The following is a 144,179-nucleotide window of genomic DNA, read 5'->3' as shown; positions in this document are numbered from 1 at the left end:
TGTTTTGACAGTGTATTTTGTTTCTCCGCTCTGCAGCAGGAACACAGCCACTGTTATTTCAGCTCTGCATGCCTCCACAGCAGTTTGCAGAGCAGGAGGGCACCTGCAGTGCTACAGTTCAGATTGCTGATAGGAGGTTCGGGTTGTCCCCAACCTTGATATGTCTGGGCAACAACCCTGTGAGCCAGCGCAGGACCCCTGTCCTCTTCCCTCGCCCACAAATTTTGAGCGAGGGATTATGGGTTCATTTGGCCGGCCATTTAGCCCCCGCACAGTGGCTGTCGGCCTTTGACTGGAGGGGCCTCCACAACATGAGCCCTGCTGCACGGGGTCTGCATGCTAACACTGAGCCCGGGATTCAGGAGGCAGCCCCCTTCTCCGTGACAGTCACTGCCCCAGCGCTTGACATGGTGTCAAGCCCAGGTGCTGCGGTGGCTCAGCTCTTCTCAGCACTCCAGACAGGCCAGATCCAGGCTCTGACAAGCTGGGTCTGTGGGGAGAGGCTGAGTCCAGACGTTGCTCTGACCCCGCTGCCCTCCTGTATGTTGTTTACCTTCAGGTGTTGGCACCTGCTCAAAAAGAGAAGGGAGGAAAAAAACAGGGGTGTCTGCTTCTACCTTACCCAGACAGGAATCAGAAATTGACAATGCTCAGGCTCAAAGCACCCCAGCCAGACCTTGTGGGCCCTGTGGGGCTGCCAAGAACTGACTGGAGCTTGACCATGGCTTAAGTAGCTTCTCCAGGCCAAATTGACCAGGATTCATCTTTTACCTTGACAAGAAATAGAACAGTTTAATCACAACTTTCTCTGTTGCTGCTCTAAAGGGGAAAAACACATATAAAGTAATGTTTGAATTAATTTTTCAAATATATGATGAATGACTTTGAGGTTATACAGCATTTGAACCAACTTTAACTCCAAGCAAACCTTCAATTACTGCAAGAATAAAAAGAAAAGAGAAGAAAAATCAGCCATGTTTGCGATCTCTACATGAGCTCATGTGGACTGCACCAAATTGGCACTTTGTTTCACCTCGTCTCAGAATGAACGGCATCTCTTTCATTAGCTTGATTTGCTATCATTTTCCGCATTCTGTCCAACAATATCACGTCCAAATGAGAATTTGAAAATACAATGCAGATTTAAATACATTTGGCCTCTCAAATTGGAGGTTAAAAAGACTGGACGGCAATTACAGCAAATATACTTTCTTGCTGATGGTTTACTGCACACTGCTCTGTTCTCGGTGAGCATTAGTGCATGAGTAATTATGGAGAATTATTCAACGGGAGCATAATTATGCAAAGTCTTTTAAATGATGGACAAATCTGTCGCATTATATTCATTGTTTTGCAAATGCGGTTGATGGTTCTGTTATCTGTCTCTTGCTCTGCAACACCTGTTTTGTATAATTAAAACAAACTTTGACATGGGATTGAGACTGTGGCAATTAACACCATCACATATGCTATTCAACCTTAGGAAAAAGCTGCTAATGGTGGTCCACAGGTGATTTTTCTTATATAGACAGTCTGTCTTTTAGCTGTGTGGGCAGCACAAACCAAATCAGAAGTGTAGATTTGAATCAATGCATCTTGGTTGAAGGCTACAGAATATAGTGTTGGAGTTTCACAATCCTCACAGAAGAGCATTTTACTTTGCTTGCATATTACATTTAGAATTACACACCTGTATTTTACATTGCACTCAGAAACTCACAATCCTGCCAATCGATCCTCATTTACAGATGCATTTCTTTAGTAAACAGAGCACTGAAGTGCCCTTTACATTCTGTGTATGGATACATTTTTATTCCAAATTATTTCACATCAGCTATCACACAAAGATAGAAAACCTTGAAGTCAAAATACCTTAAAGCTATATTGAGCGAGGTCTGTCAAAATCTTTTTCTTACACAGGACCAAATAACTTGTGGAGATAATAATGCTTGAAAATGTAAGATTCTTTATTCATGTAAAACATATTTATTGTTATTAATTTGATTACTGTAAACATTCTGCAACAACTACTGACATGAATACATGTTGCCAGGTGTTTGGTGAAGTGTAGAATACACATACACAGAATGACAAAGATGATGAAATTTAGCTCTGAGGGCCAAACTTCAAAACATTTTGGAGAACAGCTATGGGACTTTGCAAGGTTGGGTCAGGGCTGCCAACTTTTCATTTCAGTTTGGATTGAGATGTGGTATTGGTGAAGTTGTTTTTTCGTTTTTCTTTTTATAGGTAAAGTTGGTGCATATTATGATCAGGCATTCTGTGACATCACCAATCGCAGTCAGTCATAATAATAATGTCAAGTCAATAACGATGGTTGATGATGAATTCGTTTGGCTGACCTGCATACAAGGTGAGACTGTTTTGCAATGAGAAGAAACTTCTGTCGGAAACTTGCCTGAAATAAACTTGTAGCTTAAGCTGTACCAATGTTGTAGCATACACAAAGCGAGGGATGCCTATACCACCATGCTGTATAAGGTACAGTGATGGGTCCTAAAGCTAGAATTAGTCATATATCTCAGGGCTGAGTGATACAGGGGGTTGAGTTTGGATGAGGTGGACAGTGAGGCGAACCTGTAAATAGTATCACCAAAATCAATTTCAGAAAGAGGCCAGCAACTAAGCTTTTTCTCGAAGCCATGGGAAAACAGTACCACAGCCTGTACAGAAAGCTAAGAGTGAATTTTAATATCTTAGCAAGGCATGATATTTAAAATTTAAACTCTTGTCCAACCAAATTCCCAAGTATTTGTGGAAATCAACTGACTGAGCATGGTCGAATTTAAAAGCAATTTCAGACCTGACAGATCATGCTGCAAGGTGTTAAAGTCAGGCTGCAGATTTGAAAATGCCATCTCTGCAGTGGGGGCACAGGAGTACATGACTGCTTACAGATGGTATTTGCAGAATTTGAATTTCTTTATTGATATATATTATAAAAAGCAAGGGTCCCAAAATGAAGCCATGTGGAACACCCTTCATGATATTGACTGGATCGGACAAGACATTGCCATGCTTAACTATCTGTGAGTGGTTAGTCAGGTAGTTGTGGAACCATTTTGCAACTTTGCATCCAATGACAGCGCTGAACAGAATGGAAATGACTAATGGGTGGTCCGCAGTCTAAGAAGTCTTTGTAAGGTCTATAAGCAGAGACAAACAAGTGAGCTTGTTGCCCAAGGCTTCTTTGATATCTTAAAAGACTGTCAGAGTGGTGGTTACAGTGCTATGCCCTGATCTGAAGCCAGAGTGCATATCATGTAAAATATTGTGTGTTTTTTTGTGTAATTGTGATGCCAAACATGATTTTAGTTGGTTGGCAACCAAAGATTCCAAAATTTTTAAAATGAGAAAGTTGGAGAGTCACTGTAACCATATAAACCCACCGTCACCCTGGCCTCCCTGCACCATGGTCATGATCAATGTGTGAGAGTTTGCAGCCCTGTTTAAAATTGTAAACCTGATGATAATCCCCATTTTTACAAAATGTATTGGAATTATTTCTGTAACTTTAACGTAGTACAGTTACCTTTCTTTATATCCTTATGTAATACTGTTCCATGTATTCCCTTACTTCACAAGCCTGGAAATCAACATATATTGAATGGGTCGCTTTGAAATTTGGTTCATTCATGGTCCTCAAAGGATGATTTGTAATAACTTTGGTGATCCCAAAGTTATTACAAATCAGTATTTTAAATTACTCCAATATGTATATGGCTTAATATCTACAAAAGTAATGACATTCCCATGAGGCTCAGCTGTAATTTATGTTTCATGTGAATTTACACATTAGCATTGCAATTACTACTCACAACTTACTAAAAAAAGAACACACATCAACACACATGATCATTTACTCACCCAGATAACGGTGTCATTTGGCGTCGTTCGGACGAAATTAGACCTTCACTCGCATTATATGGATATACCGGCGCTACACTGGATCTAATTTCGTCCGAACGACGCCAAATGACACCAAAGTTATCTGGGTGAGTAAATGATCATATATTTTGCTAGAAATAAGGTCCAGGTTGTAAAAAACGGTAGTTATCCTTTAATAGCATCACTGTAGAAAAATACTATTTTACAACATGAGTAAAACACTAAAAGCATGTTTCTTTTTTCAAAGATATTTTTTTTTTCTTTGAGTTCTCTAAACATGACCCTTAAACACTGATAATACTTTAGTTGCCAGGAGTGGATTTCTGAGGGTAATGCAACAAAATTCCTTAATGTTTAGCTGATAAAATCAACATGAAACTATTGCAGCTTTGACTTGGTTAATTAAAAACATGTCCACTGTATGTTGATAAAAGAACAATATCTGGGTGGCATTTTTTTTTTTCTTCTAAATTTGCACATGGACATCATCTTAGAAGACAGGGTCCCAAAAGACATGTGCGTGTTTGTGCCTATGTGTGAACTGAAAGTGAGAGGCCGAGAATGAAAGACAGATTCACATAGTATATTGTACTCTCAACACTTTTTCTAACACTTAGCAAGTAGAGGCAGTAGTGGTGATAAAGTAGTAGTAGGCTGTATTTCTGTAATACCATTAAAGGCATGCTGCAGTCCTCTCAAACAAGTGGCTCATCTGCACTCCTGTCACAGTCCTAAACGAATGAGAGTAAAGGTGAGAAAATAGAGGTGTACATCCATTTGGATTGTTCTATTGCTTAAACTGTAGTGTAAGTAAAGTGTCATCCCATGTCTGCAAATATATTCCCCCTGGGGTCAAAGTCAATAACCCATTACATGGATTAAAGGAGCCTCTTCTGTCCTTCACCGTTCACTTCTGGACAGCAAATAGCTTCTGATTTTTATTCATTGGTTTCTATCACAAAGAAATAGTTGGTAAAGTATGTGTCAAAGCAATTTACTGCCTAACATATACTCCCACACAGAACAAGACTCATGCTGTTCGCCTAAGCATTGGGCTTCTGACTCACAAAGAGACAAAAAAGGAAAAAAAATCCCATCTTGAAGGAAATCTTAAGCAGATGCATAGAAGCAGGAAAATCCCCCTGGATAAGCTGTTATGGTGTGAAAGCCTCTCCCTGGTTATGAGCTGACAACACGCTGCCTTTATTAAACACAGGTTTCATCTGTGACAGATCTAGAAAGGTATTTCAGAGATTCACTGCAGGTTGCGTCTAACCCGAGCTCCGAATCCGCCGGTCTGGGCTATTCAAAGCATTTAAACCACTGCAGCCGAGGAGTGAGACAAGATTTCTCCCTCCAATCTTACCCTTGGAATTCCAGGTTCATGCTTGACAATGTATTTACCATTTGATACATGCTCAGTGCACACCTGAGTTCAGAAAACCTTACATTTCTCACCATTGTTACATCCTTTCAGAGCCCATTTTGAGTTAAGCTGAGGTATAATCACATCACTCTACAGTAATCCTTTGCACGTGCAATATTAAGGGTGTGAACATTGTTCTTTTCCTAAGACCCCACTTAAAGGATCATTCCAGTTTATTACTTGGGCCTTATTTGCATACTTTAGGAGATCGTTTCTATCAGTAACAGTGACACTATACAAGTCCATCAGTACTGCAACAAGCCAAAATTAAAGACTATGGCATCACAACTATATTGCAGATTCATTGCAAGGCAAGTCTAATGAAATCATGGTCATAATTTGTCTCAGATTGTACTGTGCATGTAAACAGAAAAACATGTAAGCAGACACATGTCATCGATCTGCATGCTCTTATGTTTTATATGTCAACAACTATTAGATAGATTCCCATAAAATTCTGTTTAGACATTCATGTTGCCAAAAAGATGAATCCTTCTGACTCTTGAGACTTTTATTGTACACCAGTAGACATTTTTGAGTTAGGGTAAATGTGTAAGCAAATATTGGATGGAAAGACTTAATAGTGCTGTGCACATTCATGTTCTCCTCAGGATGATCCTTGGCATTTCATCGGGCCCCATCATTAAAGGTGTTATTTGTAAGATATTGACATAAGTCGAAGAGGGGCAGCATGTCACCAGAGAAACAGACAACTGCTGCTCTCCTTAGCTGTAGCTAGCTACCTTTAGCTAACTGCCTCATGGCTTGGTTAGCCTTGAAGTGGCCCTACAGTTTACATAATCTAAGACCTCAGATCATGGGACAGTCATGGCGGGCAACCAGGTTCAGCCAAACCAGGTTTAGCAGCCTGAGAGTGAAGAGGGCTGGACACCGTCCCTGGACTGAATACAGCCTTTAGGACCGACAAAGCTCTTTTTGAAGACAGTACGGAGGTGATTTACAGTGACTCTGACCAGGATTATGACTCCAGGGACAAGAAGACATGGCAGGCTGGGACAGGAGAGCGGCAGAGGAGAGAGTAAGGCATCAGCAGTGGGCAAAAACAGCATGTAGAGCTGGAATATTTTCACATTTTATTCTTGGTAAAATGCGGATTAATTTTGACCAAACCAGAGGTGATTGTGGAAAGACAAACAAAGACTGTTTTGGTGACATTTATTTAATTTGTGTTTAGTTTGAATTAAGTGTTTGCTAACCTCCATTAAAAGTAAACGAAGTAAACTTTTTTTTCACATTAAATGGCAGTTCCCTGTGCAATGCTTCAGGTTCCTCTGAACAGAACAGTTTATAATTCATACATCATATGTTATACATTCTGTAGCATACATACAACAATCTATTTCATCCTGGGGAAGATCTCTGTTCATCCCAAACATATTTTCTTTCATTCCTGGGACAATGGGAGGCCATGGTCTCAGGCCCTGGGTGCTCATAATGTCACTCAATGTCACTCACTATATTCTGTGTCATTCATATTCTATTTGGTTGGTTTGTACATGTTATCCATAGCTGCACTCAAATTGTAAGGAGTTTTATGACTGCTGACCAAAGTTTTTACCATGTTTCCCAACTTTTGTCTGCTGATTATACAGCATAAAGAGGTCTTTAGACCCAATTTGTAATCACCCAGATTATTCTCTTAAACCCTATCACAGCACAGTGAATTCATTATCAACAAAGTGGCACTGTACTTCAGTGGAGTGAATTCTCCACTGGTCCAAGCACAACCTCAGCGTGCCCTGCTCTGGCTTTTTGCAAGCTAAATGGGGACTTGGGGACTCTGGATTCTTACCTTGTTGGAACTTAAAGACAGAACTACAGTATCCTAACTCAGCCAACCCTGTTTCTTCAATATGTCCACATGACCTCAGGATTCAATATCCTTATTTGCCTATTTAGTTCAAGACATGCACCCCACACCAAAGTTGTTACAGCCAAGCAGTGATTTATTTAGCCAATTAAACCTGGGGATAATTAGGTGGAGACAATGAGGGAGCCGGGCGGGGAATTTGTCCAGTATGCAGAGGTTAATGATAATCCTCTTTGAGATAAGTGCCATGTGACCAATGGGAGTTCAGACTGGAGTGCCTGATCCAGCAGACATCACTGAGGCCTCTGAAGTGCATAAATTAGGAAAAAGCAAGCCCCTGGCTGATTTACTGCAACTCCCAAGTGTCATGCTCATTATTGTAATGTCTTCTCCACACTAAAATACAGCCCTCCACTCATCTGACCATGTTTGTTTCAATCTTAAGCGCCAATAATTTTTCTTTTTACACAAAAGTATGAATAATGGATAATGAAAACAGTTATTATTTGCTCAGTTAACACGATGAGTGTGGAATAATTGAATGAGGAAAGATGAAGCCTCCAGTGTTGTAGTGGGCTAACAAACAGAACTGGTCTTTTTTGTTGCTGATTCCAGAATTATTGACAGCAGTTTTTGTAATGAAGTAATCATTGCCTAATCAGACAGATTAAGCGCTATTTTTCCTGTACTTATTCATTTAATGGGCATTTTAAGCTGTAACATTTAAATAGAGATCGATGTGCTAGCAGTTCCCTTAATTTTGGGGTAATCAAAATCTGTGAGATTAAAGTGACACAACTGGTAAAATGCTAAATGAGCATCACACATAGAGTTTAAAGTACTCTTACATGACAAAAATGAAAAGCCAATTGTAACATTTAAAAAATAGTGGGTAATTTAATTAACTGGTGATTGGGAAACATTCTTCTCAGCTGTATGTTACCATTGCAACAGTCATATGAGAACCTAGTGTCTCCAAAATGAAATCAAAGAAGCCCTTTGACAGGTGGATGACAGTCTGTTTATTGAGATGATCCACATATTTAGAAGATGGTTTCAACACTGAGGTGAATGTCAACTGTCAATGAAAATGATTTCTGATTGTGTTGCAGATAAGAAACTCTGTTTATCTGGCTGACATGGGATTATACTTGGACATAGTGTGTCTCAGAGTTATTTGACAGAATTATCACACTCAAAACACTTTGACCAACTCACAGTGTTTTTGTTTTGTGTATATACATTTAGGCTATACTATGCAAAGATACTGTATATGCACATACTAAATAAACCCACTATCCCTAAGGATTTTGGTAACCTGACCTTTCCCTAACGTGTGACCCTTCTGTAGGGTTAGGGTAAGGGTTTACATAGCTGTACCTAATATTGCCATGTTGGTGTTTTTCCTAGGAAAGAGTCACAAAAACAATTCCGCATCAAGGAGAGTGTGGATCATATCCCCTTTAGAGCATGCTATATTATTCTCTTAATATTTTGACATTCAGTTCACTTATAATTTTTGGTTTCTTTTTTTTTAGTTAGATTTAAAGCTATGGTCTACGATTTGAAAGATTTGTTATTTTTATTAACATCATTTAGATGGTGATTATGACCCAATAGTACCCACCTACACAATGTGAAGAGTAAAAGGAACCAAATAAATCCATTCTCTCTAGTGCCTGCAAAACTGAAAAGAAATTGACCAATAGGAACCATCCGGCCCGGATGGCTCCTATTGGATCGATTTTCCGATCCAATCCTCGCTCACTCTCCTGCTCACGTCTGGTCCCGACCCACTTCCGCATTTGAAACTACAAGCGGACAAGAGGTTTGTTTTGCTCTGAGCAGTTCAGCTGCCTCTGCTCGCCCCACTGACAAAGAGTCAAAGAAAGAAAGTCTGTCACTGAAAAGACACAAAGCGGAGATGTGAAACAAAGAGGTCTCAAACCCGAATAAACATCAGGTCATCATTTGAACAGTGGCGAAAGGTCCGTGAAGATATGGACCCGATGCTGATACAGCGGAGTTTCTGTTGAGCAGGTAACCTTTGTCTTTATTGTGGATGTTGTGACACAGATAACTTTCATGCTGATGCTGGTTTATGACTGTGAAAGCTGCCGTTAGTTTGTTTCTGTGTTATTAGACCGTGTCTGTCTCTGCAGTATTGTCAACACTTGTTTACTTGTTCGACGGAGACGTTAGCCTCTATGCTAGCATTGTGAGCTAACAACAAGCTAACATTGCTATCATGTTTACACCAAATTAGCCTATGTATTTGCTCGTGGCAGCTAAATGAAGCAACAAGTAAGATGAATGAATGGATGAATGAAACCCCAACGCGAAGCGGAGGGGTTTCGGATTTATTTCCGGATTTTTATTTTATTTGTCCGGATTTATTTCTCCATAACAACCTCTCGCCCGGTCACTACTCAACTGTTTTGCTAACCCTCTTCCCGGTCTTGTCCGTTTGTTTTCAATGAAGCCTTTGCTAAATCAATATGATGGATTATCATATAGGCGTTACAATGTGTGTATTTGTGTGTCTTATCTGTCATGAACCAGAGATTACGGTTTACGGGCACGTTTGTGTCGCGGTCTGGTGCTACTCAGACAACAGCTGGGACACACACAGCTGGTCCGAGGCTCATGTAGGTTTATTTTTCAGCCACAATGTGGAAGCGATCGTTGTGATGAAAGCTGACGGCAGCATCTGTTAGTCTCTTGGCCCTCAATAACTTTTAGAAGTGGCTAACTTAGCTGTTGATAAATAGTAACTTATTACGTAGCTGTAACGTAACGTAGCTGTAACATGCTAATGACGTTACGCTAGCTTGGCTGTGCAGCTTAGCTGTGGACATTGTAATGACTTACAAGATTTACGTGAGTTTCAACGTGCATTGTAATAACTTTACCTGTGAATCCGACATCGTTACTCCGCATTCAAAGCTGGGCTGTATTTGGTTTCTGCCGGCTTGTTGCTCTTGGTGCTTGTTGCGGGAGGGGGTGTGTCGCGGGAGGCTCCGAGGGGAGAGCGATACGAGCTCGGAGGGGAGGGGTGTGTGTCGGGGGGGGGGGGGGATGCTTTTTTAAAACCTTTCTCAGATCGTAGACCAGAGCTTTAAGAAATAAAAATATTTGGTTAGGTTTAGGAAAACATGGTTTGAGTTCAAATAGACCCTTTCGCAGCATTAAACATGTTTGAAAGGATAACTTCTCCTATATGTATTTTTCTTATATATACTGTACATATAATATATATACACAGCTTAATTAAGTTTTTTTAGCATTTCTGCATACATTTTTGTTGTTAAATCTTTTTTAAAAAATAAAGAAAAGAAAAAAGAGCATGATACAAGGTTTTCTTGTGAGACTGATGTCAGAATGATGAATTACAGTACTACGTGTTAGGACAGATTTGCTTTTATCAATCATAAAATGTGCCTCATCAAAGCTGCTCAGGATCTACTGTATTAGCATTACAACAACACAGTCAATGAGTCACAGCTGCAGAATAAAACACTCCTTTCCTGTTATATACTGTTCTAATAGACAGCCGCAGTAGTTACCAGCTACAGACACATTTGAGTCAGCGCAGACAGGTGAGTAAAGAAGAGATCATAGACACACCCACTGGGAAGTTAGAATGCTTGTCTAGACTGACGTAAAATGTCCACACCTTGGGGGAACTCACATCATGTGTTTTATGCATGTTCCTTAGATCAAGGAAACAGGGTGCAGCAGTCTGCTCATGATGACAGGATGCATGAGGCACTACTTAGTACAGATTTTCAAAAAACACACACACTCCACACAGGAAGTATACAGATAAGTTGAAGAGGGATTTGGGCCACAGGTGGACAGAGCTGCAAACTGGGCTGTTAGTGTATCCATTTCTACCTGCTGGGAGAACTGGGGAGGGGGTTCCTGTGAGGATTGAGCTCCATCCCGATTTGCTATGCAGCAAGCCCTTTAGCAAACGTTCAATAAACAGCTCTCACCCTTCAGGCAGCCAACTTCCACCTGCAGCAGCCCAAACAAACAAAGGAAGTGCTGAGGGAGGAGCAGTTGGATGCTTATTCTCAGAAACACTGTGCTTCCCTTACTGTAGCACATCCTGAACGCCTTGCAGCTCACTCGAACACAGAGTGAGAGCTTTAATAACTAGACACATTCCACCACACATTCGGAGTCCATCATTTTTATCATAGTGCAGAGTAATGAGACGTAATGCATTTATAAGTGAATGAAGAACAGGGAATTCCTGAGTGAATAATGAGATTTTGCATATTCTGGTGCAATGATTCATTTCAAACACATCAGCAAAATGATCCAAATGGAAGTGAAATTATTATTTGTTCCAGCCGTCAGTAATAGAAGAAATGTTATTGCCACTAATTCATAATTATCTTTGTACTGTCTTCTATCTACTGATAATTGTGGTAGTGGTTATGAATGGTTATAGTTGGCACTGATCATTTTCAAATATGCCATTTTAGCAGGGCCGTAGTAACCCATTAGTGGACCCTGGGGCAAAAATGACTTGAAGGCCATTCCTCCTTTTGATAGTTTAGCAGTTTTGATAGTTAGCAGTAAAATAACTATTAACTAAAGTTTAATTAACTATAAAGTTGCCATTTATAAATAATGGTTATTATAAAGTGTTAAAGATGAGCTTGTTCTGTCACCATGGCATCCACAGAAACAACACTGAGGGAAACGGTACAGGAGCTGATTTACTGATACCTGAGTTGCCTCATTTTACACCTTCTGGGAAGAGAAATAGCCTTGGATCAGCTTTAAGTTTAAGGGCCAGTAAACAACAGTTACGATACTAATTAGCAAAACAAAACTGGAAAAGGCACTGTTTTCTCTGGTCACTATCCCAAGGTAACAGTGACACAATAGGAATAACTGATAACTCTACACTGCAAAAGAAAAAGAACTCTGCTGATGGAGGGGGCAAAGAGGGTGAGTGATGCCTGCTTATCAATACAACTGTATGTTTGACTTTGTCTTTTCATAGCAGTGAGATCAGGGTTTCTTGGTCAAATTGGGATTCTTATGGTTGTCTTTTGCTTTGGACAGCAGCCAGGCTACTAGCGGTAGCCATGTTGCTAAGGCTGTCTTTATGTCTGTATTTGGCTACATGATGAGATTTCAGTAAACTCTGAGCAGCAGCCTGGGGACTATGATACAGGTCATCAGTAGGATCAGGGGTAACCACCTGGTATCCACCAGTGGGGGAGTTGCGCCCTGCTGCCACCCATTCCATAGAACATCAGCGTTACCTGGTCAGGTATGCAGTGGTGCATGGTTTGGCATACCACATGTCCATCTTTGACAGCGAACACCAAATTCTCACACCAACAGACTTTGTCCATGATCTTTTCTTAACAGTAACCAAGTTATTTCAGATGCCTAGGGTACGTCCTTCTGAGTTTATTCTCTCAGGAGCATGAATGTGCTTATTAAAGTTGATCTACCTGTTAGACTTTGAAATTTTAGCATGATAGTGATGCTCTGGAAAAGGTCAGGAGGGAGGTCACCAAAATGTTGGAGAATTGTCCCCTTGGGATCATTAAAGGCCTTCTTGCCTTTGTACAAAGACTTGAATGGACCTTCTGAACACCAGCAGACAAAAACATCCCTGATGACATCCTTGACATCAACAGCTAAAATGTGTCCCTTATTGTCCTCTGAGGGAGGCATGATATTTCTGGATACATCTGGAGTAGTACCCTTTCCAAGATCATTTTCATGACATTTGTGCTTCACTGGACGGTTCACAGTGCATAGAGATGTAAAGGAAAGTGGGAAATAGAACAACAAAGGTCGGGAGCTGAATTTGTACTTGAGACGTTACAATTACAGGCCAGAAAGTGAGCCACCACGACATTCCACAGTGCTCTATGGAGATTTTGGCCACTGCCATTCTTCAAGTCCATGGATTCATTTGTGTTTGCCAGGAAAACATGACCTGCAATGACATCCCAGGGGAGGTAGGAAAGCTACAGAATCTATAGCCATGCGTGTGCTCTAATTCTTGTGATGACAAACTGCAGGTAAAAATAAAGTTGACAGGAATCTGATTGGATGTCTGAACTGCTTAGTATTGTGAGACATCAAAAAGATGAATGATTGTATGTGACAGATGTCAGCGCAGGACGTGTGGTATTCTAAACAACTGATTATGAGTTGCAATGAAGACAAGTGGGGACAGATAGGATGAAAACTCATCTATATTTGTATATTCTGTGGGTGGGATGTGGGAAAGTTGGAGCATCCACACCCACACCCCTCGCACTTTCCATGCTTGAGTCTCGGTGACAGGTTGTGAAAGGAAAGAATGCTGAGACATTGATAAGGATCTGAATTACATCAAACAATAACAATCAGGATAGAGAGGAAAGAAGAAGAGGGGAACCACAGATGTGGTTTAAGGGAAATTCTGATGAAATCACTCATGGCACTAGGATTAAATGAGATAAACAAACACGTTAGGGTAAACCTAATTTACTTTTTTTTTAAGGAAACAGTTCATTTTAAATAGTTAATAATAGCAACCATCAGATATATCATAAGCCCATAACCCCAAAACATACCATCTTATCCCAATTCCAAAACTTTTGGGACTTGTTAAACATAAACAGAACGTGATAATTTGCTCATCCTTTTTGACATATACTCAATTGAAAACAGTACAAAGACAATATATTTTATGTTTGACCTATCAACTTCATTGATTTTTCCAAATATATGCTTATTGTAAATTTGATGGCAGCAACATGTTTCAAACAAGTTGGGACAGGAGTGACAAGAGACTGAGAAAGTTAAGAAATGCTCCAAAAACACCGGTTCGGAACATTCCACAGGTAAACGGGTTTGTTGGTAACAGGTGATAGTATCATGATTGGGTATTTGGGTATTTTTACTTTGTGAAACTCATGATTCTATAAAGGATATTACTACATGGGCTCAGGAACACTTCGTAAACTGTTGCAAATGATTGCATTGCATCTGTTTTTACACTGTCAACTTTTTTTGGAGTCAGGGTTGTACCAGCATTGGCAAACCGAATTTGGTTTTATTCTGGCATAAAACAATATATAAATAAGAACCTTGTAAAAATATACACAAAATAAAAAACAGATATCCATGAAAGGAAGATTCACCCTGAAGAAGGCTGTATGTGCAGATATGCGTGGGTTGATCCTCAGCTTGTTTTTAACAAGTCAGTTTTTTCAAAAGTTTGAATATAGGCTTTTTAATCTTGCCTTGGGTGCCTTGGATCATTCCTCTTTACTAAATACATTCACACCTTGAAGCTCTGCCATACAGCTTGAGTCTAACCTGTTTGTTGCTAAGCAGCTCCACTGGAGAGGGTGGAGGTTATGGGGTTTGCTCAAGGGGCTGCTTGGTGGTGGTCATGAGGGAAGGGATAGTTTTTTTTTCTTTCCCTGTAAAGATTTTTTCTGCAGGTCTGGGGATCGAACGCTGACCTTCCACTCTCAAGCCCACTTCTCAAACTGTACTTTTCAACCCTTTAACTGAAAGTGTTCCCTATTTCGCTACTTAGTCTATAAGTAAACAAAATAAACTCACAAAATGTAAAGAAAGGAAATATTTTACACCTATTCTCCTACCATAGAAAAATACAACTATACTATACACTTCTGAATTTAAGTTCCTCCCTTTTTACTGAACTAAGACGAGTTTAATTGCATCATTAACTCACAAAACACACTTATTTCAAACTCAACATAAACACAATAAAACTCACCAAAACAGCCTCGGTTTGTCTTTTGACAATCATCTGGTTTGGTCCAAATAAATGTGAAAATATTCAGCCCTTCAGACCATTTTCACCTGCTGCTGATGTCTGACTCTTTTTTCTTCTCCCCCTGCAAGCCTCTCCTCTTCCTGCCTGCTGTGTCTTCTCGTCCCAGCAGTCATAGTCCTGATCAGAGCCTCTGTTAATCACCACTGTACTGTATCCCCCGTCTTCAATTGGTCTCTGTCAGTCGCAGAGGCAGCATTCAGTCCCAGTCTGGTGTCCAGACGTGTTCACTGTGAGGCCGTTTGACTGTGCCAAGTTCCCCACAGTGACTTCCCCTATCATCCAAGGTTGTGCTGCTGGCAGACTCCCGTCTGCTAATAGGGCCACTTAGCTCCACGGCTATCTGAGCTACTCGCTTACGGCAGCTAGTCTTTAAAGCCAACGACAGCTATAGCTAAGAGTAGCAAGTCCAGTTTATGCAGCTACCATAACATTCTGGCCTTCCTACAAATGACACCTTTAAATACTTCATGTAAGTGTTAGTGTTTGTGTCAGGGAGTTATTTGGTAAAATCAAAATGAAGGCAGGATTTTGAGTGAGAGAAACCGTCCAAATATATTTATTTAATAGACAATTTAAAAAAAAAAGTCACTTCAGTGCTGTATTACAGAGTCAAATATTCCCTCCAGCTGTGGTCAGTGCTGACACTCTTGTTGCAGTACTAATGCTTCCACTACCACTTCAATTAGGTATACTGTATTTGTGGAGAAAACACATTTTCTCTGCCGGGAAACAGCCTCTTTACTGTATATATGAGGCACAACAGGCAGCTTTGTTTGACCAGTGAAAGCCATGTTGGAGGGATGTGACCTGCATACATATATTTTGAAAACATGTCTTCACCACAGAGGGAGGAGGAGGAGGAGCAGTAATCAGCATGCCTGTGCACGACTTGGATTCAAGCTCACTCCACTGTAGCCTTAAGTCATCAGATAGAGAAAAAAGCTGTAATTCTAGAAAGATCACCGAGCCCTGACAAGAAACCAAGGAGGCAATCAACACATTTAAAAACATTGTTTCCACTGTATCACATTGTGCATAAAAGTTTTGTTGGACTGTAAGACACTGCAGCGGAGAGACTAATGGGATTATCATGAATATCATGTGGTGATGTGGCAGCTACACTGATGACTAGCCCAAGGGTGTGGAAAAACAATTATTGTGCAAAACCACCGAGGGGAAAAGAGGGAGCATTTTAAAACAGCAATGCATTCCCCCACCACCACCACCATCTTCATAAACATGTGTGCAGAGAGATGCTGAAGAGCCCATGTGTTTTAATAGCTGTCACGGGATGTCACTCATGTTCCAGCAGTTGTGACAGGTCCAACATTATCACTGAAGCCACGAAAATGTCGAGCACACCAGCGGCTACTGTAAAGTTGATGAGCTGTTAAAGTGACTTATTATGATTTCAGATGCCTTATCTATTATGTCAAGGGAACAGGGTTTCAATTTAATGGCAAATATAACTTTACAACAGCTCCAACCCATAAAGAGCGTTTTTCACACTTCCTTTGTTATATGGCAGCTATTATTAAGCAAGGCTCTTGAAATGAGGAATAAGTGCTTCTCTTGTTCTTTATAATCCTCTGATGTTGTGATATGTCTGGAAATAAAGTATCTGTGTCTCTTCTCACCCTTTTGTGTGTCCAAGTGGCAGTTTCGATTACACATGTTGAATCCGACATGTAAGAAGATGTGAAGCCCAATTGTTTAGAGATTTAATTATCTGATAACATTGTTTGAAGTTTGGCTTTTCCAATTATTGTAAATTCATGTGTGGTTCCCTGTCTTGTCAATCCTGTCTCTGGTCAAGCTTTCTCAGCATTTTATAAGCCTCTCTTGAATCATAAAGTGATCAGTATCTTTATCTCATCCTATGTCTGTTGTCTACGTCCTCATATTTATCCCCTTAGTCACAAATCATACTGTCACTTTTTTATTGCTCATTCTCTTCATTCCACATTTTCTGCTCCCCTCAGGTGATTCTTTGAAATAAAACAAAGCTTTGTATGTCTGATCTCAGTCAAACAGACTAAGGCTATTGTCATATCCTGTAGACAGAGATAAACTCTGTGACCTATAGTGAACACTAACATATAAGGATTCTGAAAGCTACAGCCTTGCTGTTTTGTGTTTGCATTTATTTAAGCTTTTCAAAGGGATTGTTAAAGGTAAAACCAGGGGCACTTATTACCTGTAAATTCATGAAACCTCACCCCAAGAAAAGCAATTTACCAATCGTAGCTTTAATATTACTATAGAATATTTAGCTTCTTGAAAACTGTCAAAACTCTGCTTCATATGAATGAGGACCTTTAGTTTATGCACACAGAGCTCATGTGCACCAAATGTAACTGTAATGTAGAAGCACTCAGCAATGTTTCTGAAAGGTGGACAATTATGTATCCACTCCACACATATTATTTTCCAGAAATGATATTTCAGGTAGTGAAAATCGCCTGTTTTACTGTGAACAGAAGCTAATAAAAGAGTCAGAAGTTGAATTTTCATATTTCTCCATATTAGTGTGGAAATGTCTTAACCAGTCATTACAATTAAGTACATAGGGAAGAACAGGCAATATGTTCATTTTAAGTATTGCACAGAGGAATCTTGGTGCTATTGCCTGCTGAGCCCAATCGGCAGAATAAATGTTGGCAACTGAATGTTACTTTTGGTTCAAATTTCAATTTTATGTTGTTACAGTGCTACATATGGTCTGGTTAGGTTTAGACAAAAAAAACACTTGGTTAGGGTTAGGAAAAGATTATTTTTTGGCTTAAAACACCTAGGTTTGTTGCCGTAAACATGGCTGGAAATTGTTGCGAGGTCTCCTTAAAAATATCCAGCAGTGTAATACTCCACACATTGTGAACATATCAGTGGTTTGCAGAAACATAAACTGACAACATTTTATTCTAGTGCCTTGGCTGCCACACACCACCAATGGCACCTGTTAGCCAACATCAACAATTGAAAATTCATTAAACCCCTCCCTGAAAATAGCAATTGTCCAACGGCAACTACAGTAGGCACCGCAGATCTGCCTTTGGACTTCAAGACATATCAAAGGAATGTCCACGGAGCAGAGTGATACTCTCTATCCAAAGAGTTCAGAGGGTTTGCTTTTACGAAATTTGTAGGAAAAGCTCAGCAAGCCAATTCATCACAATGTCAACCCCAGCCCAGTCAGGCTGTGGAAATTGGCATGCAATGCAGCAAACTCTCTCCCTTGTTGGTTCCTTTAAAAAGACTTTACTCCAGTAAACCTAGCTGTTGTGTGCGTAGATAACCAAAAATAAGGGACTGTTCAATTGGCTGTTTTGTGGTTGATGTTAAAGGGATACTTTATGTTGTTATGTTTAAATTAGTATCTCATTGCCTGCTAGTTGGTGGTTACCCATGCTAAAATCAGCTATGGCTAGAGAGCCCTGTTAAGTTTGATAAATAAGCTGCATGCAAATTCTGAAGAGAGAATCTATAGTTTACATACTTTAGATTATTGCTAACTACTGTCAGTTGCTTTATTCTTTATGTTTATTTCTTTATTACTAATTTGAGCCTGTATTCTCATTTGACCATGTAAGTAATAAGTATTAATCTCCTGTTTCCACATAACCATGGATAAGAAGCATAACTGGCAACGACCTTACTAGCAACTCTCACAGATGGTATTTGTATCAGTGTGAAAACCACTTGATATTTTTAAGAAGACCTCAGGATAATATCTAGTGGTGTTTGTGGTGACAAAATATTTTTTGTTGTACCAGACCTCCAGACATTTCCTGTTGTGTTTGTGGTGACCAAAACAGGTATTCTGATGCCAAAACATGATATTTTACTAAACCTAACCAAGTGGTCTTTGGGCCTAAACCTAATCAGACCATAAGCTCAGTGTTGTCACAACATAAAATAGAAAATTAGGTTGTTTTTTGTAAAAATGACTTATGACTACTAATGACATTTATTCTGGTTGTTTTTTTTCTTCTCCGATAAATAAAACGTTTATGATGTGGTAAAATGGTAATTGACATTTAAATTAAGCAGTTGCATGTCCACGCTAGATTGAATGAAGTGATATGATGTTCAAGAAATGAATTCATAAAGCATCTCTCTCATTTTGAAATAGAAGTCTCAACAGAATATTTTTCCTTGTTGCACTGGTTCCTGAAATTGTCTTTTCCTTCCGACATCCCATAACAGCCTTTAATAAACCCATTACTGGCTCCGTTTTGAAAATGCTTATTGGCATAGTGGAGGGATTTATGCACGAAACATGGAAGGTTATGGGCTTCACACTATTTCACACTGGATATGTTTGGTGACAGCGAGCTGTAATGGATTGAAAGGTGTGAATCCATATGGATTTACTATAGAGAAGTAATAAAACATGTTGGCTGGCTCTTTCAGTGGGAGTGTGTGACCCAGTCGCAGACCCTGGATGATGAACAGGATTTCTTGGCTGATGGGGAAACGCAGATAGATTTCACATAATCACAAATGTGTGGTTTCAATCCCCACCTTCTATCAAACACATTAAAAGTAGGGTTGCAAAGGTTTTACCGCTCTACTTTACAACGTTACCATTAATCAAAAAGTTTTTCCTGTTTCCTTTTTCTTCTTTTATGAAGTTCATTTTAAGATTTCAGAATCAATGTTTAACTAATCCTATGTGTTAATTTGTTCATCTTTACTTCCATATTATTTCATTGACTGTATAAAAAGCCCAATCTCTTCCTCCTCTCTCATATATTGCTTTTCCAATTACCTGTATCTCTGTTTAATCTCTCTTTAATCCTTTGTGCTTGATTTCTTATTAAACTCTCCTCCCTTTTGGATCCTTTTCTTGGCTCCGTCTTCTTCCAAGTTGAAATGTGTTTTTCAAAAGACCATTGAGGTTTCTGTCTCCCACCCACACAGTATTCACTGCAATCTGTTGCTATCAGTTGTATGCAAATAAAGTAAACATGTAAAGCTGCTTATTCCAGTGAGCCTCAAGCATATGTGACTACAGTACATAGTCATAAAAAGAAATGGATGAAAGAAGTTGAAAAATTCTCTAGGTTCAGTTTAAAAGCCATTTCACATTAGAAGATTCACGTCTACAACAATGTAAAGAAAAAAGAAGCCATGACCTGCAGGTCTTCAAATAATAGCTATGATCATCTAAATGCTACAGTCTGTTGAGATGTTATTAAGTCAGCCAAGGACAATATGCTTTCCATCATCTTTATGTGAATGTGAATTTTTGTTTTCATTTTCTGACACACACACACACACACACACACACACACACACACACACACACACTCACATTATTACATTTGAAAACAGAAAATGGTTTTGAAACCATACAGACAAACTTAATCTCTTTACTGTATCTTTCAGACTGTGTGAACTGCAGCCCCTCCTTCCTCCCCCCTCTCTTATCTACATCACAGAACAACAAACAAAGTCTTGCTTCTGTGGTTCTGACAGCACCGCCAAACCCAAAGTCACACAAGTTAACAAGTGGCATATTTCCACATGCTAATTCAGTCGCTCTGGGAAGTGGGCATGCAACAGTGACCTCTCTCTGAGTCAAAGTATGCCACCGGCATATTAATGGCAATGTAAACATAGTCAAGGGCTAAATTTCAATGCTACAACTGCACCTTCTACATTTTAATAAAAATGATATACTGTTAGTGCTTGATATTTGTTTTCAGTGGAGCATGTGCTAAATCTTAAAGGTCAGTGGTCAATCCAAGCTATAATTGTGAGAAAAGCTTGAGGGTGCATCTCACACATCTGTCAAAAAACATGCTATGCAGAACGGTCACTGTACCAAAAGGTGATTAGTTCTCTGAAAAATAACACTCAGTAAATCAGGAAACAGAAGTGCAGTAGTTCTCCATTCTCAAGGGAGACCTGAACATAAGAACAGAAGCCATTGATTAACAATGAAATACATTGAACATAGACAAAAAAAACTCTCATCTTATTCACACACTGGTCATACAGTGTGTAAGTTTAGACTTAGATCTGCAAAATTAAATCTGAAATTAAGTCAAGTAAAAAAATAGGCTAAAGATCTGTGAAAATATTATGAGGAAGAAAAAGTGTACAGAAAGGTGTTACTCATAAATCGCAGCATGGAGTATGAATGGGGGGAAAAAATATGAACTGTTTTAAATGATACACAACAGAACAAGTAGCAGTTTTGACAGCAGTGGGATGAGTTTAAGTAGCATTAAATGGAAACAAAACAAACTGCATCTCACAAGGTTTGTACTTTCCTTCTCTATAAAACAGGTCGGTATTTGACGACCTGGGAATGAGACTCAACAATCGAATATCTTTCTCCAGAATTGCTCACCCCACCTTTAATAGGAAAAGCTAACATTAACATGCTAGATTTTATATGCAAGTCACCAGCTATATGTAGACTTTAATGTTAAAGAAGAAATATGACTTCACTTATTTGCTTTATTTCTGAGAGAGAAAAGAAGATGGCTATCACACTCATGTCTGTGTGTTAAGTAGGCCTACAGAGCTGGCGCCAGGACAAGGAGAACCGAGCTTCACATAAAAGACTGAAAACAGGAGAAAACAGCTAGCTTGCCTCTGTCCTATGTGAAGAAACACAATATATAACTAAGCTATGCTAAGCACATGCTGGCTCCAGCTCCATATTTAACACAGACATGAGAGTGATATCAGTCATCTCATCTCACTCTCAGACAGAAAGCACAAAAATATATTTCCCAAAATGAATTATTTCTTTTCAGTATGATTTGAACTACTACTAGTTGATTGTTAATTAGGCTAAACACACTCAACAAAAATGCAAAAGACAAACCATGTCAGCAGGAGAACTGGTAGCTCAACACGTAGAACAGGTAGTGACAGATCCCCTCTTGTCCATGTTCAGGCAGAATTGTGCCGTCTGTCCTGCTTCAAAGCCATGATTTGCTCAGCATTCTGTTCTACCTCCTCCGACCAATAATTATCCCAATCAGGAGATAAAAAGTAGCGGAGGGGCCAGGGCTAGATGTGGACCGATCCCTATAAATCTTACATAATCCCCTTTGTTTGCCTAAAGGGCAAAAAGAACTGAATCTGGAGTCAAAAGTGCACATGGGCTGTTTTAATGACAGAGACGAGCCTAAAAGTTTGGAGCTAGCCAGTGGCGTCTCATTAATATATACACACAGGCTGGAGCCAGTGTTAAAGGATGACTACCTGCTCCCATATTCCAGCTCAGTCAGTGCTGATGTACTGCAGCTGAAACAAGTGGTGATGAGGAAGGAGTTTAAGAGAGGCGAGTGGCGATTGATGTTATAATGATAGCGGGTTTCTCCCAAGGCTGCTGCCTCGCTGGTGAAGAGCTGAGGGCTTGACTGAAACCTGCTGAGGATTCTACACATTTCCTGACTCTTGGACAATGGAGACATTTTTTTTGTAAGGGCTAAACACTAGGAGTCAAATATATGGGAAAAGATTGCGGGCTGTAGTGCTTCGGTCTGGGCACAAGCACAAAACGTATGACAGACCTCGTGGCTATTTTGTCATCATGTGTTGGTGACTTAAGGGTAATAGAGAGGAAAAGAAACTATTTTACATTCAAATTTACAAGACTACAAGGACATTTTCATATTTTTATCATAAATCCCTCTTACGGAACCCTCCTAACTGCACAAACTTGTTGTAAATCACAATGCATCTTTACCACCTGTTTATGAGATTTAATATTTACACCACTAACTTGCCTAACTCTGTGTGAGCAGGTTTTATACCTTACCTGAGAGCTGTACAATCTCAATACACCCCTTGAGCCAACAACTTAGCCTTACCTTTTGTATTGCACGTTCATACCGGGGGGTAGAGGGGGAAGTTTTAAGGCTACAAAGCCCTCCGAACAAAGGTTTATCAGAGGCATACTTCAAACCATTTATAGACCATTTCTTTATAAACAAATGCCACTAGTTTGCTGATGTCTCAGTAAACTAGCTAGCTAGCTAACATTACATTGTTACTTATTTGTGCATGACAGTCCCTTATTTTAATGTATTTAAATCTTGCATCTCATCAGTCTTGAGCCTCATCAAGTCTCCTAAACTTTGTGTTTTGAGCCCTAAAAACCAGTCATTAAATTCAGTGTCATTACAAATTGAGTGAAAGAGTAAGGGTACATTTAAAGAAACAAAATATTATATTTTGATAACATTAATATTATATTATTATTAATATTATAATGTATATTATATTATTTTTTCCTTTATCTAACATCCACAAAAGCAAATTCATTAATAAAATGACTCATTTTGCAGATTTTTACAGAAGGCAGTGATGCGTTGCATAGCCATTACCTCGCCCTCGCTCGACAAAATGGAGTGAAAACATTCAATATTTGCTGAGCACACTCAAGCACTTAGACATCTGTTCTGTCATTCCCCTGTCTGTCAAAGGTGAAACAAAGACGCAATACAATATAAAAAGGAAACTTGAACCTAAAGAAATGTAAATTTGCAACATAAATACATGTGAAGTTTCACCATATCCATGGTTAGCAAAAATGTACATTGCCAACAATTATTCTGGCGGTTGGGTTGTAACTGTAATGGAGAGACCTAATCCGACCTCCCATAGCAAGATACATTACACATCCATCATCCAGTCAACCTATGCACCCTTACTTTCCACCAGGATACATACAGGGAACACTACTGTCAACACTGAACTGTGGCATTGGAGATTTATCCAATATAAACAATAATAAATGGTTAACACTTGTTTTCAAGCAACCAAAGTTAATCACTTGGGTCAAGTTTTGACACCCTTCGCTAGGCGAATAAGAATTCCATGTACAGTTAAAAGTTTCCAAAGCTAGCAAGCAGATCTTTGAACTGAGCGGTTGGTTATTTTGTTACATATACTGCAACCAAAAGTCACAAAGGAACCTCCACACATGTTTGAATATAATGGATTGTCCTGAGTGAACCCTCAGCAAATAATAACAGAATGGAAATATTGAATATTATAATCTTATTCCCAGTTTGTGGGAAGACTCAAATTTAGTTCTTATTTACAGAACTGTGTTAATCTTAGACTTAAGTTGATTTAGGCTGTCACCACACAGCCAAAGATGTTCATTAGAAAGAAATGTTGATTATGGCATTCTTGGCATCATGTTCTGGTCCTGCTCAGCAGAATGTCCAGATGATGTGCAGAGCAAACAACTGAGAATGAGTTCAAGGTTATATTCTGACTTTTGTTTGCCTCTCAGCAATGTGTTTAAATGTCGTGTTGTGGATGACTTTACTGCATGTTTTTGGTGTTTCCAGGGACATTAATACATTTGCATTCCATTAAGTATGCTAATTTTGTGTGCTCCACTAGAATGAAGTCATTTCAAAATTGCCTTTGCCTGTTGGATATTGTTACAAAATAGAGAAAAGCACTAAATTTAACTTTTTCTCCAGTGGCAAAATGTAGCAAAAATCAGACATTGGCTCGCGGAGCTGGACCCAGAATTTAATTTCCCCATACCTGCAACAGCTACAGCTGCATGCTAAATCGGTCAGCCCATTGTGCGGCCGACTGATTAAAGAGCAATTGTGAAAAAGAAAAGTGGATGTGTATTTCTCAGGGGTCTTGAGTGCCAGACAGTCAGCGTGGCTGAAGGCAGTGTCTGTGCAGGGGACAGCCGTTGGACAGACTGCTCAGGGGAGACACAGGCCAAACATCACCTAAACTGGATGCTGTCAGCGTTGCAGCACAGGCAGCTGAAGAAACACTGAAATAAAACACCTTTCTGCTGAGCATCCTTCAGATTCATGGGGGCCACCTTCTTCTCTTTCAAGTCATTGAAACTCAAACTGACTTGTTCACCCTGCACCCTGAACGCTGAACTCTCACCAAGGAGGTTCATTTATGGGAGACAGTTAGGTAACTGGACACTGTGGCTACATTTGGATCTGGGTGATATACAGTATACCTAACAGTCTGATGTGTTCAGTACCTGAGCAGGGCAATACGAGCCCCACGAGCCTTGTTAATCCTATTTCCCCTCATAAGGAGAGATTTATAGCTGGATGAGCAGCTGTACAATCCTATCACTAAACTGTGTTTCTAGTTGTGACTTGATATTTTCAGAGTGATGGAACCTCAAAATGGCCAATACTAAATCAATATTTGAGACATTATGAGTAACTATAGGAATAATTAGCAAAAACTATTGAAATTATTCAAGAGGCTTTTTAATTTCACAATTGTATTTTTCCAAAGTGAATTTTAGAGAATGTGACTCATGGTAAGACACAAGTGAAAATGCCCTGAGTGCCATAAATTGAGGCATAGATTTATTGGCCTGATCTGAAAATGTTTCAACTAACCTGAGGCTGCAGAATCAGAAATACTTTATTGATCCCAAGGGGGGAAATGTTTGTGTATTAAATGTCACAGGATAAAGAAGTTATACAAAAAATCAAAAACTGAGAATATATAATACGAAAATAAGTAAGTAAAAACTGTGCATTTAACTACAAAATGACAAATGTACTTACAATATATGTGTAGAAATAGAAAAACTACTTGTAATAGAAATATGTAATGATATGTGCCTCATACTTCACTATGACTAGAGTGTTGATAATATTGAGTAATATTGAAATAGGTAATCATTGCCAATAATTTACATATAATAAAATGCTAGCTACAGTATACTGGAGTAATCGCACAGTGGAAAATTTAATGAAAAAACTGCAAAATATTGCACATCATGTAGCATAGAAAATTGTTTTAAATAAATGATTGGATGAATTGAAATATTGTCATGAATAGATGAGTGTAAATACTATTGTGAAATAAAAATTCAGTTTGAGATAAAAATGTCTGTGTTAAAATGAAATTGCATAAATTTATAAAATGTTCTTAAAAATATTGACATATTATTATTTAGTCACATCATTATTTATTTTATCATCAATAATGTTTTTGTATTGCCGCTTTTTGTGGTCAATACCAGCATCAGCAAACTGTCAAGCTGTAATGTCATTTCATGCAACAAGTTATTAATATGCATGACAGCCTGATGTCAGTGCGTGCATACACTGTTTTTATGAATAATGACATAGAAGCCTTTATATAGCCCATGTACTGTCACTGACACATTTTCACTCAGACTTAAAACTACCTTCCTCCATTCCTCATGTTTCACTCCAATTTTGTTTTCAAACATGTCGACTGTGAGATGCTGGGCAAACTAAAGGGAAGCCATTCTAATCACTCCTAAATAAACAAACAGCCCAGCGACGGTGGAGGAGCCAGCCACATCCCAGCATATAGATGATGTTGAGTGAAAGTGACCACATGTTTCCCATAAGTGCAGACATCTGGCTATCTTCATTTGTCAACAATGATTTTAACAATCCACAACCGCACTAACAAGAGCAGTGATATAGGAAATGAGACTTCATCAGAGCAGCACACTGCAGCATTGTGACGTCTCACTAACTGAAAGTGATTTTTGTGTAGAGCCACGGTATTAGTTTAAAGTGAATGAAGAGCCATGATCCTGGAATAATTTGAAATTGGACTATAAAAGCAGTGCCTTATGTGAGCAGGCCGGTTAATTAGTGCTTTAATTAATTTTCTTTTGTGTGGAAATATCAAACGATTTAAAAGAATTGTCTTTACTTATGGTTGTCTTTAATGAAGGTACAGGAATTACTACACGTTAGTCCTGTTTGTGTCTCATGTCCCAGTCTGGCTGCTCTTTTTCCTGTAATTATAGCAAAAAATAGTTTATTTCTGTACTGCGGCAAAATTAGTTAGTTATAATGTCTTGTTCACTCTGAAGTTGCGATAACACACATCCTGTGACCCATTAACTAAGAGGCAACACACCAATCTGCTGCTTTACCTACATAACTAAAAACTGGAGCAACATCCCAGACAGAAATGTGCTTAATAAATACAACTGCATACTTCTCTTTTTGAATCTCCTAATTGGATCACAAAGAAATGTGGATTTCTCGTGTACTTCCTTGTCTCCTGATGAACCAATTTTCATAATTGCGACCCAAGGCACATGTGAGTTTAAACACAGGGGAAATTTTGTGTGGAATGATTACTCTTTCTCCGGTGCTTTGCATTTTAAAACTTCACTGCAGTCGCAGACAGACTCCAGCAGGAATGTGATTATATCAACAAAACGGTGTCAGGTGCAAATGGCTTTGAGCTGCCCCACAACAATACCAGTTGAGTTTTCAACACTTGAGATTTCCTCTGGGATGGCCATTCCATATTACCAATCTATAAAAAGAAGCAAATTGCCTGCTTGCACAACCAAACCGCCATTTGACAGGGCCTCTGGGCTGCTTCTCATGGTCGCTATTAAAGCTCTGGGTGGTGTTTCTCTCCAGGGCCTGACAGGCAGACGGCCCCCACCCTGCCTGCTGGATGCCAGGATCAGCCTGCACACAGCCCCACCGGCTGTGGACGACTTGCCAGCTACTTACTGACACAGCCTGAGAGGTGCATGGGAACAAGATACAAGTGTGTACATAAGTATTTCCAACTTCTTTACACATCCCCAGCAGTCTGTGGGACTGTCTAAGATGTGTAATTCAAGCCTGCAGGGACGAAACACATCGAGAGGAGTTAAGTGCTGCCTGCTGATGAGGACACTGGATGAATGTTCAACAGATTTCCCTGGAAAGGAATACAAATGCTTAATGTTTGTCTATGGGTGTGTTTACTTCATTTATAGTATAGACAAGTATACTTGTTCTCAACTTACTGTGTTGCAAATCTTTTGAGAATTAAAAGGCCTCTTAAACCCTAAAACCATGATAGGACACTTAAACGTTCTGCAATATATACTGCAATATATAATGCAGTATATATATATATATATATATATATATATATATATGGGGGATTACTTTAAACTCTCCACATTTGTAATAATGTAAATACTGTATATTTTTAAAAAAATATATATAATATAAAAAAATACCCACAATCTCAATTTAATTTAAGGAACATAGAGTACAAAGTTATACATGAAAGGGACATGCCAACATACACACATTGCATAAGAAGAGAACAGATAAGGACATATATATAACTAACTGCGTTTTATTTTGACCTGTTAATGCTCCAACTTAGCCTTCATTTTCTCAAGCCTAATGAGAAACAAAGTGTTGTGTGCCTCTGTACCTGCTGCTGCAAACCTATTTCTTTGGGCAACTATTGGATGAAACCAAAACCACAGGGAAAGGGGGTGGGTAGTTTTTTGAGGTATGAGATTAGAGGAATACCTTTCAGTAGTATAAATAATCATAGCTATATATTGTGAAATATTGGAAAATAAAACATAAAGTAGAAACATATATTTATATGACATATAAATAAATATTAGAATAATGTAATGGGCATGACACTATGAAGATTTTAGCAAAATAATGTTTACCAAAATTTTACCAAAAACATGAAAACACACACTCATCTGACTGCATTTTCTTTAGTTAGAAAAAAGAAAAATGGAATTAAGTTTAAGTCTGAGTTTGTTCCATCATTTACTGTGTAATCTGGATCCACTGACAATGACATGAGAAGAATGTCCTCTGGAAAAAGGCTGTAAATGGACCTTATAGTAAGAATGTTTTGGTCTAACTAGTAACTCATAAGCTAAATGATGTTCTAAGGCAACAATATCATTTTCACTGAAAATTATGAAATCTTTTGCATCATCATTTACTTTTCATTTAACTGTTAACTGTTTTGTTAGTGATGGGTTTGGGTTGTAAATCTATTGAATTCATCCTTAAAAAACACAGTATAAAATCAGCATCCCAGGACAGAAGACAAACTCAGGTCAAAACCACTGATGATGACATGACCTCATAGTCCTCAAAGGTAGCTACAGTCATGTTCAGGGTATTACTAAATATAATACGTGATAAAGCATGTACTGTAATGTATGCAACACGTTTTATTCAGCATCACTTGTTTTGGAAGCAGTTAGAATATACAGTCCTGGTCATTTGTTTATTTTATTTATAGAGTGTCAGTTATATTCATGGTAGTGAGAAGAGGGTTTTTCAAAGCATTTAAAAGAATCTATTTGATATAAAATATAATTTAACAAAAGTTGTATTAATAAATATTGAAGACTTCAATCATTTTCAAAAACTAGACTTTTTATTTGGAGTCTTGGAGTTTGTGTTTGGGGAATTTGAACTCATGATCTCATTATTTCTGAAATCCTGTCGGCCCTGTAGCCTTTGTTATGTCGCAAGGCATGAAATAATACTGCAGGTGTTTCAATGTGTTTTTCTCATTTCCACAGCAGCTGCTGGTTGTGATTCATTCAACCTGCTGAGACTTGATCACATTTGATGTGAACTAATCTCAACTTATGCTGGCACACTTGACTGACTAAGCCTTAGCCCTGTTTGATATGTGTTCTTTTTTCTGCTTGTGTCCTGTGTTGATTGTTTTCAGTGTACAGTGAAATTACTATTTTCTTATCATATTGATATAATTTTTTTCAGATTATATACATTTATTTATTACACAACTTTTTATTACAACTATGATATTTTTTTCTTCTCTCTTTTTTAGCAACTTGATAGGACTACATATTTTGTTGTTGGTAAATAAAATAAAGTTGTGTTTAATTGATACATCACCAAACTCGCTGCAGACAAGCTCCACATTGTGGTGGAACATAAACAAAAGTCATTTAGTGACAAACACTTTTCAACTTCAAAACACACCCAAAGACAACACCCACCCCAGCCATAGTCTGTGCACCCTGCTACCATCTGGCAAAAGATACAGAGGTATCCACTGCTGTGCCACCAGACTACAGAGCAGTTTCTGTTCTAAGACTGTTGGACTCCTGAACTCATCCTCAAAACTCCACCATAAAAATAGTATGTTTTCTTTTGTATTACAAGGGGACCACACCTTACATTTTGTTCTACAACCCCAGTGTTACAAGATGACTATCAAATGAATCTTTACCAATCAAAAAGTTAGATTGATATCTAAAACTATCTAAAAAAGTTAAGTTGTGTCCATTGTCAGTGATACTCCACAGCTGGGTCCAGTTGTGTGTCAATACACAGTTTGCAGGAACACTCAGCACTTCTCGCAACAGCTGCATCTTCTTTCAGCCACTTCCTCGTCATTGTTGCCTGTTCTGACAGAGCTCCTATTGAAGCAACATTAGCTGGAATAGGCTCCACTGGCAGAGAGCTAAGCTAAGTTTCACAGCTCTATGCACCTGCAGGTGACCGTTGGACATGTCACACACCTACACTTTTCCCTGTTGGCCAATCAATTTGGCAAGAAAATAGCAGCTTCATTACTGTCAGTGCTGAACATAATACTCGAAATGCTTCGTGTCACTTCAATATGAGGTTAACAGGAAGGCTTTAATTAGAGGATGCCATGGCAAGCATGTTTAGGTTAGGTACAATGAGATGAAACAGACAGCTTCCAATTTAGTGAGATAGCTCTCATTAGTCAAGCTGTTAGAGCTGCTGTTAAGATAGTCAGGGTGTTAAGAGAATGACACATTGACAAACTGGATAGACAAAGATGTCCATGGCTCTTCACCTTGCCCTCAACTTTAAAAAAAAAATGTTACAAAGGGTAAGTAGAGCCTGTGAAGAGACAAGAGCTAATTTAGCTTACAACATGTCTGATTGTCTTGTTTGATGACTCGTCACTTTTTGTGGTAGCAATGTTGTACTGAGTGCAATGAAGGGTTTTAAACATACTGAGGCCATAAGTCCAAATTCTGTCAGCGCTGAAAAACAGACACATAAATAGATACTTGCTTTAAAGGTCCAATTTGTAAGAATTCCCAACTTGTCATATTCTGACTAACGTCAAGGTTAAAGTGAATTAACAATTTGTGTAGGGTATATTATATATTATTATATCATATTGTTATTATATATATTACTGTAAGGCTTTATTTTCCATATACCCTTTTAAACCATTTAGTAGTTACACACATAAAATTAAAAACTGACATGCATACTCACAGATGTTCTTTGTGTGACAGGAAGATAGTTAGCTGAATTGCTGGTCACTTATGTCGCACGTCACAATGTTGCACATTACAACAAACCATGTCGCATGACTGCTCAAAAATGAATTTATTAAAATCAAACATAAAATAATTCAGATTTATGTCTTACATTCATCATTTATATTTTATAAGATCACTTTATTTATTGAAGAAATAATCTTGCTGGATCTATTTTAGACATTGAGTTTTTCAGCCACCAGGGGGGCTTCCTTCCTCTCCGCAGACGGCAAGACCACTAATGAATATTCAAATATTGTTGATGGAAAACCTAAAATCACTCGGGAATGTGTGTGTACACAGTTTAACCAAACCCTGTGAAACTCTATCTGACAGACTGGTGTAGTAAAGGTGTCATACAGACAGTTTATGATAAAGGTAACATTAATCCAGATTAATTCAACAATCATTAGTTATACACTTCGATGCAGGACTCGCCTGTGTATCAAGGGCAAAAAGGATTAGCTGCAATTTGCATAATAAACAGGCCAAACAAACAAACAAAAACAGAAAAAGCAGAGGTAAATAAACCTTGAAGTAAGTCCTTGTCTGCTTCTGTCCATTTTTATGTACACAGTTTATTAATCAATATTTGTTGGCCATAATTACAGCTGTTTTGCTTGTTGGGAGGTAATGGAGATTAATTAGTGACCTGCAACAAATGCTGTATGTATAAAAAGGATAATGAGCTCCACTTTATGCTTTAATTTTTAAGTGATATGCCAAGTCATCCAAGAAAGTGGGAAATTAACTTTAGACTTTTTAATCGTGTTTTTGTGTTTATCTTTGTTATTTCAGACCCCCGGTGGTTCCATCTGTACACTCAGAGTCTCTGAAGCAGCAGAGCCGTGATGAATTAGGTCCTGTCTGGTCAGTGGCCCATCTCAGTAGGACTGCCCCTTACCTAAAGTGACCTTCCACTCATTGAAAACACCATTTAATGTATTGCTATCGAATACTGGCTCGAGCATCAGAGACACTGTCAATTAGGATCCAGGAGGTGAACCAAAAGGCCTTTACCCTGCGTCTGGAACTGTTTAATTGGTTATTGATCATATCTTTGTGTATCATATTGTACTTCAACCTCCTCTATATGTGTCTACTCAGTACATATGACATCTATGATATGATTTTCCATCTGGAAAGTTAAGTGCAAACTATGCTGTGTTTTGCAGAAATCCTGTCAAGGCTCAGTGCTCTGTAGTAACTGAATATGTTTACTAAACTATAGGAATGGTTTCAAGAGCTACCTGTTGATTACACTATGCTCCTACTGCAACTCCAAGTAAAATGTCATACTACATTTGTTTGACAGCTGTCGATACTATGTTCCTGCAGTAGAGGAGGCTGCACTTTCTGGACCGCACTTTGAGGACCCCAGTTTGATACGTTTTGTTATAGTTTTGAAGGTGTATTCCACCCACATACTACTTTCTGATTAATTATTTATAGTTTTAATGGTTGATTCAACCTAAATAAAACTTTGACTCATTTCTTATAGTTTAAAGGTTGATTCCACCCAAATAATACATTGATTCATTATTTTTAGGTTTAAAGGTAATACCAAGGAACAATACAAAAGAAAACAATGTGAACAGAAGTTATAAGTCAGCTGAATCCAATCTCCAGTCCATCGGGCCTCAACGACTCTATGAGAGAGAGAGCCTTCAATATTCAAGTAGGTTACAGCACTACTTATCACTTGAATGTTCATCCCTCTGTCTTCAACTGTTCGTCTATCAAATAAAACTTTATTCACTTTCAGTGCTCACACTTATTTGTTGTCCATCTTATGCTCGTCTCTGTGCATACGTACATCTTACCCTCTATCTCCGGGGTTGTCCAATTCAGTGGGTGGTGCTGTGGCGAAAAACTAGGTCCTAGAAATGCAGTCCTGAAAGTGCAGTACTGAAAGTGCAGCCTCCTCTACTGCAGCTATGCCCTACTCACAGCTGTAGTCACTTTTCAGATTAAGATTTTACATAAAAGATGTAGAAGTTTATCAAATGATAGGGTAGCACTTTATTTGTGAGTACACTTATAAAACACACAGGGTTATTACCTGTTGTAAGGGTACTCATTGAGGACACTGAGGTCATGTCCTCTGTATTTTTAATGGGTAAATATAAGAAAAAAATGCAAATTTATAGTTAAATAAGTTTAGTTAATAGTTATTTCACTCTTAATAAAGCGATGAATACTTTAAAAACTATTGTTTACTGTAAAGTTGCAGTTGATGTTCATAATACTTGAATGTAAATGGTTAATAATTACTGTGTAGTTCATTTATGAACATCATTTGATGAGCTGAAACTGACCTTAACTAACTAACCTGTAGGACCGCTTAATAAATGTTTTATAAACCATTTCATTGCTTCTAAACAGTGAAACTACTGAACTCTATCTAATTAACTATAAATGTACATTTATTAGTGAAAGTTTTTATAAAGCGTTATACATGTTAATACATTTGTTTTAGCATAGATATAAGTTTGAAAAGGTTTAATTAATATAAGTCATAATTGGCTATATTTGTTCTTATCCTCTTCTTCTGTCAGTCCAGTTTTCATCAGTGTTCTGGCACTGATGTTATTTCATAGGTGGTTACTGGTCCTGTCAGAATGCAGAGATTTATACTATAGTGTTGAAACGGTTCTTGATAGATAGGTGGGGGTGGGAGGCATGACCTCGGTATTTCTAAAATCCTGCTACGGCCCTGCTTGTGACCTCTTACAAACAAGGCTTGTGTCTTCTAGGGGTTCTGTTTATGTTTCAGGTGCCTATAAGTTATCTGTTCCACCAATTATTGGTTAAAATGAAGACAAATTTGTGCATCAGAACTTTTTTCTTCTTCTTTCTGTCTCCTATCTATCAGCTCATGACCCCTCAGATTATCTGATGACCCTTTGGAGGTGATGGACACTCAGGCTTGGAACCTCTGAACTAAACTAGCTAAATGTAAGTCCACCTCGTGCAGATACAACAGTAAGATACTGCTTATACACTGATGCATCAGTATTAACAATTAACTAGTCCATGGAACATTTTACTGCAGAACAGGTACTTAAACATTTGACACTTAGAAAGTATATTTTGCTGATAAACTTATTCTTGAGAACATGTTTAAATACCATACCTTTTCATTGAAATGAAGTGTTTTGATATTCATGTATTGGTACTTTAAATAAAGTAAGGGAAATTAATTCTTCCTTAACCATAATCATGATGATGTCATATATTAAGTAAAAGCTATGTCAGATCTTCATCATAGTACTCATTGGCTGTTTAGCTATCTCACTGTATCAGATAAATAAGTGGCACCACAGGCATCCTAAAGTGACTGATTGACAAAGTTGTTGAGACTCAGTACAGCCTCCGCTATTTTAAAGTGCAGAGCTTCTGTTTGACCAGATTGTCTCAGGAGAGTGCGACGTTAGAGTCACAAGTTAAAGTTTATTGTAGGAGCAGGACTATGGTGTCAGAGGTAACTGATGATGACATGAAGTCCTATACTTCAGTACAGTTTTGAGGTACTTTACTACTTGTATTTTCCCCTTTCTGCTCCTTTATACTTCCACGCCATTACATTTATTTGATAGCTTTAGTTACAAGTTACGTTACTCTGCAGATTGCATGCTGCATCAGAGCCAAAGTAGTACAATTTAAAGTTACAGTGTTATTCATCAGATAAAACAACAAAAAAACATCTGATCTGATAATACATACATCTATGTTAGTATATGTATATTTTAAATACTTTATCAAAGTAACATTAAAATCTATCTATCTATCTATCTGTCTGTCTGTCTAGAAAACTAAGATTTAAAAGCTTTTGTCCATGTGGAGGCCCTCATCGACAGCTGCCCAATAGCACCCCACCTCCTCCTCCCTCTGGCCACCAACATAGCTGGCCCTCTCTACATACTTGATCTGCCAGCAGACAGTGAGTCTTAATCTGTACTTAATATAATGCAGAACTATGAAGCAGTGAGCACTGCAACATGAAGTTTGTCATATGTCAGTAAACAGAAGAAATATGAGCAAACAGAACGCTTCTGCTGGCTCGAGAGAGGTGACAAATGTGTGTTTGGATGAAAGTACGAGTGTTCGAACAGATAGGACTGTGAACAGATGAGCATTTAACTGAGTATCAGACTGTGAGGAACAGGACACTGAAACAAACTTTCAGACTGTAGCTCTCTTTCTCAGAGCTTCTATTTCAACCACGAAAAATCCTCCTGGCGTAGTGTGTGTGTGTGCGTGTGTGTGCGTGCGCGCGTGCGTGTGTGTGTGTGTGTCCAGAGCATCCCTCGGCCTTTTCCTGAAGAAAACCAAACATTTCTGAGCCGAGTTGTGACAACATTTCCTCCGTCGTGCATTCCCTCCAAACCGCTCCACCTCCACGCGCCTATTGGTTCCCCATCTCCGTTACGTTTCCTGCCCCGCGTTACGATTGGACGATGCCTCCGCCTCTCTACCTGACTGACATCCCCGGAGCCACAGTCTCCTCCCAGCGGCAGCAGACGCTATTTGAGTGGGGACCAGCGGATTGTTGTACATAGAGCCGGTTTAGTGTCGTCAATGGGAAGCACGCGAGACGGTGGCAAAGCGAGTTACGGTCTAGATTGAAATCCGCGGCTGCACCATGCTCTCCAGGTCCATCCCGTGTTTGTGGATTACATTTTGCCTTCATTTATGCTGTTATGTAGACAGCGGGGAAGCACAGAATGCGAAGGAAGGTAAGTTCTTAAAGTTTGGACTCTTCATCCCGCCGCATTTGGAAGACAGCCTCCAGAATTAGCAGAGATGTGTCCAAACAAGCAGACAGAGCTTGGCTTTTTTATTCTTGCGCTTTAGGGGTTTTTATTTGCCATCTTTATGAACTCTAAAGGTGGATGTTTTCTGTGGCCAGATGAGGCCGGTGTGCGCGGATGACAGCGCTGTGCTCCCGGGCTGTTTGCGAGCGACCTCTCGGTGTTTTTACGCACGGCAATTAAGCGCTGTAGAACACGGATTAGACGCAAGAGCTCTTGTTTTTATTTGTCGCCAGTGCGCTATCGGCATAACTAGCCTGCCTCGTTAAAGATTAACAATCTATCACGACAAACTGGCTAATATCAGCGGATCGATCGTCCCAGCAGGCTCGCCTGGCTGTGCGAGAGTGAGCGAGAGAGCGAGCCGTCTATCTGGACGCAGTTTCGGAAGGTTATTTCCTCCAAAGTGGCCTCGGCTCCAACAGTCCTGTCTGCTCTTGTTTCTTGAGAGGAAGGTACAGTAGATTGATGCGGAGCTGTAATCTGCCTCAGACGCTCAAATTGACCACAATCAAGGCTATAAAACACCAAAATAAGAGGCTGATAAAAATAACTCCAAATGGATGAAAATTGGCACTTTTAGTTGATCCAATTCTGTTTTAATTAATCTTATAGTTATATGCGTAAAACAGAAAATCACAGGGCAGGTAGTGATGTTCCCACCAGCGAAACTACAGTGAAAAAACCGAGCGCGGGCTGGATGGAACAGCAGATATGAGTCGTAAATCCTCCGTGTCTGTGTTTATGCGGGGGTTCACAGATATTATCAGGCAGAATCCTGTAAAATATAACATGGCATATTTTTTTTAATCACGGCGGTGCGTCCTGCCTGCTCCCCTCTCTCGTGGTGGAGCTCTCCTCTGATATTAAATATTATTAGAACAACTTCATTTTTATGAAAGCCGCCGTGGTGCCGCGCTGCGCTCGCGAACGCTTCCAGAGCATAAAACAGGCTGGTTCGACAAATCTCCCTCAGATAAAAACTGCAAACAAACTGCCTGTGAAATGGTTTCCTGTAGTTTTGGGGCCGTTTTGAGCAAAAAAAAAAAAAAAAATATTCCTGAGCTGAAGCGCATGTTACTGTGTGCGTCGGGATGGAAGCAGCAGCCGCCGCCGTGACCTTAACGCAACAACTCCACAATTGAGTTTTAATAAACTGATGCGTTAAATAAACCCAGATGTAAAAGATGAATGTTCTTAAATCTCACACGCACACACTCTGATGTGTGTTTTCCTTCTTTGTGCACACTGTCATTGTCTACATTTGTCTCCCAGAAAGTTCCCCCGCAGTCAGGAGGACCTGTCTGCGGCAGTGTATTATATCCACTGTTTTTTGCTTTAGCTGCTGCTGCTGCTAGAAATTAGGTCACGGTTATATTCGCTATAGATATCGATGTGTGGCCTATCAGTAAAACCCAGCCCGGTGAGATTTAACCACCTGCTTCTCCTGTCACTAGTGATTCTGCTGGACTCCAAGGCACAGCAGACAGAACTGGAGTGGATCTCCTATCCTCCCAATGGGGTAAGTCTGCAGAATCTCTGCATCGCTGGCACACACACTCACCCCATGTCTATATTTTTACCAGCTTTCTCTGATGTCCCACATCTGTGAGAGGAATAATAATGCCTGAACAAGATGTTAAGGATCTGAAACCTAAAATTCCCAGCTCACAAAAGTCCAGAATAAAAGAAAAATAATGCAAGAGGTTGTTTTTGTGACTAAACTCTCCCGGCTTTTGACATTCAGAGCACAAAGGCCTTAGGCAAACCACCAAAACTTGCTGGTCTGATTAAAAGCAGGCTGTGAGTAAGTTTTTAAATAAATAATGTGAGCAGAAACAGATAAACTGAGCGCGGTCGTCCTTTAAAATGTGGTTATGTGATAAACAAAATGCAACCGCTATCCCTTCATTCACTGCAGTGTACTGTGTCTGAAACGACCATTTTTCATCTACCTTTGTCATATTATATATATAATCACATCCAGTGTGATCATTAGATGTCTACTTCCATATCTTTATATTACACCTCAGGGATGTATTCGTTTACAAATGTATTCTTTCTTTCAGTGGGAAGAGATCAGCGGCTTGGATGAGAACTACACACCCATTCGCACTTACCAGGTTTGTCAAGTCATGGAGCCGAATCAGAACAACTGGCTTCGGACTAACTGGATAGAGAAGGGCAATGCCCAGAGAATTTTTGTTGAATTGAAGTTCACCTTGAGGGATTGTAACAGCCTACCCGGTGTGGTGGGAACTTGCAAGGAGACGTTCAACTTGTATTACCAGGAAACAGATTCGGAGGTGGGCAGGAGCCTACGGGAGAACCAGTACGTGAAAATTGACACGATTGCAGCAGATGAAAGCTTCACCCAGGGCGACCTGGGCGAGAGGAAGATGAAGCTGAATACAGAAGTGCGAATCATTGGCCCCCTGTCCAGACGTGGCTTCTACCTGGCCTTCCAGGATGTAGGGGCGTGTATCGCCCTGGTCTCTGTCAAAGTTTATTACAAGAAGTGTTGGTCTATCATTGAGAACCTGGCCACGTTCCCAGACACCGTGACGGGATCTGAGTTCTCCTCGCTGGTGGAGGTCGAGGGCATGTGCGTGAGCGACGCCGAGGAGGAGGCCGAAAACTCCCCCAAAATGCACTGCAGCGCTGAAGGGGAATGGCTGGTGCCCATTGGGAAATGTATATGCAAGGCTGGATTTCATCAGAAAGGAGACGCTTGTGAACGTGAGTGCCTGTTCCTTTACTGTCATGTTCTCTGTCGTCATTTCATTGACTCAAAGTTATTGTTCTACTGAATTTACTCTTAGAAACCAGTCAGGAGCGTCCTGATCCTGGATTTCACACAACAAGAGGTGTGCCAAAAAAAAAAAAAACAATGTGCAAAAAACTGGGTATTCTGTTTTGATTATGCAGAACAGGTAAATGACTGAAATGAATGAATGAAAAGTTGTGTTGGCAAATGGGATTAAAGCAGCTGATCTGACGGCAGTAGAGATGGATAAAGTACTGAGGCCAAACATCCCCAGTGTAATAATTGAAATCCACGTTAATTGATTACAAGCCCCTTAATTTATAGCCATGATTCTGTTGACACTGGGATTAAATAATAACTTGAGTTTAGCTCCTCAGCTCCAGCTCCTACTGGCAAGGAGCCAAGACAATCACCATCAGAATATACAGGTCTAGAGGAAGTCCAGCCAGTCTCTCAGTATCTTTCTGCCGTGGCCAAATGACCCTGACAGAGAGGGAAACAAATAGCTGTCGCACTGTGGCATTTAGGCCTCAGGATATTTATGAAGGAGCCTAACAGGAAGGCAAACAACAGCCTCGCCGTGGCTCATTTTTGCATTGTTGTGCTGCTGGATCGTGCCGCTACAATTAACAATAACATGCTTTCTGTTACTTCAACTGCTCAGAGGATTATTTTCAGTGGCCACCTGACTTGAAAGATAAAAATCACTATGGATTAGAAGGGGTGACTTAGGTCACAGAACTTAAGTGGCCTGCCTTGTCAGCCAAGGCTGCCTTTTTTTTTGGCAAAGCGGGCAACCTCAATCTAAGCAGCTTACGAGGAGCAGCAGCCAGTAATAATTGAATGGAATGCATCTAAGAACAAATTAGTGTCCCTGGCAGACGAGCTTTTATGCCACGCTGTCATCCATTAGGGACCCCACCGAGGGAGGTGTGTTAATGAAATATATTAGGCCATGTAATTTAGAGCAACACAGCCCGCCTCAAGTTGTGCTATGTCTCTAATGTTAGCAGGCTATCGCTGATTCAACCCCGCGGACCCCCTTCTTATTGTTCTTGTTATTTTAATATGCATAGACGAGAGATCCAGTTGTGCCCTTTGGTGGAAGAGAAGCCCGCATTTATTTCCTCCGAGAGAGAGAGAGCTATGCAGCAACAACCAATAGCTCTAACTTGACAAAGTAATTTTAGCTACCTTTTCTTGTTATTACGCTCTCAGAACAGAAGACTGTTGCCTCTCTCTATTAATTAATCTGTTCACATGTCAACTAAAACAATTGCCGAAATAGAGGCAGCAGCATGGTGAACCTGCCCTCGGGTTGTTCAAAGTGTGAGGAAGGCTCCGTAATGTGTACGTGGATCAAATTCCAGTCTTGACACTGCACCTTTATGAGCTTTATCTCCACTGAGGCATGAGAAGCCTTTGTATTAAGGGGTAGTTAATCTAAATAAAATGAGCATCATGGTGCACCATCAGCACTTCTTCCAGCAGCTCCACTGACATTAAATTGTCCATTCAGTAGTTTCCCCCAGCACAATCTAAAAGCTATTCAAAGTATTTCTATCAGCCGAACAGCAGAGCAATAAGTCCAAGTGGCTGTGACCGGTAAAAATGTGGAATCCTGGCATTTGGACCTTGGACTGGCTTGTCTCAGTGGTGTAAAAGTACTGTACATCTTTATAATGGTGCTTTGTGGCATTGTAGCACCTTAAGTATAAAGGGTTCAAACAAACTCATTTGTCTAAAGTGTGATCTGAACTCGCATAAAAGACAAAGTGTCTGTACCAGTTCTTCATGGACGGGCTGAAAGATGGGGTGGAAAGCGTGCCTTCATAGAGCGGAGGAATAGAGATGAAAGTGCATAGTGCTCATTTGCACACACAGAAAGCAACCCAATCACCAGAATAAATGTTGACGGTGTATGTTTCTGCAAACTAAGGATATGTCGAAACTTTACTTTTGTTTAGGTTTAATTATTGATTTTGACTTGTGACAACGCTGTGCTTATGGTCTGGTTAGGTTTAGGCATGAAAAACACTTGGTTAGGGACAAGATCATGTTTTGAATACCACAAACACAGCTGGAGATGTTCCGAGTTCTCATCCAAAATATGTATATTTTTTTGTTGTTGTAAGAAACACGGCTGGAAGTTGTCCCAAGGTCCCCTTAAAAAATATCCAGTGCTGTCACACACCTGTGACTCCACCGCAACCAACCAAAACAGCACATTTTCACAGTTCAGACATTTTCTGTAGATTTAATCTCCCTACATGCTCAAATGGAATGGAAGTATTTCACAGCTGGAAAAGATCTCTTGATGCAGCTATGCTCTCTGTGTCCGTGGACAAAAATGCAAAAGTACAATCTGTAGTAGATATAACAGCCCTAAAATCTGCTAAATAGCTAGTTTAGCTTCATTTACAGGCAAATGTTTACCATTGTTCATTTGCATATACTACCAACAATGAAGTGATACAATGGGGCTGACTGTCTTTTTTACGGGCTGATACCATTACCAATTATTAGAAATCAAGGAGACAGATAACAGATATCTGACACCGATATTCATTTGCGGTAAAAATGAATAATCTGAGGGTCAAAATTGAAAACAACCAGTGATAGAATGAACCCAAGTACAGTTTGCTCAACTACTGCTCTAAAGTACAAATTTCAGGTACTTTATTGAGGATTTCCTTTTTCTGCTACTTTATACTTCCTCTCCACTGCATTTATTTGATAAATTTATTTTTTGTTATTTATTGATTATAGGCTATTAATTGTGATGTGATCAGATAGTGTTGTGGGCGGGACATTGTGTGAGAGGATGTTGCATCAGAGACAAAGTAGTACATTTTTAAATTAGTTTATTTTATTAGCATCCTGACAGAAAAATCACTGACACGACAATCAGAAAAATACTTTATATCAGCCTGGTAATTGGCCAGGCCGATAATCTGTCTGTCCCTTATGCAAGACTGGTTGAAAGCGGGCAAAGTTTCCCTTTCAAGCGTTGGACTCACCCTAACCCTAATCCTCAGCCTACCAAATTGTGACGTGAGAAAGGTGTGTGGGCAGAGGGTTTCAGACGCTGAAGGCGTTGAACGATTTGACAGGCACTTCTTTTGAGGCATGCTGATGCCTTAAGACAGTCTCTGTCCTATTTTAGTATCTGCACCGTGCTATGATTATAACATGGCCGCTGAGTGAAATATTCAGCTGGAGGGTGGGTGCAGGTGGAGTAAGCGAGTTGAGCTGTCAGTCATGTCATTTGAGGAGCCCCCTCTGTGGATGCAAAGGCCTCCGCCGAACGTGTTGTGATCCACTCATTCATCACCGTCAGCAAAGAGGGACCCCTTGTCTGTCGGCCTACACCCCCCCTCCTTCTGTCGCTCTTTAACTCTTTGTGTGGCAATCTGCAGCAGTAAATGTCACTCTTCTTCTCCACCCGCTGCGTTCAGTGGTCTCAGTGTAATGGGTGTTGAAAAAGGCCAGTTGAAGTGTCCCCGCAGCCTGCGCAGCCTTCATTTTGCGAAGAAGTGCGTGTTGTGAAAATAGCGCCCATTCATCCGCTGGTCTTGTTTAGCGCTGGCCGCTGGATGCAATGGAGCCACAGAGTCGTTTAGACAGAGAGAGGGCCCTTGTGGGAGGACATTGGCGTCTTTGTTTCACTCAATCCCGGGAATGTATGTTGTCTGATTTTGACACATCCCGTCATTGTGGCACTAAGTAACCAGTGCCTGAGAAATGATTAACTGTTGACCCTCTACCAAATGAGGGAGATGCCTCTATGTGGTGGAAAACAGATAAAACAGGCTGTATCTCACTGCTAGTGGTGCATGCTAACAAGCGAATTAATGAGAGGATACAGCAACTTGTAGACACTGGCATCATCCATCTTAACTGTCAGGGTGTTGGACAGAAGTTAGTTGGAGACTGATTGATGATTGAACCCCTGAGGGAAAGGGCTGAGCGGTTGGGGTCTGACCACGATAACGTCCATGGAGGCCGCTAGGCTGCTCCAGCCCTGCAGAAAAAGCTGCACTTAGCATTTCAAATGAAGCCAGGAAGCTAGAAGTCAGGAGGTCCTCATACATCTTGATGCTCCCCTGATTGATAAGGTGTGAATTTAATACACCAAATGGCTGTCTTTTACAACTGCTCCAGAACTTAATTATGCAAATGACAGGTGTGCGCTGAATCCACAGGAGACCCAAATGGACCTAAATCACTCAAGATTGAAATAAATTGGTGATGGATGGGAGCTCGTCCTGTCACTGCCAGTGTCTGCTTCCTGTGAATAGTGGCATTCTTACACAGCCCAGGGCTTTTCCTGCTTGTTGTCTCAGCCTGGCAGGTAGCAGTCAGACACACAGATGTGGTATTCTCTGCTCAGAATCTTACTACCAATACAAGTGACAGTGTCCTAATATTGATCACTTAGGGGAGGAGACGTTAAATCTGGAGAAACTAAAATGTTCAATCAGTCATACGTCAAATCAATTGCCAAATACTTCTGGTTCCAGCTTTACAAATATTAGCATTTGCTAGTTTTCTCTGTGTTAAACTATTATAAATGCAATGTGTTTGGTTTTGGATTGATGTATGGATAAAACAAAACAATCTGAAGACATCATCTTAGGTTGTGGTGATGGTACTTGTACTATTCTCTGCTAAACTATTTTTTAATAATTATTAAATGTAATAAATGTATTTTTTTATTGTATTTAACTTTATATAATGTCAACACATTTTGTAAGATGCCTACCACATATTAATAACCCATGTCTACATCTAAGAATGTGTTGTTTTATTCGAACCAACAGTTCAAACCCAATTATATTTGGTGTGCTATCACTAAAACAGAACAGAATTAGATTAGGTTATATCTATACATATATTTATTTGCCATTTTGCCAAAGGGCGAAAAAATGGTGACGTTTTAGCAGCCATTTGGCACCAATGTTGTCCAATTTGTGCTTAGAAAATTACTTGAGCATTTAACTGCCTCTCAACATTGTTGAAGATACATTTTCTGTTGGGATATTCATTGATTATTTAAACAACTGTTTTCAGCTCTGTCAGTTGTAGGTGTTCTACTGAGAACAGATGTAGACTTGTCCTCGTGACCTGAGATATCAACAAATTCCAGTGCAGTTCTTGTCCTTTATCTAGTTCCTACTCATTAGTAGAGACTAAATCACAGTTACAATTAGAAAAGGCAGAATGTTTGAAACTGTGCTTTGGCAAGGTGCAATACAGAGTATTTACTTTTCTTCCACATCCAATACACTTTCAAATGGGAAGTAAAAGCAAGAAGAAGTTGTTTCCTGGGATACACTTGCAGAAGCATGCCAGGCCAGCAGCTCTTTCTGTGCGATCTGACTGCCCTGTCAGCACATCAAATTAAGTACAAATGCCTCTTTTTACATGCAGGAGGCTCATTCACAAACTTGTTTGGCTTGATTAATATTTGTCTTAAAGTTATATTCATATAAACTGCCCGAATGCTGAAACAAAGTCAAGAAAACAGGAATATTTGCTCTCACTGGTTTTGGATTTGTAGACATCACAATGAAGTAAAGATGGATCTAAAACACAATCTCAGCACAGAGAGGTGATCTTAAAGAAGTACCCAAGGCTGCAGGGTCTGGTCACTGGTAATGGGTTTGTCTCTCACCCCTGCTGATAAACTACAGCTACTGACTCATGCATACATGAATATCAAGCGGGCTGATGGAGAGGCTTAGTTCAGTGCTGTAGGCGTACAAACCTTCAGAAAACAGTATTAAAAGATTCTTTCCAAGTATATGAAACCCTATGGTTCTTTTAGCTCTTGCGCCCTGTTTTTCTCAGTATTCAGTAAAACATATGTTTTCTCTGGACACATTTTTTGTACTGTAAATGACACCAGTTGACATGTCAGGGGTACTAGACATGTTGTGATATACCGATATTGGAATTATTATTTTATTTTTATTTTTTTTACAAAAATTGAATATCAATTTCCAATAAGGACACTTGCCAGCCTTGAGACCTTGTCATGTTTCGTTAGGGCCCCTGCCCCGTAGCGAGTCAGTCATGCTGCTGCCCTATGTTTGTTAGCCTGTCAATGGTGATTGGCTTTGGTGCGGCCCTGTGATAGACTTGACACAGCAGGTTTTATGAAAAGCATGCCCCTTCCTTTAGAAATTTCTGAAGAAACAGGAATTCTCTTTTCCAGGATGTATGTCTTTGTCTTCTCCATTTCTCTGTGCGTGTCTCACTCACTCAGGATAGAGCGCAACATTAGCGTAGACTACAGGCTGTACGGAAACAGGTTGTGAGAACTCAAAGGTGAAAAAGATTTATTGTTGTTCTTTACCCTTGATGCAAATGAGCTAGCTTGGTGTGTGTGCATTCTACTTTGATTGATTGACGAAGAAAAATGCAATTTTAGATGAAATTTGTGTCAACCAGCATCTGAATACTCTTTCAAGTTGGAAAGAAGAAAAAAAAACCAGGGGAATAATGACTCCTCAGTATCCAGGTTTTGGAATTTGACCTGCCAGTCCACATTTGAGACCCTACGTTGCTTCACATGAATAGACAGAATCCAAGTAAATAGCCCTCATTCAAAAAAAGGCATATGGTCAGCCATACTGGTAGGTGACTTTGTTAACCCCTCAAAAGGGGGACCTCCACCACTTTGTGTCAGATAGCGTTATTTCCAAGGTGACACCAGGGTCTACATTTGGCCATGCATGAGGTCAGTGAATATTAACTTCATTTACACATGGCTGCAGACAGGCATAGCACCACAATGGAGGCCTGCCTGTTGTGTTCAGTAACATGACCGCCCTGGCTGACAGGACACTGTCAAGAAGGAAGATGGATGATCGCAGCAGTTGACCCCTGATCACCACAAGAGTCACCTCTCCGGCCCCCTCTCCCTGCATGACAAAAGAGCCCTCCCCGCAGTGCAGCGGCCCTCATCTCCACTTGCACTAACAGGTTCAGACATCTCCATCGATCCCTGCTTCCATACCTCTTGCAATTCTAAGCTTTTGCCCGTTTTAGCTATCCAAACTGTGGCGCAGATGTCTTTTTTGTAATTGCTTGCCTGCTGACTGCTTGAGAGGGATGCGATCAGACAGGCGAACTCTATGTCAGAAGACAATGTCTTTGGTGTTCTGTCTTGTGTCCCTGTGGCATGAGGGTGAAAGTGATATGTGACTCTGCTCCGGGTCTCGCCACCTTAAGAGGCAGCAGGGAGGGCCCTGTTGTCAGTGGAGCTGCTCCTCCGGGATGCTTTAGACCACTGGCTCACTACTTCAATCTTCCTTTAAAAGGAGAATCAATAACTTATTACATAACTTCACACTTTTTCCCACTTACATCCAGAGCAGAGGAAGCAGAAGTCAAAATGTGCTATGGATGGGTCAGTAGCAGGAAATTCTGCTGTTTCTTCCAGAGAGTTGTGTTAAAATGAAGACAGCTTGGCAAAACAGGAGGCGTCCAGTGTTTGCATAACCAGAGTGGGAGAACAAACAATTTAAGGGCTAATGTAATGATTCATCGTCTTCAGTTGTTTCCTAGACTATTTGATTCATCATTTGGTCTATAAAATGTCAAAAATCTAGAAAAATATTCATTGTAAGTTCCCATTGTATAATACATTGACCTGTCTGTGTGCCAATTTAGAATACCAGAATAGCTTGATATTATGGAAATTGTATTTATTTATTTATTCAGATTAACTAATCCTTTAAATGACAAATTCACCCAAAAATCAAACAAAGTTATTATCCACTCACCCCCATGCTGCAGGAGAAGGGGTGAAGGTACGTAGTCATCAAAACATTTCTGGAGCTTCAGAGCAAAAAGTGTTGCAGCATTCTGCTAAACAACTGAAGTAGATGGGGATTGTTTTCAAATATGAAAAAAAAAACACCAGTTAAAAACTCGTCCAGCATAATCCAAGTTCCTGAAAGCCACACAATTCAAAACTGATGTAGCTAACCTTTGAAGTAGGTGCATGAGTTTGATCGCACATAGAGGGTGTAAATAACACCAGTCTTTCAAATCAATTTGGGATTTCATTGGCTTCCACAGATATGGATTACGCCAGCCAAACTGCATGTAGTCCCCATCTACCTCAGCTGTTTAGGATAATACACTGTTCTGTAACACTGTTTTGCTGTGAAGCTCCGGAAATGTTTCGTGGACAATGAAACTTCACCTGATTTTCCAACAGCATGGGTGTGAGTAGATAATGACTGAATTTTCATTTTTGGGTGAACTACTTCTTTCAAGAGTAATCCAGATCTGCACAAGCCCTCGTAGGCATCTGAGGCCCAGCCGATGTCTTTGTGTCAGGGGAGGCCACAGCAGTGACGAGCAGCTAGTTTGACATTGTTTCATTCCTTTCTGTCACAGCTCTGGGATCAGAGCGGGGGCTGTTTGTGGTGGATTTGGATGGGCGGGGCCTGGGTCAGGAGGGTTGGCAGGCACTGGCACAATTCAGAGATAATGCTCAGTTGCTGACTGTGGACATTTTCAGTGCCGATTTCGCTTGGGCTGCAGGGGGCTTTGGATCGGTGAGACCTTTGGACCCTGTGCTTTCATCCCCACGATGCAGAGTCCTCCCCTCATCTGTGATGTCTTTTAGCACGGCTCCCTTTTTAGAGCTGACCACCTCATCCATTAAAGGTAGCCGCCTGGCTGGCCTTAAGGGCCCTTTCTCCCGTTTCCGTGTGAGTTAAATGAACTAAACAAAAGACGATTAGGTAGGGACATTTTCCATGTCACTGAGAATCCATTTCAAAAAGTTCACGCCACACAATAGCTTAAAGAAGGAGTGTGTGTAGACTTGAGCTACAGTTGCTGCTCAGGCTGATTGAGAGGCTGTAAATTTACTGATGTGGGTTAAATCTTCAAATGCCCTTACTTTCCACCTCCAAAGCCATGTAGTAAATCAGCAGGAGGGTTTAAAGAGAAAACAGGTGTTCATTAGTTTGCTGTTTAATTCCTAATTGTGCCACTTTCATGTCAAACTGCGTGGCCTGGCTATAGCACCATAGCAGGAACATTAGCTTCAATTTTAGTATAACTTAATCAGTGTCTGGCTTTGATCTTTGCTGTGAACAAGTGAGCAGGCACTTCCTTTGGGGTTTCTCTGCTCAGAGGGCAAAGCTGCATGCCCTCCAACACAGTGTAAGGGAATGCTAATCTTCTCTTTGTTTCTCATGGAAAGCTACTTATCTCCCGCTAAGCACAGGTACCTCGGATGAATGGCTCGGTTGTCTGTATGTGTGGAGTGCAGTGGCAGCCATTCCAAGTATGTGTGGGGTGGAGGGAGGATCCAACACCATATGACATCAGATTTTTTTTTTTTTCCGTTTTAACTTGTGTTTCAACGGCTCCTATTAATCTCACTTTTGGGGGGGCCTTATTGTAGCTATGTCCGATATTCCCTCCTTCTTCTGAAACACACGGGAGGTATTCGAAATGAGCTTGTTCAAAACTCTGTCCATCCTGTGAGGAGATTTTCAGGATGACCTCACTTCTTTTCATTTTCTTTGTGTGATCTGCCACTGATTCCTGGAGCTGGATAGGCGCCTTGTCCCTCATAGGTCGGAGATTAACATGTCTGCTAGAAAAAAAACGAGCTGCTGAGCATCTCTCTCTTTATTGAAAAAGAAAAAAAGATTTTAAGCAGTGCAACAGGCTCAGAGGAAAAAGGAAAAAAGACAAACACCTGCTGCTTCTTTTGTTGCATTTGTGGCAAGACTAAAAATCAAAACACACAGTATTTGAGGAGGGAAAAAGTCAATGCCAATGGCCAGAGTAATGTGTGGTCCTGCAAACCACGAAAACGTGGAAAATTTACATTAGGTCCACTTTTCAATTTAATGTTGTGACAACACTGCTTATGGCCTGGTTAGGTTAAGACATGAAACCACTTGGTTAGGGTTAGGAAAACATCATGATCTGGCTTAAAATACCTGTTTGGTCACCACAAACACAGCTGGGTGGGTCTTGCAAGAGATGCAGTGCTTTACTATTTTATGTTGCGACGATGCTGTGTGCTTATGGTTTGGTTAGGTTAAGGCACAAAACTCGCTTGGTTAGGGTTAGGAAAAGAAAATGTTTTGCTTAAAGAACCTGCTTTGGTCGACACAAACATGCCTGGAAATTGGCCCGAGATCTACTTTAAGATATTCAGAGGTTTCTCATTTACAAATGTTGAATTTTATCCTGGTGACAGAGCTGAAAAAAGTATATGTGCAAGTATTTACTACTAAAATTCTTTAACATAACAAAATACTTTTTTGAAATGCCATTTAGATTATGCCAAGCTAGAAAGAAAATGTTAGTCAGCACTGCAGCGAGCTTAATAAATAACTCATGTCTTCCTTCAAGGTGCACTTGATTTCTCTTAAACCTTTGCAGCTACAACGGTCCACACATCACCTGCAAGATGAGATCAATTGAGCTGTCCTGAGCTTTTCAAGTTGAAGAAATATACTCAGCTCAGATTTTCCCCAGGTCCGCCTGCCTGTGTGAAATTACTCACAAGACGTACTGCTTCTTACATTGCAGAGGAAAACACCACAGGCTTTAGTCCATAAAAGAGATGCAGCCATAGTTCAGTATGCAGAAAATGCCAGTAAACACAGCCTGATGAATGTCCACACTAAGGCCTACTATTTATTGAGGCAGAGAACATAAGTCACATCTAATCAGAGCAACACACATAGGCCCCGGGCTACATTAATGCATGAGAAATAAGCTCTGTGTGAGCTATTGACATCCTTCTCTACAGTCGGAACGCACGGTCATGGTCCTAATCGTATGCCCTGAAAGTAAAACCGAAAAACATAAAGCAGGAGTTAGGTTTTTAAATAGCATTTCATGGTTGTCTGAACATCCACCTAGACACAGGGTATTTTGAAATAGCTGACAGCGAATGTTTATGGCAGTATTAACTACGGATTGCAGTGTAATAGAAGCGATCAGATGAGTAAGAGGGAGAGAAGTCCTTTGTTTTTCACAGGTAGACCTGGGCATCAGGAATATTTATTCAGCACCAGCTGACTTGTAAGGAAAAGAGATGAATGGTTGCTAATGCAATGTAGATAGAAGTTGTGTTGTATTTCAAATAAACATGAAGGCAATGCAGGCACTCCAAATGTAAGAATATGTGTCATACGAGGAATGCATTTTAAAAAGCCCTGATTTTTTTCAAATCAGTAAAAGAAAAAAAACAACATGTATGGACCACAAGGTCTTCATCAGGCAAACAAAAAATGTGCTTTTTAATATTTCCTTCCTCATTGGACACATTTTCTCATACTTTGGGTACCTGGATTGCTCTCCTGGTTTGTTATCCTGCTGAAATGTGTCTACAGCACATTGTCAAGTTCCACAAGCTGGCATCAGATTTCTGCTCAGACTCAAATCAGTGTCAATCTTGTTTACTCATTCTTTAAACAAGCAGTTCCTCAGTAATTATTTCAATTTTACAAATTTCTTGTGTTTTATTTTGTTTTATATCAATATTCTGTCTACAATGAACGTGATTACATCCTCACATTCAGCAGCATGGATTTGTAGAAGACACCCATGTAGTTCCTGCCTCTGGGCCGATGGGCAGAGGTTGTAGCCACGCTACTTTTGTTTCTCATTTTTAATGGATGATATATTTCTCTTTTCATGTTTGCTTCGGTGTCCTCTGTTCTGATTTAGTTAACTATTACATTTTACACCAAGAACTTTTTTTTTGACACATATGCATGGTCAGTGACTTAAATATAGGATTACACCTGTTTGGCGATTTAGGATAATATTATAATAACTTGCTTGAACCTGCTTAGGAAAGGTCAGATGTAGACAAAAGTTCATATGTAAATCTAAAACCTCCAAGTACATCTTTATAATTAAAAAAAGTATAGTCTGAGGTCACTGGCGTTTATGGGGGTGTTAAATGAATCCATTCTGAGACAAAGCAAATGCCAAATTGGGACTTTAAATGAACCAGACTGAAACTGTAGGTTCTCTGAGATAAATGATGTATGGCACCAAAATTAACACAGGAGAGTCTTTGAGGGTTAAAACATTAATGCAGGAACATACAACATACTGTAGACCCACAGCTCTCATAAATTGAAGAGTCTAAAACAAAGTTTTGACATAGGAGCCTTTTCAAGTTAGGGCCCCTATCAATAACCTGCTTTAGTGGTGCATGTTGCATGTAGCTTTTGTGGCCCTTGAGCTCTGAGGGCCTGGGGCTGTTGCCCGCTCTGCAGGGTTGGTAAGCCTTTCATCTTGGCTTCTTTTGTTAAATTTAAAAAAAGAAAGAAGAACAGAAAGCAAAGATTTGTAGAAAAACATCTGTGATAAAATAATCTGAAGTCAGGATCACCAATCAGCTTTTTTTCTGCAGCTTTTGATCACGTCCCATGGGCCCTCATCAGCATATGGGAATTAACATGTTTGTATTCCAAACTAAGGTACTGCAAAAAAGTAACATTTTGTGATCACTTTAATCCCTCTGTAATGTACTGTAATACTGAGAAATTAGAGTTAGAGATCAAAGGATACCCAGGTCTGTTTTGCATAGAGGCAGGCTAAGCTTTGGATGTCTGAATCACGCAGACGAAGGAAACAACACTTGGTGGAAACATGCTAAACAATAGGCAACAGACTCCCCATCATACCAGGCCTGTGTTTAGAGATGATATTTATAAAGACACTTCCCTATCAGAACAGCAGCAGCCATGGCGAGTGTTTCACAGAAACAAATGGTGTTTTTTTGAAATAAGAAAATAAACTGTTTCCTTTATCGTGCTTGACCCATTCCACCTGGCATTCATCAGTGGCAGGGCCTGCATGTTGGTCCTGTCGGCTGCTCTCCTCCCTCTGCCTCTTTTATCACTCTAATGGGGTGCTATCTCCAGGCTGCTCTCTCCGGGTCTCCGCGGCCCCGCTCGGCTCCTTTCAGCGCGCATTCTTTCCACATCCATCCCGACACACAGGCGGATTTAACACATAATCAGGCCGGACGGGAGGGCAGCAGCAGAAGGGGGTAGGCCCGGCCCTGACAGGACTCATCATGCTAGGACTGTGGAGACAGAAAGGCCCACACTAGTCATTCTCACTCTGGCCTCTGCAAAAAACAAAGGGAATCTTCCACATTTGCACACTGGAGCTCACTCTGAGCCCCGTCTGCTGCAATATTGAGACAAATGGGGAGAAACTCAATATCCCAGCTGCCCTGCTTGGACGTCTAGACTCCTCCATGCTTAGTAGTAATAAGGATTGTGACCTTGATTGGATTTGTGGGTTGTAAGCATGTAAGGAAGCTCAACTACCAGTTTCTCCAAGACAGGGTATCATTAGAAGTATTTTTGATCCTGGCACCAGTTTAATATCTGAGACTCTGTACCAATGCCAAAACAATACAGAGTGATATTTTACCTTCTAAATCCTAAAGTTCACATTTTACTTTCCACATCTGTGGTCAGTCCAGGAGTGTGAATGTGCTGACTGCATGTTGGGGAACACAACTGACACCCAATGTAGTATAAACTGAATCCGAACTGTCGGAATCTGATGTAAAATCTTTCGGTCGGATTCAAACTGTCACATTGAGGCTTTCCGTCATAATAAGGACGGTAACCTTGATTGGATTTGTGGGTTAAATCCAGGAAGCATTGTTTTCCAGTTTCTGTGAACACTAGGGACTTGCATTATTTGAAACGTTTCAATACAGGTTCCGCTATGGTACTCGTCTGACTCACCGGGTGGAGACAGTTGGCATAAAGGAATTCATTGGGTGCTTTCTCCCTTGCATTGTCTCTGTGTTACTGTTTTTAAAATCCCAGTTGCTACATAAAAGAACAACTTCCAAGCTAGCAATTTACACGCTGAAAATGGCACGTCCCTGTAACCCTAACCTGGTTGCTAACCATATGAACTTGAACAAGCTAGCATCTGCTTCCTTTTATTTTCAGGGAATTTAGCCATTTTAATGCCAGGGCTCGCCTCCCCATGTGAAAAACAAGTTCCCCTGACACTATTTTGCTGACAGGGCACCATCGCTGCACCCTGGGTTTAGCTCTGCCCAGGACACATGTGATTGAGTTTTTCCCATTACCAGAATGAGTATTGGAGCCAGCTCTAGCCCTGACAGAACGCTGTGGAGATAGGCCTGGCCATGTGAGACTACTATGATACCTGAGTTTTAGTGCCAATACTAAAATAAAAAATGTGTTTTACTGCTTGGTATCCATAAACCTTTAAAGATACCTTTTGCATCTGCAAAGCCTGGAGGATCCACAATAGTGTGATCTCCTCTTCCACAGGGGTCTCACAGATTCTGAACAAGCATTCCTGGTCATATTCTATACTTGACAGATTCTTTATGCAATGGACATATTTCTGTTAACTAACCCTCCCCAGAAAATAGGACACTACACAGAAACCCAAAAGGGCAAATTTGGACTTGGATCTGTTTGCAAAGGCACAAGATTAACTGAGGAAAAAAAAAAACACCAAGTGCCATGGCGTCACCCCCAGACAAGGGAAATGATTATTTTCTATTTTGGCCAGTAAGGGATATGTCAGGCTGTCGCATAAGGAGTCATTGGCGCTCTCTCACCTCCCTCGCTGTCCCTCACCCGGAGTGTCATGACACTGCCAAAGCGTGAGCGAAATTGGATGTAATTCAAGAATGTTAAGAAGCTCAGCTCGGAGGAAAGAGAAATAAACCAAGATCTTACAAAAATAGAGCATTGGTTTCCCCCCTTTTTTGTGTATGCATGTCTGCATAAGATAAGGAGACTTTGTTTTATTCTTTGGGCCAGTGTGTGCTGAGATTGAGACTTTACAGTCACAGGAGCGTTTGATTATCTCTATCCTACTTCTCTGAGGACCTCTCCTTTCTCAGGCTCCCTTTTTCTCTGTGTAAAATTGCTGACTGCAGCTTGTCCCCACACACATCACTGAATGAAAGTGCTTGACCACTGTAGGGGAAATTACAGATGCCGGCTCTGTAGCCTGCCGAGGAGCTGGCTGGAATGTAAGACTTGTATTTTTTTCTCTCTGCTTAACCTCAGCCCACTTCTCTGAGGACTGACTAATTTCTTAGTGTCGTAAATAAGCCGGCTGTTGTGTCTGATGCTGAGCTTTTTTAACAGGCTCGTGTCTACAAGCACAAGGCATTGATTGGCCTTTATCTGTGCAGAAGCAGACCAGACTTACATAAATGGCCTTTTTCTTTCTCAAAGAGTCACTATTAGGCACTTTATCCTTACTAATGTAATTACATGTTGTGCACTACATCCTCTTGTGCAGGTACTAAAGAGTCTGGGTTTTAGTGTAATGTTTAAACATGTTTATGCGTCAGTGTTTGACAGTAAGGTGTTAGTCATGCTGTCAGTTAAGAAGGCTACTGGGCGATCTGAGTTGGTGTAATTGCTTTGTAGATATTTCCACTCAGAAGCAAAGTGTTGCTGCAGGGACAGTTGACAAAGACCCTCTCACTTGCTATCATCCCATCTCGGTGTCTCAGAAGAAGAGTTTCTCTTCAGCATCTGGTGCCAGGAATGAAAACTCGCCAGCAGCGAGTCAGTGTGTGCTGTAATACTGCTGCTGCTGCCGCTGGGACAGGAATGCTGGGTCGGGATGGCTGTGTTTGTACTTGTCACTCAATGCACTGCCAGTGGTGGGGAGTGCTGCAGAAACACTTACTTGCCTGTGTCATGCAGGCATTCGATTTTTGAGGCCTCATTTGCCGCCTTGTTGCTTCTGTAAACATTTCCGGGTGCCAAAGCCAGTCGGATGCACTGATAAACACATGGGCTTTGCTGACAACAGCATAGAAAAAATATGAAGTGTGTTTTGCTTGCATTAAAGGGCATGTTTAGTTTATTAAAACAAGGGTTTTATTTTTATAGTTTGTATCAGTTATGATAACACTGGACACACCTCAGTCAATGTCTGAGATTGGGAAACCTGGCAATTTTGCGACAGTGAGTTGAAATGGGGCAAGAAAGGTGATCAGACAGGTTGTTAACGAGTCGACAGTTTCATCAGCATGGGAACCAATACTGACCATTACCTACTGGTCATATTAAAGCAACATTATGTTGAAATTCACATTTTGTGCAATTTGGCGACACCACTGTGCAAAATATAAATCCCAGGTTTCTGTGACAATTCATCAGATGTTATGTAGCATTACATGCTAACTACAAACAAAACTGCACTTCACAACAATGTTATGTCTTGAAAACATATGTCTTGAAGTTAACATGCATGCTCTAAGCCAGCTAATATTACTTACTATTCAATAGCAAAGTCCAGCTCTACGTCTGCCTACTGCCTTTTATTTAGCAAAGTCGTTGCTACCAGCTTAAGCCAGTGTGAGACTTTTGTCTCTTGCCTCTCGATGGTCGCTGTCTTTTTTTCCTCTTTGGTCTCTTCAGCACTGCCATGATGTTCGTAGAGGCTGCTAATATTATGTTGCATGAAGATTTGATTTCTAGTTTCCAGCCTACATTATGTAACGCATAAAATAATCTAAATTATTTTTACACAACTTTAAGAGAAACGTTGTTAGATCAGTCGTATATGGTATCGGCTGGTACCCTGAGTTTGGTTATTCAAATTGTAAATAAGGTAGAAAATGCAAATGCTTTTAAAGCTTTGAAAATAAGAGTAACTTTGTAATAGATTAGATTTTCCCAGTATAGCTGTGTTTACTTTCCAAAGCACCCCCCCAGTGGATCTTCTGGTCTGCTGAGTGGTGGTCGCGATGGGAGATGGACCCGGTCCCTGCAGGGCTTTCCCACTCTGCACACTGGCCACCCAGCAGAGGAGCTCGCAGAAAACCCAAAGGCAAACAGACACGCTGGCTTATCAGAATGTTTAAACAGCTCGGCATGGTGGGAGAAATCACGGTCTTAGACGGGATCTAGCCAATCTTTAACCTGCTGGAGAAAGCCCTTCAGTGTCATTATCAACATCCACAGGGGAGTGTTTACACTGCGTATCAGATTCTGCACCTAGACATGGTTCCCTTTGCTGTTTGTAAGATGTTCATCTCAACTGTACATACAGGAAAAAAGCAGCTAAATATGATGAGTAAGCACTTGTATACTCTGTATGTTCCGCCTGGTCAGCATTCAAACCCACCGCTTGCAGCCTCCTGATGGCTCTGTTTTCAATTACTGGCTAGAAAAGGTAAAGAAAGATTAGAGATAAAATCATGTACTTTTCCCTCATGGAAAAAAAGGTCTTGTTCCAGGAGGCTGTGGCAGTGCAATAAATGCAGAATGACAGGGCTTTCATGTAGCTGGAATGGGGATACCCCGAGCCTCCTCTTCATGTCGCTCTGGAAGTGGTTGAACAACAAAACTCGGCTGGCTTTATCCTTCTTATTCCGGACCTGTCACAGGGGGTGGTGGCCAATATATCCCCCTGGAAAAAGGAAATAAAAAAGAGGCAGAAGCGGGATCTGTAATGGGGGGTGCCCGGTATGAAAATCATTGCTCATTTTCCCCAGTGGCTCATGAAAAATGCATTTTTGGTGTAATTTGATAGTTTGTATGCAGAGCTATTCACAGAACTATAGATTTCTTGCAGGTTGTTTAAGAAATCAGGTGGCCCTAGATTGCAGTTTTTCCACCAGGCTTAGCTCTGTTTTGCACACAACAGATTATTCGACTTCAAGGCTGAAACAGCCAGACCTGGAATATATAGTTTACTCCTTAGTGGTATTTAAACATTAACTTGACAAATGCATGCAATTCAGGGCGAGGTTGCTATGAATCACTGTATTTTGTTTGCTGTTTCATTACTTGCTTTTATGGCTCTTTTGGGAATCAAAAGATCAGCTGTGATGTGAGAAAAATTATTTTGGATTTAAGATTAATTCTTAAATTACTGTCTCAAAACGGAGGCAGTGATGAGTCTCTCTTGATAGTCGTATCAGTCTGAGGTTTGTTTACCGTCTTGGTCAAAGGTACAATGTTAAAATGATCCATGTGCTTGAGTTGGATGTGTACTCTTATCTCTCTGCTCTACTGAAGAATGTTTGCTCTCAGAGATAGGACTTGTTATAAACAAGTCAGACCTCTTTACTGACCTGAGGATTCATCAGAATAAAAATAGCCTTGTTATTTTCTTCTCAAAGTGAGAGGTTGCAGTTTATCCCTGGGCTAATGCTTCAACATGAGGCTTGCCATGCCGTTTCATGGCTCAGCTTGCTTGATGAGGCCCGGGGGGGCAGGATCATTCAAATACTGGCTGCTGTAAGATGTGAACACAACGGTTTGTTCTGTCATGCCCTCTTCATGATGGGAATTCAGGTGTGAAGCAAAGAAGCGTTCAGACTTTGTTTGCACAGGACTAATATCACCTCGAGACATTCAGTGATTTGTAATGACTGCTGAGATCAACAGTGAATATAACCCTGTGTGAACCAGGCTTAGCTCAGGTTTACTAAATAAAAAATGCTGTGAGAATTTCACAGATCTATTGAGTTTCTGGTGAAGGGTGGGTACAATTAGATTTTTTTTTATACCACCATGGCCGTATTAATCTATTAGGGAGCCCAGGGGTAAAGATGAGCTGTGGCCCCCACCAGTGTGAAAAGCACAAAAATGGTCAATTTTCAAACAGTAATTTCAAGAATGTAAGAATGTGTTTCCTTTATCATATGAGCTAACTGCCCGATGCATGAGCAGTTAATGTCGAAGCCAGGCAATAATCCTGTTCAAACAAAACACAGCCAAAAATACTTTAAATAAATAAACAATCACAAAAACTAATTAGATAATTAATGAATAACCCTGTGGTAACACTTTTCATAGTTGAGGAGGAGTTCAGGAGTCTCGCAGCTTGAGGAAAGAAGCTGCTCTGTAATCTGGTATCTGCAGACAGAAGCAGGGTTTGTATCACTCTATTATAACCATCCCGAATAAAATGTAAACTTGTAGTTTATTAAACAATAGTTCATATTTATTTCAATGTAACAACAATGCAATGCTTTTTAAACCATTTACTAAGCAAATGCATTGTAAATGTATAACTGATGTTCATAATACTTATGTAAATGTTTGATAAATACTGTGTAGGTCTTCTAACATTTGGATGGCCATTATGGAGTTGAAAATGACATTTATAAACCTTTGCAATTGCTCAATAAATGGTTTATAAGGCATTGTATTAAAACATCGATATAACTATAAATTCACCCTTTATTAATGTTGGTTACTGGCAAAAGATACAGAAGTATCCGCTGCTGTACCACAAGACTACAGAGCAGCTTCTTTCCTCATCCACAACACTACATCATGAATAGTTTATTTTTCTGACTTGATTATTATTCATCAACTAGTTTGTATAGTTTTTGTTTTGTGTGTGTGTGTGTATGTAGCTCAGGGAACAGGGACTTTATTATGAAATCTGGCCTAGATAGACTCTAACCAAGTTCTGCTCCACAAATTCAGATTTTGTGCAGGGACCTACCTCTAAACTACAAAAGGTTTTGGCACTGACACATTTTAATAATTCTTTACTGCCCTTTCTCAGTTTTTCACGAAAATTAATATGACAAATTGTGAGATTAAGCACCACACTCCACATGTTTTTTCTATGTAATCTCAATATGCAGAGTTTTGGGGCTGACTGATAAATCATATCAGATCCCTACATGTCTGTCCAGGGTTTATACATTTGTTTTTATTGGCTCTCTTTTCCTCAGCCTCATTCTCCTTTTTTCTTCCTTCTGCAGCATGCGGTCGTGGTTTCTACAAGTCTTCCTCCCAGGACCTTCAGTGCTCTCGTTGTCCTGCACACAGCTTCAACGACCGCGAGGGCTCCTGGCGCTGTGACTGTGAGGATGGCTACTACCGGGCCCTTTCTGACCCTCCATCTGTGGCCTGCACAAGTAAGTCTGCCATGCCGTGGCTAGGTAAACACAGTGCAGATCACTTGGTGGGATCTGAATTTAAACAGCCACACATGCAAGGGAAAGAAAACACACTCCTGAGCCCACGCCAGACCTGTTCAGTGTGTATGCAGTGATCTCATGAAAGCCCCAGATGTGTTCCAAAGCAGTTCCTCTGCCTCCCAGTATGTCATTATAATTATGTTTGCAGGCTTGCGTGTCTGTTTTCTGTCTTAGCTGGTTGCTAATGATGAGAGGAGCAATTTGCCATTTCCCGTCTGAAAGATTGCAATTACAGTCAGCAGCGGCAGCCCAGGCAGCACCCTGCATCTTCATTTGTCCTGGCCAGTGTAGCAGTTATGTGACAGCCATTGATGGCTTATTTACACAGGCCGGGGGATTCAGACTGAAGGGTGGAGCTGATTTGCTTCTAAATCCGTTCTAAAACACGGTCATTCCAGGTGCTGCTGGATGTTTTTTTTCCCTCCCACTGCGTACAGCTACTGTTCAGGGGTAGTGGCACACCCCAGCGGGGCAATGTTAGCACTTCTTTATCTCTGGAGGTGAACAGCAACCGTAAACATAATCTCTGCACCTTATCTGTGTGTCTTCGTTCTACCGATAATGTAAGTTACACAAGACTGGAAAGGCCCACAGGCTTGTTGTTGCTATTTACATACCTCTGTCATTCTTTTTCTGATATATAAATTAAGAAAGGGAGCGGATAAATTAACATTTCATTTTGTGGTTTGTACCGTTTTCTGTTGATTAAAAACAACAAAAACCGACATGCTTATGGGGGAAAATCAGCATGCCTCGCTCACATCCTGCTGCTTTTTCCCTGAACACCTAAAGTAGGCCAAGTCAGAATCCCTAATGTATGTATGCATGTGTATGTGTGTGTGTGTGTGTGGGGGCGCGTGTGTGTGTGTTTGTGTGTGTGTGTGTGTGTGTGTGTGTGACAGAGAGAGACTGCTGGTGAGATATTATGCAAGTAGTGGAATGTTGTAGTGCTGCATTGGCTTGTCTATGCATTAAATCAAAGAATCAAAGAGAAGATTATACAGACTGGAGTTAATGTTGTAAATATCACATGAAAAATGGTTCTTTGTCATTTATGGGTGTGTGTGAAGCAGCTCGTCGAGCAGCAGCTCTGTCGCGGCCTGCCCCAAACTCTTGTCGCACCTTTTTATTACATTCTTTAATTCCACTTTTGTGGAAAAATAATGTTTCTGCTTATCTTACATGAAAGTGAAAATATATTATCAGGAGGAAATATCTTGCCAACTGTTTTAATTAGAATAGAGGGTTGCAAGAAAACGTTTTAATATCATAACTTATGTAAGAAAGTTATTCCTCTCTCATTATTAATGAGCCACAATATCCCACAAACATTATCTATCATTGAGACATCAGCCTTCTATTTGCATTTTGGCTGGCTGTTTTTCTCTCAATGCTTGGAAAGTCTGAAAGAATTTGCATTTGCCTCTGCTCCCTCAGTATGGTAGCAAGTGGACTGTCCAGAGAGTCAGCCATTTCCTTATTTGCCCCAGTGCTAAAATAGTGGGCTGGATTTATGCTCTAGCCTGTGGATTTCTTTGTGATGGACTCGGGTCAGATTTTCCAAACAATGTTACTTTATGCACATTTTGAGTGCCTGGCCCAGTGCCTCTCTCTGCTCTGCTAATAGAGTAGCTAACATTGGTAAAGCTGCTCCAATGTGTCATTTCGTACAGCATGCCGGCATTGCAGAATCAAGAGAGGCCTGACGGTACACATCATGATGTTGACATCTGTGTGTTTTAACGTGTTTTCCCCCCAGTGTCCACCTGTTAATCTAAACATGTACCCGCTGACTGTTTATAATCATATGGATGCTGTTATAATGTGTTGTGATTGAGATCCCGACCCACCAAACATCCTGGAAAGTGACAAAGTACGTTTTTCGCTCTAAATTACATAATTACATAATCACCATCAGTAAACAGGACGCTGTCTGACACTCGCGGGGAGGGATGCTGTTCTCTGGGGGAAAGTTTTTTTCAAAACAAGTTGCCAGAGACAGTAACTACAACAACACAATAGTGGAAGGCGACAAAGACATGGTGAGTTAAAGTTTTTTGCTCTGAATCGCGTCACGCTGTTCCGGTACTACCTCCAGAGGCGGATCAGAGGCGGAACGAAACTGTCCCCGTCCCCCCTCTCTGCCTCTGTAGTTTCACACAGACGATGAGGCGGAATATTGGCGCATGATTCCCGCCTTGTAAGTGCAGTGTGAACAGGGCAATGAACTAACAACCAGCTTCCAGTTCCACAGAGTGGAACAAACATTTGTTTTATAGCCATGTCTACTGATTATTTTGCAACCGATCAAATTATGGTTGATCAGTCAGGTGCCATGCCCCTTCAGTCTTCCCCTTTCCAACTGGATCAGTGACCCAAAATAGTGGCTAGACATTGCTTATCCACATATCAATACATATTAAGTCAACCTGATACACAACAGCTTTATGGCATTTTTCTTGATTTCTTGGCACAAACAAATCTTTAGCAAATCTAGAAGAGTAGTTTTACACGTGAAAAAGGGGAAATGGCCTTGTTGCTTGATGATGTGGTTCTGCTCTGGTTTATTCCCATTAATGCCTGACACAAATAAGGACAAAAGTCAAGCTAAGTATTTGAGGCCGGCCAGTGGCCACAAACCACCAATCTCTGTGTATATCACGGAGGCAACCATACAGATCCTGTTCTAAAAGACAGGTCCATTACTCACTCCTCCAACCATCCTAATCGGATGTTAACGCTTCACTTTAACATCTCCCACTGATCAAGGGCAAGACTCACATGCAGTGGCAGAACAGGAGAAAGTTCCCACTTCTTTGCAGTGTCCTCTGGCTGTTCCCTTCTGGGTAATCACCTTGGCCAAGTAGTGCAGTAATTACTGAAGTTGCCTAATGCACACTTTCCATTATTCATTTTCATTAACTCGGGGTCTACACTTGATGACCCCATACCATTATATGTAAATATGTATTTTTAACTTGTATGAATAGCTTCACCCTTTTCCTCATTCACCCGACACAATTTTTGCACAGCTTTTTGTACGTGCATTTCCTCATTCATCACTGGATTAAGTCAGTGTGACCAATCGTCACTGTGATTTCAAGCCTTATCCAGACCAGGAGTGAATAGTAATTGAAAATGAATTTCCAGTGCCTGAACAAATAGCTTGATTGACAGATTTTTTTAAATAGGGGTTTGTAAAGCCACCATAACGTAGGCCTTAGCAAAACAGTGAGATGGATCTCTGGCACACAGAGATTAAGAATGTGTCTATGAGGATTTGAGAGGAAATGAGATGAAGATGTAATGTGGGGACATGAAAAGCCAAATCCACCCTGAATAAAGATGAGGGAAGAAGTTGCAAAAACATAGCTCCAATACATTGTTTCCCATGTGGTAAGTGTTGAGAGGGAGAGGGAGGAAAATGATTTTGTTTGGTGCATGTTTGTCCTATGCATTCATATGCAAAGTTGTGAGAAAATGAGATTATGTGGACGGCCATGGGAGGCATTTTCTCCAGAGGCAGAGCACAGACTGGAGTTGCTGACAGGTTGGGGAGTGGGCATCAATCACACAACAGCTGTGTGCAGTGCTGGTGCAAGCTAGGGGCTGAAAAGGGCAGTCGTGAGCGGCCGTCTTCTCCTCCCAGTCCCCGCCGCCCCCCTTAAAAATGTGCCACCTCAACAAGTTGATGTCCGTCAGAGGGTCCGTCCTGCCTCGAGTTGCTAGGGGACTGTGAAAGAGCTGCAGAATGTAGGGACAGACTGAAGCACAGACCAGGAATTCTAGTTTTGTTATATTTTGATTGAAGGCAACATAATTTTAGATTATGCATGATAAACTCATGTTAAGATCCTATATCTAGAGTTTGACCATCAAGCACATGTAGATAAAATGCGAAGAGTATAATATAGGTTATTTTAATAAGTATGATTTAGCTAAAAATGCAGAAGGTTTGCCCATATGCAGGACTGAAACTGCTAAAATTAAAAAATATAAATGAATTAATTAATTAATTATTAATGAAATTAATGCACTAAAAACTAATAATAAAACTAATGTTTAAAACAAACATAGGCAGTAATTGTCATCCTATTTAATTTTACATTTTATCTATTCATTTATTGATTTTTAAACTAAATTATTTCGATAATATCTATAGAAAGATAATGGAAAATTAAATTTGAAAGTACATAAATAGGGTAGCTAATTAATACAAAGGGAAATAATTACAGAGGCAAATTAAATGATATCAATTTATGCCACATTTATGCCTTTATCTTTATTTAAAATTATTTTTGGTTCATATAATTGCATATTAATTCATTTTTTAAGTCATTTATTTATTTATTTATTTTGGATTGTGGCAGTTTCAGTCCTCCATATGCCTTTACCATTTTAGTTTATTAGCATTAGTGAACCAAAGAAATTAGCAATTCATCAAATTATCACAAAGTACTTGTTGTTAAAGTAGGAGCCTTTTGGGTCTTAAAGGGGCATTATGTAGTTTTGGAGAAGAGATTCAAACTCAGAATTTGCAATATTAATGAGGTAATGATAATAATAAATGTTTTTTCCCTAATTGAACAAACAAGCTGTTCTCAGAAAAAAAAGATCCCTAGGAAGGTGGCGGGGTCCAGCAAATATAAACAAAATAAAACAGTTTGAAACTGTGTTGTCCTTTAAGTTCAGTTTGTTTATTCAGTTATGAAAATGAAGATAGTTTGTTTATTTAGTTTGTTTAGACAAAAAAAAAAAAATCAGTCATTGAGTCAAAATTTGTTCCTAAAAACTACATAGTGCACCTTTAACGGTCTTTGACCTCTGGGCAGTCACTTGCTTTGCCCAATTGGTGATTCATTCATCCCTGAATATCATTTGCTTTAGTGAGTCAAATGCTGACATTTCAGTGCAATTCTGAAATAAAACACCCAAGTTGTAATAATCCAAAACAATCCTTAGAGCACACAAAATGACCAGATGTGAATGCTGTGCTGTCCTTTTTGTGTAAGCAAAACTGGGAAATGATACTGTTCACAACACAAAGCCTCTGTCCCCGTCCTGGTCATGCACATGTAAATTCTATGTAAAACTGCTGCATGCTGTTTTCTTCACATTGTAATTAGAGGAGACCATGCAAATCTGTACTGCAGCTACTCACAACAAAAACCACAAAACACCATGTAAGGCCATCTAATAGTTTGTATAAAGACATCATACTCACGATTTATCCACTCACAATGGATTAGGCCATTGTTCTATGACTTATTGTCTCAAGACATGCCAAGTTATGACAGATATTAATTCAGTGTAGCACCAAGGCAGCACTGGGAAGCCCTTCAGCTGAAAAACCTCTTCTTCAAGCACTTCTCTTCTGCATGGCTTCCCTCATACAGGTCTGCTGCAGCCACATCATTAGAGGCTAGGTCACGGGGTCACAACACACATTTGTAGAGTGAGGATTACCTCATGGGTGATTTGAATACCACTCACCCCTGCCGCCCCTCTCCCCACAGCTCCCCAATTAGAGCACAGCCAGCTAATAGGCTATGGAGGGTTAAGGCAGCCCGGAGCGCCTCTCAAGGCCGATAAGCACCGGATTCTTCTCTCCTAAGCTTGGATTTGCTCAGGTCTCACAACTCTGCACAAAGTGGAGATGGGCTTTGAAACATGACCTAAAAATGATCAGTTACTATGTATTCTATATGGTAGATTATTAGGTGTAGTGGATACGTATATGTAGCTGAAGGCTGTTCTCATCACTGCTGCACATGGGAGTTAATTAATTATTCCACACATTCACAGGTTCTTCTTTAAAATCTGTTCCATGTTAGCATTGCAAATGATGTAGCAGGAAACATAAACGGTGCATGCACTTATTCCATATGTATGCTCAAAAACAAGAATACCCTCTCTGTCTCTCTCACACACACACATACACTCATGCTTGGTCACAGTGGCAGTGTTGGAGGGAAGCTAGCAAGTGATTGAGACATTTCAGGCTGTGGGGGCTCTGGCAGGCTAATCCGTGAAATGAAACTTGACTGGGAGGAGGGGTGAGAGGAGAGAACACGAAAAGATAAGACAGAGTGGGGGTGTGAGGGACAGAAAAAAAGGAGTAAAAAGAAGAGGGAGAACGACAAGCCCTTGAGCTATAAGGATGAGCAGACAGACAGCAGAGGGCTCAGGATGTGGCGTAAATCTGTGCTGTAGGTGAAGTGGGGGCAGAAGAGTTTCATATTCCTGAGCCCAGACAGAACATATTCAGCAAAACAAAGTGACGCCAGAGCAGAAGAAGAAGAAAGAGGAGACAGGTTCAGTGTGCTTCAAACAAACTGGGTCATATGATGTGTCACCACATCTTAAGGTAAAAATGTGTATACCTTTTAAGTGGCCACGCTGAGAAGGTTACACAGCCTTCACCTCTGCCTTCATCTCTCTCCAAGAACTCTCAAATAATGATTTGTCTTTTGCATGTCTTTGAAGTCTTCATGTGACAAATCAGTCTTTCCTCAAAAGCATGCATGGCAGTGTACATATGTAACAAGACAGAAAGGAAAGAAAGCTTGTGAGAAGCTCAAACTCTGCTGCTTTCGCAGGTATGCACACATTGGCTTGTCCGGTAGAAAAAGGTTTGCGAACTTGTCGAACCAAGGCCCAGTTCTGTTTCAGCAGCCCAGTCAGCAGAATAAAATGTTGGCAGTTAACATTTGTGCAAACATGCAAATGTGTACGTGTCAAACGTACCATATGAACTTTCTTACAGTATGTGTCATATCACATTCACATTACATGTACTGTGTATGAGCTTACTTTCATGTCCAGAGCTGGAGGGAATGGTGGTAGAGTTAAAGCTAGGCAAGAAGGCTGCCAAGCCATTGACCACAGTTTGAGACTGCGTTTCAACATCTGTAAGTGGGAAACTGCTGGATATTTTTAGTGAGAACATTGTGACATCCTTCAGCCGTTGTGGAAACCAAAACAGGTATTTTTGGCCAAAACATGATCTTTTTCTTACCGTAACCAAGTGTTCTTTGTGCCTAAACCTAACCAGAGCATAAGGACAGCATTGTCACAATAAAAAAAATCTAATTAAACTCAAGGAAACGTAATGTTTCAACATATCCGTGGTTTGCATACTTTCACTGTCAGTATGAGCCAATACGCACTTTGTCTAAAGCAGACTGAGGTCTCTTCTGGAAGAAAGACAAAGCTTGCAGGGTAATGACAAAACACAAAGGTCACACAGATCCAGGGCCAGTCTAATTGTTGAGAAATCACCGCTTTGATCTGTGGCACCTGAGGCCCAATGAGAGTGGCACAAGCAAAATGAGATGTTATCATCACCTACCGTCGCCAAGGAAATGCTAGAATAAAAGATCACAGAGGGTCAGGTGGGAGCTGGGGGTGATGTGTGCACATGTGCGTGGGTGTTGTTGTGCGTATGTGCCGAGGCACACCTTGCCTTTGTCTGCGATGAAGATTGAGAGTGTGGGTCGAGTGTCAGTGCCAAGGCTGGAGTCGAGTGGCGCTATCAGCAGTCACTCGTCTCCACTTCACCTGCCACAGGTGGCTCTTTCATCTTGCCAGTCCACAGTCTGTCTCTTATCTTCCCCGATAATCATGAATATGGATGTCTCCATTGAGCCCTCGGTTCTAATGGGTGGAACAGGGAAAAACAACTAAGTGCTGTATTAATGAGCCCGAATATTGTGATTGCAGTTTTGGCTCTATGCATATGCATGACCTATTTTGTTAGTTAATGTGACAAATTTAATGAGTTGAGAGGTCTCTCCCCAAGATTCCCTCAAAGAATATTTCCTGAGAAAAAAGGGACCGTTTAAATTTAGCAGCAAGCAAAATGAAGATGTTTTTAAAACACATCCATAAACAAAGAATACAAGTCATATAATCTTTACTGCATTAGGGGGAGTTTATTTATATCTACATCTGGGCCATAAAAGCCAACAGCCTGGAATTTGAAAGATGAAAGCAGTAATTTGTTATTCATTGTTTTACGAGATGAGCTAATCTCTTTGCCATTACGTGAACGTTTACTGGCAAACAGTCTGTGGTCCTGTGCACTGTTGATGACATGGAGCTAGTTGTTATTGTATGTCAAGTGAAATTGTATATGGCAGTTACAGGACGGTGATAATCCAGGTTTAAATCTTGTTCATAAATTCTGTTGGTGAGTCTTTTTTTTGGAGGGCATTAACTTTAAGTGTCCTGCTGTCTAAATGATATACCTTTCCAGGGAAACCCAGTAAAGCCGCTGTCTCCAGCTGGTTGTTGTATATCTTCTGAGAACAGGAAACCTTAGAGAGTGGCTGTCTGTGGTTTCTGATTCCCTGCTAAGCTAACTATGTAACCAGGTTTGAATCATTTCCATAGCAGCTGCAGATTTTATGCTGTTAACAATCGTTATGTAAACAAAGCCCTTAGTCCATCTGGATGAATCACCAGCCATGTTTTCATGCATGAGTACACTGTTAAAAGGCATCAGGTTGGTTTAAAATTCAAATAAAAAGAACCAGGCTGCCTTAATGCTGCACTGGTGTTTGTTTTTATGTTAACAAGGGATTACATGACCATGTTTAATTTCAAAAGGGTCTCTCACGGTAGGAAACCAAAAGTGAATTTGCATAATCTGTTTTTTAGCATCTATCAGCTAATTGTTTTGGTTTTTTTACGTCAATAAACGTTCCTGTTTTGGTTCACTCTCTCGCTCTCATCAGCCTCATTTTTCAACCGCAGCAGATGAATGGAAATAGTAACTAGCTGATGAACATAGATTAGCATTTAGCAGCTAAATAGCCAGATATTTATTTCAGGAGTGGGTGGAGGCCAAAGAAATCTTGCACGAACGGAAGTGTTGGACTTCCTTCATCAGGTGGTGCAAAACACAAGTCAGAATCAAATGTGGTGTCTGTGCTGTGTCAACTAAATCTGTCCACAGGCAAAAATGTGCTAGCAAATTTGTTATGGCCATCATTAACTATTTTTTTTTGGCCATAAGAAGAGTTGAAATAAGCTTTGTGAATAAGCTTGAATAACTTAAGAAATTGAGGTCAGCTACTGTCAACTTACATTTAAAATAGATTCCAATAAGCCTTCATTTTTAGTTATTTTTCAAAGTAAAGCAGTTTCAGATCTGATCATTAATTTGCCACCCTGCCACGTTATCTCACCTCTTACTGCTAGTAGCTAAATTAAGTCAGGATAAGTGTGAATGCATAATCATTAAATCTGCGCTTGAAGTGCTTTGATACATTAAATAAAGCAAGGAAAAAATAAGATTTTCAAAATAATTTTAAGCCAAATGCAGTGCATGCTGGGATGCTAATAAGCTTGCAATTGTTTTTAACCATCAGTTTAACATTGTTAACTCATCATTTTTAGAAGTTCTTTAATGTTTTTGAATGTGATAACTAGACAATTTAAGTGCACCTACCTGTAAACTGAAAAACCCCAACTCTGTAAAATCTCGTAATCAAATGTATTTCATAGTGTAAAGGATGGTGATGGAGCATTGAGGGTTAATAGGTGGGTTAGAAGAGTACGCTGTCCCGGTAATTCATAAAAACAGTGACATAAAAACAGTGTTGCATGAAATCATCCTCCCTTTGAAACTCTGGGCTACACTCCTTGATTTCACAGCCTTCTAAGACTGACCTTGGTTCCTGCCAGAGCTCACTTCCTTTCAGTGTACCTGTACTTTTTTTCTGGGATCTGAGTCTTATTATAATTGAGTGTGAGTGCTTGGCTCTAGGGCTGGAGCTGGCATGTCCTATAGTGTTTTTTTCTCTGAGAGAACAGTGAAAGCACAGATCCAGTCAATGCACACCCTTGGCTGTCACTTTCCTTGGCACCCAGTTATTTAATTCTGGCTTCCTACTTGTCCACCTCTGACAGGACCTCCCTCAGCGCCGCAGAACCTGGTCTACAACATCAACCAGACCACTGTTAGCCTGGAATGGAGCCCGCCAGCTGACACGGGTGGCCGCAACGATGTCACCTACAGGGTTATATGCAGGCGTTGCAGCTGGGAACCCGAAGAGTGTGTTCCATGTGGGCCCAATGTGGGATACTCTCCCGCACAGTCAGGATTAGTGGACACTTACGTGACGATCATGGACCTGCTGGCCCACGCCAACTACACTTTCGAGGTGGAGGCTGTCAATGGGGTGTCAGACCTGAGCCGCACACAGAGGCTGTTTGCTGCAGTTAGCATCGCTACTGGCCAAGCAGGTAAGGACTCCTCCATCAAACACTTATTATAGATGATCATTTTGATTTACACTTGGAAAGTTTCTCTACAATGTTTTTGTGTGAGGTAAAAGTGCTTTTTGGTTGACTTGCTATGGGAGGGGAAGTTACATCTTCTGAACTATTCTGGATGTTTGCAAATTTCTTAAAAAAAAATAGTGTGTCTAACATTTTGGGAAATACAGCCTATGATAGCATACAGATTGGGAGCAGGAGGAAACAACTTTCCTTGCTATTTTTTATGTTCAGAAATACAGCAGCACCTCTAACGCTCACTTGGTAACACTTTGTATCTTGTTTGTTTAGATCTAATAGTTACCACTGACAGGAACATGCTAACAGTGACAAGCAGTGCTCGAGCCAGATGCTAAACTGTGAGCAGCATTTAACAGAGCAAAATATTAGTTTTCTTCCATTTCTATTTAATAATTGAACATACAAGTTACAATATATTAATTAGCAATCCTTAGAAGTATTAGCATTTTCAAAGCTAGGCTAACCATATTATTAGTTTTGTACTTATGTAACACACTTAATGCCCACAGGTCATGGGGTTGAATCTTTGGCAGAAAGTGAACATGTTCTATTTCTATTTCCATAAATGAACCAGTTTTTTAAAGGCTGAGCTCACAGCAGTCTATGCACAGCCCCAGTCTATCCCCCTTTGCTCCAGTTGAGAGAGCATTAGACATTAGGAACATGGCGATTGGCAGTTTAATTTTGAAACCCTCTCATATGCAAACTACGGTAATGATTTTCCATTAGCATTAATGACCATAGTCGGATATGATCCATAATATATCCAGTATGCATATTACTTAGATTAATTTAATGTGTATATCAGCACCATAGTGGCAAACATTATTAGCTTAGCAATGATGCAGACTCCCAGTGGTACCTAAAGAGCTAGTACTGTATTTGCAGCTTAGTCTCAAGGGAATCACCCATAATTAAAATGCTGTATTTTGCAGTGACAAACTCTGAAGCCTTTTTTATTCATTATTTCTATGGATCCACCCAACAAGATTCCTCTTTCATGCTTGAGCATCCATGAAATACAGTTGGCCCAAAGAGTGTTCTGACTATAGTGATTCAAAGAAGGCTGCTGCATATAGCTGGGTGTATAACCTCTCTCTCTGGCAAACTACACCTGCCCTCTGCCTTGTGATGGCCAGTCATGTCCTGCTACTTTTACATCATCTTCATAGTGGTTTAGTCACTCACATAGAAACATACCTCTCTATTGGGTTAGGGTTAGAGAGAGAGAGAGAGAGAGAGGCATTGAATTGAATGGATGTGTGCAGGATGTAGTGTTGGGGGTGATGTATTTCGTGATGCTGGGTTTGTGACAGAGACACGCGCTGGAATGTGCCGAGGGGTTGTCAGGCCAAGGACACGAGGATGGTGGGAAGAGGACGACCTGCAGGAAAAACCCGGAAAAAACAATTAACACATGCTCTTTTAGAGTCGCTCATAATTATACGTGGCATGTTGACAACAGACAATTACTCAGTTAACCCGGTGGAATATTTTGCCATTAGCGATTGTGAAAGAGAGTGGCGTGCTTGGCCAAGATGGTGTCATGTTTATTATTTCGAGTAAGTGGCACCATTTAACATGTGATAACACTATAATCAGTAGAATTGGCCCAGATGGATCAGGTTGCAGATAATTTTTTGGATGAATTCCCTTTAGTGTGGATATCTTATAGTTTGTATCAATCATCAATATCTCTACATTTGTTAAATTTTATTTCAATAATTACAAAGATGCCTTGATTTCACGGTTGCAGGGTATCAGGATGGACTAGTCTTTGAAAGATTACAGACCATGATGTAATACTAAAATACCTCTTTGAAACCCAGACTAGTCAAATTCCTTCTGCGGCTCTTTAAGGCAGGTTGACCCACTCCATCTGTTTAATGGTAGGGCAGCTCTGGGACAGAATAATAACTTTATCTGAATGCTGAAATTACTGAAGCAATGAAACAAATACATGAATGTGCAGAGGAATAGTCACACATTTGTTATGGTTGTCATGACTAATTGCCTTTACCTATATGACTCTTTCCTCGTCAGTTTGGTTTCAATTAGGGACAAAAACTACTTTGTTACGTGTGACAAAAAAATCTTAAGCTTTTTGTGGAACTTTTAAGCTGTATCTAACAGAATTCACCGTGAAACTACAGTCAAAACTCAGCAGGGATGAGCCAGCACTTGACACAAATGAGTATCAGATAATGTACTTTTCACAAGTAAGATTATCCTCTTCCTTAAATATGTCATTTTCTGTACTCCTGATGAAGGAAAATCCTAGCTGACTGACGTTTATCAATTCAAATTTCTAAAAAAACTGGTTAAGCCCCTCCCACTCCGAGCACAGATACAGTTACAGATTATGGTGTACTCTCTAGGTTTCGGCTGGCGTGCCACTCAATAGTCAGAATAAGGTTTATATTGACGGTCAGTGATGGGTCTCTCTTGTTTCCCATTTGCTGCGGGGCTCAATGTCCTGCTCACTGGACCCTCACTGTGTCCAGCGCTCTCTGGGCAGTTAGGGAATGCTTGAGCGCCTTGTAATTGGAACATCGGAGCTTCCTAAAACAATCGGTCCTTCCTGAGCAAGCATGCAGCACCACTCATTAGAGAATGACTGCATTATTTAAGCTTTTATGGCTCATCATTCAGAATTGATTAACCTTTGTGTGGTGAGGTGCTGAAGCACTGTAGCACTGAAAGAACCTTAAAAAAGGGAAGCCCTCTCCTCCATCCCTTCCCATTTCGACCTCCTGCATGATAATCAGGATGAACATAGGCTCTGAGCTGGGGACTCGGGGAATGAACACGCAGTGTGTGAATGCAGATGGTGATCCATCTGATGAGGAATTCACACCTCCCCTAATTACACCAAAGGAAATGTCTGAAGCAAGGCTGGAACTACACAAGGTGCTGAGTGCTTATTGTTCCCAGAAACCTAATTACCTCTCAGCTCTGTCTTAAATGAGTTTAAGTAGAGGCTGCAAGTTCCTAAGCTTGATTTCTCCAGCTCCATCCTTGCAGCCGTTGAATAGAAATTTCGTCATGTTGAGGATTTTCGCTGCCTTCACCATAGCTGTATGCTGGAAGTTAAGAGTGTGTTTCAATCAGCACTCCATTGTAAGTCAACAGCGTCACAGAACCGCCCTTGGAGGCCCTAGGAGGCCCTCCGTGCCTTAGCTTTCCTCAAGCACACTTGTAAACAAGGCCTTTTGTTCTTCCAGCACACTTGTGAGTGGGCACTGCTCATAGAGTAACCATTAATATTTATTCAAGCGGATGTTCACATCTCTGAGCCAGAAAAATCACTGTGGAGAAGGGCACAGAAATAGGATTTGAAATTAGTAATGGGAAAGACTACAGGACCTGTGTGTGTGTGTGTGTGTGTGTGTGTGGGTGTACACATTCAGCTTGAGACCATCGAAATGGGGTTTTGGTGCGATCAGTAAGAGGTACAAACAATAAAATGAGTAAAAGGTGGAGCTAGTGGAAATTGATTTTAATGTTGACTGCTTGTGTTAGCCAGCAGCACAAAGCTGTTACTCTCAGATAGCAACTTTTATAATAGTTGAGCTGTGCTCAAGTATTCACAGGCTCCATGGGTGAGTCAGAGCAGAAAACAGGGGGTGTGACTTAGGCGGATGCATTATTTAGACTGTGGTGAGTTTGACTAGAAATGCCTCAGAATGCCACGGACGTCATTCCAAAACCTCTGAATAGATAAAGACGTTGTTTCAAATCTTACATCTGTGTTTGTGTAAAGCCCTTCTGACACATGGAATATGTAACATTGCTGACTATATCTCTCTGTTAAAATATTGACAAGGTTTCCAATAACAACATTTTCATCATTGCAGGACATTTATAGAAAGAACCACAATGCTCTCACAACATTTTGAACCTATTACACAAGAGGGAGCATAGAGGAGTCTTTTATCATATCTCACAGACAGCATCAATGTTGGATTATGAAATGGATTTGCCAGTGAAGCCTTAAAGAACAACTTAATACCCTGTTTTAGCTGCAACATGGCCCCTTCACAAATTCAAAAAATGCCTACACTATCGCTACAACCAACCACACCCTTCCCTTTGGCACTCTGCATATTTTAAAGGACCAGTGTGAAGGATTTAGTGGCATCTTATGGTGAGCGTGTTGATTGCAACCAATTCATCACCTCTCCCCTCACCCCTCCCTTTCGAAGCATGTAGGGGAACCTACGGTGGCCGCGAAAAAGGCATACTGCCCTCTCTAGAGCCAGTGTTTGGTTTGTCTGTTCAGGTCTACTATACAAACTAGAGCTTGACTGATAAATCAGTTGGCCGATATTATCGATTGATATTGGCCTATCACAGATATGTCGGTATGGCTGTATACAAAATGCGGCAATATGAAAACAATTTATTTTGATTTAGATTATAATGCAGAAAAGGAGATGCTTAGGATAATTTATAATTATTTCTTTCCCAGTGAAGTTTATGTTATAAAGCCATATTACGTTAATTGTTAGATGTTGACCTCTAGTGGCTGTAGTTATTATTACACTAGCAAAGGAGGATGTCAGGCAAAGTGGTATAAAAAGCAATGGGTTAGGGTCAGCATAGGGAGGAGTTCGGGTGGATGAATGGGTCCAGAAACACACAACTTTCACCCAAAAAACTGTCCTTTGTGTCCAGTGTGAAACCTTAAGTCATTTTACACAACACAGTGCAACGTAACATAACTTTGAGTTACATATTGTAGGTATTTTAACTGAAACCATGATGTTTTCGTAAACCTAACTAAGTAGTTTTGTGCCTAAACCTAACCAAACTGTGATGGTTTGACGACCGTCCCTTACGCTTGTCGTTGGTACACTGCAACAATTAAGCTGTTATGCTTAATCAGCCTATTCAGTCATTTATGTATGAGGATGTGTTGGACTATACACTGATGACCAATCATGATGAATGTTATATTGCATTTCTGCCAGTAGGTCCTTCTAAATTCTACACAATGGTCCCTTAAGGTTGCCGTCATGACTTGTCTGTTAAACAGTTACTTGGGTGCTTATTCAGACATGAAACCAACATGGAAAAACACCATCTTGTGTACACAATGAGTTGAATGTCTACATAGTTTAGACTCAGTTTGACTAGATTGTCTCTGAATGCCAAGAATTCCATGGCTGTCATTCCAAAACGTGCATGACTAAACACACATGATAAGATAGGAGTCATTATATTACATTTGAAGGCTTTGTGTAAGATACAGTTATCTCACATATTTTCAAAATCAGCCAACAAAGTTATCTTTGGTATTTATTTTTAGCCATTCTTCGCTTCATTTGTTGTGCAACACTGTGTGAATGTACGATGATGTTTCAGTCCCCCTCAAGTACAAACCTACTTAAACATTCAAAGATAACAACAGGCTATTCCCTTCAGTACAGTATCTCAATGCAGAAGGAAAAAAAGAGGCGAATAAGAATGTAAGCTAAGCATCTCACTTTGATCTGAAAAGCCTTGGTGCCCTTGCATTGTGTGAGAATCAAATATTCCCATTTTGTTTGGTTGCTTCACTGTCCTCCAGCAGTTTAGTGTCTGGAGTTCAGAAAGGAAGATAGCCTTGAGTTTGATCGTATTTTACCTCTACGAAAAAGATGATCATCAAAATATTAAATGTTCAGGGGTGCAAATTGATACCCCAGCTCCTCAGTGGTAATCAATATGGCCACTTTATTGACACTTTATAACCCCTAAATGGAAATTGTTCGGTGCATTTGTGAAAGTAACACTTGGGGAACAATAAGGGCATTGATTTATCCCTTTTTGTGTTCTAATCTGCCATGGTGGCCTTAAACAGAAGGATTGATTGATTCTGAGCAGTCCCCACTGACCAGTGCCAGCCAGTGTAATTTTCTAGTTAAGCGGATCCTCCTTTGTAGCATTTGTCCCCGGTTTTACGTTACCTGGGAGCCCATTCTTTTCATCGCCCCCCCGCTCCACATGCTCGCAGTAATTTGATGAGAGCTGGGCAAAGCAGTAAGATTCAACAGCTGCAATAAAACTGTGGTGGTCTCAGAGCAGCAGCTCGGAGCACTTAACCTGTAGCTTTTCTGTAAATGCCTCCTGATTTGTCTGTCACCCAATCCGTCAGCAATGAATAATTTTCATGGAAGGTGCACTTTAATTACTTTCCCATTTAAATGGCATTATCGTGGCCTATCTAGGTAATTAATCTCACCAAGTATCCTGTTTCAGCCTTTTATTGCTGGCAGACGAGCTCCCTAAATCCCCCCGAATCTGCCCTGCTTGAATGAGCCCTCCCTCATGGAAGCTGGCGTTGCCTCTTTCCCCTTCACTTGGTCCCTATCGCAGCCATTGGACAGTCCTTTCTCTTGGTGCAGGAAGCCTGTCAGAGGAACGGGCTGTTTCACTGCCTTGGAAAGGCAGACTGCATGCAGGGCTGTAGTTGAGAATAGGCCTTCTCTAGTAGGCTACAGGATTAAGCTGGGTTCAGACAGGACGCGGAAGCGCCGCGATTAGCTGCGAAGTGCCGAGGAGCGGAGCCATTTTCGTTTTCGCCGCCCATGTTAATCAATGGTGTTGTTCACATAGGAAGCGTTGCGGCGCTCTGCTCCACTGCTGGTGCGCCGTGCAGCGATCGTTTCGGCATCTGGTCTAATTTCTCCACGTGCCGTGGCCGAATGAGTCAAGCTTGGCAGGAAGTCAGACAAAGCAACAACGAGAGAATCTGGTCGATTTTCAAAATGAAACAAATTTCAAAATAAAACTATTTTCAACACCCCGATTGACAGAAAAATGCTTTTTATGCGGTTATTTACTTACCCATGATTAAAAACAGCTCCAAGTGTGACTACAGAACAGCCGAGGAGCAGAGACGCTTGCCAACCGGTGCGGAGAAATTTGCGTCTGGTGTGAACAGAAGGGCTGTGGCTTGTGCGAGAATTTCTGAGCGCAGCGCTTCCGCTTCCTGTCTGAACCTGGCGTTAGAGGGCTGATAGCTGCAAATGGCCGATATACTGTGTCGATATTCAGCATCTTTAATTATCGACAGGTTGTATGAAAAGACTGAAATCAACAATGAATGCATCCTAGCGCATGTTTGTGTGCATACATCTTCCTCTGTGCCATGGTTGTTTAAAAACGTATTTAGCTTTTTGTTAAAAAACTAAAAGACATCAACTGTACTGAGTGACATGTTCCTTCATCACCATGAATACACAGTTTATTTTAACTCGATCTCACAGACACATCCTGCTGTCATAAATACTCAGAAGAACACCAAATGTGTATCATTCTGCCACTAACAATAGTAAAGTCACCCACACGTTAAGGAAGTCAGAAAGTATTGAGAGACAGATTGAAAAATTATTGATTTGGGTTTTATAATGGGGAGCTGTTGACAATAAGGAACATGTAAAGTAATTCCATGACCATTTTTATGTCTTCGATGTTAAAATCCTACAGCTGTACTCCAAATACTTTCTTAGTTATGAATTTGGGCCTCAACGCCTGTTGTTGCGTTGAGTACAACTAAAATCTCATGAAATTAATTAAGTTAATCACATTATTTTTTCAAGAAAATCCATGACATGGATGGGGGGGAGGGGGCTGACACACACACACACATATACACACACAAAAACACGCACGTACATACACACAAAAATCTTGTTTGCAAAATTGATAGTTTGGCCTCTGGTTGGTGAATGTAATAAAAGCCCAGTATTGAGTGTGTGGGTCAAACATGGATATGTTTGAAATTTTGTTCCATCATATATTCAAAATGGTGGAGGGAAGAGGAGATGCCTCTGGAATAAATCCTTTTAGTCCCAAAAACCAGACAGCTAAAAAATATTTTCAACCATAAAGAAATACTTTAAAAAAAAAATATTTAACTATTATTTAAATAGCAAGATTATAGGGTCTTGATCAAAATATGACCATTTGATCTAAATATGCTACCAAGAGGCAGAATATACCCTTTACCTAACTCCTTCAAAATAACATATATTGAAAAAAAAGTTTTTACTTGTTGAAGAGTTAAAATAAACACAAAAATTACTTTGTGATTTAATAATTCAAGCATTAAAGAGATATAAAGCATATATAATAGGTATAGAGCGTTAATGTAGATCACAGGCATGCAGCTTCTGCCACAGCGCTGTACTAGAGCCTGCATCATGTAACTAAATATTCCAGAGAATCAGAAAAAGGGGAGTCAGCATCCAGTTGTGGACCAAATGAAAAGCAAGACATCAGCAAAAACTGTCTTAAGATTGAAGACGTGCAGTTAAAACACTCACATGCAAAGAAATAGCTGTAGGTCTTTGTTCCTTTGTTCCAACAGCTGGTGGTTGTACTGGTGTTCTACTGGTACTCACTCAGATCTCAGGTTTAAATGAGAGAAAGAGTTCAAACCGACATTAAAATTACATCAAAGAACTTGATGAATCCAGGTTATAAAGTTTCGTAGTCCAACTATACATTAACTCTACCTCAACGGATGTATTTACAGTAGTAGTAGTAGTACTTAGTACATACATAGTTTTACCGTTATTATTATGATTGCAACCCCAGCACCTCTTCATTAATTTTCTGTGACTCTTTGTATTTTATGTGGATCATTTTTGTTTGTTTCCACAGAAGCTCTGTCTCCCACCCTGTTTGTTTGTGTTTGGATGCAGTGTTATTAATTTGGAACATTTGCAGAGAGCGATATTATTTCATTCTGAAAACTGTCTGAAAAGTTGCAACATTTTGATGTTTGGGGCTCAGCTGGGAATATGTGGAAGTTGAAAAGGGAGCGCTGATTCACATTCAACTTTATCCTATAGGCTGTGTTCCCCTGGAGCAGACTCACACACGTCTTTAATTATTCAGACCTCTGCGAGGCAACAGAAAGAGATTGAGGCAGTGTTTTTTTTTGTTCTGTTTTTTTGTTTTTTCTGGCAGTCAGTCTGGTGTTTACCTTCCACATAGAAAGTCAGCTTCTCAGTCGGACCTTTACCTTCCTAAAATCACTTGTTTCCTTCATGGATGTCAGCCGCTCTCATTTATCAGCCGAGACATTTGACAACTCATTTTCTGCAGAAGTTGGCCACTAAACAAGTTTCCCTGAGCATTGTTGCACTTATCACAAAATACACACACACAAATATAATATCCCCCAAATGTTGATATCATAAACCCCTTGTGTAAATAAATAAGGATGTCTCTGCAGGAAGCTCAGGCACTGAAGTATTTGACTAGACTCCGCTGCATGTTTACATGTTGGCGACAGGCTGGCTGAATGGTCAGAGTGACAGTCTGATGAGGTGAAGGTTGCAAGTTCACCTCACAGATCTTTCTGTTGATTTGTCTGAAAGCAAGACATCCATTCTGTCTCTAGAAGTCACTCTGGGTGAAATGATAAACCAGAATTACATGTGCAAAGCTATCAGTGTCGGCAAGGCCAAACACAGTGGTGAAATAAACTCAATGAGAATGCTACTCAGAACTATGGAGGCCCATTTCTGCTAAAGAAAAAAAAAAACTTAAGTCAGCCTTGATTGAAATAATAAATAAATAAAAAGAACACCATGGTGAATCATAATTATGGGATATAAAGGCAAAAATTTGAGACTAAAAGTTGCAAATTCTGAGATAAATTTATGAGATAGAAATCTCTTTATATCTCAGTTTTTAACTCTTTATCTTGTAAGTATGACTTTTTATCCCATAATTATGAGTTGTATCTCATAATGTCAACTTTTTATCTCATAATTTTGACTTTCAATTCCATAATTATGATTTTTATCTCATTATGACTTAATATGGGGATAATTATTTCATCAAGCATAGTTTTCATCTTTTTTCCTTTAACTGGCAGCAATGAGCTGAACACAGAAGACAAAGCTGTGAAAGATTCAATTAGTCGTCTACCCTTGTAATACTGTATGTGGTATTACATTTTAGTGGAACGACAATTCCTCTTCAAATTACTGGTATCTATTGTAAAATAATAATGGCATTTAAATGTCAGAATCGAGCCTTTAGCTATGAAAGGTTTTGCAGTTTCCTGGAAATTCCAACCACAAAAGGGGGCAACTGTTGGTCAAGTTACCAGGGAGAGACAAGAGACACTGTTTCTGGAAAAATAAGATGTCATTTTTCACAGCTTAGATGACCACAAACAAAATTCCATTTGCCTGTATTGTATAGGGGTGAAAGTAGAAATGTATCTGCGATATCTTTAACAAACTTAACAAACTTAAACAAACAGCAATGTATGTTGTTTATTTCTAAGGCTCTATGACGGCACTACCAAGTTACCTCTGCTACTAGTAGAAATGAAATACAGTAATCACAATGTCACAGAGCATTTTAACTTCAGTTGTACCTCCTGTTCACACTGAACTTGGCAAAAGTGTATTCAGATGCTGTGCTGCATACAAATGGAACGAGCTCCAACAATATATCATGTTACTTTCTCTTATTTCACTGGAGCATTATAAAAGGTTGTACTTTGATTTTTGTAATCACATCTGTAATATATTTTGCAGTGACACTTATCATTTTTTTTCCTTTATTGTGAAAATGTATGTGTATCAGTGAATTATCCACGTGTATTTCTAAGCTTTAAAAGTATATTTTCATCTTCGTACATAAGACATACCAATCTCAATAAGAAGACCTCTTTGAAGTATGAAATTGAAGTAAGTGAATAAATGAAGTAAATAAATAGAACTTTAAAATAAAACAAAATATTTGAATAAACTGCTTTTTTATGTAATTTGGATGAACCAACCAGTGGTTTTTAAATGAGCTTGCTTTTGTAAAGAAGCATCAATTGACCTTGATAAAAGAGCAACGGACTGATACATTTTCCACTCTTTTATTTTTTTTTCATGTATATGTAATAGTCCATGAACAGATTAAGGTATGAGCACATGAGCCCTCTATGCCTCCCTGCCACCACCACAGGCTGACACATCACGAGCAGAGAGCAGTCGCTCAGTGAAATTACAGACCTGAGGGGTAGTTGATGAGAAATGTCACTGTCGACAAAAATGGAACTCTAATATATTCCATCTCAGGTTTGTTGGACACTTATTAATGTCTCTCAGTGAGTGCCACTAATTAAGGTAGTCAGTCTGCTGCGGCAGATGAAGCGTGGGACAAATAACAGTGTGACCTGAGAACAAAAGAGATGCGATGAGAATATACATATTTAACAGTGCTGTGAAGCACCCAGCACACACAGACACACACACACACACACACACACACACACACACACACACACACATTGTTCTCGAGTTGAGCAACAAAGTCCTCATTGTGGCGGAGCAACACACCCGATCATTCATCATCTGTCTTTAAATGCAGATGATTTTTTAAACTGCTTGTGACAAAGTTTCATTTCTGGAAAATATCATTTCTACAAACAAAATAATAACAATAAAGGAGGTTGGAAGCCAGAAGCTTTTTTGCTGCCAGGCATAATAAATCAGAAAAATGCATCAGGTGCAAAAACAAACAAAAATAACAACCAGGGATGGGCTATAATAATCGCTTATCGAAGCAACACTGTGTAAGAGGAGGAATGTGTTCTTTTCTTTCAACAGTTACAAAAGAAAACTTAAATTCATAGGCAATATACTCTGGGTTGTTTCTGCTACAGCCTTAAAGGAAAAGTTATCTTCATTATCTTCTCACCCCCATGCCAATGGAAGACCCTTCAAATGTGTTGATCACCAAGTAATCAACAGGTTATTTTTTTGTATTGATAATATTGGTTGCAGTGTTACAGCCAATGAAAAATAATCAGTCAACAGCCTTGTTTTCCTCCCTGAAAAGTTCTAGCTGAAAAGTGAACTTCAGCTTCCATATTTAAAGTTGCCCTGTGTGTTTTCAAGCGTTGACCGGTCAGTGAAGGCAGCTGGCTTTGGCTCTGGAATGCAGCAGCTCTCTGTTTACTGCCCACGGGTGACTGTAAGGCCTCAGTAAACACCAAAATACTTTCTTTCCTTCGCTCTCTTTATCTACTCACTCACTTCCACTCCCTCTCCACTCTCATATACATTCAATCAAATACACACAAACACACACAGACACACACACACTGACACATGCACACATACCATACACACCCTGTCAGCATGCACCTGTGACTCCCAGAGCCTCTCTTTATATGGAACACATGCTCGGGAATGTCACGGCCCTGGCTGCAAATGGCTCGGGCACTTTGCAATAGAGCCATTCGAGTGTTTCATTTCCTGCCGAAGGAGTTAAAAGGACTTCCAAGGGTAATAAAAGCCAAGCGGGGTTGCATGCCGTAGGTGCCCAATAGCAGTGAATTCCCCCTACTGGACAAAATACACACACACACCCACACACACACACGCACACACAAAACACACACAGAACAGCAGCAATCCCCAGTCAATAGCTAAACTTTGATCGTTGTATCCTGTAGGCGATGGTATTTTGTCTGGTGGTGCAGAGGGATTGTTTGGAGACCACAGAGTGTTAGCATGTTAGCCAGAGTAAAAACATTTCATCTATCTCACACTGGAAACAGCCACATCTGCCTGAGCCTGCATTTATCAAAGTAAAATTTTAGAATAAAGTGAAAGATGGAATAAAAATCCTTCATCCTGTTAATCATTTATTGTTGTGCTATAGAACAGTATTACATCGACACAAACTCTGCTGTTGTCACTCTTGCTTTCTGTGCTACTCCCAGGAGTTGGTGGAGGCCATTGATAACCTTGCTTCTGAGACACATTTTGGAAGGATTGGACAATGAAGCATTGGCCTGGATAACAAATATGTTATCTGAATGTGTGGTTTGCTACTGGATGTATTAAAGAGTTCAGGCAAATAGGATTAATCCTAATACTTCAAAGGATAAGTTCACCCAAAACATTCTGTATATATCTGCCTCACAGCGAAACAGTTTTGCAGCATTCTCAGAGTAAGTCAGAGTAATTAAAACATAAAGATGGAACATGATGTCAGGTGTATTAAGTAAGTGTTGAACATTTATATTGATTTCTAGCACTTTGACAGAGCATGACCTGGAATGTGTTTGCTAGAACCCGTTCTCTTCCTTCCCGAGGTCTATGAAATGGTTAATGGTTGAGGAATTGGCACAGGTTTGCGTTGCATAACATGGTTGTGCACTGTGGTTGCAGGTTGTGTGAGGATTTTTTGGGGGTCTGCGAGCATTACTCACTGGTGCTTTGTGAGATGAAAGAATCGGGCTAGATTGACAGCTCGGCTTTTTTCTGTCTTCCATTGTCTCATCAGCACACTGTCTCCTGCAGTGAGGAAAACTAATTATGTCTTCAACCCCCTGCTTCAACCCCCTCCCCTTTTATTCAGATCATCACACTTGGAAATCATAATGAGTTTGTGGCAGACCACTTTGGCTTTGGAAAAAGGAAAGGGAAAAAAAAAATCCAGAGTCCATTTGCCTCCACTCAAACAGGCCGCTGGCAATTATGGACAACCTTTTGACCCACCAAAGCTGTCGCCTTGAATTCTTTCAGGGCCCGACCATGACTTAGTTTAGTCCTGCACACCTGCTAGCTTCCTCAGCTGTACTTCTAATGCTTTAAACCAGTGCAAAACCTTTGTGTTATCAAAGGAGAGGGAGTGTGTGACAACCATCTGGTAGGCTGCTTTTAATTATTTGATATAAAACAACAGTAAAAAGATTATGGCAGCCGAGCATCCAAAAGGACACTGGTATTGGGTGTGGAGCAGATGGGCTTCACATCTGGACTAGAGGAAGTTAGTGAGGGCGTAAGGGATGCTGTGACAAGGTAACACGGCCAAGAGCTTTTACATAGTCTCTCAGTCCCTTTGTATCAGATGATCTCCTTCACCCGTCCGTCCTCTCTGCTCACTCTGCTGCATCCTTGGACAGCTGTGACAAAGAGTTAGTGGGTCTGACTGAAGCACAGTCTTGCTGTGAAAAAAATGATTGCCCATTTAACCTTGTGATTTCAGAGATTGTTGGCAAAAAGTACAACGCATTCAAGCTGGAAATAGATCAGTTACCTTCAGAGAAACAGCTTGCAGGCAAGTGGGTGTGGAGAAAGGCATGTTTTTAGGAAACAGATTATTTGCTTCTATCAGTTAGAAGAAAAAGTGTGCACTTCTTTCTTTGTGAAAAAGAAGTGTAGTTTGCAAAGTTATTTTGGTATGTTTTGAGTTGTTTTATCTTGTTTTACCTCAGTCAAAGACTTCCTATATTTCCCAGATTGCTTCGTTACCACCTCAGTACCAAAAAAAAAGCAACAAGCCCTGGCCCAAACATGTGAATTTTGTCTGCCTTCACACCTCTAATTCATCCACATTTTTGCTGTGTTTCCATGGTGGGTGGCTGTTATCACTGTTTTTCTTGCCATTGCACTCTCTGGAACTAAGCAGCCAGTGTCTGTCATCAAGTAATGGGACTGAGAAGAGCTATTCTTCTGTGAGAACCGTGTATTCTCTGAAGAAAGATTACATCTAAATGAAAGTTGGAAGAGCTTGTTTCCTTAGAGACCAAGCTAATTAAATTTGTAAATTCCCCCCAAATCATCTCCCTATCACGCTGGTGACTCGCTGTCGAGTGCTGCCAAAAACTATGTCACAATGTGTTAAGACCAGTGTACATTGGCAGTAGATGTCTAGATGAGAGATGAAATGAGAGGCCTGCAGAGACCCCTGTGTTTTCAACAGGTTTGGCTTTTTTGTATAAACACTTCTCAGGAAGAGAGATAATCACTTATTAATGTCATGACGTGATTTGATTTTGTCTACTATGCAGAATTAAATTACATCTAGCTTGCAAGATTCAGTGACTTAATGCATCGACTGGATGTATTTCAGCATTATGGGCTTGTTAATCTGACATATTGCTGATAACAACCTCGGCTTTCTGGCTGAAATTAAATTGCAGTTGATAACAGGAGATGAATTCAGTCTGGAAGTCCAAGTGAAGCATCTGACAGCCGCTGGAGATGAGTGCATAAAGTCAGTGCCACCCCACACACTGAGGGTGTATGCACGGTGTGCTGCTGTGACTGTCAACACACTTTTTGTTATTTTGTCACCTGAAGGTAGCTTGCTTTAAATTGCGTGAACATGTCTTCCATTTGCATTAGAATAACTCACCGCTCTCCAATTAACTGGTGACAAAGTGGATTGGAGATACGCTGAGTAAACATACCGGACGTCTGACACAAAGAGGCAAAAGCTGCTGTTTGTCATTGTTCCCGGGGTAATTGGGATGAGGTTTGGGAGAAGCTCAGCACCCTGAAAAGCAAACTCTGGCTCGGGCTCTCCCACTAAGTTTTAAGCCTCGTCGCCCTCGCTGCCTATCAGACAGAAATCACCAATTACAGTAATGGCAAATCCTGCGGCCAATACACAAAGGCTGACAATGATTTGACACCTTGCATGCCTTAATCAGGATGTCGGGCTTCATCTCTCAATTTATGAGCCCTCTGTCACTCGCTTTGGTACACGACTTTAAGCTGCTTTGGCCCAATATACATGGCGCTGTTATCCTATTTGGACTTTGTTAGGAGAGAAACCGTCTGTAAGACACTTTGTGTTAACTCAGATTTGTAAGAATTATATCAAACTTTTCATAAATTTCAACTTTTGTCAGTCAGTAAAATAACTTCCATGCAGGCCTAACGTTAGCTGAAATTATCTTGGGAAAAGTTAAGCTATGTTTGGTTCGCCTGGCTGGTGGTGGTTTCATTTTAATTAAAAACTATAATCACCCTGGTTTATCCAACGTTCTGTATGAGCATACTGTATACACAAGTCTGTGTGAGTGTGTGTTTGATGACTGGACAAACATGGGCTTTGATAGATTCCTACGAATACACAACATTTTTGGTTAAAGCTGCTGATGGCCCATATTTTTGGCTTATAATCAATATTTTACAGTATTTCGTCTTATCCAGGTCAAGACCAAGTAGCATTTTTTTAAATTTCTGTTTTTAATTCTCTAAGCTACATACACACAGAAAATACAAAAACTAAACAGCCTAATTAATAAATAATAAACCAGTCGGATAAATAAACTATTCATGCTGGAGTGTTGAGGAGGAGTTCAGGAGTCTCACAGCCTGAGGAAAGAAGGAAATCTGTGCAAAATGTTTGTGTCAAGTTGAACTTTTGAAGGAAGGAAAGCCATCTTAATTTACAGTTACAAAGCCAAGTGTCAACGATCATACGACAACAACAACAACAACAACGATAACAACAATTTTGTTACTGATTAGTGCTAGCATTCTAGCTAGTTACAAGTTAGCAATTAGCTCGCAATTAATCCTGCAAATATTCACTATGTCACAAGGCCCATAGCACGACCTATTTCATGAGGATGCATGGATGAACTCTGCTGTGCCACTCTCTGGTGTGAACCAGTCCTTCACACTTGGCCAGTTATTCTGATATTTTTGCCAGTTTTCATACCGATGTACCAATGTGCTGTAAAAAGCATATAAAAGTCATCAAGAAAAGTTAAGATATAAAGTTAAAATATTACTTTGGTAAAAGTGAAAGTCAGTCGTAGGAACAGTACTTGAGTAAAAGTCACAATCTCATGTCAAATATTTACTGAAGTATCAGTTCAAGTTAAAGTACATTATACATTTATTTCATGTATATATTAGCCTGGCTGATTTTTGTGATCATCAGAATCTGTGTTTTATTTAATTTGATTGTTGATAGATAGATACATTTACAAAGGTGCTGCTTTGGTTCTGATGCAACAATCTTCAAAGTAACTAGTTACTGAAGTTTCAAATAAATGTATTGAGGTAAAAAGTACAATACTTGCCTCCACTATGTAGTCGAGTGGAAGTATAAAATTGCTGGAATAAAGTAGAAAGTACCTCAAAATTGTACTTATGTACAGTACTTGAATGTACTTAGTTACACTCCATCACTGCTCTGGGGAACACAGTTATTTACAAGTTCTCTCTTTTACCTGATTAAAGAATGAGATTATAAATCTGATCAGACATTTGTTGCAAAGTTTCAGTGCTTAACAGCAATGCTTGGTGCTACGGACATATTTAGGTCTGTTCTGAAAAAATCATTGAGTTTTGATACACAGCCCCAATTAACACCAAAATAATAACAGTCTTTCATTAGCTTGTTCCTGCCGGCTGAGGCAGAGTGACACCTCAGCAGACGGCTGAGTAAAACCCTAAACCTCCTTCCATCACATCCACAGGGGACAACACTGACTTGTATTACAAGGCTCGGCTCAGCCTGATAAACTGACAAACCGACATACTGTATGAGTGTGTATGTGTGTGTTTGTGCTCCACTCTGCTGGTGGTCCTCTTCTTGTAGGGAATCTGCATCACAAACAGCCCCCCCCACCCCCTGCTGCTGCTTTCTGGGGCCGAATCCTCACAGCTCTGCTCGACTGCAGCACAGTGGAGTCGCCTATATAGATATGAATGGTTCTACCAACTATTCTTGAGTTTAATAGTGAAGGATTAAGGCAATTCAGACAGATTTACAAAGGACAGGCGGGGGCAGCTTTTTTTAATTGTCTCTGTGTGACTAATGGCAGTTACGTTAGGCTGAGCATTTTGGGAGACAACACAATGTGTTCAAGGCATTGACTGCTGATTATTTCCATGTGGAGGCTGAGAATTTATTTGACCAGAGCATGGTATTTGCAGCGGGGAATGATTAAGAAATCGCTTTATATTCCTTTTTTTATTTCTTCTCCGTAAAGAACCACTTTGACAGCTTCTCTTTGGGCTGTACCTGCTTCCATTCCTTCTTAAAGAAAATAGAAATATGATTCCCAGCAAAAGAAAAACATAGTTAAGTACAGATTGAGTTTCTTTTTTCTTACATCTGGCCAATTTCCAAACCTTAATCAGTCTGCTGACTTCAAGGAGGTACAGTACTTTCCACAGGCTTCTTTCTTACCCAGCAGGGAGAGCGATTCATCTGCTCAGCTTGCAGTTTTATGGGACCATTCCCTGCTTCTGTCGTTTTAAGCGGTCCTCCATAAGCTTACCACAAAGCCATGAAACAGCCAAAATGAGAAAACATTATACAGCTAATAGAGCTGTTACAAAAACTACCTTTCGGAATTGCTTAATGCCACGAGGTGCCACCTTGAGTGTGCCGGGCGTATTATGCCGCTCAGTTCGTAGTCTTGTTTTGAAGTCCTTCTCAATATCACCGTTATTTCCTCCCCAGCTCCACTGATGATCTCTGACATCTCATTAGAGTGTCTGTTATTTGTATTACGCGCACTAAGGCAAAGTGATCACGGTGGGTATTGTGAAGTAAATTTCTGTAAGCAGCCAAAGAAGAAAAGAGTCATTATCAAGTCCAATATATAGTTGGCAGCAAAACAGAGGTGCTTTACTCGACGGAGGAAGTACAAGCTATGAGATTGTTTCCCAAGATACATTTTCAAGGCTAATTATCTCACAATAATGACATCATTATAATGATAGTGAGCCAGGGCTCAGGCTGCTGAGAAATGATGTTTTTTTCACACACACACACACACACACACACACACACTGCCATGAACACACAGCTTTTTCACAGAAAATAACTCAGACATATTAAGAAGCTGCAGGTGTTTAAGCATTTCAGCTAAAATCTATGAATGCATACATGACATTCAAAGGAAAATGCTCAACACTGAATACAGCATGTTCTATGATGAAATATTGTAATTCATTTTTTGGATATTCACAGTTTTTCATCAGCCTGCCATGAGTAAGTGATTTCTTACATTTCCCAGACTTTTGGCAGCCCATTGAGAGGTGGAGTGAACATGTTGCTGTCAGCTGTGGGGTTTATGCACAGGTGGAGAGAGCAACAGTGGGAGAAGTAGTGAAAGTCACGACCCTGACTGTAATAGTCTTGTGTGCTTAGAGGTTTTCTAGTCTGCTTCTCCTCTATGATTCAGTATCTCCTTGTGTGACTGTGGAACTCTGGTGTTTTAAATCCCTGAAACATTTTTGACTGTTATTGTATACGTGCATGTGACCAGTTTTCTGATAGCACAAGAAAAAGTCAAACAGATGTCTTTGGAGATCACGATCATTAAGCGCTGGGAGATAAGTCCTTAAAATAATATCAAAATAGTTTTAGGCTTTTCAGCCTAAATAGATACATCACAATCTTTTGAAATCTCGTCAATAGTACTTCATAAAAGCTTGGACTGGCCTACAGAATAAAATATCACCATATTTCTGACCAAATACCTCAATATTGATATCGAGAAACTATTGTAGGGATGACTATCGGTACTTAGTCATAATAACAAAATATTAACACAATGAAAATATTGATAATCATCAGTAATGTGGATAAAATGAAAACAATCCACCAAGTTAAAGTCAAGCTGTTATTGTGAAATACCCTACTCTGACAGTTGCCAGGCATAGAACCACTGATCTGTTGTCTAACAATAGGTATAGGCGTCAGTGCTGAAAAAATTGCTTAAATTAAAAATCAAATCAAATGATCTTAAAATTTAAAAAAAATGAATCAGGGATTTGGAGAATCCTTACACCCCTAATAATGATATGATATCTATATATTGCCCAAACTTATGATCATTGTAAATTGATTATATTTGGACCCTTCATTGGAGTACATAGCTTGAAGACATCTGCTCTGGCTCATGGACAATGGGGCGACATTTTTGACATTCTGTACAATAAAGAATTCATTCACTCTGGAAAAAATAATCCATAGATTGCATTAAAAATAAAGGAGGTTACAGGCCTAATATATATGTGAAGTTATACATACTGTGAGATAAGATTTTATCTTCATTAGCCACCCCTTTGTGAGCACAGTAAACTAAAGGTCTTCTCTGTTTAAGAAAAAAAAACCCCACCACATTAGCTTATAATGCAGGACTTGCCTTAGTTCATACTGTTTGTGTAAGTTGGTGGTAAAAATTAATCACAATCACTATATAAATAATGAAGCAACTGACCTTGGGCTTTTGGGGCCCATGGGGACAGCTGCCCAGTTAGTAATGACGTGCAGCAACAAAAGCAAGGCACTTCTCTGAAAGCTGCCAACACTGCAGATGCTTCGGGGCAGATTGCACCTTTAACTCGAACAGCAGCATCTCCCAACTCTCTGTATCTTCGGTCAAAGGTTATAATTGGTCATCCCTGGAATCATTATGATCTCCTCCATAAATTGGAGAGAGGGTTCGGACGTTGCTTTGTGTGCGAAACACCTCTTGTTTATCCAGCAGGTGTTACAGCATTACCGGGCCTCTCTCCATGCAGTGAACCTGACTCTGTGCCTGCCGATTATGGCCAGTCACTCACCCTGGAAGCCGGTGTTGACTGGAGGTGAAGGGAGGCATAGGTGGGACAAAGGACAGTGGATGTGCCTTTGTAGGGCAGAGGGAGCTGGGGGCCGATCTGTGCTGAGTTCAGCCGGGCAACCTGAGTGCTGGCTTTGTCTCTACAAGCAGCCGATCACTCAGCGCAGTTTCAGTTGAAAACTGTTGGGAGGATTAGAGGGCAGACTGTGTCGTCCTGAGTCTGGGAATAGTCAGCTCTTGTTAGACTCTTTTTAGCTCTGCGAACAGCTTTTACATGATGCTTGATAATAAATCATAGTTATGATGTGATCCAAACAGATTGTTGCAAGCACTGAGTTGTGGCAAACCAACTTTGAAATCATTTCAAAAGATATTTTCTTAATCCCATGATATCCATAAACCATACAGAGATGGAGCCACTGCTTGTTTCTGTCTGTGCGTAACAATCATGAATCATAATCATTTAGCTGCTTCCATAAGTGAAGAGAACATAAAGAAGGAAAGATGTGGCTCAGGAGGTCAGTCATTACACTTTCTCTGCAGTGATACACGTCACTGTAAGGTATTCCTCCGGGACAAATGTGCTTTGCATGTGTTTGTGTAAAGCGACACGCCCATTCGTAAGCGCTGCCGTCTGCTTCCCTTCACGTCCTGTCATTTGCTTTTTGTCTGCACATAAAGAAGACATCAAGTCAGCTCATGGCAGACAGATGAGTGATAGAGGAGCTCACCGCTGATGACAGACAGAAAAAAAAGCAAATCCTCAAACTACAGTCAGCCACTAAGTAGGCTTTTGTGCAGACTTTTTTTTTTTTCTCCCTCATGCCGTCTGGCTGGAGGCCTGTCTGGAGTGTCTGGCCCGGGGGTTACTCATCACGAGCACAGCTGCTGGCATCAGGTCGTCCCCTTGATTACAGGGCTGCTGCTGAGTCGGCTGGGCGTTCCAGTCTTATCCCTTATCACCAGGTGCATTTACTTCGGCAGTGAGCCGCTCCATTTCCTGCAGATGCACTCGGTTGACTCAAGCTGAGTGTGCCGTCAAATGAGATCTATACTTCCAGTGTTAGGTCATTATCACCATCCAGTTTGAGTTTTCTCAGGCTGAATGAGGTGTCACTAGGCAGAGCTTTGAAGCAGGCATTAACTGGATCTGTGTGAGATTTATACAAAATAAAGGTCAGAGCATATACCTGCCCGTGAATGTGACCTAAGCATTAATACCTTTCAGCATGAGGTATTTTTGAAACAGACGTTAGAATCAAGGGCATCAGAAATAACTGTTTCAAGATTGTTTTCCTGATAACTAAGCATGCTGTGATAACTAAAATTTCAGAAAATAGCAAGAAAGCATCCATGACAGCAACAATGGCTTGTTCTATCTGACCAGCTATCCAAAACCCACCAAATATGTTTCATTTATCATCACACAATATTAACAAAATCAACAGGCACAGAACATTTTGTGTGTGGAAGACTGAAATTGCCAAAATCAAAAGTTAATAAACTCATTAAATCAGTTGATTTAATATGCTATTAAATGCACCAAAAACAATATTAAAAATAAAGGAAGGCACTAATTCATTTATTAAACATAAATGTCTGTTTTGATTTGCTTTTATGAATTATTTATTTGAATGCATTATGCCACATTATACAAAGTGTTTACATTTATGTTTTATATAGTTTTATTGGCATATTAATTCATGTATTGAGTCATTCATTTTTTTTAGTTTGGCAGATTCAGTCCTCCATATTTGTGGCCAACAAGCATCAGTTTTTACTGAATGATTCTGTTGACCAGGTATTCAATTAAATGAAGTATCCTGAAATACAACTTGACCCCATTGCTGCTGTGTTCCTATTCTCACCTAAATAACAAGGTCTTAAAAGATGATTTTCACACAACTACTGTCATTTTGGCCTCTCTACAAAAAAGTGACCCCAGATAATGTATGAGCTACATCCTAAAAAATTGCAATTTATCACGAGCACAAGCCAGCTGACACACAGGGGACATGAGCTTTTTGGAGGAGAACCATTCCATCTGATGGAAATATTCTTGATGTCTGGTTCATCATTTTGACATATCAAGTCGCTCATATCGTTGGAAAATTCTCCACCAGTATTTTAAAGTAATGGTTTGTAGGTTTCACCTACTTAACCACACAGTTTGTACCAAAGGGTCAGTGGGGTTGAAGAGGTTTAAACAGGGGTTTTTTTTTGGTGGGGGGGGGGGGGGGGTTCAGTTGTTTTTGTCTCTGACTGCTTTATTTTCACTTTGGAGATGAAGGTGATTCCCCTAGAACAAGGTGTGTTTGCACTCTCTCCAATTTGTCCCACTTGCTGTGCGGCAGATTGTTTTCTGTCTTCTTGCAAAATGAAATATCAAAACACCAGGCCGGTGCTGAGGTAACCAAACTTGGAATGTGTGACTGTCACTTCATCTGGAAGAGCAGTGAACTTGTTGACAGATTCAAGGTGCGCAGCAACCCGACTACAGCGCCAGGGGACCTTGTACACCTTGCACAACTGTCCACAGCAGTATGAGCAGGGTCATTTTCAGTGCTTGTCTGCCTGGTGTCGGCCTCTGATCTGATTTAACTGCATGGTGTCTGGGAGAGCTGCAGGCCTGGCCTGGATCTGTTGGCAATCAGCAGTGTGTTGGACTAGATTGCACTGTACAAAATTAGAGAGAGGCGGCTGGAGGGGCCGTGGATATGATTTCCCTGAGATGGAGCCTGTCCAAGACTGTGATTAAAGAGCATATGAGCTCTGATTAATATGATCATCTTCCTGATGACAGAGGTATTTTTATAATAAATGGATGTTTATGATGCCAGTCCTCAGCCATCATATGTCCCCACATTCAGCAAACACCGGTGTTGGGCTTAATTTGAAATTTTAATATTTCTCATGCCAGATGCCAAACATTAGATTACTCATTGATAAGGGACTGAGAGCAGCTGCCTCTGTGTGAAACCACAGATAAGTGTGACTATAGGGGTTGGAACCTCAAAATAATAGCAGTGCCTCAGGATTGTGACCAGTGTGCGCCATCGGTCCACAGCACACTTCATTTTGTGAATTATCTCACTTATCAATCCCCGTAGAGCTCAGACGTCCAATCAGGGTTTCAGATTGGAGCGTGGGGCCCTCAGGCTGTGCTTTGACATTTAAAGGAAGCAAAGAGGTGGAAGACCGTTTGGCTGCTTAGCAGCTCCTGTAAATATCCAGAGTCACCACGCCGGGCTCTCGCCCTAATCGCCTCTGTGCCTTTTCACTCCACGGTCTTTGTTTTATTAAGATAAATGATAAAGCCACTGTGTATGCAAACGCATATCTCTGCTTACCCTGGTCATGTATTTGAAAAGACATGCCTTGCAGCTGCTAGTAGCAAAAAGGTCAGCAAGGCAGTGGATAAGCAAAGCCAAGCATGTACATTATAACAAGTACCAGTGCTTTCATTTGTCCTCTTGCCTGTGCCTGTTTGTTTCACAGTGTATTCTTTGTGACAGTCCGTGTGCTGAGCCGGGGTTGGATAGCATCATTATAACACACCATCAAAAGGGAAATGGACAAGCCTGGTGTATTTTTATGACTTCATCAGGCTGTCTGGGCAATGAATTCTGCAGATCCCTGGAAATTCAGCAATTAAGTATGAGGATATCAGGCTGTGCATCATGCAGCCGGGCAGTTCTCTGGGATTTACTCTGATTAAGTGGGTTCAGATGGAAAACGGTCCGTGAACAAAACTGAGGTTTATTTACAAACGCTCAAAGCTTTTCCTCTGTTTTTGACCCTGTCATTTATTCCCAGCGACCTCCCTGAAACCAGCCTGCATCTCACCACATCACATTACATCCTGCACACACATGCTGGCCTGCTGTGTATTGTCACCATAATTATGATTGCCAGAATAAGTCAACAAATGTTCTTATTTGGTGTTTGGGACATTTATAACAAACAACTGGGCCCCTGGTTTCTTATGTGAACGGTTAAGTAATTTAAATCAAGAGGCTCAGTTTTATGTCTGTGGTAAATACACAGTTTTGGCACAGTTAAGCAGCAGTACACATTTAGTTTATGTTCCATGTCATTGTCCTTTGAGTCATATTGCTGTTCCCCATCTGTCCAGTCATTCATTATGACCTTCTAAAACATGACGCTTTCTACAAGACAGAGGAGGAAATGACAGTTCACACCTGGCATAATTGAAATATGTTTCAGCTGATTGCTTGTAATTAGATTTGCTCTACTGCTCATATTTTATGATCTCTGTGAAAAGATGAAACATACATTTGCAACCGGCAACAAGCTTGGTTTGACTACATGTGGTCACATGTGTGCCTGTGTACTACAGAATATAGTTTTAGCCTCTAGAGCCTGACCAATATTTGATTGTTTGTTTGATACCAGTATTCCCAATAAAGACACATCGGCTGATATACACACATTTCATGCAATGATCCATCAAATATGGTTATCAGGCAGGATAGTTTACAGTTCAACAATAACATTTATAGTCTAACATGACATCAGTGCACTGAAAGAGTAACTGGGAATTTAATAATTATTAATTACCACTTAAGATCTTTTTTAGCATTATAATCTAAACAAGTTTTCATATTGGCACATATTGCAAAGAATATACTTGATACAGGTATATCTGTGATAGGACAATATCAACCAATAATATTGGTCCATCGATATATCTGTCAGACTTTAGACTCTTTAAACAGGCTGTACACGTTGTCCTTTTGATTTTTCACTTTCTATCTATGGAAGTCTTTGAACTGTCCTCACCACTGGACAACCCCATTTACAGTATTGCAAACAACAGAAAATATTGGCCTCTTGGGCAATTTTAAGACCAATTGGACCAATTGATAATAGAAATCTGTCAAGAGAATATGCTGTACTGCCCTGTATCTCCAGTTATATTCATGACTGGAAATATTTCATTTAATTCAGGACTGTTTTACGGCCATACAGAATGGCTGTTTTGGAAAACCTCGATTATCCAAAACATTCCAACATTTTTTTTATCTGACAGTTTATCAGTTGAATCGCCAGAAAATGTTGCGATATTGCACTATAAATTGATATCATGCAGGGCTGCACAATTGATCAAGTTTTTGATCAAGGTAAAATGTGAGACAAACAGCATTATAATGACGTACTGTAGTGCTCTGGGGATGATCTGGCCTAACATGTTTGTTTGGTACAGACCCCAACAAAATAATATATATATATATAACTTTAATATATATATTTTTTTTTATTGTCAATCATGTTGCAATCATAATGTCTGTTAAAACAATTATAATGCTATTTTTTACCATATCCTGTAGCCCTAATATCATGAGAGCACAGTCTCTGAATTCTCTGGATCTCTGGATATATCGGCAAATACTAGTTTGCAGAGCTTTCTGTGAAACTCTGGAAACTGCCAGCCTTGAATCCTGTCAGTGTGGTTTTGGTGCTGTCATGTAAATCTGTCCATTTGTGAAAAGAACTCCCCAAGGTGCATTTTAGTGCCCATTGTTTCACCATTCCTGGTATATGATTATGTAAATTTTGGTTATGCTACGGTGGAGTGGAGATGACTCTATTCTTGCTCTACATGGGGCAAAATAAATATGGCGATTCTAGCTGACTTGAAGAAATCAGGGAGTGTGCTAAGAGGCACTGATGATAGGCTGCCAGCCCTGCTCCCTAATTTGGACACTGACATAAAGCTGAGTGCTTCTTCAATCAGCGGGGTCCCTGCTGGCTCAACAATTATGTAACAAAGCTGACCAATGATTTCTGCATCTGTTACACTACTGAATGGCATTTTGATATTATACTAGAGCATGTGGCGCTGAACACCACTGCGGGTTAAAATGAACTCCCTGTCAGAAGGCATCGGAGGGGCAATCATGCACAGTGCGCCTTGTGTGTGCATGTCAGTGTAGCATGAAAGCAATTTCCCCCACTGACCTTCCACTGTGATTCTGATTCCTGGCTTCACAGCAGTGCACAGAGCTATACTTAAGCTGTTAGGTGTGGGTGATGCACTCAGCGAATCACACACCAAAAAAACATTTACTTGCTTGAGCGCAGGGAGAATTCGAGGAGGGTTTCTATTAGCTGGAGAAATTCTCATTGACATCTAATGCGCTTCCTTTATGGCCAAACACATCCCAGCATCATTTGATAAGCACGTCTCTACCAGACCTCACTATTGACTGTTACACTTAAGAGAAAAAGCTCTGAGGCTAAGAGAATTGGATTTGATACCTCACTGTTGTTGCCGAGGATTGATATGAATATATGATAGCGGGGTCCTTGAACTGGGAAATAATGAGGGGAAATTTGATGGCTGTGTTGAGCTGTCAGTGGTGAAAGCATCAGATACGTATTAATAATCATCCCACCACCTCTGGAGCTGTCAGCCCTATAGAACATGAAAGACCGAGCCTAGGTCTCCTTCAAATCAGGCCTAACTAATTGCTTTCAAACGGAGCCGCCTTTGACCTCCCCGCATGGTCACTAAAGGTGTCCCTGCCTCGACCGGCATTGTTATGCAGTGAACGCTGTGTCCTCTGCCAATCTCTTTAAAACTCTATTTTCAAACACACTTGGTTCAAGGGTAACCCTGACCCAGCTGAAGTGTTGGCGGTGAATAGGAATCATCAGGCTATCAAAATCTTCACCGAAATGATACCCTTTGATGGGAGGACACGCTGTAGCTGTAGCTGTAGCTGTAGCTGTAGTTATGTCTGGACAAAATCTAAATGATACTTCCATTGGAGAGCTTATAAAGGAATTAAATTGATCAGATTAGATAATATAGATAAGAGTAGAGTCCAGAGTAGAGTTTTGGTAAGGGGACACAAACAAGTTCAGGTTCTATCTGACCTTCTCTCTAAAAGCAGCTGCCTGCTGCTAACATTAAAAGCTTGATGATAGCAAAGTATGTGTTCAGGAAAACCAAGTTAGTGAGATAAAAGAGGCTAATCATCCATAATAATTCCGCACTATGATGAATGCCTTAGGCATTGCACATAGTCATTTACTCATCATTTTCGAGTGCCCCCTAGCCCCTCAGAACAGGGCTACAAGGGGTAGTGGGTAAACTCTCCCCCTGTGAAATGGGACAACCTTCAAGACCCTCATACGTCATCAGTAGTAGTCGATGGCCACCAGACATTTCCAGTATGGCAGTAGTAGGGGCAATTGGGTCCATGGCTTTGGACGAGACCTTGAAATTCTGGGGGTCTTGTCCATATGAAAGTTAGAGCCCTGTTCCCAAACACAATGAAAAGTGCTACCAACTGCATCAGTGCTCTCTTTTCCTCCCTGTTTGGGTCTAAACAGAGGTGATGTGGCACCGCGTGGCAGCGGCTGTGGAAACGCAATGCTGTGCTGTCTAAATGCCACCAGCGTGACACTGGCTCTGTAACCCAAGAGCAAGAAACTTGTCTCACCGATTTTGACAGTTCCCCTCGCATTCATCAGAGTCTGGGTCTGTTATTGTCCTCCATCCTCTACTCTGTGACTCACTGTGCGTGCTCAGAGTGCACTCAGTCACTAAAGGGAATTTTGCCTTTAATTCAAGAATGCTCAAGGTACACTGCCCACTGAGTGGATGAACGGCCTTTAGAGCTATGCTGCAAGCTAGTTTCAGTCTGGCCAGCTCCACAGACAGGTGGAGAGTAGCTGGGGGCAGATAAACATCCACCCACACATGCACGCACACACACACACACACACACACACACACACACACACACACACACAGACAGAGTGTTTACTGAGTTCACACAGGCAAGTAAAAACCCACACACAGGCACAAACATACAGGCATTCCTGCTGTAAAAACCAGCCAGGTTTGCATGAAATTTGTCGAAATGATCGCGCTGTCTTAAAATGCAAATTGCATTCTCCATGCAGGGAGAGACAGAGCTCCATGAGCAGACAGCAGTTTGACACTGAAGCAAAGTGGTGGAGAGTGAGGGTGTGGAGGTCAGAGGGGGGCTGACTGCTCCGATACATCTGCCTTGGAATCCAGCGACCCACGTCCAATTCTCAACTCATGCAAGCAATTTTCCTGAGCCTGAGTGAAGTCTTTATTTACGGCTAAAGTGGTTTTTCATTTAACCATGAGCAAAAGTTAACCAAACTGCCCAGCCTTGATCTTAAAGGGGAATTCCGCCACTTGTACACAAAAAAATTCAATCAGTTCCAATCATTATTCCTGACAGACTGCCTGCCTGTTTTTACAACATGTAACTATGCTGAAGCAAATAGCACTTCACTGGGAACGTTACCAGCAGTCACTTTCTGCTCTGTTATGGGAGTCCCAACACCGAGTAGAAGTAATCTTGATTATGTCATACCTCATCACTTGACCAAACTGTCGGCAGGCGTTTGAGTCACAGGCTGCTGGAGATGATGTGTGAAAAAGGCTTCTCTCTAACAACTCACACTCCCCTGAACTGTAAACACTGTGATGAAAGGAGAAGCTGATTAGACCTGTACAGTATGTTAAATGCATCAATCGCTGTCATTGTCTGAAGTACTTGATATGATGGAGAGCAGAGCCAGCCGGACGAAGCAGGATTTTAACTATGTTAACAGATTTTAAAGCCTGAAGATGTTAAAGGGACTTTTGTTAATGTGTCAAATGTGTTTTCATCCTGCACAAAGTGTCGGTAGTTGCTCAGAAGAACCCAGTTCCAAATGAAAAAAAGTCTCCTGTGCCTTAATGTCTGCACAGTTTCCTTTCTTTTCCACTGTAAAAAAAAGATGTACTTTATGTTTGTTTATATGACCGTATGAGGCACAGTGGATTTTATTTAAAAATATTACTTTCTCAGGGAGACATCGTAATCTCCTGTTCAAATTAAAACCCTCTAAGATCTCACACACTTCAACAGAGATGATGCCATAGGCGCTAAGATACACGTCTTAAAAACAGCAGTAATTAATATATGCGTTTATGGCATTGCTTCGGTCCATGAGGCAAGCATGGAGGCAGAGAAAGACGCTTATGTAATGAACTACCTCCGCTCTGCTCTTCGCCTCTGAGTTGAAATCTGCCGGCTGAGTGAAAGAAGAGGATATTAAAAAGCACTGTCTAATGTATTCATAACAGATTCAGATGCAGAGCACGGTGGCGACTGGCTTCTGGATCAGTTAGCTTTACAGGAGGAGGTTTTCGGGGTCACTAACACATTTTCTAATATTGCAAAATGAATGCACAAATGCCTTACCAAACAGTCTCTTTAACACTGGCATAACAATTATACAATTTTCCACCATGCGAAGCCCCACAGGTATGTTAAAAGTCTGAGAGTGGCTGACTGCTTCTGGTCTTCATGATATCAAGTCAGTCATTAATGGCTGCCACACAGTGCTGCCTGTGTGATCTGCAGGGGAGACAGAGGAGCAGGCTTTTTATAGAATTAATGCTCAACTCTGGTCTTCCTTCCAGCACTGAGAAAATGAGAATGGCTGCTTTTCACCTTCCATGAATGATCAGCTTTTAGCCAGTGGAACACAGCGTCTGCTAATGCTGATAACTGATCTCATGATCTCTGTGGAAACACAGGACCCCAGCTCTCTGTCACCTGTAAGGGAGTTTAGGATGTGGCGGAGCCAGGGCTGAGTCATTGCTACTTTAGCCACCGGCCAAAGGGGGGTAAATGAGGCAGATCTGGTGCCTGGGCCCACGTCGCACTCTGGAGGGAGAAGAAGCTGTGTGGGAAAGTAGCTCATCATGCTGCACGCTGGCTCAGACAATATCTCTGATACTACTTGAAAACCATGTATCTTTGACAAGTGTGTGATTTTGACAAATGAATCCTTCCTCGTTTTTTAAACGAGTACAGCTCATATGCGCAGGCGTGGCATTTAAGACTTTTACTGGAAGAAGTAAAAGGCCGAAGTATGAGGCAGAAAAGACTAAGTGTCCTACTTGGCAATAGAACCAGTCTACATCATGTTGTCTCTATGATAAGAAAAAATACAGATTAAAGCAAAGAGTTGAAATCAGATTATATCACAAGCAGCTTTGGGGCAAATCGATGTGTTTGTTTTTGTGCTTCTTTCATAAGAAAAAAAAAAAAGAGCAGCAGAAAACAAGAAAAATTCCAGTGTGCAACACCACTGTTGTAAATACAAATCCCAGAACAATTTCTCAGTGCTACCTACAAACAAAGCACATTACATCATAGCAATATTATGTCTTGGAACCTTGTATCTCGAAGTAAACATGTATGTAACACTGGGATCTTATCCTCTCACTGAAGTTACATAGTGCAGAAACAAATTATGGGGGTCGGAGTGACTGTGACACCATTCACACTATTACAAGACACTCTACCATTAACTTGATTTCGAAGCTGTTATTTTAGGGTAAAAAAGTTACATAATGTTGCTTTAAGCTCTGCAATCATAGATAATTTCCTTAGGGTTTTTTTGTATTTAGCTGGAGAGAACTTGCGTGACAACCAGTCAACAGACTCATCCATGATGCTTTGTTTCATCATCAGTGATCAAACCAACTATCACTGTGTCATCAGCAAATCTAACATTGAAAGTACAGTATCTGTATGTAATGTGTTACTATATTTACTCAAAAAGTCATAATTATTCAAGATAAAACACTCTCCCAGTTCAGGTCATAAGCTTTGAAACAGACCACTGGGCCAATGTGAAACCAAACATATCCTCGTGCCAAAGTCCAAAAGTTCCTAACATTGTAAATATCGTGTATATCCTAAAGTAGTTCCTCTCTGCACATGCAGGGTAGAAAAAGGCATCTGCAGGGGATGAAAGCAAATGTCAGATTAAAGCAGTAAACACAGACAAGAAGCATCATTTAGTGCCCATAAAGCCGAAGCAGATTCAGGATCGGAAGAGAAAGGTCTATATTTCAAGAGCGCCGTCTGCATGGGGGCAGAGAAAGCAGCCAAATTGGATGAAGTTAAGCTGTACTAACTGCTTGTTGTGACTCGGGAGACAAAACTCAATCGTCCTTTTGACTGGCCGACTGCACTGAGAAAAGATACATTGTTCCTGTGTTTTGGGTGGATTATGAGGGGACATGTCACAACAGCAGGTTTTTGACAAGGTCTTGGGTGTCTGCTGTCGTGAGCATTACTGTCAGGAATGCCGATGAGGCCTAATGAGGTTTTAATCCAGCCGGAGTCATTAGTGGCAGGTCATCTTAAAACAATCTCGGGTCAGGCTGCATTAAGGCTACAGAGGCCCACTACCACTGGGTCACTGAGCATGGCACCCACACTTCAGCACTCCAGCAGCTCCTGTGAGTACAGGAAAGGGGTTTTAGTATCTAGTCAGGATTAAAAGAAATATAGCATATCTCTGTCGCTTGACTCATGGTTAAGACTGTACAATACGCAGATCTTTGAACCTCTTACACTGCCAAATGGTATAATGTTGTGTTCAGCGTTTGTAAGTTCCTCAAACAAAATTCATATTGTCACACTGTCATTTAGGATTTCACATTTTCTTTAATGTAAATTCTCTGATCTGTGAATGACCCAGAAAACAGAAATCAAGGTACAGCTTCTGACAAGTGTCTTTTACCTTGGAGTTCAAGTTGTTCCCAGGACAGCTTCTCAAACTTGCTAAGACATGTTAATTAATATGTTTTGCCCCAAGAGCAGCATGAGTCATCATGATTTCACAGTGTGTTTGCAGAAAGGATTTCTGGGCTGTGTAGAGTGCAGATTTGCATTGAGCATATTTTTGTAAAGCATCATCTCCTAGGGGCGAGGTTTAGTAGGCCAGAAAGCTCTTTTTTCTCACAAGGGTCTTTAAGAAAAGTGCTGTAAACATGAATGTGATAATAATCAGGATGATGAAGTAATAGAAGTGTACCTGAACTTTAAGTCATAGCTGCAGAACTAGTAGCAAAAAAATCTCCAACTTGACAACTGTCATTCTGTGAATAACTAAGTCCTAAAAATAAAGTCTAAAAGCATGCCAGCACAACAATAATGTTATCAGACAAGAACATATAAGGCACTCACCACACAAAAATAAATAAAATAGGAGGAAATGGGAGGAAAAAATTTATTACATTAGAAACCTGTTTAACTACTTTAAACACTGGGAGATATTTCACTTGTTTCATGAAACTATGACATCAAACCTGCACTAAATGACTTTTCAACACATTCTCATACCAAAACAACATGACCATGGTAGCTTGCTTGTCACTCTTCTACTTACTATGTCACTTCACTTTCTCCTTTGCTGCTGCAATTATTACTTCAACCACTAGAGGTTGCTGCCTAACAACAAACATCAATACAAAATTAGTAGACTATTATCATAGTCCGTCAGTTCTACATAGCATTTTAGCATCTTTAAGCTGATTATTTTGGGTGAAGGGCCTCAACTTTCCCACTTTGGTTCAGTCTCATGAACTGCATCTCAAAAGCAGGCAGCTGAATTCAGCAAACTCGCTGTGTGCTACATGCCCAGCTATAAACGTTTGAAAAAGTTAGCAACTTCCTGGTAAACACTGTGGAGCTTTAAGCATCTAAGGACCCAGAAATGTTTTTGTCTTTTTTCTTTCTCTCTCAGGAGTTGGTTTGAGACAAAACAAAAAGATGAACATTGCTCTTTTATTTACCAGGTGGGCAGACACAAGAATCTGAAAGAATGCTGATGTTGCTCTGTGTCAGGAAGCTGTTTGAATAGGCAGCTGCTTGTTAACACATTCTGCATATCAAAGTGATAAGGTTTAAGATTTAAAAGTCAGGGGTATCTAACTGACAGCTCGGAGCCACTTCTCCTCCCAAGCTAATTTGAGTTTGACCCCTGATTTAAGGTTTCTGCAAATCAGTCTACTTTGCTTTGCTTGCAGCTGTAAAATTAAATGTTGCAGTAGTAGTTACAGGAGTGGCTGCAGCACAGGCAGTAGCATGAGTAGCCATTGCATTATTAGAAGCTTAATCAGTGCAGTGCAATGCAGAAACAGTAGCTGTAGTTGGTGCTACATTAGTCATAGCAGTAGTACGGTAGTTATAGAAGGCAGAATAAACAAAATAAGAGATAGACCATATACTAAGACAGTGCATGGCACCAATGCAGGCTTAAGCTGGATCTATAAAGGTTTGTTAAGTTCAGTACAGACAGTAAAATAAAGGAACTAATTTAGCAAGAGGTTCTTCAAAGAAATATAGTTCTTTGAAGAACCCCCAAAGGTGTTTCAAAAAACACATTACATATACATACATTTTTTATATTAGGCACCATAAATTGATAATAATAAATAATAATAATAAATTATTCTTTTACCATTTTAAATCAAAATGTTGTGCATATGTTGAAAAACTAGTACATGCACACCAGCTTTTCCAATACATAAACTATACTTGGGCAGCTCGCCCAGGTTAATTAAGGTCCGCCCAGGTAGATAAATCTGAATTAGAACTTTGTTTTTTTCAATCAAGACGCAAAACCATCATTGCAAAATGCACACAGAGCAGGGACCTTCATAGTCAAAGTTGTCAAACTTAAGGTGGGCTGATTAATTGCTATCAACTTGTGCATTGACCAACATGCAAGAAAATAGTCCACCTTAAAAGTTATTGTCGGTAGCTGCTGATGTTATGACCCCTGTTTAGGCTCTACTTGGGCTCATTGTAGTATGCATTGAACCATGTGTGGATTCATACGACCCGTTCAAGTCCACAGCTGTCCACAGACGTGGGAATTTATTTCGGAGTGTTTTGTGAAATGCTTGGCATACTCTGTAGTGAGAGGACCTGCTGCTGAACGCTAAAGATGTAACTCAGATGAAACAGTTAAAGCATGATATAAACGTTGACAAATCAGACAGTAACAGCCTGTACTGCTGTAAGCTCGTATATGAGTGTGTGAGTGAGAGACCCTGCTCACAGAAACCTGCTGCGTGGCACAGTGGAACTCTGGAGAAGAAGAAGTGAGTCACAGTAAATATAAATAAATATATCATAAATATATGACACGCTGCGGCCCACACCACCACAACAAGTAAATTCACAATGTGTGGGAAACACTGCACACAGTTGTTGGCTGTTTGACAATCCTTTTTATTTCTTCCTACCCCTTCATATCGCCTACTGGCCGAACACACAGTCAGTCCAATGGACTTATTTTCCCAACACAAACACGAAATCATTCATATCAGGGGGAACAGACAGCTGTAAAACCTAACTTGATGATGGTGGTATACCATGATTTGCCTATGGGTAATGACAACTAAAAATATAACGCTGTGTGAGTGTTTTTGTGTGTCTATATGTGTGTATGTGCAAATCTAAATGTGGTAGCACTTAACCCATGCAGCCAGACACTTCAAATGAGTCATGCAAAGAGCCAGAGATAATTTGTGTGCATAAGACTGGTGTCAGGAGGTTACAGGTACAGCCCTCTGCCTCTAAGAGGCTTTCTGAATAGTTGTGTCATCAGGGAGAGTAAGTGCCTGCTTGTTGCGCTGGAAATGTTTGAATTAATTGAACTGAATTGTCATTCATAATCTACATGTTGCAGTTATCCACCGGCTGGGGTAACGCTATCTAGCACTGTTTGCGCTGTAATTGAAATTTTGATCATGAGGTGTAAACATTTCGAAGCGTCCGTGTGAATATTCGTCAGCTCCCGATGGCTGCTGAGCGTAGGCAGAGGAATGGGTGTAGCTGATTAGTGGCTGGCTGTATGCATGTGCGTGCAGAGAGGGTTTGCCCTCCCTCTATTGACATGTTCTTGTCTAAACAGCCCCATCCCAGGTCAGTGAGGTCATCAAGGAGAAGGTGCAGCAGCGCAGCATCCAGCTCTCCTGGCAGGAGCCGCACCAGCCCAACGGTGTCATCACGGAATATGAGATCAAGTACTACGAAAAAGTGAGTTTTTACTAGATTTGTTTGTGTCCTTGTCTCTTTCTGAATCCCTTTCCCTCCATCATCATCACATTCACTTCTGCCGACTCTTCATTTCGTATTCTATCTGCATGCTGCTGTGAGTGGAATTCACAAGATTCTGCAAGTACCTTCTTTGTCTCATAATTGCAATAATGAATGAGATGCTCATAAGATTTTAATCAGGCTGTAGTCCTTCACAGCCACCCCCATGCACATGTTAGCACACACACAATCCGTGGTGCCACACTGCCAGAATTAGCAATCTGTTACTGTTATCTCCTTTCCTCTTGCACATAGATTATGCTGCTGCTTCCCTGTGTTTCAAGTCTGAACACATCAGCTTTTTACAGCAAGATTTAATGGAGCAAATTTAACCCAGCAAATCAAAGGCTGGTAGCAGAGCTCTGATGCCAGTCCTGGCGGCCACAGCCGCTGCGAATCAGTCTCCTATGTCACGTACTGTGGCTGTGGTCCGCCCAGCTGTAAAAGTGGAAAATTGGAAACAACAACTACACCCCTAACAGACCCTGGCATTCCATTTGGGCTTTTGCCGAGCAAAACATTTACAGATCAACAACTAAGTACACAATGCGTGCAGCCTGTGCATCCAAATGGATTCCTTGATGGAGACGATTTCATATGTGTTTATGTTTTCTATGATTAAGGCTGCCTAATGATAACATAATCACTTCAATTAAAATTAGAGATGCTCTGTCATGTACAATCACTATTAAGCATAACTGATTAAATGAATTTAATTCTTTAATACCCTAAATTCTTGAATAAAAGCTAGTATTTTAAATACAAGCTGAGTAAAAAGAAAATGATGAGGGTGGAAATTGTTGTGCTATATATGTTAATTTCTTCATAATGCATATGTTCACAGCACTTATTCCACAGTTTAACAGCAGCGTTTAACAAAAATACTGATTTCACTAACATGTCAGTTCCACTTGCATTAAAGGTTTTAAAGTTCACCCAAAAGCAAAACAATAAGGCATTATCTACTCACCCTCAGACTGATGAAAAGAGCTTCACAGCAAAACAGTGTTTCATTCTCCTACAAAACTGTAGCTGGGGACAAAAACAACTGAAAAACTAAAACTGGCTCCGTACAGTTTGTCCAGTGTAATCTCCTGAAGCCCTGAGATTCCAAATTGATTTGATAAGAGGTTATTTACACCCTTTTTTAAGCCGAAATCTTCACTATAGCAAAAAAAAAAAGTTTTTTTTTTTTTTTTTTAAGAGTAGTGTCTATTAAAATCAACTTGGAATCTCTGGATAACTTGGATTATGCTGGGCAAGCTGTATGGAATCAACTATTTCAGTTTTTCTGAAGAATACTGCAACACTGTCTTGCTGTGAAGATCCAGAAATGTTTTGTGGACTATGACACTTCACTCTCCATCAGCATCAGCAGAAGATAATGACTGAATGAAAACAGTATCAGAGCAGTAGACTTTGTTATACTGATGGAATTAGTGCTGTGAAAATGCACATTATACAGAATTTATCAAGAAGTGTTCAGGTTGCAAACTTAAATAGGAGAAAATAGGAAGACATCTCACTACAGTATGGAACATTATAAATAAAGGCCTGTTTTAAAAAGATATACACTCTTTTAGAACTCATGATATAAGGTGTATCTGAATATTAAAATGACGGCCAAATTTAAATGGTTTCATCTTAAATTGCCACACTTTGTATCTAGTTGGATGAAACATTATTAAATTAATTCTTTCATTCATTCAATTTACAAAGTGAAGGTAATTACATCTTCTGAAGTATACCTGCAGTATTTTTGAAGCAAAGACATTAGATTAGAACACTTCAATGGGACTCTGTTATAACTTTCACACAGTAGTTGAATGTTTTTTTTGTGAAAAAGGTAAAAAAGTAATTCTTTTGATTAAGATATGATTTGCCCCTTGTACAGGATCAGAAGGACCGGATCTACTCCACAGTGAGGTCCAAGTCCACATCAGCCACAGTGAACAACCTGAAGCCCAGTACGGCTTATGTGTTCCAGATCAGGGCCTTCACAGAGGCAGGATATGGCACCTACGGCCCCAGATTAGAGATAACCACCAAAGAAGAGGCAACAGGTAGGATGTATATACAGAATGCAAGGGTACACTATATTTTAGTTCATTATTGCTAGTTGTGCATTTGTATGGTTCAGGACAAATACATTATTAAGGTATAAAAAAAAAAATTGGTTCTTTGCTGATACAAACATCTGAATATGTGCAGTAATATCTGCATCTAATATTGAAGCCTGGAATTTTAAAGACTTGACAGTAAACACGCAAATGATGAGTGGATGTTAGGGACCATCTTAAAAACACGAGAGCTGGTCATGAGAGCTTTTCAGATTTTTCTCTCTCTCTCTCTCTCTCTCTCTCTCTCTCTCTCTATATATATATATATATATATATATATATATACATATATACACACATAAATAAAAATAAAAAATAAATTATATATATACACTCATATATATGTATATATGTATATATATATGTATATATACATGTGTATATATATATATATATATATATATATATACACACACGTATACATATATATAATTATTTTTTATTTTCTTTCATAAAAAAACTTTTTTACTTTATACTTTGTTTTCACATAGAGTCATCTCCCATTTCATACACAACAGATTAATTTAGGCACATTTTTTAAAACACTTTGTTACATAAGTCATTTTTAAAATATTTTGTGGGCAGCTTAACTCATACATACATTATGAGGCAGAACATGAAGTACAAATGGCAGTAGAAAATACTGCTCACAGATTTCCTGTTTTAGTTTTTGCATCATGGCTCTAATGTATTAATATTGTGTAATGACTGTATTTTACACATATGATTCTAATCTGTGAAAAAAAGAAGTAGGCTAATCTTTAAGTGAAATCTGTATGAAGGTGATCGTGCAACTGGCCACAGCAAAAATGTTAAAGCATTTATGAATTGGATACATTACTGAATATTTAAATGATGGAGGAAATTAAGTTGAAGGACTTATCTGTTAGCCACTGCAGCACTAAGGAATGGTGTATCACTGCGAGACTGTCTCTTCTTATGCTTTGCATTTGATAGTGTTTCACCTCTTTTAATGATAAACCAACACAGAGCATATATGTATTAGTATGTCTCCAAATGCACCAATGGCAAGCCGCTAACAGAGGGAGAGTTTGACCACAGCCATATATTAGCACATCATTTTGGAACACAGACTTTCAATTCCAAATGTATGCACAGCCCGTTAATGTTTCCAGCTTGTGTAGTAATAACCCAGGGAAATTATTTGCTTTCAAGCAAAGCAAACAGAGATTGCTTTGATTTTATGCTAAAAAACCCATCATTGGAAAAATCACTAGTAACTGTAGCGTCATGAGGATAAAGACATTTACATCTAATCAGTTACATTAGCTTTGCCCTGTGTGTCACACTGTGTTACTTTAAGTTCTGCTGAGGGATGCTGCTGTGAGGTGCTTGTGTTATGGATCATGATGTCTAGCATTATAAGCACAGGCAATTTGAGAGGGAATGAGGGGGGATGCCTTTCCCTTTGTTAGCAAAATGACCAATGCATCCTCTTGTTAACCTGCCATCCTTCCTCTCCGTTCCATTGTAGCAGTGTGTGGAGGGACGTGGGGATGTTAAGTAGAATGTGTTTTATGTGTGTGCCTATGTGGAAGTGGTTAGCCTAACTTAGCATAATGACTTGAGGCAGGTGGACAAAGACAGTGAAAGATCAATTTGACCATATGGCATCTAAACAAATAAAACCCTATATAACCCTTTTATCCTTACAGATCAAGACTCCATAGTCAATGGCATAAACATGTTAAAATCCAAATTAAATGAAATTGTGACCTTCAAATCAGATGAATTAATAATTAATATGTTTTTACTTTGTTTCTTTAGTCTGCACATAAACAACCATGTAAAGGGGGACTTATTCTGCCTAACTATTTTTTGAGAAACAGCAATTCACATCTCAAGGTCCACCTGATTTTGTTGGTTAGCACAGGTCTTTGTACTTGTCTCTGCACAGGCACAATGCTACCAAATGTGTCAATGTTATTGTGACACAAAGGCTGTGTCTGAGAGAACTCCACATTTCCTATAGTGTACTATATTTACTGCCTGACATTTTATTTGACTCTTAGAATATTAATATTAATTTAATGCATTTGTAGTGCCATCAAAAACACTACTTTTTTCTAACTCTTTACATGTCTGGGATGGGTCAAAATTATTAGGATTTGTGTGTGTCCAAAATCTCTCAATTTACTGATCGCTAAAGAGTAAAGTATTTAGTGTTTATTATATAGGAGGCAGTGAATAAGCGAGCGAGGGAGTGATTTTGGCTGCAGCCCACAGCCACTGCACCAGATTGTTCACCAAAAAATAGCTTCAGCTTGTAACACCCCATAAAACCATAAATTGTGTTATTTAAGTTTCAGTTGAGCACAAACAAATTACACACAGTGTGTTAATTAGTGTGTATGAAAGTTATTTATTTTATTTTGTATGTTTTATTCTCTGTGCATTTTTAAGTTTAAAAGCCCCTTTTAATTTGTGAAGAACCCCGACATCTAACCTCCCCACCCACTTTACATCCAACATTTGTGCATAAAAGGACACATTAATTACTCATACCACATGCAGAGTGCGTCCTGTAACAAGGTTACAAGTTTGCAGTGCTGTCAAAGTGTCCTTGACCGGCACAGTGAACCACTAGCCTCCACTGTGACAGCCTCGAGAGGGAAAAGTGTGGAATATGACAGTTGAATTCTCTTAATTCCTCCTAAAATAGAAAAGTGGTGAGATAATGAAGCTTGATTGAGTAACAGCTGATCAAATGTTGCAACATTTTCCACCCCCCCCTCCTCCTGAGACAGGCCACAAGAAAATCATTCTCTTTCATTTATACAGCACAGATCCACTTGATTTAAAATGCATGAATTTTCCCCCTCATACACCACTCACATTGACTTTATACGATGCTATGGCGAGCCGCTCTTTGGAGCAAATGGCAGTTTGTCAACGCAAACAGTTTGAGAACCGTGAGAGCTCTGAATGGGAAACAATCCAACCTGAATGTGTCTTTGTTTGAGATGAAGGGCATCGCCGTCGCCGTCTGGGACTATTAAGCCCACTTTCTGAAACAGTAGAGCCGTGTGTATAAGGATGGCTCAAAAATAGAAGCGTCCCTCCTCCACTCTCTCAGAGGGAAAGGGGGGGAGGGGGTTATCAATCTCCACGCCTCTCATTGGGCTCAATTATGTCCTGCAGATTGTAGTCTTTGATGTGCTGAAGTTCACACTGAGCATTTCTGTCTTTCTGAATGTCTGTCTGTGTGTGTGTTTGTGTCTGTGTCCATCTCATCAGCTGCGATCGTCTCCAGCGAGCAGAACCCCGTCATCATCATCGCGGTGGTAGCCGTGGCGGGGACCATCATCCTGGTGTTCATGGTGTTCGGCTTCATCATCGGGAGAAGGTACGCTCTCGCGGGCCCCATTGACTCTCCGCTCCTGTGAGTCTGCGCTTGTCAATTAGCCTTTCTGTCACTCACAGGCCTCCACATCTGTGGAGTCGTCACACGCACACACACGTGCACCCATCATCTCGTGGCATGCTGTGCTAATGGGTTGTGATGCATCTTTTTTTATTTTTTTTCTCCCAGCCTCGGCAAAATTTTTAAGCTATTTCTGCAGAGCCATTATGAGACAAGTACCCCATAGCGAGAGAGCTTTGGCTCTGCATCCTGTGTGTGAGTGTGTGAGATCCTGAGGGCAGGATGAAGTATGGCACACATTTTTCCTCCACCATCACAAAGCACCCTGCCCATTGTCATTATCACCATTCCCTCACATATTTCATCTGTGTTTTCATCTGCACGATGGCATTTAATCAGAGCTTGCTTTAAATGGTGCGTTCATCAGAAGGAGTCTTCAGTGGCTCAGTGTTAATACTTGGTACGTTTTCTCTGAGTCATAACTAGTGTTGTCACGATACTGAAATGTCTAAGTTCAAGACAGTACCTTGAAAAAGATCAATATTCAAAACCATGATCAATACTACAAGGAAATGATCACAACATTTCAAGCATAACATTTTAGATTTACATTAAAAGGTAAATATATCAAAGCTTGTGTAGTGTCTACTAAGCACAACAGCATGTAACTTAATTTACTTCTGCAGGAGGCACTGCAGCGGTGTGTGTGTCAACACGCTGTCATAGAGGAGTGCAAAAAATGTAGCTAGTTCTGGTATGTCGGTACTGTGGAAAATAACAGTTTCAGATATTACATATGATCAATATTATTTGATCAATCAATTTTTTTGACAACACTAATCATAACTTCAGAATGCGTACAGACCTTACACACATCCCACAGGTATTGGTGTGACTATCACTTTCCAGTCATAGCAGTATCTCCGATCAATCCATCGAAGATACAGATCCATACATGTGTGTACAAATCATGTAGAAATGATGGGCTCTATAACTTCAGAACTTGCCTTGCAATCAAGTTTAGATTTATTCGTTAGAAGTTAATGCAGACCATGCAAAACACAATGCCACTAATTGCCTCTTAATTTAGAGTTTTTCATGAAGCAGTTTCATCAAAATGTAATATAGCCCGTTGCTAACTCACTGGTATACTTTTTCCCCTCTCAGTGTCTTTTAAACTCTCTGCAACACCTTGTAAATCTAATATTGCTGATTCTATGTTTGGAGTTAATGCACATCCAAGTGCTCCAACTGTCAGTCACTTAACATTGTCAATGCAGAAGATGAGTGGGACTATTATTTTGGAAACCTTTGGACGACTCCCACTCTGCTCCTCAATAAGAAAAAAAGAAAACCATATGATTACAAAATCTCCCTTTTGTTTAATATTATATGTCCCGTTTATAAGGAAACCATAATTATGAATGTCATCTGGTCTAAAGGAAAAGTTCACCCAAACATGACAATTAATTCATTGTCTACTCTTTTCCGTGCTGATGGAAAGTTTTGTGGTCCACAAAACATTTCTGGAGTTTCACAGCAAAACAGTGTTGCATTCTCAACAACTGGAGTAAATGGGGGGTTTGTTGTAAAATGTAAAAAATTCATGAATTAAATATTTCCATACATCTCACCCGGTTTCATCCAAGTCTCTGGGAGCCCCGAGAACGCAAATTGATTTGAAAAGAAGTTATTTAACCCCTTGACGTGCAATCAAGCTCTTGCACCCATTTCAGATGGGGTGTGCGCTACACTCTTAGCTTAGCAGCTACAGTGAAGATTTCGGCTTATAAAAGTGTGTAAGGTAATATGACTGAATTTTCCTCTTTGGGTGAACTGTTCCTTTGAAGCCAGTGGACATACATGCAAAAATTAATATCATTTTCATACCGTGATAAACTTTTATTAGAAATGCAAACCGAAAAAGTCGAACATGGAGAGTATACTAGAAAGGGTTTCTTTTTCCTTAGCCCAAAATAGCTAACTGGCTGAAATATAGCATGCCTTGCACTTGAACCCTAAAGGACGAAGGAAGCTATGTATAGTCTGCACCTTTTCACTATAGCCATTCAAGTCTATGTAAATCCCTTAATTACTGCTCTATAAAGTAGTTTTCATTGTTAGCAGTGGGGTCATCCATTCTGGCATTGGAGTGTTGTTAACTGCAGCATGTAGCCCAGTGTTACTGTTTAGAATCTTATCTCATTGACATAAGTGTCAATGTTTACAGTTCACTCTCTTATCAGATCTGTATCAAGCTACAGCAAAGCCAACATTTCCTTCTGCTGCTGATTCACATTAAAACCATTTGACAGGTGAAACATTGGTAATTACAGGAAATACAGTGTTTTTGTCACTTGGTTAGCACTGACAGAGATCATCGACATGTTCATAGAAAACTGGTGGAAAAAAACGAAACAGAAATGTTCTGCATTTCATTTTGTTTTCATTTCATCAGCAGATCAAATATTAAATATTTTATAATATGTGCCATATCACACTACATGATCTCAAATATTTAAGTAAAATATGAATGTTCTACATGAAATTAAAATAATAGATGTTTTTGAATCATTCATACAAGTATATCAATCATTTAGCATAATGTATTTTGTTTTTGGTATCCTTGGGATGTGGACGTTATTTCAAAATACATGTCTGTGAGTTTGAGATATGCTGTTTGTGCTGGAGAGATATTAAATAAAGGCATTTTAAGTAAGAAGTATGAACAGTGAAGACATGCTGCACATGTTTCATCTCCAGTAAGCTCATGTCCATCACTTGTGGCTTATATCACCTTCCCATGCCATCCCCTTTTTTCAGTTAATGCTCAAAGACCAACTTTGTGCAGCAAATCACCTGCTCGAGGCAACCTTCAACACGTTAATATTACAAATTAATATTACAAGACGTGTTGAACAGCCCTTTACAGTGCATGTATTATTTGATATGTTACATGACTAGATGCTCAAGCTCCTTCCCTAGTCCACAGGCTGTTGGGTTCACAGCTCCTGCTGCTCAGCTGGGTTTCATAAGAGATTTGTCATGCGCGGCATTAGCCGCCGCATTAAAATTCTTGTAATTTAGGGAGTTTATTTCCTCCGCACAATCAGTTTATTCTGCCACTCTCTTCCTCTCCCCCCGTGCAGGCACTGCGGGTACAGCAAAGCCGATCAGGAGGGAGACGAGGAGCTCTACTTCCAGTGTGAGTGCCTGCATTCATCAGCCCAAATGCAAACACATATAGCATATATACACACGCAGATAGAGACATCTCAATCACTGCATACTGAACAGGAAGGGTGCCTTAAAACCCATTAGCACCCACCGGCAGGGCTATTTGATCGCAGTTCATTTGCTTTGAGTCAAAGCCGGTAACAATCAGGCTAACATCTGCTGCTGATTGGCTAGTCTCAGTATGTGGAGATGAAGAAGTTAGCAGGCTACAAATGCATGAATGTGACAGCTGTTAAGGAGGGAGAGGAGGATGACCCGTGAGGAAGGCGTGTTCTTAAAAAAAAGCCATAACTCCAATGGTTTTAGAGAGCGACAGAGTTTCTGGTTTACAATCAGTTAGCTTCGTCGTAGGGGCTGCTTCTAGGTGCCTTCTATCAGTAAGAGGTTTTTTTTAACACTGATACACCACCCCTAATGATGCCCCTGGAGATACAGCTGCAGACAGCCTCCCCAAGTGGAGCCGTAATGATCCGCGCTGTAGGCAAACTGCTGATTTGGAAACAAAGGGTCACAGGTGTCACAAAGTATAAGACTAAAGCTGAGGCAGAGCTGCTGAGCCCAGGTTGGCCACTGCTAAGTAACTGACGGATCCAACTCAGCAGCACAGGTCCCACCAGCTGGAGGAAAAAGAGGAAACTGGAAGAAAACACAAACAAGGCTAGTGTCAGGCTTAATGGAAGGATCCACCATGTTAGATCAAATGACGAAAGGCTGCCAGAGTGACAGAAGCGAGATACTGCGCAAATTCAACATGTAGACCCAATTTGTCTGCCATGTAGTGGCGAGGAAGTCGTGATAAGACATCGCCTATCAGATCCACTGACATCTCAGATGGACGAAGCAATTATAGGAGCAAGTGGAGGGAAATCTCAGCTGCCGGCGTCCCCTCGCCAGAGCACAATGCGTTTGTTGTATTTATACTGTTGGATTGGCCACCATGCCTGTCCTCCATGCAGAGAATAAGTGTCTCTCCAGCTGGATGAGCTCACTGTTCTATTCTGTTGTTTTGGTCCAGCGTTTACCCAGTGTATTATGCCTGTACTATCTCATTAAATTTTAAAGTTGACAGTTTATATTGTTATCAGTGGAATTTAAAATGCATAGTGTAATTGCCCCCATGAGTGGACAGCTCACTTAACAGTCCATAATATTGTAATTTGCTGTTAATTTGGAGCACTTTGCAAAATGGTAACCCTGTACCCTGTCGCTGGCCTTTCTCTAACCTTTTTTTGTTTTTCTTATTTTCTACAAACCGCCTCCTCTCTTACTTCATGGATATTCATGAACTCTTCCCACAGCAGTGTTATTTCAAATTGAATGGATTGTTTCTTGTTTTGTTTTTTTTCATAAAATCCTAAATGTCTTTCAGGAGTCATCAGTCTAACAACAGAGTTAGTATCCCACTTTTCCTCTCACACACTTATTTAATTTCCCTTCTTTTTATTGTAGAAATGTCAATATGAATAAGACCACCAGGCCAGATAAGTTTGTGATACAACATGAGACATGTCTTTTAGTGAGGCAGTCTCAGCTGCAGGGAGGTGCAAAAGCAGCACGCTCAGGTTACTCAAATCTTTGCTTCCCATTTTCCTTTGTGAAAAGCCTTTTGACACTGGCTGCTGACTGTTCAGCAATTCCCTCTGAATCACTGGTCTTAGTAATCGTTTGCCTGTCAAGCATCCACTGGTGCGCAGTGTGCATATTTAATCATAACAGTAATCCTCTTACCTTTCTACAGTCAAATTTCCAGGCACCAAAACCTACATTGACCCTGAAACCTACGAGGACCCAAACAGGGCTGTCCATCAATTTGCCAAGGAGCTGGACGCCTCTTGCATTAAAATTGAGCGGGTTATTGGAGCAGGTGAGCCCATCCTCTGTCTCTTAGCTCTTGCTGTTTAGTTACACAGTGCTCTCATATATCACGCTGACAGCCAAATATTTACACCTTGAATGGAGACACAGTTTTATGCATTGTATATTGATAGTGCAATTGCAAAGAGGGGAAAAAGTTCATTGCAATTAATGTGTGGGCTGCGTCTGGTAGAGGCAGCCACAGAGGTTTCCGCAGCTGAAAAATTGCTGCCACATGGGTTTTTACAGAGGCGGTCAATGACAGTATGCATCTCTAGCATGTCTTATTATAGGTCTCCGTTACACTCCCCTGAGTATAACAAGATGTCGCACTCCAATTTGTATTCCACCACTGCACAGCTGCTTTGTCTCAAAATACACTAATAAATTGGTCATTGTGAAGTGCTTGATTTTTTTTCTCTACCCACCCGCCCCTCACTCATGAATGGCTTCATCCCACACAGGAGAGTTCGGAGAGGTGTGCAGCGGCCGGCTCAAGCTGCCCGGAAAACGGGACGTGTCGGTCGCCATCAAGACTTTAAAAGTGGGCTACACGGAGAAGCAGAGGCGGGACTTCCTGTGCGAGGCTAGCATTATGGGCCAGTTCGACCATCCTAATGTCGTTCACCTGGAGGGGGTCGTGACGAGAGGTAATCACACTTGAATGTGACATCAAGGCTCAAGGTTAATGTGTATTTGTAATTCTACAACACAAGGTTGTGCATCATTGAGGATGAGTTCGCGAGCCTCACAGCCTGTGGAAAGAAGCTGCTCCATAGCAGCAGATACTTCTGTATCTTTTGTCAGATGGCAGCAGGGTGAACAGACTGTGGCTGGGGTGGGTGTTGGCTTTTAGTCTCCTTTGGGCTCTGTGCAGACACCTCACTGATATCAGTGTTGCTCTGTGGTTGGGTACCAGTGATGTTCAATATTTCGTTTTCCATCTAATTATGTAGTATGTGCATGATGACATCATTACGTCACGTGATGTGGTGAGATGCCAGTGAGTGCTGGGAGTGGAGCAAAGAAGCAAGCCAATGTCAGAGAGAGACTGAAAGAAACAGTAGTTCTGAGCATAGTGTATTTTGTAGTTTTGATTATCGTATATTTTGTAGTTGTGAGCATATTGAGCATTTGAAGATAACCCAAGAAATAACATCAAGCATAAATACCAATGTAGGCACGGGGAAAGTATTTCCATTGCAGATGAAACTATCAAAACAAAAATAAGTCATGGAGTGTTGCTCATGTTTCTACATTTACAAATATTTTGGATTTATATGTTCTGAGCTTTAATGTAGCGAAATTTGATGAAAATGTCAGATTTTTATATTTTTTTAAATTTATGACAAAATGTCAACACTTAAATATTTTATTGTTGTTCATTGACTTACATCACTTTGTATCGTAGGTTATACAAATTGCAGGGATATGAAGCATTTGAAGAAATGACATCACAATAAGCAAAAAATACCAATATAGGCACTGGTGGAAGATATCTATTGAGGAGTTATAAGGGTTTTAGTCACCTGCTGCAGAGCCGTCCTGTCCTGGGCCATGCATGAACCGTGCAAGTTTGTGATGTTTCCAGTCAGGATGCTTTCTATTGCTCCTCTGTAAAAATTGACAAAAACTACAATATAAACTGTGAATGCCGTGAGACAGTTTAAAAATCCTGTAAGATCATTTTTATCTGAGTATATCTAGCTTCGGGAGGTAAAGGCGCTGTAGTTAGAGTGACATTATATCTGATTCAATTAGCCACACTCCCTGTTTAACATTTTCTCATTTAGACACCGTAATAAAATGAACAGATGGTAACTTTTAATTAAAAGCCAATGAAACACGCAGCTAATAATAACTTGGAAGCAGTTCTGGCGCAGTTGTTTATTGTGAAGCATTATGTAAGCAAACAAAATCCAGGTATCAATTAATCACTTTCTTTTTTGTTCATCTTTTTTTTTCTCCAGGAAAACCGGTGATGATTGTCATCGAGTACATGGAGAACGGCTCATTAGACGGCTTCCTCAGGGTGAGTATCACCTTCATAGAGCATGAGGCTCAAAGCAGCAGCATCTTTTCTAACTTTTCTTTGCATTGGCTGGAAAGTGTCCCAGACAGCAGGCAGTCTGCAGCAGGATCTGTGCATCACATAAATATCATAAATCTTGTGCTAGAGCTGCTGCAGTGCTGTGACCTACATTTCCCTCATGGTCAGTGAAGATGGCTGACCTGCCTGTGTTTCTCTGTGCCGTGCAGAAACATGATGGTCAGTTCACAGTCATCCAGTTGGTGGGGATGCTGCGGGGCATCGCAGCAGGAATGAGATATCTCTCTGATATGGGATACGTCCATCGAGATCTGGCTGCACGAAACATCCTTGTCAACAGCAATCTTGTATGTAAAGTGTCGGACTTCGGCCTGTCAAGGGTGATAGACGACGATCCCGAGGCTGTCTACACAACAACTGTGAGTCAATTAAAGCACTCACTCTCTCTACCCAGAGCCCTGTCTGAATTCTCTGATCAAGTCACAGCCGGTGCATGAAAATGGAGCAGAAGTTCGGGTGCACGACTAAGTAGTCTGCACCATTTTTAATATGCAAAACAAGTTATATTTCAATACAACTTTCAGACAAGGCTCCCCTATAAAGGCTTTATAAGTTCTAATGCCTTATTTATGGTTAATTAATCATTTACTAATGCTGTATAACGGATACAGATAATGAAAGGATTAATTAATGAATAATGCTCTACATATAAGCAGGAAATAAGAAGAACCGTTAGGTTGCCAGGTTAGGAAATCACCTTTGTTGGTTTGTGACTTAACAAATATATTAGTTTCTTGTACACTGTCAGCACTAAGTTTACTACAAATACAATGGCCAGAAAATCGACTATCAGCACATATTTTCATGATCAGTTAACTGTAAGTCAAGAAATGTGCAAGTTCTGTGCATCTTTCCTTTGTTTTTGTTTTTATCATTGTAAATTGAATTATTTTGAATTTTAGAATGCACATAACAAGTTAATGGCATTAAAATGAGTAATTGACTTTTAGATGAACTAAATGAATAAACAAATACAAAAAATACATACATACATGAATAACAAGCCAAGCTGTAATGAATATTACAATATTCACATATTCACATCCAAATATAAAAAGAGTGGAAACAATTGTCTTCAAGCCATTCATAAAAGGTCATTAGTTCTTTTATTTCCTATTACCCATAGCCTAACTATAACTTCTTTAAGTAATAAGCTGTTAATAACTAGGGCTAGGCAATATGGCTTGAAGTTATACTCTTACATCTTTAGGCTATATTGTAGCCTACACAATACACAATATAAATCACAATATTTTGAAATCTCCCCGAGACAACTTCTTAATTACTACGACTGAATATCACAATATGACTATTGGTACTTTGAAAAAATAGATAAATGGATGGATAAATAATCATCAGATCCTTAATGAACAATAAACAATAAACAACAATTAGAACAACTAGAACAGTCTGGTAAGTTCAGAAAATAACATCACTTTACTGTAATGCAGCCTTTAAAACCAGCAAAAGACAACACAAATGGTGCCTTTTGAGAAAGTAGTGCCAGTATATTTACTTAAATTTGTGAGAAAGCTATTTCTTGTTTTTTTTTGTTTGTTGTGTTTTTTTCCTGTGTGACTGTAAAACTAATTGATGTCTTGATTGATGTTTTAGGGGAAGCTGCAGGATGTAATGAATTTGATCTTTACTCCAGCCACTGACCTGAATTTTACTGAACAGGGTGGCAAAATACCCGTCCGATGGACCGCACCAGAAGCCATACAGTATCGTAAATTCACCTCTGCAAGTGACGTGTGGAGTTATGGCATTGTCATGTGGGAGGTCATGTCCTATGGGGAACGGCCCTACTGGGATATGTCCAATCAAGACGTGAGTTACTACCTGATATGAAGTCATTAACTTGCTAACACCATAAGTTTTTCATTCTGTTTACGGAAGACATTACATAGGATCATAATCTGTGTATATAAAGACATTATTCATTTACACATTTTACAGAACATTTAATAGATTGTTTCATGCGCATATTCTCATTCCAGACCTTTGTCAGTGATTTGGGAATGCTGCTGTACATGTTTGATTAAAGGCAGAGTTGGGGATAGAGTTAAAGGGTCACCCCCAAACATAAAATGGTTCCATACAAGTGGTAGTCCAAGTCTAATTATTCCTGTTGAAGTCTCCCCACTAAAACATAGAAAATGACACACAAAATCTTTTCTATTCAGTTTTGTGGTTTTGTGGTCTTTGGGGCTTCCTTGCAGGACCCCCATGAGAACAGCTTGGAGGGGACAGTAACCTTGGGCTTAATTAGTTCAAGAAGTCTTGCTATAATGATGCCATTTGAATCAATTTGAAGGAGAAACATTTGTGAAATGGGACATGTGTAAAAATGAAGTCCTGAGAACATGGCTTTGATGCTGATATTAATATAAATAACAGAAGTGGAAAATATTTGTCATGCAGAAAACTTCTTTAAATGTTTATAATGACTTATGGTAATGTGAATCATTGTGACCAGCAGTGTTGAACCAATTACACAGCAAGCAACTCATGCATATTCTGCAGATTGCATTGCACTAGTTATTTTGTCTTAGACATGGAAGTCAGTATAAAGACATAGATACACTCTGATTTTAAAGGGTCAATTCACCATTTTTACAAATCAAGATTAGTTTACTGGTCACCGTTAGAACTACTCCACTTATGAAAAAAGGTCCATGTGGCTTCCTGTAGTTCTGGCTGATGGTGTCATATTGATGTCAACAGGATCAACTCAGCGTTGACTGTGAGTACAAGAAAGACATCATAAAAACTTGAATTTTAAAACACAAGAAGTTGTCCTTTGGACATCTTGAATTGAAGTTGATCTCCTAAATGAGGTTGTAAAAACTTTAATTTCAAACCATGTACGGATGTTAATAGTGAAAGTTTAAAAGACGTCTAAAAAAGACTCAAAAACATTCTGGCTCCTGAGACTTGAATATCTTTTGCTCAGGGGGCAGTCATTAAATTCAGTCAAAGCAAGATATTTTAGTTCCTGCAACTTGTACCAATGTAGCTCTGAACAACTGAAAAACAAAACAAAGAAAAAAATACACACATCACAAACAGTCCCAGTCCTTCAACGTCCCACTCCCACCTGACTGCTGGTGTGATGAAAGTCAGTACCCTGGAACTGGAATGGAATTTTAGAGATTTGGGGTTTACTAGGTTCTGTAATTACGTCATAGTGCAGAAGGATAAAACTCATGTTATTTCAGAAATGTAGAAACATGATTTATAATCAAGATCAAGACTATTAAGTAAATTCTAAGAGCTGACACCTGATATTGCCCAATGTTTTCTTCCTCAAAGAACACATTTTCCCACACTTCTTTTTACAGATGTCACAAATTGCAATCATGATTGACTCACCTGCCGTTTTCTGAGTGCTCTTGGCTGCTTCAATGCCAACTCCCACTGAGGGAGTCCAACTACGCCCAACCACTTGAAGCTGTTCCTTATTGCCGGACACTTGACACAGTTTGATTGATGGCAGGAGGCAAATGAGTTCTGGCTTTACTGCGCCTGGTGTTTAGCACCCACAGCATCAGGGCTAAACATGATTAAGATTCTCCGGTGCTCCAAGGCAGAGGCCTGCTGATTGAACAATCAGATGTTAGAAATGCTAAACAAGATGGCCAGGCATTAAAGTGGCAAATGTGATGTTTTGAGGCTTTGCTTCTTGACAGACATCAATGTCAGAAATTTTTGCACTTTGTCAAGATGTCAGCAAACATCCTCTGGGGCTGGAGGGAGAACATTATTTGCATTTTTCCCAACAGTTTCAGTGTTTTGACACCTTTTCCCTCCATGACTCATTCTTGTCTGAGCAGTCCTGACAGGAATACCTGATGAACACATGCATAAACGTATACAGCTCCTTATCCACACGGTAAAGAAAGGTGAGCTAGGGTCTTAAAATGAAAGTGCATGCTGCACTTACTGTTCTGACAGCATTTACTTTTAATGAACTCTCTGCTAAACTGCATGCATGATGTGGAGTGACACTGGCTTAGTTTTAAAGGCTCTGCAGAAAGATCTTGTCTATTATTTATCAGAGCCAAATACAGCTTTTTGTTGAGTCAAATGCGGGAAATTAATCCCAGGGAAACAATTTAGTATACACTGTGGCATAGTGCCGTAAAGGTCAACAGTAAAATCTTGAAATCAATTATAAGACTTGCTGTCAGCCAGTAAAGAGAGACAAGGATGGATATCAAGGATATGAGCCCATTTCAAAGAGTTGGTTAAAATCTTAGCCGCAGTATTCAGCACTTACTGAAAGCAGGGGATCGTTTTGAGACTGAGTGGAGAGCAACAACAATCAAGCTGGGCAAAATAAAGGCATGCATAACCTTTTCAGGATCAGTAAATTAGAAAAGAAAAAAAAAAAAAAGGTCTGATTTGGTTACATGCCGGAGCTGAATAAATTGCATGACCATCAAATGAAAGCTCATTTATGTTTTTGTTATTATCACCTATGAATTATTACAACATCTTCCCTGCTGATATGAAGGGACATGGTGACTAGACTAAACAAAGATTAACAACAGATCACATAGCTCAAGAACCCAACCTAACAGTAAGCTTGAGTCAGTCATATTATTTAAGCCATTTATTTGAAAGTTAAAATGACTCCACAAAGTTTAATGTTCAGCTTCTATACTCTGCCATCGACTAGATCTTGCAGAGCTATTTAAACGCATGCAATTTACCGTATGCAAATAACTTTTGTGGTGAAGTCCATGTACATTCACATTCTCTTCCAAATGAGTGGTCTAAATGATTAGTCTGCTGGTGTCATTGTGTCACCAGATCTCTGAAGAGGTAAATCTTGTTATTAGAAATGATGGAGAACATGATTAATACAAGGCATAATTTCTTTAAGAGGTTCTCCAACAATTCAGTGTTACATTTCCATAAAGTTAGGGGGACTTGTGAGAAACAGATTTAAATGAAAATGATCAAAATTGATGCTTAAGAGGCAAAAATCCTGACTTTTAGTCCTTAGAATGGTTCCAAAATGGCTGGATCTGTATACCTGTGTGATATCACGCGAGTAACATTTTTCAGACTTGACAAAGGTCTTCTGGAGCCAGGAAGATATTATACAACAGTTTTTTACAGGCTGAGGTGGTAATGGGGTGTGAGAAACCTGTCACTCCACAATTACTGCTCAAAGCTCATCAATGTAGCTACCTTCAATGTTTCTGCTTTGTTCCCATTCACTGTGACAAAACTGGCACACAGTCATCAAATCTGGTTAGGCCCTTTATTCCTCAATGCGCAGCATCTGTTGTAGGTAACCAACTAATGATTAAGCTCTGACACTTCTGTTTACAAACTTGATGATTGAAGAATGTGCATGGCAAGGAGTAAACTATTCACTTTGTAAGACTAGCTTAAAGTTGTCAGGGTGATACTGAAGAACTTTTCCTAAGGAGTTAGCATCAGAGGTTGGGGTTAGGGTTAGGTTGATACTCGAGGCTAATGCAAAATGGTTAGGGTCAGGGTTAGGTGTTAGAGTTAGGGTTAGGTTAATACTAGTAAATGATACTAAAGTCTTGGGGTCAGGAATTAAGGTTTGGTTGATTCTAAAGGCTGATACGAAAGGGTTAGGGTCATGGTTTAGGGTTAGGTTGATACTTAAAGGCTGGAACTAAATGTTTGGGCTCAGGGGTTAAGGTTTGGTTGATTCTAAAGGCTGATACGAAAGGGTTAGGGTCATGGTTTAGGTTTAGGTTGATACTTAAAGGCTGGAACTAAACGTTTGGGCTCAGGGGTTAATGTTTGGTTGATACTAAAGGTTGATACTTAGGGTTAGGGTACTAACTAATGATAGTAATTGCTGACACCAAAGGAATGTGGTAAGGATTATACTTAACACTAACACTAATGATTCAATATGTTTTGCATTGTCCAGGTCATAAAGGCAATAGAGGAGGGCTACCGTCTTCCAGCCCCAATGGACTGCCCACCAGGCCTGCATCAGCTAATGCTGGACTGCTGGCAGAAAGACAGAGCCGAGCGTCCCAAGTTCGATCAGATAGTTGGCATCCTTGATAAGATGATCCGCAACCCTAACACCTTGAAGACCCCAGTGGGAACATGTACAAGGTGAGGAAATAAAACCCTAAGGTGAATCATGTTAAATGTGGCCTCATACAATAAAGAATTATAACTTTTATTTTAGCACATTAGTGGATGATCCAAAGTGTTCGGTGGATGATTTAGTCTCTGTAGTTCAGAGATGAAAGATAAATCCCAGGGGATCGATACCCCCAAGCACCTTCCATGACTTTATGGTCAATAGCAGGGCTTTTAAATCAATCGCTGTAATGAGTTCCTGGTACTTTAAAGTGCAGTGGGAACTCCAAACCTCAGTCTGACGTTTGTCAGATGAATTCTTTTTGCAGTCAGAACATACTTACCTGATACAGCTCGTTAAAAAAGCACTATTATATGGAGACTGTATAGGGTGAATGCAATCAGATATTACAGATAAAAATACTTTCCAGAGACAAAAAGCTGACATTCTCAATCTTTTTTGTGAATTTCTGATAATTGAAGACTCCAATCAACTACTTTTTTTCCCCTTCTCGCAATTTGCTTCACTGTTGGATGCCTTTGGTTGACGCTTTGTCTTGTCTCCTGCTTGATTGTGCTTTCAGCGGAATGTTTCCTTTTTACATAAGACATAAACATCTCTCTGTGCTCATCCCGCAGACCAATTAGTCCACTGTTAGATCAGAGTACACCAGACTTCACCGCTTTCTGCACAGTGGGAGAGTGGCTGGAAGCCATCAAGATGGAGCGATACAGAGACAACTTCACAGCAGCTGGCTACAGTTCCCTGGAGTCTGTGGCCAGGATGTCAATCGAGTAAGTAGATATGAAGTTCTCGAGTGGTTAAGAATCAGTGGAGAAGATTAATAGCAGCCACATTTAGACTGTGATATCACCTACACTGATGCTTGGGTTGGTCAAGTATTTGTCGACCTGTCAATGAGACTCAATAATCACCTGTCTTTCTCTAGAATTGTCTACTTCAGCTTTACGCAAAACTACAAACAGGATCAGGCCATTAGTTGAAACATTTCTAGAGACAGGCCTGCATTTCTTCCCTTATTTATAACTTTACTGTATCGTTATTATTAAGTTGAGCATTAAGCTACCCTCAATAAAATCCAACACTCTTCCCCACAGAGGCTGGTTTTAAATCTAAACATCTAAAGAAAGTATGTTTTGCTGATTGTAGCTGAACACTTTCAAAACAACAAGGCCAAAATTATTGGAATTGGTTGAAAAGTGTTTTATGTCAAAAAATAACAATGACTTGCATATTCTTTTGAAAGCCATTCTCTGCCCATTTTGCAGCCATGCCTTCATCTATTTGTTCTTTCAGATCATAACTAACATGAACAGAAACACCAACAAGTACAGTTATTTGCGAGCTGCGTGTTAGTTTAGCTTTATGACTGATCTAAAGTCTCACAGGATGAAGGCAAGGCGTGGCAAGTTTATTTGTATAGCACAATTCAGACACAAGGCAAATTAAAGTGCTTTACAGGGGCATAAACATTACATTAAAAGACATTAAAAATTGCATTTAAAATACATTAAAAATAAATAAAATCAAAGATATCAAAAAGAAACAAAACATTAGAACAAGTTAAGAGATAGGAAAGTAAGCTAAAATAGAATAGGTTTAAAAGAGACAAGAATAGAAAGTAAAAGTCACAGTGCAGTTCAAAGCCTTAAAATTGCTTCAGTGAAAAGCAGTGGCAAACAGAAAGGTCTTCAGCCTTGATTTAAAAGAGGTGAGAGTTGGAGCAGACCTGCAGTTTTCTGGGAGTATGTTCCAGATAGGTGGAGCATAATAACTGAACGCTGCTTCTCCATGTTTAGTTTTGACTGTAGGGACTGAAAGCAGACCTGTACCTGATGACCTCAGAGGTCTGGATAGTTCATAATGTGGCAGCAGATCAGAAATGTATTTTGGCCTGAAAGTATTCAGTGCTTTATAAACCAACAGCAGCATTGTGAAATGTATTCTTTGACAGACAGGAAGCCAGTGTAAAGATCTGAGAACTGGAGTGATGTGATCTACTTTTTTGGTCCTTGTTAGGACTCGAGCAGCAGCGTCCTGAATCAGCTGCAGCTGTCTGAAGCAACCTTGATGTTTTGTGGTCAACAACCATTTCAATGTCTCCCCTCATTCCATATCAAACTTTCTCATGAAGTGTGTCCTCATATTCAGTGTCTTGAACTTGTGTGAACCCTTGTGCTGTTTATTGCATTCTTACCCGTTGAGAGCAGCTGAATGTGAGCATGAGCCCAGACTGTGGCTTGCCCTTGAGTTGCTACTCAGACCTTCCATCGACCATCAGATGTCAACATCCGTCTCCACATCTCCATAAACGGCTCAAGGGTTCAAATAAACTTTCCAAACATGCTTGCCAAGGAATAGAGCAAAACTTCAGATCATACTTTTTTCGCTTCATCATCCTTGAAATTGATGTTGAAATTTATTATTGAGATTCATAAACAGGACTGCTGTGTTGCCTTTTGTAGACCCCTTACTCTCAATAATGAAAAAGCTGAGGCCATAAATCTCACTTGTTTTGCCCCTTACTGTGGTCCGGTGCATTGATTGATGCGTTGTCCTGTCTTCCAGGGACGTGATGAGCTTGGGGATCACGCTGGTGGGCCATCAGAAAAAGATCATGAGCAGCATACAGACTATGAGAGCTCAGATGCTGCATCTCCACGGCACGGGTGTCCAGGTGTGATGGACGGGCCACATCGGACAAAAACAGAACTTCTCTGGAGCAGTGCCTCGGACGTAACTAGGATAATTGTCAAAGTAAACGGACATCTGTTATGTCTGACTCCTCTGGCTGTGTCTAGAGTGAAATCATTCCTTTGTTCCTCAGTGAAGGATTGTGGTCCGCCTCTTTAAAGGGCACTTAAGAGAGGAGAAGGGCAAAAAACAGCAACAAAAAAAGAAACTACCTGGACGAGACGACTTCCGTTTTTTGTTCTTTTTGTTTTTTTAGAAGCGCTTACAAACTCAACCACATATCAAATGGCGCATAGGACAGGATTTTGACTCTTACGTTTCTTTAACTTAATGAATGATTTCCGTGCACACCATGGCTAAAGATTTCCTTTAAAACAGAACAAAAACAACTTTGTCTACTTGCTGTGGTTTCACTTGTTCCTTTTTTTGTTAATTTTCTTTCCGTCTGCCACAGTGACTCGTTGTGGCCCCAGCAGAAGTTTTTGTTTTTTCTCTTCTATTTGGACTTGACAACAGGGTAAACTCTTATCCAAACACAGAGGGAACCTTTTAGGCGCAGATTCAAAGGTACTTTTTGTGCTGACACATGCTGGACTGTTTGAACTGTTTGCAGTGACTCATGTTTTCCTTCATGTGCTGTTGAAGTGAAAATGGTATCCTCACGTGCTTGTTTGCAGCCTACAGGAGTGGGTATTTGAAGTGGTTTTAGATTTTTTTATTAAGGATTTTTCTGATGAGTGCAACACTGAGGCGAGTTGTTCTTGAATCACCAGACTTTTATATCTGAGTAGCAATATCCTTTGTCTTGTGTTCACTACAGGAAACAGAACTGTTACTTGGTTATTGATTAGAGTGTTGCAGCACTGTTGAAAGATTGTACTGAAACTGAAGCCACCGCAAATTGTTTTGCCATCATTTGCCTAAAATGTTGCACACAGTGTCTGTTTTCAGCTGCAAATACAATTTTTAAGGGTGGATCCAGGAAAGGTGTAGATGTAATACTGCCTTAAAATGTGTTAGATTAAGTATTGCCACTATTTTAGGCACTTCAATGGCAATGCTTTATGCGGTTCATTTAAAGTGTGGACAAGCTCCCTCCCTATGTTTTTTTTTGTTTTCCTCGTTGTGTGATGTCTTTTTGTCTGGAACTTGGTAAAGTGCATGGATACAGTTTTAATGCCACGAGTGACACAGTCAGCAAAGGAGAAGAAGTGGACTAAATAGAGCAATAATTACCAGGTAGAAATGGTCCTCACCTGAGATTTCTAAGGTGCTAGGTTTAATCGCATGTGTGTGCTGTGCTGAGACAAACCCTTTGGAAAGATTCAGTCACCACCAGAAAAGGAAAGCAATGTACCTCTTTGACCTAAAAATGGTATGAAATGTGCTCGGAAAAACTGCCGTGCCAAGTCATCAAATGAAATAATCATGTTGTGTTTTGCCACTATAATATGCTTAACGTTTGATGAAAATCTAACGTGGTGTTGAGATATTGAATCGAGTGGCTGAAGAGAATAAAGAGGCACCAATCGAAATGCTACAAAGGTGCCAATTAGTCATGTTGACATCATCTTCTGACACCAAGAAGTCAAAAAGCCTCTTCAGGGTTTGGGTCTGAGAGTGTAGGACCAAACGACGGAGCCTGAGTCAAATCGTGCTATTGAATTCCACCATCACCGGCTCTGTAGACAACCACACAGCTCCTTTGTTTATCCATGAATCTCTGCCACTCATCCCTCACAGGCATAGATGTGACGGAACATGCATTAAAGTGTCTCTTAAGATTGCTCCTCTTTTCTTCCATACAGCTTTGTATGGAAAACAGAGTGGAAGGGGCTTTGCAGAACATGTGCTAAAAGCCAATCAACCTTTTCAGTGCCATCTGTCTCCACCCCAAATGCAAAAAAAGAGAGGAAGTTTCCATGTTGAGTATGTTTTAGTGCAGTATTCTTTGGTGACAAAATGCAGTTGTTCAGCTGTCATGTAAAGAGGAGTGGTGTTAGCCGAAGAAAACCATTACGAAGTCTTCTTTTACTGCTGCTGCTGTAACCTGAGACATAAATCTATATTTTCAAAGCTGCAGTCATCTCTTTCAGCTTTTTTCATCTCAAATGCATAGAAAAACCATAACGGTGTCAGGAATCGACCTTGAGCTCGCTGACGAGCAGTAAAACCATTAGTGGCTTTCTTCATTCTCTCCATTGTGTCTGCATCCACATTAAGCCAGAACACATCTTTTTCTCTCCATGTTGGTCCTCTGTCCACCCTAAGGCATAATCCTATCTGTGGTCACTCACTGTAAATGCAATATAGCTGAAAAAAACAGGTTGTTCTCATTCATCTGTATGTGTTTACTTTGCCCAAAAACTTTTAAATCATAAAAACAAAATAATGATTTGAGGTGCAACAAACACATACATTCAACATGTTCAAAATCATTCTATGAACTTTCATAGAGGACTACAGAAAACAGAAAATATTCACTAATTCAAAATTTCTGTTAAGTCATTCATCAACTAACTGTCATTGGCACAGTTGTGTCGGAACTGTCTGCCTTTTAACAGGTAATATTGATGAGCTGCAATCAATGAATTATTTTGTACTTGTTCCCTTGTCTGACCTCACGTACACAGCACGACAGCACTACTACCTGTTGACTTTGTTTTAACGATTTATAAATGATCACATAATCCAGGAGGTGTAACTAGTTGAGACTCAGCACACTAACTAAGCTCTGTCTGTGCCACAGTTTAATCAGGCACTGGCTGTGATAGGCCACCTAGTTACCAGAATAAATGTCAACACATACAAATCAAAACAAATCAGTGGTTTGCAGAAACATTAACAGCCAACATTTTATTCTGACAACTAGGATGCATATGCACTTTTGCCATTTGCTAACTGACAGACAACAAAATGTAGCTGTATTTCACTTAGCGAGGACAGGAGACAGGAGACAGGAGATTTTGACACAATGACCTGAAAAGCTAATGTGGATGCATGTCATTTTTAGACATCAACTGGAATGATCCAGCAAAGTCTGGATGTGAACTTTCAGTTTCACCATGGGACACGCCTTTTGTGAGGAGACACCAGGAATTAGCCCCAACCAGCTCCGAACCCATGTCACACACACCCTCCCTTTATCCATACAGCAGAGCTCAGCACTTGGGCTTTTGCCAGACCTTTGAATTGAGTACCGGCATAAAGTCATTTCGTCAGCACAAAACTCCCCAGTTCACAAGCAGCACTCTCTCTCAACCCCACTCCCTGCTCTGATTTTAAAACCGGGCCCCTGGAGGCCCCTCACACCCCAGGGTTGAATACCTCTGTCCCCTTTTTCCTGTGCTGGGGAAACAGCGGTTTGAGCCAAATTGAGATTAAGGCCAGGATACAATCGATTCAATGTCCAAATCACCTGTAACCTTCCCCAACAACAGTCACTTTACTGTCGGGTTCAACTTGTTTCATCCACATTTTAAACTTCAGGTGGCTCAACTCTGGACAAAAAAGAAAAAAAAGTTTTGTTGCAAGTCTATTTCAACAAAAACACAAAAAGAATAAAAAATGTTTGAAAAAGTAAATAAAAAAAAGAAATGATGTAGAGGACTTGGTTGGAATCAGAACAGCAGATAGAGAATGAAGTTATTTTTCATATCTTGTGGTTCAGCAGTTGGAAATTAGTTTCACCACTGTGGCGAGGTGGTGGATAGTTCCAAAGAGCGCAGCATTGTTGATTGTGTCAGAAAGAGCTGAGATCAGAGGGAATCTTTGTATATGTTCTAATTGTAAAACTTGTACATTTTATTTATATTGTTTTTTACACATATTACTCAGTAGAGAGCTCTGAATACATTGAAAATGCACTATATTTTTCTATCTCGCAGATGAATTATTGTCACCCACAAGATTTCAGTTGTACATAATTTTTCATTTAGGACCAAAGACAGCTGATAGGATTTCCATCTTTACTTTGGTGTTGCTTTGATTTGCCTTTTAGTTTGTTGTACAGTAATACAAATTGTCAATTTATTATTTATTTTTCTGTGATGAAAGTATTGAGAATATTCACTGGTCAAAAGTATTTTCCCCAGCAGCAGAACTGTAAGATCATTTAATTAGACAATTTCTTGTTACATAGACAATTCTTTTTGCTTTGTAACCTTTGTAATAGACTGTACATATATTTTTGGAAATATAATACAATCTCTATAGAAGTTTTGGCTGTCCTTTGCTGTGTTTTTGTCATTTGTTTTATCCACTAGGTGTTCATTTTATCAGCTATTTTTCAGATTTGCAGAGATCAGAAGACAATGTCAGTTTTGGTCATATTTAGTCAACTACTGTATATCTTTCCTATTTGTCGCCAATGTTTAGTCCACTCAAAACATTTTTGTCAAATTCAAAGAAACACAAACATTTTAGCTGAGCTTTAGTTGAGACAAACACTAGTTATATTAGTTATAATAATAATTGAGATTATATAATATAATAATAATTATATTATATTAGTTCTGTAGTCAGTGATGAATGCTAACAAAACCATTGTGAATATTTTAGCCTGGTTTTAGTTTGAAACATACAGTATAGTACAGTACAGTTTTTTTGTCAGGTCCATGTTATAGTCTACAACTGATTTCATTCCAAACAAAGGCTGTGTGATTTAAGAGTGCTTCTTTTTTTCAAATACAGAAATTGAAGACTATCATTTTCTCATAAGAGCTTTATAGATCTGTCCTCAGCATTTAACATCCTACATGGAAAACTGTCTGGAATTTTCCAACTTTTTAAGTTAGCTTGAAATTTTACTAGAATTGTTCTTGTTCGAGAAATAAGGAAGACAATTAGGGTCAATGGGACCTTTTTGTCAGAATAATAACTTTTACGTTTTTGGGGGGTTTTGGGTTGAAAGAAAAGCCAGAATTCAAATACATTTTTTCACATGTGGCCATTATCTTTTGAATATTTCTCTGGAAGTTGTCCATACATTTAAATCTAATCCAGAGGAAATTCATAGGTAGAATATATGATAGCTAAGATATTGCGACCAGCAAGTACTCTCAATTAAGGTCAAAGGATGCGATTAACTAGTAGCGCCTAGCTTAAATTCACAACAACTGAGTGATGTGCATAAGGCAAAACATTACAAACTGTGCATAAAACAAAATGTGGAACACAATAACAGCAATGAAAAAAACAGAAAAACAACAACATTTTCACAAGTCTGTAGCCCTAGTGCATGCTGGGAATCTTCGATACACACCTACCTCATAGGCTACATGAATGTCGATTATAGTTATGAGTCTCTCCTTATGTTGCCGTTTTTTTCAAAATAAGAGTGCATTGCTCCTCAAAATAACATCATTCAGCATGAGCAGATCAGTTTATAAAAAGACAGATGTTATGCAGGTCTGTGACGGGGCCAGAATTCAGATCCCTGAAAATCTTACATATGACAACCAGTCCCACCATGCTGACTTCCACACCATATTCTCTGTCTTACTACATAAAGGCTGCATTGCTTTATACATTGGCACTGAACAAATCATGAGATGCAGGGTCATCCAATATGGACATAGTTATTAGGAATACTGGGCTGGCTACTGGGAAGAAGAACCAGTCATAGAGGAAGAGCAGTCGTCGGTCAACATGAATTCCATCTGCTATTTATTTATCAACCAGAATTTAAACAGTCAGTGTTTTTGTTTCCCCTCAATGTCTTTGTCTCTGTGAAAGAAAAGAAAAAAAAGGTTGTCCACAGATTTCCTCTCCCTGATACAGTGTATTTTCTATTATTCATTTTCTCCTGGATTACACTCACAGCCACTGTTGAGGTTTGTATGTGTATTTGCTTGTGATACCGTGTGGAAATGCTTGTTTGTACATGCATACATGATAAGACAGACAGAACTGTCCAAACACTCCTCAAAACTTCTCAGTTTTGTACTTTAATCTTCCAGAACTTCAAATTCCTTGAAGGAGCTTGAATGGATTTCTCCTGATCACATCTTTCAGCAGTTTTAGTATTTATTTTGGTAAGTCCAGTAGTGGCTCAACATGCTGTCTCCAAGCCTGCTGCACGACTGTCTCTGCGAAACCCTAGTTTGGTTTTCACATGAATTTGGCTTCCTTCTATGTGTTTCTCTGTGGCTACTCCTCACTTCTCAGTCACTGGAGCTGCACAGTCTGATCATGCTGATATGGTGAGATCATCTGCAGAAGTATTGCAGTGAGATTCTGAAAGTGCAGAAGGAAATAGCTCCCTGGGGCTTTGTCTTAAGGCCTGGCTTTAAAATCTAAACATGGATACTTAGCTTAATAGTCAGTATTTAAAGAAGTATTTCACTGCTGGGAAGATGGCCCTTGCTTACTATGCTATACTATACTATGCTGTCTATGTAGTAGAAAGACACAAATATTTTTAAACCTGCAACAGTACAGTGCAGAGTTTTTTCAGCCTCTGCCTTTTGCAATGCAGAAACAACATGGTGGCAACTTCCCGTTCACAATCTTTCTCTATTGCAGCTAAACAATGTTTTTGAAACATTTTAGGCATGAATAAGCAGTGTGGTAGCATAATCTTGTTTCTTTAGTTGAGCACCACTGCCTGGTTTAGATAGTTTGATCAGAGTTTGGTGAGACGCCCCTAAAAGAGAGAGAGAGCGAGCTGCCCCTCTCTCTCTTTCGATCCAGCTACACTCTTTGTGTCCGTGGACCCACGTTCAAAAATGCGGAACAACAATCTGTAGTTGACACAACTGTCCCGATGGTCGATCCAAGGGCTGTTGGAGGATTTTTGGGTGCAGGCAAAATGGAGAGAAGTTACACATTTTACAGTTACACACAAGCTGGTTGAAAAACATCAAAGTTCCTGTTTAAATAAGGTGCTCTTAATCTGTGACCAGATCAGTGCCTTCCTTTGAGTTGTTACTGTCAAAGAAACCTAGGATGAGAAAAGTCAGCTGGCTCATTCAAGCAAATATACAATTAATCTATTATCAAAATTGTCATGTATTCATTTTCTGGTGACTGACAAATACGTTCATCATTTCAAACATCCTTTAAATGTCGTTTTTTACATCCACCTAAAATTCTGGCCATATCTTACAAATTGCCTCTTCAAAATGGCTAAATCCCCTCAAAAGAAAAGGTAACAGCTGCTGGCTCATTTACTTTCATACTGTTAGCAACCAGGTTTGTGTTTTTCTGCATGTAGGTTGCTTGCTAGGAGGTTGTGACTGTTGTTTCCTGTAAAAACAGGGACTTTGACAATGGTAATACGCAAATAGCATAAGGGAGGAAAATACCTACTGAAATAGTTGACCAATGGCAGGCTAATACCAACAGTCTTCATCTGGTGAGTCAGACTGAGTAAGCAGTAAGCAAGCATTGTTCAAAGTTCATATGTGAAAGGGGCTCCAGTCTAGCCCAAAGTAAATTCAAAGCTGTTGGTGAACACTGTGGAGTACAGGCATGGTTTTGGGCTCTTTGAAAAGGTTATAAGCTGTAGGAGTTTGAACAAACCATGACCATATAAAATAGTCAAAACAAGGTGCTTAGGTGGAAAAAAAATAGCCTATTCTAAGAACAAAGCACATAACACTACATAAACTTGCATAATTTTCAAGTTTAGGGCTTTAAAAACTGATATAAACTATATATTGTTGGGTTTGAATTTGTATTGTCTACATGATGCATCAATCATCCAAAGGCTGGTGTGTAAGGAGAGAGGAGAAAGGAGAGAGAGTGGGTGACTTGTCTGGTATAGAAGCTCCTACATGTATCTGATCAAACAAACTGTCAATCAAATGGCTGCCATCTCAGGATCTCCCATGTAGACATATAATGGTGTCTGCTATGAACCCATTTTGTTACCATTTATGCATGGAACACTGGGTTTTGGACTGAACATGTTACTGAAATGTATTTAGTGGACATCTGGGCAAAAGAGAATCTCTAGATGACGTGACGCAGCAGCCACGCTTGACACGCACGTGGGAATCGCTTCTCATGCATCCAGTGTGAACAGTCTAATCTGTTAACATGGACGCCGAAAGGAAAAGCAAGGGTAATGCCACACAGCAGCGCTGCACACACATCCAGTGTGCCCAGCCTGTTAGCCTATTTGCTTACTGTAGCTGTGTTTGTATTTTAAACTTTAATAGAATTTTAAATGTGTGGGAGATGAGCATATTACATATTAAATTACATATCACATATTGGATATTTATGTATCAGAGTAAAAAATGTCTTCATCTCTCAAACATACTGATGTACTCAGAAAAACAAAGGGACCCGGCAGATTGCCAGAGGAAGATAACAGAGAGAGAAATCATTTGTATTTGGTGATTCTGCAATAATCCTGAACCCTGCGTCACCATTATTGCAGTATCTGACATTTTGCATCTAATATAGAAGTCAAACGGGGATATGGAGATGAATGGTTGTAAACTGTGTAAATTGATTAGGAGGAACGTGCAGGCTTGACTAATGGTTTACCTGTTGGACTCCACAGGGAAAACAGATCATGACCCATTTAGAAAACAAAGGCTTTGCGTTTCATAGTTTAAGTGAATTCTCTGAGGAAATATAATGTGTTTTTTACAGATGCAACAAAGGAGACTTTTCATGAATAATCTGTTGCTCTTGTCTTGTTGAAAAATAGAGGTCATTTCCAGGGGAAAAGGGTCCTGTATCCCAAAAAAAGGGGTTGGTGCTTCATCAAAAGTTTAGCTTGTAGGAAGAGAGCATCAATCCATTCTCATTATGTTGTGGATCGTGTTGAGAAGTTTAATTAAAAGTGTTGTTGCTAATCAGACCAAGTTACAAATATAGTGCTTTTTTTCACTGCAGGTTTAAAATTTAAGAAAATGTAGTCTGACACCTTAAGTCCTTGTGTGAACTTAAGATGCCAGACCCCTATTACTGTCGTGGTTTAGGCATGCATATGACAACACAAGAAGGGAAAAGTCATATGAATTTGGTTTGAGCTACTATAAAAAAATATGTGATAATAAAACATAGCATCAACAACAAGGCAGCAGCATTATGCTCAGCTACATGTATAACAGCTCTATACACACATGGTGGAATGCACTGAATACATACATCTACTGCTGTACTGTACTTTCAATGTTGAGGTACTTCTATTTTCACTTATTTTATACTTTTACAACACAACGTCTCAGAGGTCAGTATTGTACTTTTCATTCCATTACATTTATCTGATATTTGTAGTTACACGTCACAGATTCATCTTTCATATGTCATTATATCAGTCTATAAAATATGTTGCACTGTAACAGATGAAACGACCCAACATTATAATAAATAGTTCAAATGAGCTCCACTTCAACTAGCAACAACAGTACAATCCCACATAATTCAGTAATATAACATACTGTATAATAGCAATCAATAAAAAACAGTTGTTAACACCTATTCATTAAGGTCATTTGAATAAGTGTTACTTAATAGGTGCTTTAGTAAGGCCCGTATAATTCCTCATGGCATGCTTAGGAACATTGATGGGACAATTTGCAACTTTATGTTACTACTTTACCTTAAGCTTCAGCTTCAAAATCATATTAATGTTACAGTGAGTTGTAATAGGGTGAATGGGGTCTCTCTCTCATCCACTCGTCTCCATGTAACCTTTGTGAACAGGTAGGATCAGTGTGTAACACTTTACTACAGTATGTCACAGGTTAGTGTGAAGCGGGATCATATTTTATTAGTTTCCGCTTTGATGTCCTTCGGCTGCTCCGCCTCAACTCTGCCAGAATGGGCACCAGAACAGGTGAGCAGAACCAGGATCAGCAGCTTCTACCAAGAATGCTGGAAGTCAGTCACAGTTGGGGGTGCTGAGTGGTCAGTCATCATAGTAAATAACGTGCAACATTAATGTTTTTTGTTTAATTTGAATGGCCATGATAGCATAAAGTCAATCGTTATTAACAACTTTTCAACAATTTGAGAGGTTTTGCACTACAGCAGACAGCAACCCTGAACACCAGCATATTATAGCTCAGAGCAGTTACAGCAACTACAGTCAACAACAGCAAGGGATGACGAGGGAGAGAAAGTCCCCAGACTGCCTCAAAAACTGCTGAACTTTGAGCGTTGTTGAGACAGGAGAAACTTTATGAACTTTGTAAACGCTGACTGTGACAAATTCATAATTATTTGGGCCTTCTTGTAAAATTGGCATATGTTGTACTTTTTTGTGTAAAAATGGACAGGAAAGTGGTGTCCAATCACACATCAGTTTTAGTGAAAAAAATGTTTGGTGAAAAAAAATCTATTGATGGTTTTTATAGTGGCTTCTGCAGGAGGTGCTGCAGCCCCCTCAGAACCCCTACCTTCTGTGTCCATGGCTTCTACTGACATCTTGACAGAGGTGCAGACCAAGGAGGACATTGAACAATTTGTTAGATGTAATGTAACTTTACGTGCTAACTACAAACAAAACTGAGCACGCCATAATAATGTTACGCTTTGAAAATGCATGTCTTGAAGTAATGTCAAGCTACGGTAACGTAACTAGAATCAGAGACAATAACACCTGGCAGTAAGATGCTACCAGCTAAACCTCTGCTGAAATAGGCTGACTTGGCATATGATCAAAAACTATCGAGTTGACAACTTTACTAACACAGCCAAACATCAAGCGAGTATAACAAAACAAGACGTAGAACTTAGCAAGCCAGCTAATATTACTACCTTTTATTTAGAGAAGCTGTTGCCAACGACTAAAAACTCCCATGTCTTGCTTCTCGCTCAGTCGCCGTCTCTTTTTCTCTTCTTAGTCTCCGTTGTCCACTCGTCCAACTCTGGTTCTGGTGTTCATTCCTGCACTGGATCGCAATACTTCCTCCTTCCAGCAGTCCAAAGCTGCTGTGATAGCTATGTTAACAGAGACAGCGACATTACACAGTAGTTACAGGTTGCTTTTTAGGAAACTCCATAAATCACAGGGTTGAGGCAGAGCAGCCGCAGGACATCAGAGAAAACCAGAGAACATTTTCTCGATAAAATATGACCAGTTTCCCCAAAATTATCGATAGCTGGTGCTGTGTGTGACGTACATCCGTAGAGAGTTAAACACTGTGATCCTACCTGTTCACCTGATGTTACATAGCGCAGAAGCAAGAGATAGGGGTGACTGAGATTATATGGTTTTGAAGCTATTATTTTTAATTTAAAACAGTTACATAACGTTGCTTTTTACATGCTTTTTGCAGCATCCAGAACTTAAAATGAGAAAATACCTTTTTAAGGTTAAAAAAAAAAATTATGATGCACTGAAGTTATTCAAGACACTCAAATGGCTTTTATTGATGTTCTTAAGCAGTCCATAAACTGTTAACAAATATCTTTTTTAAGTGCTTATAAATGTCTTAGTGTAATGTGTCTATTATTAACACTTATTGACATATTAATGTTGAAAAGCATCTTATGAGGCCTTATTACATATTATCTACACTTATTACAAGGACCATAATGTCAAGTGTTGCTAAATAATTAATTGAAAAAAAAAAATACACACACTGCAGGGCACTGTGCGGCCACATCATCAACCCCTTGTAGCAGTTGAATTTTAGTTAGCAGAAGCCAGAATGCTCCTGACACCAGTGAAAAATAAAGTTAACAAATTGGAGGTTGGAGTCAGCGCTTTAGCTTTATTATAGTTCATTTAATAAACAAAGCTAAAACAACAGCTTTCTAACTGCACTCATATCCCAAATGTCACTGCTTCACACTCCCACAGCCCAGCTATCCAACATCAAAACTGCTCAAATTCACTGTGTGCAGTATTGAAGAGGATGGGTTAATTTCTGACTTGAAAAACAACAGAACTTTGCCTTGATTTTCCCTTTAATGTTGTGTGTAAGCCCAAGTATAAAGCTACTCCGGCTCTATGTGTCAGATGTCAACAAAATAATCTGAAAATCAAACACCGTCTCTCGGCTTAATCTTCTCTCAGGTTTCATCATTATAAGGGTAAACATCATATTTTCAGCACAGCTTATTCGCATCCATCTGAAGCCGATTTGATTGTCAATTCAGGATAAACGATTATGGCGAAGGTAATTAAGAAGTCTGAGTGACAGTTACAAGGGCAAATAAACAACAAATCTGGTTTTAAGGAAAATTAGTAAACAGCAGTGGTGTTACATCATCAGATACAATCTTTTGTGTGGAAGTTTACCCAGTGATCAGGCTCAAATAATGTATGAATTCCTGTCTGAAAAAAACACATTAAGGAAGAAGTCATGTTTTCCTTAGTTTTATTTTTTATTTATTTCTTTTTTATATATTTTATGTTTAAATGAAGCACCATTGGTTTAAGCGAAGCAACCATTAGTTTCAATCCTATTTTACAGGTTGCAGCTGTTCCAAAGGTACTGAGAAGTCCACTGTATGCTAACTCTGTAGACAGACAATTTAAAGTGTAAAGTTAAGTTTTTGTTGATTATAGCGCCCCCTTTTGACAAAAGTGGTACGACACCAGCACCTGCTGTTGTAAAGGTCTTTGTTAGCCCGTGCCGGCAGCGTGTGCATTTGTTTTGGAAGTGAGTGACAGAGAGATCACAGGATGGACCGTGATGAGGTAATATATTTATATGTGATGTGATCGGATTTATCGGAGTTATTAATGCCTGTGCTCGGGGCACAGGCATTAATAACTAAGTAAAAAATAGCGGCCTGTTGCGAGTCTGCTGATGGTCTTGTTTGTTGTTACAGGTCATTTTTAATCAAATTAATAGTTTTCCGTCTGCTGGATGTGTAAGTTGACATTTCTGGTGTGAGACAACCACTTTCAGGTTCGGTCTCAGGCTCTCACGCTGTCCAATCAAATGTCATGCCAAAGGAAACAAAGCCACATAGCCACTCCACCATGAAAAAAAAAAATGCAATACAAGTGTTGCACAAACATCCACACTGATGTTCTGTTTGTGGCCCACATCTGTTTGCAGGTTTACTTTGATTTCAATAAATACCTATAGCCACCGGTTTCTGTCACCACAAACAGTCCTGAAATTGTTCTACTTAAAAATATCCAGTGGTTTTACTCACTGCCTTAAACAGTGGTCTCTCACTTGGCAGATGTCTCACCTTGTTCACACCAGCACTATCCCCTCCATGTCCTGGCATGAACGTCAGCTCATGTACGTGTAATGTGAACACGATATGACAAGGATTGTTGAAATGTTGAAATGACACGCATGAAATGTACAAATTAAACATATCTGTGGTTTGCAGAAATGTAAAACGCCAACATTTTTGCCCAGCAACTGAGAAATACGTGGTACAACATCATTGATTAATTAGTGAAAGTGCAGCCCTCAACAAGTCGACATGACAACATGATCAGTCAGATTGTATGCATATTTGTGGTGATGTATATTGATATTTGAAGTTACATGTTTTGGGACTGCACAGTCTTTCAGTGAGGTGAACTTTTCTGTTCCTCAATTTTAAGGGTCAGCTCACCCGAATTACCCCGAAAAACGACTTTTATTTGTCTGGACAGATGTGTGCCTGAGATTTATTATTCTACCCATGTAAAACAGAGCCTAATAGAATTTTGGTTGCACTTGTCACAATATTGAAAAAGCATTTAAAAAAATCCAACAGCAACATCTCTACCCAATTCAGTCTTAATGTATTGGCGGTGAATGGATAAGACACAGACCACACTTGTGTGATATTGAAACTTCAACAGGATGTAAGCTCCAGTCTCATGCATGAGCATCTGACACCACAACACTGATTTCTGACGCACCACATTCAGTACACAGAATGTTGGCGTTGGACTAAAATCACGAGGTGCAGAATTGTTCAATATGATGTGGTGCAGAATTGTCCAACATGCTCATAATTCACATGGAAACCAAGCCAAAATTTTGGCCGCAGCTTTATTTCAATGCCATTTTGGCTAAATTTCATCTTGATTAAGTGTTGCAGCTACAGTCTGATTCATCAAATGTCTGTATTCAGAGTGTCTCAGGATACTTTGGGCTGATTGAGAGTGGCCTGGCCGCCTTGGATTCATGGGGTCCTTTTTATGTCCAAGCCTGTGGCACCTTCCTGCATTAAGTATTTAAGGAGGCAGTAAAATATGGCTCCCTGTGCTATGGTCTGCAATCCCAAAGGTAGATGATCAGTTTCACTGGCTGGCAAATGCCTCTGTGGGAAAGGCTGATGGATTTGGCAGATACAATGGTTTCTTCAAAGACACAGTGGAACGGAATGAGTGATGGTACTGCTGCCATTTGCTTGCTGCTTGCTGAGAGTAGTTCAGTCCTGTGTGCAACTCTGAAGAGACTCTCAAAGAATTCTACCACATAAACTAATGTACTATATGGAAATCTTATTACAGTATATAGCTTCATTATAATTATAAGCAGAACAACAATGGAAAGCGGTGTTTTTATCCTGTTTACATGCATAGAGTCTTGTTTGTGTTAATTTGTATTATGCTATTTTTAGCAAGTTGTCTCATTTTATCTCATTTTGTTTTCTTTTATTCTTTCATCTTTGCATACACATGTCCCATAGTCAATGCTCTATATTTTAAATGTATTTTTACAAGTATCATATAGTGTTTGCCCAAATAAAACTATACCAATTATCACTGCTATTAAATGAAAAAATAAAATTATTTAATATGAGATGAGATGATCCAACTTACAGTAAAATGAAAAGTGTATTTAAATACAAATAATCAGAAATAATGAAAGAAGGTAACAAAAACTGCTGTAGAAGAAAAGAACTGGGTGGTGGAGAATGTGTTGGAACCATATGCTCCTTGCCTATGTTGTGTAAACTGTTCTATGTTTTATTATTTGATTAAAAATTCATTATGGGATATGCAGCAAGACAGTATAACAGACATGACGAGGGCTTTAAAATGGGATCAATTGTGTTACTTTATCATGGAGCTCTGATCTAAAGAAACACCCTGTGGTTAAATCTAGTCCTACCTTCAGTAGTTTAGTTTTATGCTTATAAATCTAATTTTACTGCAAAGCAAACCTGGGGCCAGGTAGTATCACATTGTAACTGTGCACATGGTATAGAGTGTGAGTAATGGGGGTTCATAGGAGCCGGTACATTTTGCCCTTAAGCCAATAGCAGTGTGAACAACATGCAGCAAAAACAAAAGCATATGAAAGACTTTGATTTGTGTGATTCCTGTTTGTAATGGTTATAGTCTTGTTGTAATATCAGTGAGGATAAGTGCTGTATACAGTATAACAGTCTACAGCATCTGCTGCCATTGTTCTAACTTGCAACAGTTTGCAGAGCAGCCTCTGTTGGTAATCAGACTGAATGAATTTTGTTACACCACAGAGTGATCTGTTGAAAAGTTCAACAGATTCACTTGGGTGGCAATAATGCAGTGACATTTGGAAAAACAGTTTATGTGTTGATATTCATTCTAATTACAAGTGCTGTGTGTTTGGGTTGCTTCAAACTTAAAGTGGACTGCATGAGTTTTATAAAAACCCTCTTCATCTGTAACAGCACTCTCAGGTCTCTGTGGTACAGGCAAGGCTGCCTGAAACAGACAGAAAGTCCCATTTTCACCACAAAGCAGTGATTCAGTGGTGATACTGAATAACCACATATGTAATATGTGAAAATTCATACCTAATCAATAAATTACAAGGTTATTAAAATGTATAAACAATTCTAATCTTCTGCAGATCATTATCCGTATCAGTATGGTACAGTAAAGAATGTTGCCCCTTTAGGAGAGAGGTTGATTTAAAATATTCATGCGTGTCACGGTTACAAATGTTAACAATGCCGTTGTCCCTCATCAAAAATATCCACTTCTCTCACTCTTGCAAATATAGTATGAAAGACAGCAGGAGCTAAATGCCAAGTCAAGAATGATTCCTACAATATTAATTTCATTATAGGCCTAAAGCTAACCCATTGCACTAAAATTTGAACAACTGAGTCATCAAGAGCAGTTCGTTGAAATTGTAACCTACTAAACAGCCAGTGATTATCTCTTAAAGGCATTAACATTTCCACATTAACATGTCTAGAAAGGACTAGACCTTGTGTTGTATAGCCTATTTTTTAAGTTGGGCAGAAAACAAACTCTCATGATTCCATGCTATTTCATAACATCTTCAAACTCTGTCTTTTGTAGTTGTATTGATTGAAAGGCGTCTAGTGGCTGAAATTACATACTCTGTGTGTAAGGCAAAACTGTAATGGGCATCTTGTCAGCAGAACTGTGGGAAGTGAATGAACCAGTCTAATCAGGACTGATCAGTAGCATCCCAGCAGTCAGAGGTCAACAAGAACGATATGAGTGGGTGTATGCCTGTGTAAGGTCAGGACGTGCCTCTCTGCAAATCACCATCTCACTGGGCAGCAATGTGAGGCATGAAGTGGCTGGGAAATCACAGAATGGTCTATTGTAAATTGTGCTGAGCAGGAGATGTGAGGCCAGCATTGTGACACTATTATCTTTCCATCTGACATGAGATGTGGCACATTATTCATGGCGAATGAATAGATGGAGGATCCCAAAGGCTTGGGTGAGTGGAGACGGGCAAACAAAACAATAGATGAGTATTTATGCAGTCGCTGTAGTGGAAGCGCTGCCTGGAGATTACTTACAAACTGATCTATAACGTGCGTGATATGCCATCCCTTTAGGGATGATTAGACTGTGCACGTTTGCAGATTTTCATAAAATGAACAGCAATTGTTAACATCTGTCCCTTCCCTGCTTTATTTTGCACAAACACATTTGCAGATAACATTCAGAAACCTTTGAAATCAGCCACAATTCATTGCAACTCTTAGACTGAATGTGTAATAGTCAGGTCCTACTGGCAAACAGCTGCTTGGCTGTCCTCTCACAGGAAGCTTGATTTTGATAAACGCAGCTGATATATGCGCCTTGCACAGTATCCAGTAATTACTGTAATAATAATAGTGCTCAGCTAGAATGCATGAAAGGTTAGTAATGCACGTAATGCACCTTTAGGAGCTGTAGCTCGATGGAGCGGAATGGATGAGTGCCATAGCAGCTGGTGGGTCTGTAGGGTCTCTTCGCCGACCGGGGTGGGTGGGTTGATGCTGAGAAGCCAACCCCGATAGGGGTCCCTAATGGGGCCTGTATTGATCCAAGCATGGTGTTCACCCCATGTGTATAATGGGAAAGACTGCAGAAAAAAAGGGATGTGTTCACTTTGTCATGTCCTTCAGATAGACAAAACTGTTCTGGACAATGTTTATTTGAGAACTTTAGTACAAGAGAGGCGGAGGAGGCTCATGTTGGAAAAACCAGGCTGCCCTTGAGTGTTTCACTCCTCCTTTGAATAAGTGCTCACCGCCAACTATGATATATAGCCTACATGTCCCATAATGACCTTGATGTGGTATATTGAATGTAAACTAGGTTTCAGAGTATGTTTACACATAAAGTGTAGTACATAGTGCAGGAGGCTCATGGTCACTCTTAAGGCCAGATAAACAAACTGCCTGGTTTGATCTGGGTCAGCCTTGGGTGCCAAAGATGCAAGTTAAGTAATGCCCATTTGCTGGCGTGTGAGCATCAGCATGGTTCTTCTGGGAAACAACGCTGACGTATGTATGTATGTATGTATGTATGCGTGTATGCGTGTATGTGTGTATGTATGTATGTGTGTATGTGTGTATGTATGTATGTATGTATGTATGTATGTATGTATGTATGTATGTATGTATGCATGTATGCATGTATGTATGTATGTATGTATGCATGTATGTATGTATGTATGTATGTACAGTATGTATATCAAAACATTTTACTCAATGATGCCCCTTTGACCTTACATCACTGAACGTTCCCTTCACGTCCCACAGCAGCTTTGTAAACACGATGGAGACAGATGACTAAATGCTGCTGAGCACAGGCCTACTGAATGGGAAAGTTCCACTCCAGCCAGTTTTTCTAACTGTTAAATGGTTAACATTCTTTCTCAAACTGAGAATGGACTGTGGTAAATAGTTGAACATTATACCACCGATACCAGACTGCCATTTCAGCATGATTAAGACCATTAGCATGGATCATTATTGATATTAGGAGTGGTAGCAATAACTGTCACTCAAACATGATGTCTTCATGTGTATTAAAGAGCTGCAGAGTTTATTCATGGGCAAACTGTAACCTGTACTGCACATTTGCTGCCACTAGACAACTTCACTGCTAAACATTCCGTCTGCTCCGGTGGCTAACAGCTGTCTGCTCTGAGCTCAGTCACCAACTTTATTTCTTCACTCACTCACTACAAACTGGCCTGTTCTTAAAGGTGCCACACCACTCTTACAACACCAGAAGCCA

At 40.0% G+C, this 144,179-nt stretch overlaps 1 protein-coding gene across 4 annotated transcripts; it reads left to right on the top strand.

Annotated features, from left to right (window-relative positions):
• The first annotated feature begins 35,672 nt into the window (after positions 1–35,672).
• On the top strand, positions 35,673–130,044 carry epha7 (eph receptor A7). Of its 4 annotated transcripts, none has more exons than XM_084378366.1 (17): positions 35,673–35,841; positions 37,374–37,438; positions 37,986–38,655; positions 58,464–58,619; positions 68,598–68,933; positions 104,119–104,243; positions 106,198–106,366; positions 109,682–109,790; positions 112,958–113,013; positions 114,796–114,909; positions 115,364–115,549; positions 116,870–116,931; positions 117,159–117,368; positions 118,690–118,839; positions 122,936–123,129; positions 123,739–123,894; positions 125,690–130,044. In XM_084378366.1, exons 1-17 carry the CDS (start codon positions 35,748–35,750, stop codon positions 125,802–125,804), a joined length of 2,967 nt encoding a protein of 988 aa, XP_084234492.1. In that variant the 5' UTR covers positions 35,673–35,747; the 3' UTR covers positions 125,805–130,044. The 4 variants fall into 4 exon arrangements, with proteins under 4 accessions (XP_084234492.1, XP_084234491.1, XP_084234490.1 ...); XM_084378365.1 differs by having other exon boundaries at positions 114,784–114,909; XM_084378364.1 differs by having other exon boundaries at positions 109,682–109,826.
• The last annotated feature ends 14,135 nt before the right edge of the window (positions 130,045–144,179 follow it).

Source organism: Pagrus pagrus (assembly GCF_965226575.1).
Source record: "Pagrus pagrus genome assembly, chromosome: 16".
Lineage (NCBI taxonomy): Eukaryota > Metazoa > Chordata > Actinopteri > Spariformes > Sparidae > Pagrus > Pagrus pagrus.
Note: the sequence above shows the minus strand (reverse complement) of the source record. Positions and strands in the feature narration are given on the sequence as shown.

Bases quoted from the DNA above. Each gene is read 5' to 3' on its own strand.
- epha7 (XM_084378363.1), top strand. From the start codon at position 35,748: ATGCTCTCCAGGTCCATCCCGTGTTTGTGGATTACATTTTGCCTTCAT. The intron at 104,244-106,197 runs GTGAGTTTTTAC...CCCCTTGTACAG, and splicing joins AGATCAAGTACTACGAAAAA to GATCAGAAGGACCGGATCTA. The intron at 123,895-125,689 runs GTAAGTAGATAT...CCTGTCTTCCAG, and splicing joins GTGGCCAGGATGTCAATCGA to GGACGTGATGAGCTTGGGGA.